The sequence below is a fragment of the Scyliorhinus torazame genome, chromosome 14, assembly GCF_047496885.1.
Source record: "Scyliorhinus torazame isolate Kashiwa2021f chromosome 14, sScyTor2.1, whole genome shotgun sequence".
NCBI classification, from domain to species: Eukaryota; Metazoa; Chordata; class Chondrichthyes; order Carcharhiniformes; family Scyliorhinidae; genus Scyliorhinus; species Scyliorhinus torazame.
Window position 1 is genome coordinate 108647425 of NC_092720.1, and position 113454 is coordinate 108760878.

The window sequence follows — 113454 nt, forward strand, 5'->3', positions numbered from 1 at the left end:
CTTGAGGGGGTGGTGGAGCAGGAGGGGCTGGGGGATGATGCCACAGAGGATGGCGGACCGGCTATGGCGAGAGTCTGACACGCCAGGAGTACCAGTGAGGCTCTCACCATCGGCAGGTTCTCCTAGGGCGAGACTTTGTCCATTAGTTCAACAGCGTTCCCCCCCACCTCGAATCACACCGCCCCTCCCTGACCACCTTGTCCCCTCCCCCTCCAGGAGTCTATGTAATATCACTCCAGGCTGATGGGCCGATGGGCCTCTGTTGGCACTATCAGGAAGTGGGTCCCTTTACAAGTCAGGAGAGTGATGATCACTTTCTGTGAGGAAAGCTCTGGTGATCCCCAGGATCTGGTTACGTCAGACTCCTGTCTTTCTGCTGTCAGCGCACTCACACTCATGTTCATGACAGAGTCTACAATGGGGGCTCTTGATCTCAGATCACTGGGGGTGGGGAGTAACAGGGGGTGGGGTGCAGGCAAGCCTACTGTGAAAATTAAGTGACAGTGGCTTCACATTAATCAGACGTGAAATGTTTTAATGGTGAACATTTTAATGTGACAGATTTCCATTCCCCCTGTCTATGATAGTGGCCTCATCAGTGGCCACTCAGTGCTCCTCACACTTATTGATCCTCTGTGGCCTCGTGCTACATCTACGTGTGTCCCAGAATGCATATCAACGGTTGAAGGCAACCTGCTGCTTTCCATGCCCTGAGGCCTTTGATACTCTTGGCGGACAGCCTCTGGAGCCCAGGGACCCCAGTCAACAGTGTCACAGACTGAGCCATGTCTTAGACACCACCACTCCGGGCATGTTGCGCTCTCCACTGCAGTTGACATCCTAGCAGTGTTGGTCTGGGTGCTATGCATTGCCGGCACCATCCCCTGCAGCTGAAGGCTTTGGGATTCTTCCCGTCGGCCTTGAATCACTCTCACTCATCCATTACAACTAACCGATTGATATGGATATGGAGCCAGTGGAGCTGGCTATTCTTATCACAGCCTGGAGGAGCACAGACTCCAGCAGCAACGAGCAGAGGCACTCTGGGACGACACAGCGTCAGGAGACCACAGGGCAAACTCGGAGGCCGGAGCTGCACCAGCTGAACAAGGGGCATGAAGGCACAAAAGGCAACCCTGAGCATACAGGGTTTGAGTGTCCTTTAAGTGCTATAGGAGACTCTGCCTCGGGGAGACTGTGCAGTACCTGTGCCACATTCTTTACGACTCGGCACCACGTAGAGGCAGAGGGCACCCCCTGCCTGTGGCCGTAAAGATCACAGCAGCCTTCAACTTTTATGCGACAAGTTATTTTGAGGGCACCACAGGTGACCTCCGAATCCCTACAATGCAGAATGAGACTATTTAACCCATTGAATATGCATCGATCCTCCAAAAGAGCACCCTACACAGGTTCAATCCCCTGCCCTATCCCCATAACCCCACCTAACCGTTGGACACTTTGAGGCAATTTAGCATGTCCACTTCACCTAACCAGCACTTCTTTAGACTGTGAAGGAAACCGGAGCACCTGGAAAAACCCCATACAGACACAGGGAGAACATGCAAACTCCACACAGTCACCTGTGGTCGGAATCAAACCTGGGTCATTGCCCTGTGAGCCAGCCATTCTAACCACTGTGCCACCGTGCTGCCCTGTGTGGCACTTCACAGGCATCGCCCATAAATGCATCCATGAGGTAATGGATACATGCTGTGCAAGGGCATTGGACTTCACTTTGACCTGGACCAGGTCTAGTTGGACGTGAAGACTACAGGATTCAGCACCAAAGCTGGTCTGCCACTCGTTTAAGGAGCAAACGACTGCACTCATGGTTACTCTACCCACCCCATGGCATCAGGAAGTCCCATTTATAAACAGGAAGGGGTGCAGCTGGTGTGTGACCACGTGTTCAGTTTCCAGGAATCTTGTGTGGCAGCTGTATCCTCAGAAAATTGCTTTTTCCCATCTGAACACAGCCTTTCTCACAGGCCCTCAATGTCAGGCAGATGGTTAGGCCCAGTCATCGTGAATGGCAGCATGTGAGATTCAGGAAAGTTCCAAAGGGTGACAGAATAGTCGAGTGCAGAAAGGAGACTGGGAGCACTTACCCTTGATGCTTGAATGGGTCATTCAGCTTTTTCCTACGTAACACACACGTGCTCTTGGTCAGCCTGCTGGCACTGCCAAGTGCTGCAACCAACTCCCAGGCGAGACTAGTCATCTTATAGAATTTACAGTGCAGAAGGAGGCCATTCGGCCCATCGAGTCTGCACCGGCTCTTGGAAAGAGCAGCCTACCCAAGCCCACACCTCCACCCTATCCCCATAACCCAGTAACCCCACCCAACACTAAGGGCAATTTTGGACACTAAGGGGAATTTATCATGGCTAATCCACCTAACCTGCACATCTTTGGACTGTGGGAGGAAACCGGAGCACCCGGAGGAAACCCACGCACAGACGGGGAGGATGTGCAGACTCCGCACAGACAGTGACCCAAGCCGGGAATCGAACCTGGGACCCTGGAGCTGTGAAGCAATTGTGCTATCCACAATGCTACCAATGCTATCTTGTTGGAGAACTTCCTGCCAGCCCGAGTGTATATTGTGGCCTGCCTCTCCATCAAGAGATCCAGCAAATAGCTGAGGGACCCCCTCAGTATATCTAGGAGCTGGTTTCCTAACTGCCATCCTCCTGGCTTGAGTGAGATCAAGTGCTGTGCGGCCGCTTAAATGCAAGCCCCTCTTCGCTGAAGTGCTCAGATGACCCTCGGGGTGGGGGAACCAAATGCTTCGCACCTCAGGCATGGTGTTTTTCACCAGGGGGGAAAGAAAATTCCCAGGTACCTAAAAATTGTGGGCTGGTTCGCTCCACCGAGGCCACCAGGTATAGCACCGATTTTCTCACCAAAAATGACACTTAGCCTTTTTAAAAAAAATTCCACCCAATATTTCAAGTTAAAAACAACCTTTTATCAGAACTGCTTTCAGTTTTGCAGCATCCACAATATTTTGATTTTGTGTGAGCAACGTTTCCTCTCCAAAGGTCTCCCTGACTGTAAATAAGATGGAAGTCTGAGTGAGACAAAATAAAAATCTTGGGCAAAATAGCAATTCTACTGCAGTGTGGAAAGAATATGCAGGTGCTTACTGAGGTACTGAATCAGCAGGAGGGAGCCACTGGCCATTAATGAAACACCAGAAGACTTGAAACTGATTCATGCTGTTTCACATTCAAATATGGTGACAAAAACCAGCACAGCTGATTGCGTGCCCAAGTCTCTCATTCACTCCATTTAAAATGTTGAAATTGATCAAAAAAATAAAGTCAAAGATCTTCTATACAAGAGTAACTTCGTTTACAGCAGAGAGCATGAATGCAGAATGGAAAACTCTTCAAGCCGACCTAACTTCCTTGAATTCATTGAGCATGACAATCTAATTGGACTGTGGTAAGGCAAAAAGGTACCTCAAATTCCAAAATGTTTATTGACCAAATTTCACACTAAACACTACTGATTAAACCTGTGCAATTGATGAAAAAACCTGGCAGAAGGCTAGGAAATTACAAGTATTCATGATAGGAGCTATCCAGAGTGAGAGGGAGCACTGAGCAGGGTGTCTCAGGGTTTAGTGCTGACACAATTACTGTTGCAGATTTACATAAATGGTTTGGATCAGAAACAAAGTCGTGAACAAAATTACAGGGCACACCAAACGAGGAGTGGATGTGGGAGCAGAGCATACAGGTATTATTCGGCGAGGGGGTGCGGCTGAAGACGGTGCTGAGGGGTTAGTCAAGGGATGGAGAGGGCAGTCGAAGGGCACAGTCAGAGGACTTTGCAACCTTTGAACTTTTCCTAACTTCTGTTTATATAAATATTTTTATTCAAAATTGAATTTTTACTGTACAGGAAATGGCTGAAATAGGTACAAATTGAAATTTGCACGTTCCTTTTCGGCACCCCTCTCCACCCTCCTCTCCACTTTTCCTGGACCCTTCCCTCCGTCATAAATGCTTTGTTTTGGCGTTTGCTTTACTTCTTATAGCTTTGTGAGGGGCCCCCTGGTTCCTGGGTCGGTCTCTCCATGGGTCTCCCTTTGATGTGGTGAATCCTGAGCGGACTCAGACTCAAGGATTAGACTCCTAAAGAACGGCAGTGTCTGAACATTGGGATTCAGAGTAATTCCTGTGAATGGGAAGTAACTTTCAGGTAATTTCGAAACTGTCAGAAAATCAACAACGGTGCGTTATTTTGTCAGGAAATGTTCAGTAGTTACAGTTTTAAATCTCAATGAAATATTATTTGCATTGATATTAAAGTGTTAAAACTTGCCAACGTGATCAGGTAACTTCCGTTGTTCCACTAACAATAGATTTCAACAAATTCCGCCTTCCACACCGAAAAAAGAAATACTTCAACAAAACCCGCCCATCTTTTTGTCTTTGTTACAGTCCAACGTGCGAGAAATCTCCACCAAAACGTCCCGCGTCGGCTCGATGTGCAGAAGTGAAGGAGCTGAGTGTGGAGATCGAGAAGCGGCTCCTGTCCAGGGGGGAACCCGTTCCCTCAGACACGAGCTGCGAACTCAGCCTAAACAGGTGCCCGGTTAGAGGGAGAAATACTTTCATAACTCTTTCAGGTCATTTCCAAACTTTCAGAAAATCAACAACGGTCCTTTTATTTTGTCAGGAAATGTTCAGTAGTGACAGTCTTAAATCTGAATGAAATATTATTTGCATTAATGTGTTAAAACTTGCCAACGCAATCAGGTAACTTCCGTTGTTACACTAACAATAGATTTCAACAAAACATTAATTCCTCCTTCCATATCTAAAGAGACAAAACACTTTTAATAAAATCCCTGCAGCTTGTCTTGGTTCTACTTCAATGCGGGTTTGAGCGAATTATCGATCCAAAAACGACCTAAGCCTGAAAGTTGGCGTCAGCTCGCTGTACATAAGGGAGTGTGAGGAAAGGCGCGGAAATGGGGGGGTCAGCTCGCTGTACATACGGGACAAACGTGAGAAAAGGCGCGAAAATGTGGGGGGCGCGGGTTGTAAAATTCAGTTTGCTGATCAGAAGTGAAGGAGCTGAGTGTGGAGATCGAGAAGCGGCTCCTGTCCAGGGAGGAACCCGTTCCCTCAGACACGAGCTGCTATCTCAGCCTGACTGTCAGAGACAAACTGATCAAACTTCCCACAAAGTATTGGAAGGAGAGAATTTCAGCTTCAGGTCAGTTTCCACATTGAAGTTTCTCTGGTTTTCACTGGGGCTGGGAAATGGGATGTCGAGAGGTTTAGAAAAACCTTCTGGTCACTTTTCTGGTCTTTGGGGACCAGCATTTCTCTCTCATTCTGATTAAATCGGGGTTCAGACGATGCAGAAGGAGTTCCCAACAAGCTGCATTACTCCCGCATCTTAAACTTATTGTTCAGTTAAACAGGTGCCTGGTGAGAGGGAGAAATACTTTCATAACGTGGAGATCTGGATGTTACTTTGAAATTGAGCTGACAAAATCTATCAGACCAACCAGTAATTAGCTTGAGGAAGTGGACTAGTTTATACACCCTGTCCCCTCTCTCTCCTGAATCTTTGGCTCGGCTGCATTTTCTCTGCTGGGTCTGAAACTATAATGTGAATGGAAGTTTCACACTTGGACACCAATGAAAACCAAGCAAGCTGCGAGTTTTAAACATCTCTCCCTTGTTCACAAAGACGGGTTCGGTGCTGGGCTGTAACTCGCCAATGAAATCTTTACGAAGTATTTTAAACGGAAAGTGTAATTGTTGTGCTATTAATTTATCAAAAATCTGTCATTACCATCGGTTAACCCCACCCGTAAACACTAAACAAGAGGTTTCAGTAAAACAGGAACACCGATTCTATCATCAACACTGACAAAGGCGATTCATTTCAAATACTGTTACCCACGTGTCTATGTTAGTGAGTTTGACTCGGTGCCAGATGCCGCCTTAAACTGATGTCCCGGAAAGCGGAACACTTTGAAAACTAGAAGTACAAAGGCGGTTAAATGTTTATTCGCGCCTTTTTAAGGAGCTGTTCGCTGTAAAGTTGCAGCCCGCTGTACATTTATTTTCAAAATGTGTGGTTGGTTTATTCATTACAAAAATGCAGCAATTCCGCGATGTGGAGCTGCCCAAGTTACCCAGAGACTCGAAAGAGGTGGGGTAACATCAAAAAGGAAATTAGGAAAGCAAATAGGGACTTTATTCAAGTCATTTACAGGACATGGTCAGCATCGGTTGCCCTTGAGAAGGTGGTGGGCAGTTGCCCTGAACCGCTGCAATTCCTGAGGTGTAGGTACAGCCGCAGTGCTGTTAGGGAGGGAATTTCTCGATATTGACCCAGCTTGTATGAAAGAATATTGGGGGAAATAATCGAAGTGAACCTGAAGATGTTTTATTCGTACATCATGAGTAAGAAGATCACTAAGGAAAAAGTAGGGCCCATAAAGACCAAAAAGATAACCTATATGTGGAGGCAGAGAACAAAGAACAAAGAAATGTACAGCACAGGAACAAGCCCTTCGGCCCTCCAAGCCCATGCCGACCATACTGCCCAACTAAACTACAATCTTCTACACTTCCTGGGTCCGTATCCTTCTATTCCCATCCTATTCATATATTTGTCAAGATGCCCCTTAAATGTCCCTATCGTCCCTGCTTCCACTACCTCCTCCGGTAGTGAGTTCCAGGCACCCACTACCCTCTGCGTAAAAAACTTGCCTCGTACATCTACTCTAAACTTTGCCCCTCTCACCTTAAACCTATGCCCCCTAGTAATTGACCCCTCTACCCTGGGGAAAAGCCTCTGACTATCCACTCTGTCTATGCCCCTCATAATTTTGTATACCTCTATCAGGTCGCCCCTCAACCTCCTTCGTTCCAGTGAGAACAAACCGAGTTTATTCAATCGCTCCTCATAGCTTATGCCCTCCATACCAGGCAACATTCTGGTAAATCTCTTCTGCACCCTCTCTAAAGCCTCCACATCCTTCTGGTAGTGTGGCGACCAGAATTGAACACTATACTCCAAGTGTGGCCTAACTAAGGTTCTATACAGCTGCAACATGACTTGCCAATTCTTATACTCAATGCCCCGGCCAATGAAGGCAAGCATGCCGTATGCCTTCTTGACTACCTTCTCCACCTGTGTAGCCCCTTTCAGTGATCTGTGGACGTGTACTCCTAGATCTCTTTGACTTTCAATACTCTTGAGGGTTCTACCATTCACTGTATATTCCCTACCTGCATTAGCCCTTCCAAAATGCATTACCTCACATTTGTCCAGGTTAAACTCCATCTGCCATCTCTCCGCCCAAGTCTCCAGACAATCTAAATCCTGCTGTATCCTCAGACAGTCCTCATCGCTATCCGCAATTCCACCAACCTTTGTGTCGTCTGCAAACTTACTAATCAGACCAGTTACATTTTCCTCCAAATCATTTATATATACTACAAAGAGCAAAGGTCCCAGCACTGATCCCTGTGGAACACCACTGGTCACAGCCCTCCAATTAGAAAAGCATCCCTCCATTGCTACCCTCTGCCTTCGATGGCCTAGCCAGTTCTGTATCCACCTTGCCAGTTCACCCCTGATCCCGTGTGACTTCACCTTTTGTACTAGTCTACCATGAGGGACCTTGTCAAAGGCCTTACTGAAGTCCATATAGACAACATCTACTGCCCTACCTGCATCAATCATCTTAGTGACCTCCTCGAAAAACTCTATCAAGTTAGTGAGACACGACCTCCCCTTCACAAAACCGTGCTGCCTCTCACTAATACGTCCATTTGCTTCCAAATGGGAGTAGATCCTGTCTCTAAGAATTCTCTCCAGTAATTTCCCTACCACTGAAGTAAGGCTCACCGGCCTGTAGTTCCCGGGATTATCCCTGCCACCCTTCTTAAACAGAGGAACAACATTGGCTATTCTCCAGTCCTCCGGGACATCCCCTGAAGACAGCAAGGATCCAAAGATTTCTGTCAAGGCCTCAGCAATTTCCTCTCCAGCCTCCTTCAGTATTCTGGGGTAGATCCCATCCGGCCCTGGGGACTTATCTACCTTAATATTTTTTAAGACACCCAACACCTCGTCTTTTTGGATCACAATGTGACCCAGGCTATCTACACCCCCTTCTCCAGACTCAACATCTACCAATTCCTTCTCTTTGGTGAATACTGATGCAAAGTATTCATTTAGTACCTCGCCCATTTCCTCTGGCTCCACACATAGATTCCCTTGCCTATCCTTCAGTGGGCCAACCCTTTCCCTGGCTACCCTCTTGCTTTTTATGTAAGTGTAAAAAGCCTTGGGATTTTCCTTAACCCTATTTGCCAATGACAAATAGGGTTAAGGATATTGGATATGGTTCTTAATGAGTACTTTGCATTGTCTTCACAAAGAGTTAAGGAGGAAGCGTGTGAAGTATTGGTCGGCTCCATAAATCTCCCCATCTTCAATGTGATAAACGGAATTTAACCCTGAAAATGTGATGTGATGCATTGGAAGTACTAACAAGGCAAGGGTACATATAATGAACAGAAGGACGCTGGGGCGGACAGAGGATCAGAGGGATCTTGAAGTGTATGTGCAAAGTTCCCTGAAGGCAGCAGGACCTGCAGATAAGATGGTTAAAAAGGCAGACGGGATATTTGCCTTTATTAGCTGAGGTATAGAATATAAGAGCAGGGAGATTACGATGGAACTGTATAAAATGGTGGTTAGGCCACAGCTGGAGTGCCGTGTGCGGGTTTTATCACCACAGTATAGGTAGGAAGTGATTGCAGTAGAGGGTGCAGAGGGAGATTTACCGATGTTGCCTGGGCTCGAGCATTTCACCTCGGAGAGAGGCTGATTAGGCTAGAGTTTTCCATAGAGCAGAGAAGACTGAAGAGAGACCAGATTGAGGTGTACATAGAGAGGGTAGAGGAAGAAAGGTTTCCCATTAGGAGAGGGGTCAATAAGCATGGGGATTCATAGCTTTAAATTGAGGGGAGATAGATATAGGACAGATGTCAGAGGTAGGTTCTTTACTCAGAGAGTAGGAAGGGCGTGGAATGCCCTGCCTGTAACAGTAGTGGACTCGCCAACACTAAGGATATTCAAATGCTCATTGGATAGACATATGGACGATAAGGGAATAGTGTAGATGGGCTTTAGAGTGGTTTCACAGGTCGACGAAACATCGAGGGCCGAAGGGCCTGTACTGCGCTGTAATGTTCTATAAGGGGAAGGAGCTAGAGAGGGAATTTGAGGAAAAGCCTTTACATCCCAAGGGTGTTGGGAATCTGGGGTGAAATTCTCATTTATCGGCGCAAAGTCCGCCGATCGGCGCCAAATACGGCGCAAATCTGACCTTCATCACGCCGCCCCAAACGCAAAGTCTCTGGCCCGGAATGGGCTAACAGCGACGTGACTGGATCCGCGCTTGCTGACCAGGACGCGCTGCTCCCCCCCCCCCCCCCACCCGACCGGATGGCCGCCCGCTGCTCAGCCCCGAGGTTCCAGTCACGGGATGTGGAGGTGCTCCTGGACGCAGTGGAGCAGAGGAGGGAGGCCCTGTATCCCGGGCACGGCCGCAGAGTTGCCCCACGCCACAGCCGGCGTCTGTGGAGGGAGGTGGCAGAGGCCGTCACCGCTGTGGCCCTGACACCACGGGCAGGCACCCAGTGCCACAAGAAGGTGAACGACCTCGTCAGAGCAGCCAGGGTGAGCCGCACCCCCCCCCCCCCCCCCCCCCCGCCCGATATCCATTCCCCATATCCCCCCTCCCCCATATCCCCTCTCCCCATATCCCCCCTCCCCATATCCCTCCCCCATATCCCCCCTCCCCAATATCTCCCCTCCCCATATCCCCCTTATCCACAAGTGAATCCAGCCCTAACCTTAACCTCTGCAATACACATGCAACCAATGGCGTGCATTCATATACCTGTCTAACACTGTTGCCTTTTACACCTGCCACCACCACCCACAGGAGAAGCGCTCACACAACACCAGGGAGCATGTGAGGACTGGAGGAGGCCCCGCTGATGAGAGGCCACTGACCGAACACGAGGAAAGGGCCCTGGAACTGGCTGGCGGACCTGAGGTCCGGGAGGTTGCTGATGCAGAGGTCGGGGGCGTGCTAGCAAGTGAGCCACTGACAGCCCGTCCCCATATCCCCCCTCTCTATATCCCCCTCCCCCATATCACCTGATCACTGCCTGCGTGTCTAACCATGCATGCTTCATTGTGTATCACAGGAGCAAACGTCGAGGCACCCATCCCCGCAGATGCAGACCGCCCGCAGGATGCCCCTCGGAGGCCACGGGAGACGGAGAGACCCGGACCCAACGGCATGCGACGCCCGCAAGATGCCCCTCACACACCACTGGAGACGGTGAGACCCGGACCCTCCGGCATGCGACGCCCGCAGGATGTCCCTTGGAGACCACTGGAGACGGAGAGACCTGGAGCAACAGGGAGACGACGCCCCCGTCTCGTGCGGGTGCGACGACGCAGGCATGTGCCAACCAGCGACGAGCGGGGCAGCCACAGGCCCCCGTCACAGCCGAGCCAGGACACCACTCCCCAGGACACCACTACCCAGGACACCCCTACCCGGGAAGACGAAATACCACAGAGTGGATGGGTGGAGAGGAACCCCCACCCCAAAGTGCCATGGACTCCGAGTGGGACGAAGAGCACGACACAACGCCACTGCTGTCACCAACACCCTCCACCATCGCAGAAACACTCACCTCGGTCGGGCACTTTAGTGATGAGGCGTCTGGTACACTTACTGGTGCGCACAACACAGCCGTCACGGTACAGCAGGTGGAGGTAGGAGCAGCAGAGGGGCTGGGCGGTTGGAGTGCAGCCCAGCCCAAGCGAACATCTGCCGCCCAGATGGATCCCGGGTTCCTGGAGTTACCACACCCACCCATAGATCCGATGCAACCACCGAACCGGAGACGAGCGAAGAGGGTGACGGCCAGCTTGCGGTGGCTGCGGTCGCAAGTGGAGGAGTCCACCCGCGTCCAGGAGCTGGGAGTGGTGCCGGTCATGCGTGCCACCCAGGCCGACACCGCACGGGTGGCGTCCGCGGTGGAGGCAATGGGTGCAACGGTGTCAGACATGGGGAACGGTTTGCGAGGCCTGGGGCTTTCCGTGCAGGCAGCGTCTGTGGCCCAGGACATGGCTGCCCTCTCACAGGAGGCCATGAGCCAGCGCCAGATGGCAGAGGCGCTCAATGCCATGGCCCAGTCTCAGCAGTCCATAGCCCAGTCTCTGCAGGCCATGGCCCAGTCTCTGCAGGCCATCGCTGAGGGCATCGGCGCCATTGGCCATGTGCGAGCCGGCGTCGCACAGTCACAGACAGGGTTTGCCAATCCCCTGAGCTCCATGGCTGCAAACCTGCAGACCCTTGTCAATACCAGCACGGGCCTCCAGGACTGGCAGCGCCAGATGTCGGGGGGGCGTCGGATGGCCAGTCAATTCACATCCCCCACCCATGTAGAGGCCTGGGGGCCATCGGGCACCCCGAGGGAGGAGGAGGAGGCGCTGTGGTCCGTCCCGGGTCCCCCTGTAGGGGAGGTCCCGGAACACCGCGACACCTCGGACTCCCCCCCCCCCCCCCCCCTTCCGTCCCAGGTGCATTGGGTGGGCAACGGGCAGGACAGGCTGGCAGCTCGCCATCCCAGTCGCCCGGGCCGCAGCCTGGCCCATCTAGGCCAGGACGCCCCAGGAAACAGCCGCCAAAGGGATCCCGTGTCAGAGGGCAGGAATCACAGGAGTCCACCTCCAGTTCTGCTGTGCCGTCTGGGGAACCACGTAGACGTAGTCAAAGGGCCCGTAAGGCCAAACAATTAGACACTGAGAATGTTGGCACGGGTGCAGGGCACAGATGAGTTTCAGGGGCTAGGGCATGTGCATGAACTCCTTTGGTTATTAAAGTCAATGTTACACCTACAGAAGCTGCCTTTGTGCTCTGTCCAAAGCGTGCGGGGGTGTCATGTATGTTGAGCGCAAGTGTGTGTGTGAGGGGTGGTCTTACCTCAGCCCCAGGTGAGTCTGCCCCCTTCCCCCTGGGCCGCCGTCAACATCCCCCCGGGCAGAGGACGGGACCGTGCGCTGCCGTGTCACAGCCGCATGCAGGGATGGTCCGGGTGGATGGTGGTACTGTGGCCATGGGTCAGACATAGTCCAACGATGTGGAGCCAGGAGCTCATCGCAGGGCGGGTTGTCATCATCCTCCATGGCCTGCAATCGACACGCGTCCACCGGCAACTGTGGGAGCCCGGCCGTTGTGCCGCAGGTGGATTGGCAATGGGGGGATGGTGTGCATGCGGGTGGGGTGGGTGGGGTTGGGGAGGGGGGTGAGGGTGCTGGGTGGGTGGGTGGGGGGTGTGGGTGGTCGGCTGTTGCCATGGTGTGCGGTCTGTGGCCATACTACACAATTCCCACGCCCATCTAGTCAGTGAAGCGGGCGGCTATCAGCCTGTCCCGTGCCCGCTGGCCCAGCCGGTTACGGTGGACAGCCACCCGCCCGTGTCTAGCCCGTCTCCCCTGACCATTGCCCCCATCCCCCTCATCTGGGGAGGACTGCGCCTCTTCCTGCTGATCCTCCACTCCGCCCTCCTCTGCCTGCGGCACATCGCCCCTCTGCTGGGCTATATTGTGCAGGACGCAGCACACCACAATGATGCGGCCGACCCTATCTGACCGATACTGGAGGGCGCCCCCAGAGAGGTCCAGGCACCTGAAACGCATCTTCAGCACGCCAAAGCACCTCTCTATCACTCCCCTTGTCGCTACATGGGCATCATTGTAGCGGTTCTCCGCCTCATTGCGTGGTCTCCGTACAGGCGTCATCAGCCACGATCGCAATGGGTAGCCCCTGTCGCCCAGCAACCAGCCTCACAGCCGGGGATGGTGTCCCTCGTACATGCCGGTGATGTATGACCGTGACATCACGTATGAGTCGTGTACACTGCCCGGGTAACGGGCGCAGACGTGCAGGATCATCATGCGGTGGTCGCAGACCACCTGTATGTTCATCGAATATGTCCCCTTCCTATTGATGAACACGGCCCTGTTATCTGCAGGTGGCCGCACGGCGACGTGCATCCCATCAATCGCGCCCTGGACCATGGGGAACCCGGCCACGGCAGAGAAGCCCACGGCCCGGGCATCTTGGCTGGCCCGGTCCACAGGGAAACGGATGTAGCGGTGCGCCGTGGCATATAGGGCGTCTGTCACTGCCCGGGTGCACCGATGTCTGCGATATGCCGGACAGGTCCCCACTCGGTGCCTGGAATGACCCCTTTGCATAAAAGTTCAGGGCCACCGTAACCTTGACGGACAAGGGGAGAGGGTGTCCCCCGCCAGTGCCACGCGGTGACAGGTGTGCCAGCAGGTGGCAGATGTGTGCCACGGTTTCCCGCCTCATCCGGAGTCTCCTCCTGCATTCCTGGTCCGTGAGGTCCTGGTATGACTGCCGGGGCCGGTACACACGGGGCGCCCTCGGGTGCCTCCGTTGCCGTGGGGCCGTGACGTCCTCCTCCCCCTCCTCATCCTGTCGGTCAGGTGTCCCTCCAGCCTGGGCGGGTGCCGCCTGCCCCTCTGCGACAGCCTGCGCCGCCTCTCTGGCACGCTCCTCCTCCTCCTGCTCATCCAGGGCAACATAGACATTAGCGGCTACCGCCACGGCGGCCCACATCGCTGGCTGATCGGAAAACATGACGGCCTGGTGGCCGGGGGGGAGGGGGGGGGGGGAACGACGACATGTCATCATTGCCCATACCCCCTCCTCCCCCCAGCCAGGTGGCATGGACTGCATGGGTCCAACTGTTGGAGACTGGCACCTGGCCAGGTGGACCAACTCACTTGCCCTCGCACCCCCCCCTCCCCGGCACGGACCCCCCAATCCTCCCCGGCACGGACCCCCCCCATCCTCCTCCCCGGCACGGACCCCCCCCATCCTCCTCCCCGGCACGGACCCCCCCATCCTCCTCCCCGGCACGGACCCCCCCATCCTCCTCCCCGGCACGGACCCACCCATCCTCCTCCCCGGCACGGACCCCATGCTCCTCCCCGGCACTCCCCCGGAGCCCAGCCCACTCTAAGCACGCCCCCCCCCCCCCCCCCGCCGCACACACACACAAAACCCTACACACACCTCTCCCCCACACATTCAGACTGTGGCCACGCCATCGTCTGTCCAGCGGCCAACCCCCCAGGCCGTCACCCACCTCCACGCTGGTCGGCGTAAACCATGAGCACAGGTTGACGCCGATTAAAAGGAGGTTTGATTTACGCCGACGTGACCCGTCATCACGTCGACGGCTTTTCGGCCCATCCGGATGGGAGAATATCGACAGGCCCAAAATCGATTGCCTTGCGCCCACCCGCGCCATTCTCCGAGGTCTGGGGCGCCATTGACGCCCCGCCGACTTTTCTCCCTTCGGAGACTTCGGCGGGGGCGGAATTCACGGCGGCCAACGGCCATTCAATGACGCCCCTGGAACTCACTGCCTGAATGGGTGGTAGAGGTGGGAACTCTCACCAAGTTTAAGAACTATTTAGATGAGTACTTGAAACGCCAGAGCATACAAGGCCTCGGACCAAGTGCTGGAAAATGGGATTTGAATAGATAGTTGCTTGATGGCCGGTGCAGGCTCAATGTGCTGTTATGATTTTATGATTAGGACGGCGAAACCCAGTGTAAAAAATAAGACTGCAGGATTTGTGATAATCTTTTAACAATAAATTGACAGTACCCAATTATTTTTTCCAATTAAGGGGCAATTTCGCGTGTCCAATCCACCTAACCTGCACATCTTTGGGTTGTGGGGTGACACACACACGGACACGGGGAGAATGTGCAAACTCCATGCGGACAGTGACTCGGGGCCAGGATTGAGTCTGGGCCTCAGTGCTGTGAGGCAGCAGTGCTAACCACTGTGCCGTGGATTTGTGGTAATCTTTAGCCAGAAGTGCCAGGTTAATGATCCATTTCTGAGGTCCCAAATATCACAGATTCCAGTTTTCAGCCAATTTGATTCACTCCACATGATATCAAGTAACTGCTGAAGACACTGAATATTGGAACGGCAATAGTACTGAAGACCGGTGCTGCAGAACCTGCCACGCCCCTCGTCAAGTTGTTCCAGTACAGCAGCAACACAGACATCAACCCAACAATGTGGATACTTGTCCATGTTTAAGGGTAAATCCACATTTGAAATGTGGGAGTCTTTTAAGGAAAGGTTGATTAGAGTGCAGGACAGACATGTCCCTGTGAAAATGAGGGATAGAAATGGCAAGATCAGGGAACCATGGATGACGGGTGGAATTGTGAGACTAGCTAAGATGAAAAAGGAAGCATACATAAGATCTAGGCGACTTAAAACTGATGACGCTTTGGAGGAATATCGGGAAAGTAGGACAAATCTCAAACGTTCAACAAAGAGGACTAAAAAGGATCATGAAATATCTTTGGCTAACAGGGTTAAGGAAAATCCCAAAGCCTTTTATTCGTATATAAGGAGCAAGAGGGTAACTAGAGAAAGGATTGGCCCACTCAAAGACAAAAGAGGGAATTTATGCGTGGAGTCAGAGGAAATGGGTGAGATTCTTAATGAGTACTTTGCATCAGTATTCACCAAGGAGAGGGACATGATGGATGTTGAAGATCGGGATGGATGTTTAAATACTCTAGGTCAAGTCGGCATAAGAAAGGGGGAAATTTTGGGTATTCTAAAAGTCATTAAGGTGGACAAGTCCCCAGGTCCGGATGGGATCTATCCCAGGTTACTGAGGGAAGCGAGGGACGAAATAGCTGGGGCCTTAACAGATATCTTTGCAGCATCCTTGAGCACGGGGGAGGACCTGGAGGACTGGAGAATTGCTAATGTTGTCCCTTTGTTTAAGAAGAGTAGCAGGGATAATCCAGGGAATTATAGATCTGAGAGCTTGACGTCAGTGGTAGGCAAACTGTTGGAGAAGATACTGAGGGATAGGATCTATTCACATTTGGAAGAAAATAGACTTATCAGTGATAGGCAGCATGGTTTTGTGCAGGGAAGGTCATGTCTTACAAACCTAATAGAATTCTTTGAGGAAGTGACAAAGTTAATTGATGAGGGAAGGGCTGTAGATGTCATATACATGGACTTCAGTAAGGCGTTTGATAAAGTTTCCCATGGCAGGTTGATGGAAAAAGTGAAGTCGTATGGGGTTCAGGGTGTACTAGCTAGATGGATAAAGAACTGGCTTGGCAACAGGAGACAGAGAGTAGTGGTGGAAGGGAGTGTCTCAAAATGGAGAACGGTGACTAGTGGTGTTTCACAGGGATCCGTGCTCAGACCACTGTTGTTTGTGATATACATAAATGATCTGGACGAAGGTATAGGTGGTCTGATTAGCAAGTTTGCAGATGATACTAAGATTGGTGGAGTTGCAGATAGCGAGGAGGACTGTCAGAATACAGCAAAATATAGATAGATTGGAGAGTTGGGCAGGGAAATGGCAGATGGAGTTCAATCCAGGCAAATGTGAGGTGATGCATTTGGAAGATCTAATTCAAGAGCGGACTATACGGTCAATGGAAGAGTCCTGTGGAAAATTGATGTACAAAGAGATCTGGGAGTTCAGGTCCATTGTACCCTGAAGGTGGCAACGCAGGTCGATAGAGTGGTCAAGAAGGCACACAGCATGCTTGCCTTCATTGAACGGGGTATTGAATACAAGAGTCGGCAGGTCATGTTACAGTTGTATAGGACTTTGGTTAGGCCACATTTGGAATACTGCGTGCAGTTCTGGTCGCCTCATTACCAGAAGGATGTGGGTGCTTTAGAGAGGGTGCAGAGGAGGTTCACCAGGATGTTGCCTGGTATGGAGTGTGCTAGCTATGAAGAAAGGTTGAGTAGATTAGGATTGTTTTCGTTGGCAAGACAGAGGTTGAGGGGGGACCTGATTGAGGTCGACAAAATTATGAGAGGTATGGACAGGGTGGATAGCAACTAGCTTTTTCCAAGAGTGGGGATGTCAATTACAAGGGGTCACGATTTTAAGGTGAGAAGGGGAAAGTTTAAGGGAGATGTGCGTGGAAAGCTTTTTACGCAGAGGGTGGTGGGTGCCTGGAACGCTTTGCCAGCGGAGGTGGTAGAGGCGGGCACGATAGCATCATTTTAAGATGCATCTAGACTGATGTATGAACTGGCGGGGAACAGAGGGAAGTAGATCCTAGGAAAATAGTAGTCGGGTTTAGATAAAGGATCTGGATCGATGCAGGCTGGGAGGGCCGAAGGGCCTGTTCCTGTGCTGTAATTTTCTTTGTTCTTTGTATGTACGTCCTGTACACGCAACGCAGGACAAATCCAACCTGGCCAATTACCGTTCCATCATTCGACTTTCAGTAATCAGCAAAGAGGAGGAAGTGGTCATCAAGAGTGCTATCAAGCGGCACTTACTTAGTAACAACCTGCTTCCTGACTCTTAGTTTGTGTTCCACCAGGATCACTCAGCTCCTGGCATCATTACAGCATTGGTGCAAACATGAAGAAAAGAGCTGAACTCCAGAGGTGAGGTGAGAGTGACTGCCCTTAATAGCAAGGTAGTATTTGAATGGTTGTGGCATCAACGAGCCCTGGAGTAAATAGGAACAAGGGGAAAGTCACTCCATTGGTTGGAGTCATACATGGCACAAAGGAAGATGGTTATGGTTGTTGAAGGTCAATCATGTCAGTTCCTGGACATGCTGCACTGGGTCATGGCGTTCCCACAGTGCTCCTGAGAGATGTGCCCAATGGCTGTGACTGACATTTTAATTGAGAATGGCAGCGTTGTCACCTTTTAAATGAGAAGGAAATTAGGCTGACTGCAGTCTTTCTGCCATAAGCGACAGCAGTGGTCTGGCCATGCGCCTTGCACGTCCACATCATGCACCCTGTATGCACATAGTTTTGGTGACAATTCACAGAGGAGAGCTTCTTCCATTTTCCAGCTGCCACCAAGTGGACTGAGAAGATAAATCATTTTGTTACAAGAAACAGATGGTCAGAGACACAAATAGGCAGTGTATCTACATGCCAGGATCTCACAATCTGAGTCTGGAGAGAGCTGCCGAGGGCAGGGCAGAGCAGTGCCGATGTTAGCTCTGTACAGAGCTCCAGGGCCTCTGGTCAATAACCTATGAAGTGAAATTTACCTCTGAAACAAAGCAGCATAAAGATGATTTCTTGAGGTATGGTTTTGTCAATTGTACCAATGCAAATAACGATGTGTGTTACATGCAGGGAAGTACTGGCAAATGAGAGGAGTGGTTTCACATATTGAAAATAAGTGGTGTGTGAAAAGTTCCTTTGGAGATTGAGAGCCCAGAGTCACTTATTTACTTAGAGCTGACTCCAAACAAAAAGACTCAGCTGCTGTACTTGACCTGTGACAGCACATTAAAAACGCAGCAAAAGCCCATGAGGCTGTTAGCATTCTGGAGCTCTCCCAGGATTATCCAGTGTCATGTAAAGCAAGCATTTTGTTGCTATTGCCCTTCACAATGACTTGCATGTGCGAGGTTTGGATTTTCCATTCACATGAAGATGGCACAAAGGAACTGGCTGAAATCTGCACCTGATATGCACATTGCCCTCTCCTCCTGTGAACCTGACTGGAGTGAGATTGTGAGGACCAAGCAGGCTCCCCTTTTGCATGAAAGGTAAGCAAACATGGCGAGTGTTCCGGGGGGGAGGGGGTGGGGGGGGGGTTGAAAAACACTGATCTACAAGATGCACTGCAGGAACTCAGTAAGGCTCCTTCCAAACCCACAACCTTGCCATCTAGAAGGACAAGTGCAGCAGACACTTTGGAACAACGTGACCTAGAAGTTCTTATCCAAACCACTCACCACCCTGTCTTGGAAATATATCACTGTATCAAAATCCTGGAACTCTGTCCCTAATAGCACTGTGAGTGAACCTACATCACCTGGGCTGCAGTAGCCCAGTTCAAGAAGGCAGCTAACTAATACATTCTCAAGGGCAATTAGGCATGGGGTTAAAATGCCAGCCTAGTCAGCAATGCCCACATACCATGAATGAATAAAACAAAATTATTATTCTTCGACTAGCAGCAAAAAAACAATTGACGTATATTATTTATGTTTGTATTTTTCAGCACACCATTTGTATTTTTGTGTGGAGGAGTATTACCCGCCAGAGCTGATACCATCACTAACACCCCTGAAGGGTCTGTGCCACATCAGCCAGTGACAAGTTTTGGAAGATCAGTATAATGTAACATTTAGATCAAGATTTCCACAAACCATTGAGATTTTAACATGGAAATTGCATAATCCAGATAAACTTCACGTTGTGTAACCACCATATCAACACGGGAGTTGGAATCGAGAGATTGTGTGGTACTGAGTGATGTCCAAGTTAATGGCACTTGGGAATATGAAATACACATTGAATACACTGGGAGAGAACTGACAAAAACATATAATGAAAGTACTTTAAGGATGCAAGTATTTGGTAAGTGTCCACAGTATTATTGTTGGAGCTGAAACTGCTCAAATCACACAGCTCACCAGCACAGTGAAAAATTCAGCCTCCATTAACAAATGAACCGTTCCAACTCTCACCAAGAGTCCTTTGACTCTGTGGACAGATAACTGGGTGCGTCGCAGAAGGTTAAACTATCCTAATCTCCATTCAAACTGAACTGCATCAATAAAAACCCTTTACCTACCTTTCCCTGCAACCTCACTCAGTTTGACTAACGACTAAAAATTAATGTGTGCAATTTCTATTTGTGTTTTCCAGTATTCTGTTTGTTTACAGTGTGTGGAGAAGCGTTGAACGTCAGAACTGATACCATCAACAACGCCATTGCAGGAGAACAGGCCCTGTTCCCCATCCAGCATCAAGGGACTGATCAATATGATGTTACATTTAGATCAAAATCTCCTGTGGCCTTTAAGATTTTTACATGGAAATCTAATAATCCGGAGAAGCTGCACATTGTCCACCCACTGTATAAACACCGAGCTGGAATTGACAGAGGTTTTGTGGTGCTGAATGATGTCCAGGTTGATGACACTGGAGAATATGAAATACACATTGACTACTATGGGACAGAACTGAAAAACCGTGATGAAAGTACATTCAGGATGCAGGTCTTTGGTAAGTGTTGATGTAACTTCTGTTAACTTTGAGGATTGCAAGAAACAACATAACATTTCATTGAGGCCTGAAAGGGCTCATGATATAAATTGGGCTGGATTCTCCGATTTTGAGACAGCAAAACAGGTGCACTGATTCAGCAACTCTAAATGGGTTAGCATTATCGCCACGTGAAACTGCACAACCTCCTCAGGGCGGCCAAGGAGAGGAGGTCGCGCTGTGCTCCTGGCACCGACACCTCACACACTCACAACCCCCCCCCCCCACCCACTCCTGGGGGACGGACGAACCCACCTGCCAGCCGCAACCCTTGGACTTCATGCGTCAGAACTTTTAACAGTGTCGTTGTTTGTGTTTGCCGCCCCTCCCCCCAGGAGAAGGCCATGCACAACTGCGGGGAGCGGGAGAAGACTGGAGGGGGACCACCATACCTGGAGGCTCCTCACCGTGCCCGAGCAGAGGTCACTGGACATGGTTGGCGTCCCATGGAAAGAGAGGTCGCCGACGTAGATGTCGGTGGCGGCGAGCTGAGTTGCGGATCCCCATGACATGTGTGGGCACGCCCACCTCGAAACACACCACTCATCCACCTCCTCAACCCCCCCCCCCCCCACAGCCCATTCAGCACCTCCCCCCGCCGCCCCGGCCAAAGCCCACAGTCTAAACATACAGGACCTGCCGGAGATGGAACCGGTCCATTTAGTGACCCCACACTCCAGCCAGTGCCCCCCCCCCACACCCCAGACGGCTGAGCACTGATGAGGAGAGCAGCCTGAACACTAGCCCTCTGCCCGAGACCCAGGGGACCCCCGGTGTTTGGGTCGGAGGAGGACACGGACTTTCCGTCACAGCTGTCTCCAACACCCTCCACCATATCAGCGACCATCACCTTGGTTGGGAACATTAGTGAAGATGCTACTGGGACACTATCTGGTGCACACCACACATTGCATCCGGTACAGCAGGTAGAGATAAGAGCAGCCGGACGGTCGGAGGACAGGCCTGCCCCACGAACCAGCTGTCATCCAGACGGGTACCGAGCTCCTGGAACAACCAGTCCCAGCCACAGTTCAGGTGAAAGTGAAAATCGCTTATTGTCACAAGTAGGCTTCAAATGAAGTTACTGTGAAAAGCCCCTAGTCGCCACATTCCGGCGCCTGTTCGGGGAGGCTGGTACGGGAATGGAACCGTGCTGCTGGCCTGCCCTGGTCTGCTTTAAAAGCCAGCTTCTTTAGCTGTGCGAAACCAGCCCCTCGTGTTGTCAGGTATAGTCAAAGACCCAGGGACTCTAAGTAGGGATGACGGCCGGCTTACAGCACCTGCAGGTGCAGGAGTCTATCCACATGCAGGAGCAGGGGGTGGGGCCGGTCATCATGCCACCCAGCCCAATACCGCACGGGTGGAGGCAATGGGGGCGACGGTTTCGGATATGGGTCAGAGTGCACAAGGCTGGGGCATTCTGTGCAGGCTGGGCTCTCGCAGGAGCCATGGCTGAGTATACCTGGCATGGCCCAGGCACTGTCCAGCATGGGCGGGTGGCCCAGTCCCAGAGGAACGTGGCCCACATCCAGAGGGACATGGCCCAGTCACTGGCTGATGTGGCACAGACCCTCAGATAGAGATGGTCCACTCCTTGTGCTCCATGGCCCGACAAACCCTGGCCGAGACCAGAGCAGGCCTCCATGACTGGCAGCGCCAGGTGGCAGGGGGCCTCAGGGGATGACCCCGCTCGCACCCTTGCCCCACGGAGTAGCTCGGGGGCCCTCGGGCACCCCGACGGAGGAGGAGGTGCTGGGGCCCGTGCCGGTGACTCCCGCAGGGGAGGTGCCAGAACAGCGCAGCAACTCGGACTCCACCCCCCGCCCGCCCCACTGCGACCCCTCCCCAGGTGGGCATGAGTCAGACATTATCATATGATGTGTAGCACCCGAGCTCATCGCAGAGTGGGCTGTCATCATCCTCCATTCCATGGACCAGACCCGCTGTCACTGACCCAGTGCCCCCAATTGATCGGGCCACACGTATGCGTCATGGAGGGGGTGTTCATGAGGGTGATTGGGTAGTGAGGAGGTTGGGTCTGGGATGGTAGTATCTGTGCCCTTGGCCAGGAACCCCTAGTCGGTGGAACGTGTCGCTGGCCCTGACAATGGCGTCAAGCAGCCTCCTGGGCCCCATGTCCTGCTCATTGTCTCCCTCCCCCATAGCCTCCTTGTCGGACGAGGTCTGCCCTTCCTCCTCATCCTCCTCCAGCATATTGCCCCTCTGCTGGGCCCCACCAGAGTGGTCCAGGCACCTGAAGTGCATCTTCAGGACTCCGAAGCACCACTTGACCACGCCCCTGGTCGCTGTATGGGCATCATTGTATCTGGTCTCTGTGTCGGTCAGTGACCTATGGATAGGTGTCATCGCCACGACCGCAGCGGGTAACCTTGTCGCCCAGCAGCCAGCCCTGCAGCCAGAGGGGTGTCCCTCAAACATGTCGGGTATCACCAATGTGTGCCAAGATGAATGCATTGTGCATGCTGCCTGGATATTGGGCGCAGACGTGCATGATGCACATCCGTTGGTCACAGACCAGCTGGATGTTCATGGAGTAGAATGTCCTTTCTGTTTGTGTATAACGGCCAGTTATCCGGAGGTGGCCGCAGGGCGACATGCATGTCATCGCTCACCCCCTGGACCCGGGGCATCCCGGCAATGGCAGCGAACAATGGGCTCGGTCCACATGGTACTGTACGTACTGGTCCACGTGTGCATATAGGGCCTCCTTGACAGCACCTGTGCACCGATGTCTGCGAGATCCCGGACAGATCCCCACTTGGCGACTGGAATGACCCCGTCACATCGATGTTTAGGGCGACCGTCGCCTTGACGGTCACCGGGAGCGGGTGTCATCCCATATCCCTGCAGTGCCAGGTGTGCCATCATCTGGCATATGTGTCTCCCAGTCCCTTTGTTCATTCGCAGTCTCCGTCTGCATACGCGGTCCAGCAGGTCCTCGAATGACAGGCGGTTACGGTACACGCGGGGCCTCATCGGGTGCCGCCTTGCCACCTCATCCTCCTTCTCAGCCTGTTGGGCGGCCGGCCCTCCAGCCTGTGCGGCTTCCACCTGCCCCTTGGCAGCCCGCTCCACTGCTGCCGCCTCTGCCTCCTCTCTGAGCGGCCTCCTGTGCCCATCCAGGTTCAATGGGCTACACGGTGGCCCCAGTTGTCACTGTGGGCCCCTCCTATGCATGCCCAGCCCTGCCGATGCCCCGGCTCTGACTCCATGTCCCTGCTGCCAGGGGTACCTATGGCTGGCACTGCCCTCACTGGGGGCTGCCGTAGGTGTGGCGCTGGGTTCCCCAGTTGGTGGCGACCGGTTGGGTGAGGTGCGTCCATATGGCCAGTGTCACTGTATAGAACCAGGGGCCGGGTTAGGTGGGCAGCAAGATGGAATGGCATTCTGTGCCAGGGCACCGCCCAAGTCCTGCGGGGGGGGGCACCCCGGCTGCTCGGCCAGTTTCTCCCCCCGCCCCGCCCCTGGCAGAGCCGCCGTGTCCGGGCCAGCAGCCCACAGTCATTTCATGCCATCTCTCACTCGGCTACCAGGTTCATGATTTCTATAACCACAAGTGAACCACGCTGTTGGGAACTTGGCCCATCGGAGGGGTGAATCGCGGAGGCCCCGGAGCATCGGGGTGTCAGGCCCACTAATGATATGCCTACTGTACCTTCAGCCCTCATGGCAAGCGCCGCATTTACCCCATTTTCAGGATGCCGGAGCATCCTGATTTGGCGTCAAACCGGCGCCTACCACGATTTTGGTGTCGGAAGCTATCTCCACCCAATCGCGTTTCCCGATTTTGCCATTGGCAACCGGACAATCCTGCCCATTCTTTTTGATCAATTTAAATAGTTTCTGTTTTAACTAAAGAACTGTGGTTGGATTCTCCATTTTGGGGACTATGTCCCCACGCCGTCATAAAACCTGTGGGCCGGGATTCTCTGAGCCTCCGGGCCGAAATGGCGCTCGGTGCGGGGGCAGAGAATGGGGCCTCGGACCCGACGCCGGGACGCGATTATCCGGCGACCGGAGAATCGGCGCCAGTCGCGCATAGGCGGTCGACGCAGCGCCAGTCATGGGCTATTGAAAGAGGCCCCCACGGTGATTCTCTGTGGTCGATCGGTCAGGTTCCCGCTGCAGTGATTCACATTTGGTTCCTCACGGCGGGAGCTCGGCGACACGGCTGCGGTGGCCGTCCTGGTTGGGGGTGGTGTTTACGCCGGTGTCAACGCTTAGCCGCCTTTTTTGGAGAATCCCGACCATGGCCTATCATGACAGAAAAACTGGCGTCAAAGGGCCACATATTCAAAGCCCTGCAGTGGGCTAGCAGTGACCCGTCGGGAAGCTCACGGCTTTTGCTGCCATGGAGCTCGCAGCTCCAGCTGCCGATACAGCCCCCCCGCACCTCCGGGTCAGAGGATGCGCATGTCGGCAGCCTCCAGCGGCCACGCCGTGCTCCATGGCGGACTCAGCCTGCGGACCTGGATCGCCAAAATATTTCCCCCGACCGGCCGCTTGCCTGACCTGGACCGCCTGCGCACATAGCCCCCAGTCCTGAAAGGGGTCCCCTCTGCCCTCCGATCGGCCCTCCCCGACTGTGATGGAGACTGACTGAGTCCGCAGCCTCCGCGCAGGTTTCCCAAAACAGCAGGACCACGTTAGAAATACCTCGTCGGAAATTCGGCCGGTCAGAGGCGGAGAATAGCGGGGCGGACCTCAGGCAATGGCCTGAGGCGGTGGATACTCGGCGCAACGTACTCCATGAGTACGCCGTTTTGGGGGGACGGAGAATCGCGGAACCGGCGCTGGTCCCGATTTCGTGCAGGAAAACGGATTCTCCGCCCCGTCGCCGAACACATTTCGGTGTTGGGTTGCGGAGAATCCAGCTCCAGGTTTCTTCAGGCAAATTCGGCAAGATTTTAGTTCACTCCTGTAAAATAAGCCAACATGAGCACAGCGACTAAACAATCCTGAATAGGGTCGATAGCTTGTGAAAAGAAATAGTCTTTTTTTTCACAAAAAAACACAGTCACCCAAGGCCGGAATGGAACCCAGGTCCCTGTCGCTGTGAGGCAGCAGTGATAACCACTGTGCCACCATGTCCAAACCAGGGCTTGTATTATATTGCAACTTCAGGCTTAAAAGTTGATGCGACCATCAATTCACACGAGACAGAGAGTTGAAGTGAACAGTGGCTTTAATCAACTAGAACAGTGCCTGCCTGCGACTGCTCTGCACTGAGAGCCGCCTACAGGGCAGCTGCTCTATATACCTCCCCTCAAGGGGGTGGAGCCAGTGGCGGAGCCCACAAGGGCACCAACATGATACAAGCAGTGTAATACAATACAATGGTCCATAGGTGGAACCCACAAGGGCAACAACATAGTACAATGCAATACAGTGGTGAATGGTTGCCATAATACGTTCATCACTTTCACCCCCTGTAGAAAAATTGAAGTCCAGCGGGGGTGATGGGCTCACAGGTTGAGTCTGTCCGGTGCCCTGATCGTGCGCTGCGATCGCCTGAGCTCTGGTTTCGCAGCGGGCACGGGTGTCAAACTCGTCGGTGCGGGCATGGGTGTTGAACTCGCCGGTGCGGGCACGGGTGTGGACTCCGGGAGCGTGTCTTCTGGAGCTTCATCCCTGTAAGTCGGCGATGCGGGGAGGGGGTATAGGAGGGGGTGTGGAGGCTATGTAGGGGCGGGGGCACTGTTCGGTGCAGGTTGGGGGTTTACGTGATGGTCGTAGGGGATCAGGTGATGCGGGTGACAAGTCCCAGAGGAAGACCGCATCTTGTCGGCTGTTGGGGTGCGCCACAAATGCATACTGGCGTGAAGGAGCTGGACCCTCTCGACCAGGGGGTCAGACTTATGGCTCCTCGCGTGTTTTCGGAGGAGGACGGGCCCCGGTGTCGTCAGCCAGGCTGGAAGCGGGACCCCGGAGGTGGATTTCCTAGGGAAAACAAATAGGCAGTCATGAGGGGTCTCGTTCGTGACTGTGCAAAGGAGTGACATAATGGAGTGGAGCTCATCGGGGAGGACCTCCTGCCAGTGGGAAGCTGGGAGATTCCTAGACCGCAGGCCCAGGAGGACGGCTTTCCATACCGTCGCATTCTCCCTCTCCACCTGTCCGTTTCCCCAGGGGTTGTAACTGGTAGTCCTGCTCGAAATGATGCCCTTACCGAGCAGGTACTGATGCAGTTCGTCGCTCATAACCGAGGAGCCCCAGTCACTGTGGATGTAAGTGGGGAAACCGAACAAGGTGAAGATACTATGTAGGGCCTTCATGACGGTGGCCGCGGTCATGCTGGGGGAAGGGATTGCAAAGGGGAAGCGGGAGTACTCGTCAACGACGTTGAGGAAATACGTGCTGCAGTTGGTAGAGGGGAGGGGCCCTTTGAAGTCGATTCTGAGGCGCTCGAAGGGCCGGGATGCCTTCACCAGGTGGGCCTTATCCGGTCGATAGAAGTGCGGCTTACACTCCGCACAGATTTGGCAGTCCCTGGTCATGGCCCTGACCTCGGTGGAGTAGGGCAGGTTGCGGGCTTTGATGTAGTGGAGAAGCCGGGTGAGCCCCGGGTGGTAGAGTTCATTGTGGATGGCCCGGAGTCGGTCAACTTGCGTGCTGGCGCATGTGCCGCGGGACAGGGCATCTGGGGGCTCATTAAGCTTCCCAGGACGATACACTATATCGTAATTATAGGTGGAGAGTTAGATCCCCCACCTCAAGATTTTATCGTTCTTAATCTTGCCCCGCTGTGTATTGTCAAACGTGAAGGCTACAGACCGTTGGTCGGTGACGAGGGTAAATCTCCTCCAGCGAGGTAGTGCCTCCAGTGTCGTACAGCTTCCTCGATGGCTTGAGCTTCTTTTTTGACTGAGGAGGCGTTGAGGGTACGGGAGGAAAAGGTTACGAGCCTGCCTGGTTAAGGGTCGCGGTGAGGGCGACCTCCGATGCGTCGCTCTCCACTTGGAAGGGGACGGACTCGTCCACCGCGCGCATCGCGGCTTTGGCAATATCTGCCTTGGTGCGGCTGAAGGCCTGGCGGGCCTCAGCCGCCAGCGGGAAGATGGTAGCTTTGATCAGTGGGCGGGCTTTGTCCGCATAGTTGGCGACCCACTGGGCATAATAGGAAAAGAACACGAGGCATCTTTTCAGGGCCTTGGAGCAGTGGGGAAGGGGGAGTTGCAGGAGGGGGCGCATACGGTCGGGGTCGGGCCCTAGGACTCCGTTTTCCACGACATAGCCGAGGATGGCTAGTCTGGTAAAGCGGAAAACTAATTTCTCCTTGTTAGAAGTGAGGTTGAGGGCTTGGGCGGTTTGGAGAAACTTCTGAAGATTGGCATTGTGGTCCTGCTGGTCGTGGCCGCAGATGGTGACGTTGTCCAAGTACGTAAATGTGGCCCGCAGCCGGTACTGGTCCACCATTTGGTCCATCGTTCTTTGGAAGACCGCGACCCCGTTGGTGACGCCGAAGGGGACCCAGAGGAAGTGGAAGAGGCGGCCGTCTGCCTCAAAGGCCGTGTAGTGGCGGTCCTCCGGGCGGATTGGGAGCTGGTGGTATGCGGACTTCAGATCTACCGTGGAGAACACCCGGTAGTGTGCAATCTGATTCACCATGTCCGCTATCCGGGGGAGGGGGTACGCATCGAGGTGCGTGTACCGGTTTATGCTTTGGCTGTAATCTACAACTATCCGGTTCTTTTCCCCGGTCCTGACGACCACCACCTGGGCTCTCTAGGGGCTGTTACTGGCCTCGATGATCCCCACCCACAAGAGCCGCTGGACCTCGGACTTGATAAAAGTCCTGTCCTGGATACTGTACTGCCTGCTCCTGGTGGCAACGGGTTTACAGTCGGCGGTGAGATTCGCGAATAGCGGGGGAGGGTTGACCTTCAGGGTCGCGAGGCTACAAATGGTGAGGGGGGGGTAGGGGCCCGCCGAACTTTAGGGTCAGGCTCCTGAGGTTGCACTGGAAGTCCAATCCCCAACAGAAGAGGAGCGCAGAGATCGGGGAGTACATATAGTTAAAGTTTGCGTATTTGACGCCCTGTATCGCGAGGTTCGTGACAGTGTACCCCAGGACCTGCACTGAGTGCAATCCGGAAGCGAGGGAGATTGTTTGAAATGCGGGGGAGATTTGGAGAGAACCATGTATGGGTGTACAAAGCTCTCCGTGCTGCCAGAGTCAAACAGGCAGGGTGTTTCGTGCCCATTGACCTGGACGGTCATCATGGAGTTCCTGAGGTGATTTGGGCGTGACTAGTCGAGGGTGTCCGCGCCGAATTGCGGGTAGCCAGCGTGGTCAGAGGTGGTGGGGTGGTCCCAAGATGGCTGCCCCCGCCAGTCGCACGTGTCGGACGCATTGAAGATGGCGGCCCCCATCGGTCGCACATGTCGGGAGTCGATCAAGATGACGGCCCCCATGAGTCGCACATGGCGGGCCGCGTGGGAGACGGTGGCCAAGGTGGCGGCCCCCGTGAGTCGCATGTGTTGTGTAGAGTCGAAGACGGCTGCCCCCACGGACAACATGAGGCGGGTGACGCGTCCGAAGGGGTCGGAGCCGGCAGGCACACAGCCACGCTGTGGGGTCGGCGGGCCTGTGAGTCCGAGAGTCGGGCCTGTGATTTGGTGAACTTGGACCTGGCCAGGCAAACTTTGGCTCATATCTCATGAGGCAAAGATCTACCCATTCCTGAGTCCTCCACCCTGTCCTTCCAGCCTGGCCTCTCATGGAACAACCCAAGAACCTCACAATCGCTGTCCCTCTATATTCTCCTCCACCCAATCAGTTTCCAGCTCCCACTCTGCAAGGACACTCCTTCAGCTGCGATTTGGACATGGGAACCACAGCCAGCCTTCAAATCCCTTTAAAACAAAGGTCGCCCCAACTTGAAGGATAGATAAGGCCTGCAAGCGACCCCATCACTGGCCTTGGGTTGAACTTAACAGCGTTTCCCGCGTCCTCTCTGGTGCACCCTGAGCACTTAACACCCTGGAGGGTGATGGCTGACTGAGAGCCCACCTCCGAAATCCCGCTTGAAGATGAGGCTGCCATATTCACATTTATATAAATCTGTTAAGAATGGCACGCTGGTCCCTGCTGAATATTCAGTGTGGAAGTCCCAGATTGCTAATGACATGCTAATGTATTAAAGGCTCCTGCGGCGTGTTTCGCAGTACTCCGCCGGCATGGGGGGCTAAAAATCAGAAATCAGGGGCAAAGTTCTCCCCCAACGGCGCGATGTCCGCCGACTGGCGCCAAACACGGCGCCAATCAGACGGGCATCGCGCCGGCCCAAAGGTGCGGAATGCTCCGCATCTTTGGCGGCCTAGCCCCAACATTGAGGGGCTAGGCCGACGCCGGAGGGATTTCCGCCCCGCCAGCTGGCGGAAATGGCGTATGTTGCCCCGCAAGCTGGCGCGGAAATGCGTCGCATGCGCGGGAGCGTCAGCGGCTGCTGTCAGTTTCCCACGCATGCGCAGTGGGGAGAGTCTCTTCTGCCTCCGCCATGGTGGAGGCCGTGGCGGAGGCGGAAGGGAAAGAGTGCCCCCACGGCACAGGCCCGCTCGCGGATCGGTGGGCCCCGATCGCGGGCCAGGCCACCGAGGGGGCACCCCCCTGGGTCAGATCGCCCCGCGCCCCCCCCGCCCCCCCCCCCCCAGGACCCCGGAGCCCGCCCACGCCGCCTGGTCCCGCCGGTAAATACCAGGTTTGATTTACGCCGGCGGGACAGGCAATTTCTGGGCGGGACTTCGGCCCATCCAGGCCGGAGAATCCAGCGGGGGGTCCTGCCAACCGGCGCGGCCCGATTCACGGCGGTCAACGGCCATTCTCCGACCCGGCGGGGGGTCAGAGAATGACGCCCCTGGTTTTCCGATTCTCTCCAGATTTTGTATCCATGTTGCCGCTCTCACTGATGGCCGTAGGCTCAAAATCGCCCTTGTATGTTTTTAATTCAAAATGTTTATCAATTAAAGGAGTGGCAACAACAACTATCGCTGACCAGAAGAAAACTTGAAGAGGTTATCATGTCGGGATGTGTCTTTCCTGCCAGCATTGGTCCAGTACTAGATTTCTAAGTACACTGATCTTGAGGTCGCACTCTGGAATTCTGACGATATTCTGAAATAACGCGATAGAGTTGTTTTAAACAAATGATGTCCCTTATGAACATATCTGCGAAATGCTTTCTGATGAGTATAGTTAAATGTTCACTAATCCTGCAGTCTTTAGTCTTTTGAACAATGAAAAATGTCACGAGAAGACAAAACAACTAAATCAATTCATAAAGCAGAGTGAAATAATTCTGCAAATATCACAGAGTGGAATACTTACTATTACTTCATACAATTAGTGGTATAGGAGTACTGACATGGAATATTATCACAATGACTATCATTCCAGAATAAATGTCTGTAAGGGACCATTCGGGTTTTCCAAGCATTATGGTTTCTACAGTTCAAATTAAATCAACTTTAATACTAATTGAAAGTTAATTTTCAATATTCCCTTGGTTGCGAAACCACAATTTCATGCAGACCATTATTGGCAAATGCTTACACAGTTCTTGCATTTGGACAAACGTTAGAAACCAAAACATAGCTCTAGAAGACTTAAAGATCTTTTTTATACCCCAAATTCCCATGATGACACAGCATCAACTAATTTTGATCAAAGTTGCATCGGCACAGTTAAGACAATGGAAGGTGAATGAGAAAATTGTGGAAATGTAGCTTTTTTCACATTGAGTGTGGTTAGATGCTGTATGTTGATCTGGGATATTGACTGTCTTCACACTATTGGGTAATGATTATTTACACAAAATAACAGATGCAGATTTGGGTCAGACATCAATCTAGGTTGCGATTTACCATGTAACCCGCCGTATGTTTCGCGGTGGCAGGAGGTGATCTGCAATTGGCCAGAGGTGGGATCTTCCGGTCCGCTGTTGTCAGTGGAGTTTCCCGTTGAATGGCAGAAATTACACAGCACACTCTCCTTGCCGTGGAATCCGCGGTTGTACCATCGGTGGGACCCGAAAATCCCGCCATCATGAACAGCCAGAAAGTTTTGGCCTATTGCCAGAATTCATAGACACAGTGGTCAGTTGTAACAGGTTACAACATTTCACAGTACTGAGGAATAGATGTTCCCTTCAAGGAGAGTTTTGTATAATGATGTTACTTTTGCAGTGGGAACATCAGCTTCTTTAACATACAGTCAATGGGCTAAAAACATAAATCCAATTGTTCTTTGACTGACCAAAGCTATGAGCAGAATCTTCTGCTCCCACCTGCAGTGGGCGGGGGAACGAGATTCGGAAGGAAGCCAAAAATCTCCTTCCGGGTTATCGGAAATTAGTTGGAATCTTGTTCCCCTGACTTTCTTGACAGCTTAAAAGTGAATCAAGTGTTCCGTGGATCTACGTCGGGAACCCGGATCTACGTCGGGAACCCTATTTTAATCCAAGGCTGACTGCAGTGGAAGGGTGAGATTGACGCAGGATCAAGGGGCAGAGGGGCAGATTGAATTGCTGTTCAGATGCCATTCAAACGTGCCGCCCGGATGTTGGAGCCTATGAGGTAATGGTCTGCACAGGTCTGCTCAGTCCTGTCACGACGTTTGACTTGCACCCTGTGGATGTACAATTAATTAGCCGAACAGCGCGAGGTCCTGCGGGTTCAGTTGCGCAGCTGTCCAGCAGAAGTTGGTCCAACTTCTGTTCCCACCATCGGACTTAGTCTTTAAAACAGCAAGTGGCTTTCCAATAAAAATAAACCAAAGCAAACTTTCACAATTTGCAATTAAAAACCAAGGTTACTATTCAAGATGGGTGAATGATGTTGTTCAAGCCTAGTGTAATTATCCATTGTATCATTATCCTGCATTACAATCCTGTCAGACCCACTTTGTTCCTTCCCTTCTTCAACGACTGGAGCTCTGATGATTCTTGGACCAGCCTTCCACAAAGGAAGGCAGTGGTTGATTATGGAGGCCAGGTCATGCACATGAAGGGACACTTTAAAATCAAGAACAATTAGTTTTTCTTGGAGTTTTGGAAAATTGATAGCTTTGCTGGGATTTTGACTAAATCAGACTAAAGTGGTCCCAGGTTCAATATCAAACCTGTGCAGTTAGGATGGCAGTAATCGGGTAACTAGCAATATGTGGTTTCAACTGCCAATGGTTTGTGAAGTAAGCTTTAACCCGAAGTTGACTGGATACAATGTCCCAGCAAACTTTGCAATCTGTAGTTCTTCTTTTCTATATTTCCACATTCCCCCCAGGTCCATCACCTGTTCAGTAAATGCCTTCCTGTTTTCCAACTTTTCCCGATAGCCATGTAGGTAGGTGAAGGGGAGCAAATAGTTGTGACTAAAGGATTTCCAGAAAACATTTGAAAAGGTGCCACACATTAAATAAAAGTGATTTATATACTTTTCGTTTTCATTTTATAGCAATGTGCATGAGGAAATAAGCCATTGGAGCACGAACATTAATGTTTTTGTTAAGACTCAAATAGGCCTTCAACAACATTGTAGAAGTTTGGTTTGTTACTTTTTAATCATTGAAGGGATCATGTAGGGTTTTGATGGTAAGGTTGAAGATCCTGTTATGTAATTTTAAAGTAAATATTTATGGGATGTGAGGGCTGCTGGCAAGACCCCTGGACTGAGTGGCTCATCTAAGAGTCAACCACATTGCTATGGGTCCGGAGTTATAATTCGGCCAGACTACGTGAGGATGGCCAAAGTCCTTCTCTCAAGAACATGAACCAGATGGGGTTTTATCTCAAACCATGATGGTCACCATCACTGAAACGAGTTTTCAACTCCAGATTATTTAACTTTAAATTCCATCAGTGCCATGATGGGATTAGGGACAGGAGTAGGCCATTCAACCCACCAAGCCTGCACTGCCATTCAGTTAGATCATAGCAGATCATCTACCTCAACACCACTATTTTCTTCAGAACCCTTGATGTCAGGAGTCTCCAGAAATGTATCGATTTCTGTTTTGAACATGCTCAATGACTGAGGTTCGACAGCCCTCTGGGGAGGAGAAGTCCAAAGATTTACCACCCTTGAGTGAAGAAATTATTCCTCATCTCAGTCATCAATGAACTACCCCTATCCTGAGATTATGTCCCCTGATTGTAGACTCACCAGTCTGGGGAAACATCCCATTCACATCCACACTATCACATAGTCAGAATTTTCTAAGCTTCAATGAGGTCACCCCCATTCCGTACAACAGCAACAACAAGATGCTGTCAGAAGCAATAAAATCTAGAAAAGGTAAATCTCGATGGGGGAGGAGGGGCTGAGGAGTCATAAAATTATATTATTCTGAATGGCCATTTAGTCCAACCAGTCACAACATAAAAATGATGGATATATCTTCTCCAAACATCTCCCAAGTAATATCAGTAATTTCACTATAAATGAAATGGAAGTCAGAGAAAGTTTTTAAAATAAACTTCTTGGGAAAGGTGGTAATTATCCCTGAGTGCTAAGGAAGACCCAGCAGGGGATTACTGAGGAACTGGACCATTATGAGGGAGTTGCTGGAGATTTAATAAAGCCAGAAGATATAAAACAAATTAATCTGGTCTTCATATTCAATAACAAAAACCAAGCAGGGTTAACTATGTAGTCAATGGTCTCTTTCATTCCATATAAAATTTCAAAATCGATCAGTGATAATTTCAGGGATCATCTATGAACAGCAGACAGCATAGGTTCAGAATGGAAAGATCCTGTCTGTTGAACATCACAAATTCCTTGAGCACAACAATCCAATTGGTAAACCCAATGACGTGATCTTTCTTTATCCCCAAAAGATTTTTTTGATGAAGTCCCACACCGAAAGCTGTTGGTTAAATTCAAAAGGAAATACCAGGAGAATCAGTGACATTGATAAGAAACTGACTGAAGGATGGGAAAAAATGAGTGCACATTGGAGGGGCAATGGCAGAGTGACAGGGCAGGGTAAAACAGAGTCCTGTATGGGATAGCTGTGGGTTCAGTGCTGGGACCACTACCATTGCTGAATTACATGGCAAACTGACAACATTTGCAGAAGGGGTTGCACAGTGGTCAGCACTGCTGTCTCACAGCACCCGTGACCCGGGTTCAATTCCAACCTTGGGTGTCCGTGTGGAGTTTGGGTCCTTGTCAGGTGCGCTCTGCACCACTTTAAGCTGCATGAGGCTTAGCCTTGCGCAGGAGGAGGTGGAATTGGCCCAGTTCAGTACTTCGCTCCAGAGTCCCCACCCTACTTTCCATCCCTAATTCTTCCTCCCATTTCTCTCTTGTTCCATCCAATGGTGTGTGCGTCCTTTCTGAAAGACGTCCGTATTGTAGCTCCTCCAACATTTTGTCTCTCAGGGCCCGAGGGTACCTCATCGTCTCTTTGCAGAGAAAAGTTTTGACTTGTAAATGTCAGAGTTCCTGTCCATTCGGTAGTTCCAGTCTCTCTGTCATCTCTTGTGAATTTGCAAGTCTGTCCCCCGTGTGAAAGTCCTTAACCGCTAGCATTGCCCCATCCTGTTTCCACCTCTTAAAGGTGGCATCTAGCATGGCTAGTGGAAAATGTGTTTGGCGCAGATGGGAGCCATGGTGGACACCTCCATAAATAAATCAAAGAACATTCTCCGCATCTCAGTTTGTGCCAGTTTTCCACTCCACCCCCCCCCCCCCCCCGCACTGCATGAAAAATTCCTCAAACATGGTCATGAACAGTCCCCCACCATGTCTCAAAGCCCTCCGACGATTCCATCAATTTGAACTTAATCTTCTCCAGCTGGAGAAAGTCGTACAGGTCCCCCAGCCAGGCTGCCAGCGTTGTGACCACCATTCCAGCAGAATCGTTTGCTGGGCAACTAGAGAGGCGAAGGCCTTCCACCCTCCATCAGCTCCGGCATTTCCAACACCCCAAAAAACGCCACCAAAGGACCCGACCTGGCCTCTACCCCCACAATCTTTGATAACGTCCCAAACACCCCCTCCCAGATCTCTTAAACGTCTCAGACCCCAGAACATATGTGTGTTATTTGCTGGCCCTCACCCACACTTGTCTGCCACCCCCTGGAAGAACCCATTCATTCTTGCCGCACCCTATGCACCATCTTAAACTGAACAAACTCAACCTCGCACACAAGGAGGTCGAATTCACCCTGCACATCACCTTACTCCACATCCTATCTCCCCCAACACCCACCCCCCCAGCTCCTCCTCCCATTTATCCTTATCCTCACCACCTATATATATCCGTAATCTTACCCTCCCCTTCCACATCCAGCAGCAGCAACTGCTCTAGCAGGTTGTACTCTGGCAGCTGGTGAACCCCCCTCCATTTCTTCCTCGCAAAGTCCCTCTGTGATGAACGGTTACTGCCTTATCATCATGTAAGGTGATGTCCCCTTTAAGACCAGGCTTGGAACCCTGGGGACTCCGCCTCTGGCTCCGCCCATCTGGGAGCCATACATAAAGGCCTGCCTCATGGTCTGTATAGCAGTCAGCTCTCGTCCAAATCTGTAGCATAGTTATTAGCCTAATAAAGCCTTCTTTACAGTTTAATCTCTAAGCATCATTATTGAGGGTACCTCACCCTCACTGGCATAAACTGAATTTGCTTCCCTTCGGAAGCTCTACCCTTCCTTTGAAGCTCTACCCTTCTTCAGAACTTCTACCCTTGTTCCAGGTTCTGAGTGTTGCTACTACCACTGGGCTGGTTTGAGTGTTTTGCCAGCGGGGAGGGGAGCTCTGTGGCGAGGGCTCAGGGTCATTCCCGCGCAGGAGGACTCCTCCATCCTCACCCATTACATGTTTGGATCCCTTACCCATCCCCTCTGGGCTGTGGCTGCAAAATGGTAATATTGCAAGTTCGAATTTCTCCTAACTTCGAAGAAGTTAGATTCCTATTGCAGGGCTGAGGGAAAAGCTTGTATTGTTATTTTGAAGTTAGAGATTTACAATCTGTTCCTGAGTGTTGTTTAGAAATAGGTCACCTTAAGAAGAAATACCAATCTCTCGGGTGCTTTCTTAAATTGGGAGTCAAGCCCAATGTGGTGAATCCTGACTGCAGCAGGGGTTGGACTCCTCCAGAGCGGCAGTGTCTGAACATTGATTCAGAATAATTCTTGTCAATGGGAAGTGACTCTTTCAGGTCATTTCCAAACTTTCAGAAAATCAACAACTGTCCTTTTATTTTGTCAGGAAATGTTCAGTAGTGACAGTCTTAAATCTGAATGAAATATTATTTGCATTGATATTAATGTTAAAACTTGCCAACGCAATCAGGTAACTTCCGTTGTTACACTAACAATAGATTTCAACAAAACATTAATTCCTCCTTCCATATGTAAAAAGACAAAACACTTTTAACAAAATCCCTGCAGCTTGTCTTGGTTCTACTTCAATGCGGGTTTGAGCGAATTATCGATCCAAAAACGACCTAAGCCTGAAAGTTGGCGTCAGCTCGCTGTACATAAGGGAGTGTCAGAAAAGACGCGAAAATGGGGCGGGGGGGGGGGGGGGGGGCAGCTCGCTGTACATACGGGACTGTGAGAAAAGGTGCGAAAATGGGGGTGGGGTTGTAAAATTCAGTTTGCTGATCAGAAGTGAAGGAGCTGAGTGTGGAGATCGAGAAGCGGCTCCTGTCCAGGGAGGAACCCGTTCCCTCAAACATGAGCTGCTAACTCAGCCTGACTGTCAGAGACAAACTGATCAAACTTCCCACAAAGTATTGGAAGGAGAGAATTTCAGGTCAGTTTCCACATTGAAGTTTCTCTGGTTTTCACTGGGGCTGGGAAATGGGATGTCGAGAGGTTTAGAAAAACCTTCTGGTAACTTTTCTGGTCTTTGGGGACCAGCATTTCTCTCTCATTCTGATTAAATCGGGGTTCAGACGATGCAGAAGGAGTTCCCAACAAGCTGCATTACTCCCGCATCTTAAACTTATTGTTCAGTTAAACAGGTGCCTGGTGAGAGGGAGAAATACTTTCATAACGTGGAGATCTGGATGTTACTTTGAAATTGAGCTGACAAAATCTATCAGACCAACCAGTAATTAGCTTGAGGAAGTGGACTAGTTTATACACCCTGTCCCCTCTCTCTCCTGAATCTTTGGCTCGGCTGCATTTTCTCTGCTGGGTCTGAAACTATAATGTGAATGGAAGTTTCACACTTGGACACCAATGAAAACCAAGCAAGCTGCGAGTTTTAAACATCTCTCCCTTGTTCACAAAGACGGGTTCGGTGCTGGGCTGTAACTCGCCAATGAAATCTTTACAAAGTATTTTAAACGGAAAGTGTAATTGTTGTGCTATTAATTTATCAAAAATCTGTCATTACCATCGGTCAACCCCACCCGTAAACACTAAACAAGAGGTTTCAGTAAAACAGGAACACCGATTCTATCATCAACACTGACAAAGGCGATTCATTTCAAATACTTTTACCCACGTGTCTATGTTAGTGAGTTTGACTCGGTGCCAGATGCCTCCTTAAACTGATGTCCCGGAAAGCGGAACACTTTGAAAACTAGAAGTACAAAGGCAGTTAAATGTTTATTCGCGCCTTTTTAAGGAGCTGTTCGCTGTAAAGTTGCAGCCCGCTGTACATTTATTTTCAAAATGTGTGGTTGGTTTGTTCATTACAAAAATGCAGCAATTCCGCGATGTGGAGCTGCCCAAGTTACCCAGAGACTCGAAAGAGTAACATCGAAAAGGAAATTAGGAAAGCAAATAGGGACTTTATTGAAGTCATTTACAGGACATGGTCAGCATCGGTTGCCCTGAACCGCTGCAATTCCTGAGATAGGTACAGCCGCAGTGCTGTTAGGGAGGGAATTTCTCGATATTGACCCAGCTTGTATGAAAGAATATTGGGGGAAATAATCGAGGTGAACCTGAAGATGTTTTATTAGTACATCGTGAGTAAGAGGATCACTAAGGAAAAAGTAGGGCCCAAAAAGATAACCTATATGTGGAGGCATAAGATGGTGGTATGATTCTGAATGAGTACTTTGCATTGCCTTCACAAAGAGTTAAGGAGGAAGTGTGTGAAGTATTGGTCAGCTCCATAAATATCCCCATCTTCAATGTGACAAACGGAATTTAACCCTGAAAATGTGATGTGATGCTTTGGGAGTACTAACAATGCGAGGGTACATATAATGAACAGAAGGATGCTGGGGCGTACAGAGGACCAGAGGGATCTTGAAGTGTATGAAGGCAGCAGGACCAGCAGATAAGGTGGATAAAAAGGCAGACTGAAACAAGCCCAACACACATTCCGCGACCTGGGGATCCAAATAGCCCATAACTGGAAAGGGATCCCAAATGGAACCTCACCAGTCTGACAGAGGAAGTAAAAAAGGACCTGCATAGATGGAACATGCTCCCTCGCGGGGAGAGTCCAGACGATCAAAATGAACGTGCTGCCCAGGTACATCTTCCTATTCAGATCCATCCCGATCTACATCCCCAAGGCCTTTTTCAAAGCATTGGACAAACTAATCATGGCGTTCGTATTGGTGGGGGTGGGGGGGAAGAATGCTAGGATCCCAAAGAAGGTCTTACAAAATCAAGGGGAGGGCTAGCCCTCCCAATCCTACAATTCTACCACTGGGCGGCGACAGCCGAACGAATAAGGGGATGGATCAAGGAGCCAGATGTCGAGTGGGTACGTGCGGAAGAGGCCTCCTGCAAGGGGACCTCCCTCCGGGCCCTCGCCACGGCGGCACTCCCATCCCCACCCAAATAACACACCAGTAGCCCGGTGGTGGTAGCCACCCCTCCAGCCCTGGAACCAACTACGGCAGCACTTTGGACTGACCAAAGTGTCGGACAAAGCTCCCATCTGCAACAACCATAGGTTCACACCAGCACTGATTGACGCCACCTTCAAAAGGTGGAGACAGGACGGGGGGGACACTGACAGTCCGGGACTTATACACCGACGGCAGGGTCGCAACACTGGACGAACTGACAGAGAAATTCCAGCTAGCCTGAGGGAACGAGCTAAGGTATCTGCAACTCAAAAACTTCCTTTGAAAGGAGACAAGGACTTACCCACAACCGCCACGACACATTACTGGAGGAGTTTCTGGACACAAGCATACTAGAGAAAGGAAACTAGCGACATGTATGACCGACTGGTAGAAGGAGCCGACACCGTACTGGACGCACCAAGATGAAATGGGAGGAGGACCTGGGGATCGAAATAGGATGGAGACTCTGGAGCAAAGCACTGCATAGGGTCAACTCCACCTCCACGTGCGCAAGGCTCAGCCTGATGCAACTAAAAGTGGTACATAGAGCCAACTTAACAAGAACCCGTATTAGTAGGTTCTTCCTGGAACATAGAACGATACAGCGCAGTACAGGCCCTTCGGCCCACGATGTTGCACCGAAACAAAAGCCATCTAACCTACACTATGCCATTATCATCCATATGCTTATCCAATAAACTTTTAAATGCCCTCAATGTTGGCGAGTTCACTACTGTTGCAGGTAGGGCATTCCACGGTCTCACCACTCTTTGCGTAAAGAACCTACCTCTGACCTCTGTCCTATATCTATTACCCCTCAGTTTAAAGCTATGTCCCCTTGTGCCAGCCATTTCCATCCGCGGGAGAAGGCTCTCACTCCACCCTATCTAAATCCCTGATCATTTTGTACGCCTCTATTAAGTCTCCTCTTAACCTTCTTCTCTCCAACGAAAACAACCTCAAGTCCATCAGCCTTTCCTCATAAGATTTTCCCTCCATACCAGGCAACATCCTGGTAAATCTCTGCACCCGCTCCAAAGCCTCCACGTCCTTCCTATAATGCGGTGACCAGAACTGTACGCACTACTCCAAATGCAGTCGTACCAGAGTTTTGTATAGCTGCAACATGACCTCCTGACTCTGGAACTCAATCCCTCTACCAATAAAGGCCAACACTCCATAGGCCTTCTTCACAACCCTATCAACCTGGGTGGCAACTTTCAGGGATCTATGTACATGGACGCCTAGATCCCTCTGCTCATCCACACTTCCAAGAACTTTACCATTAGCCAAATATTCTGCATTCCTGTTATTCCTTCCAAAGTGAATCACCTCACACTTCTCTACATTAAACTCCATTTGCCACCTCTCAGCCCAGCTCTGCAGCTTATCTATGTCCCTCTGTAACCTGCTACATCCTTCCACACTGTCGACAACACCACCGACTTTAGTGTCGTCTGCAAATTTACTCACCCACCCTTCTGCGCCTTCCTCTAGGTCATTGATAAAAATGACAAACAGCAACGGCCCCAGAACAGATCCTTGTGGTACGCCACTTGTAACTGAACTCCATTCTGAACATTTCCCATCAACCACCACCCTCTGTCTTCTTTCAGCTAGCCAATTTCTGATCCACATCTCTAAATCACCCTCCATCCCCAGCCTCCGTATTTTCTGCAATAGCCGACCGTGGCGAACCTCATCAAACGCTTTACTGAAATCCATATACACCACATCAACTGCTCTACCCTCGTCTACCTGTTCAGTCACCTTCTCAAAGAACTCGATAAGGTTTGTGAGGCATGACCTACCCTTCACAAAGCCATGCTGACTATCCCTGATCATGTTATTCCTATCTAGATGATTATAAATCTTGTCTCTTATAATCCCCTCCAAGACTTTACCCACTACAGACGTGAGGCTCTCCGTCTATAGTTGCTGGGGTTGTCTCTGCTCCCCCTTTTGAACAAAGGGACCACATTTGCTATCCTCCAGTCCTCTGGCACTATTCCTGTAGCCAATGATGACATAAAAATCAAAGCCAAAGGTCCAGCAATCTCTTCCCTGGCCTCCCAGAGAATCCTAGGATAAATCCCATCAGGCCCCGGGGACTTATCTATTTTCAGCCTGTCCAGAATTGCCAACACCTCTTCCCTACGTACCTCCATGCCATCTATTCTAATAGCCTGGGTCTCAGCATTCTCCTCCACAACATTATCTTTTTCCTGAGTGAATACTGACGAAAAATATTCATTTAGTATCTCGCCTATCTCTTCAGACTCCACACACAACTTCCCATCCGTCCTTGACTGGTCCTACTCTTACCCTAGTCATTCGCTTATTCCTGACATACCTATAGAAAGCTTTTGGGTTTTCCTTGATCCTACCTGCCAAATGCTTCTCATGTCCCCTCCTTGCTCGTCTTAGCTCTCTCTTTAGATCCTTCCTTGCTACCTTGTAACTATCCATCGCCCCAACTGAAACTTCACACCTCATCTTCACATAGGCCTCCTTCTTCCTCTTAACAAGAGATTCCACTTCTTTGGTAAACCACGGTTCCCTCGCTCTACGCCTTCCTCCCTGCCTGACCGGTACATACTTATCAAGAACACGCAGTAGCTGATCCTTGAACAAGCTCCACTTATCCAGTGTGCCCAACACTTGCAGCCTACTTCTCCAACCTATCCCCCCCCCCAAGTCACGTCTAATGGCATCATAATTGCCCTTCCCCCAGCTATAACTCTTGCCCTGCGGTGTATACTTACCCCTTTCCATCATTAACGTAAACGTCACCGAATTGTGGTCACTGTCCCCAAAGTGCTCTCCTACCTCCAAATCCAACACCTGGCCTGGTTCATTATCCAAAACCAAATCCAACGTGGCCTCGCCTCTTGTTGGCCTGTCAACATATTGTGTCAGGAAACCCTCCTGCACACACTGTACAAAAAACGACCCATCTAATGTACTCGAACTATATCTTTTCCAGTCAATATTTGGAAAGTTAAAGTCTCCCATAATAACTACCCTGTTACTTTCGCTCTTATCCAGGATCATCCTCGCCATCCTTTCCTCTACATCCCTAGAACTATTTGGAGGCCTATCGAAAACTCCCAACAGGGTGACCTCTCCTTTCCTGTTTCTAACCTCAGCGCAAACTACCTCGGAAGATGAGTCCCCATCTAGCATCCTCTCCGCCACCGTAATACTGCTCTTGACTAGCAGCGCCACACCTCCCCCTCTTTTGCCTCCTTCTCTGAGCTTACTTAAACCCCGGAACCTGCAACATCCATTCCTGTCCCTGCTCTATCCATGTCTCCGAAATGGCCACAACATCACAGTCCCAGGTACCAACCCATGCTGCCAGTTCCCCTACCTTATTTTGTACACTCCTGGCATTGAAGTAGACACACTTTAAACCACCTACCTGAACACTGGCCCCCTCCTGCGACGTCAAATCTGTGCTCCTGACCTCTGTACTCTCATTCTCCCGTACCCTAAAACTACAATCCAGGTTCCCATGCCCCTGCTGCATTAGTTTAAACCCCCCCAAAGAGCACTAACAAATCTCCCCTCCAGGATATTTGTGCCCCTCAGGTTCAGATGTAGACCATCCTGTCTGTAGAGGTCCCACCTTCCCCATAAAGAGCCCCAGTTATCCAGAAATCTGAATCCCTCCCGCCTGCACCATCCCTGTAGCCACGTGTTTAATTGCTCTCTCTCCCTATTCCTCATCTCACTATCACGCGGCACGGGCAACAACCCAGAGATAACAACTCTGTTTGTTCTAGTTCTGAGCTTCCATCCTAGCTCCCTGAAAGCCTGCCTGACATCCTTATCCCCTTTCCTACCTATGTCGTTAGTGCCAATGTGGACCACGACTTGGGGCTGCTCCCCCTCCCCCTTAAGGACCCGGAAAACGCGATCCGAGACATCACGTACCCTTGCACCTGGGAGGCAACATACCAAACGTGAGTCTCTCACGCTCCCACAAAATCTCCTATCTGTGCCCCTGACTATCGAGTCCCCAATTACTAATGCTCTGCTCCTCTCCCCCCCCTTCCCTTCTGAGCAACAGGGACAGACTCCGTGCCAGAGGCCTGTACCCCATGGCTTACCCCTGGTAAGCCGTCCCCCCCACAAGTATCCAAAGCGGTATACTTGTTTCTCAGGGGAACGACCGCAGGGGATCCCTGCACTGACTGCTTCTTCCCAGTCCCTCTTACAGTTACCCATCTATCTCAAATCTTTGGTGTAACTAATTCCCTAAAGCTGCTATCTATGACCCCCTCTGCCTCCCGAATGATCCGAAGTTCTTCCAACTCCAGCTCCAGTTCCCTAACTCGGTCTTGGAGGAGCTGGAGATGGCAGCACTTCCTGCAGGTAAAATCAGCAGGGACACTAACGGCATCCCTCACCTCAAACATCCTGCAGGAGGAACATTGCACTCCCTTCGCTGCCATGCCTCTAACTTTCTACCAAGATCTGGCTAACAACTAAATTTTTTTTAAAAAATAATAATAATATAATATGGTACTTACCTCACACCAATGGATTTTATTATTAGGTTAGAGGAGGAGGGCTGGTGGGAGACACTACACGTGTAGTGTCTCGGGTTTCTTCTCCACCAGAATTTATTGGTGAGGGACTTCCCAGAAGTCCGCGGGCCGAACTTCCTGTTCCCGCCTTGAAAAAATAAAATTTAAAAAAAACAACAGCAAAGAGGGACAGAAACGGGACCAGGTAAGTGTTTACTTAAATACTCACCCAGCAGCAGCCCCCCCACTCCGCTCCCGCTGAAACTCCAAGAGATGCTCCTGTAAGGGAAGTTAATTTAAACTGCAGTACTCACCCACCAGCTGCCTCTGCGCTCCGCTCCCGCTGAAACTCCAAGAGATGCCCCTGCAAGGTAAGTTAGTTTAAACTTCAGTACTCCCCCACCAGCAGCCTCTGCACTCCGCTCCCGCTGAAACTCCAGCTGGAGGTAGAGGATAGATGTGAACGGTGCCAAGGAGACTGATTAGGCTGGAGTTTTCCATAGAGCAGAGAAGACTGAAGAGAGACCAGATTGAGGTGTACATAGAGAGGGTAGAGGAAGAACGGTTTCCCCTTAGTAGAGGGGTCAATAAGCATGGGGATTTAAGATAAGGGGCAGGAGCTAGAGAGGGAATTTGAGGAAAAGCCTTTTCACCCAGATGGTGTTGGGAATCTGGAACTCACTGCCTGAAAGGGTGGTAGAGGTGGGAACTCTCTCAAAATTTAAGAACTATTTAGATGAGTACTTGAAACACCAGAGCATACAAGGCCACGGACCAAGTGCTGGGAAATGGGATTTGAATAGATCGTTGCTTGATGGCCACTGCAGGCACAATGTGCTGTTATGATTTTATGACTATGACGGGGAAAGCCCAGTGTAAAAAATAAGACTGCAGGATTTGTGATAATCTTTTAACAATAAATTGACAGTACCCAATTATTTTTTCCAATTAAGGGGCAATTTAGCGTTTCCAATCCACCTAACCTGCACATCTTTGGGTTGTGGGGGTGACACACACACGGACACGGGGAGAATGTGCAAACTCCACACGGACAGTGACTCGGGGCCAGGATTGAATCTGGGCCTCAGCGCTGTGAGGCAGCAGTGCTAACCACTGTGCCATGGATTTGTGATAATCTTCAGCCAGAAGTGCCAGGTTAATGATCCAGGATATTCTGAGGTCCCGAATATCACAGATTCCAGTCTTCAGCCAATTTGATTCACTCCACATGATATCAAGTAACGGCTGAAGACACTGAATATTGCAAAGCAGTAGTACTGAAGACCGGTGCTGCAGAACCTGCCACGCCCCTCGTCAAGTTGTTCCAGTACAGCAGCAACACCGACATCAACCCAACAATGTGGATACTTGTCCATGTTTAAGGGTAAATCCACATTTGAAATGTGGGAGTCTTTTAAGGAAAGGTTGATTAGAGTGCTGGACAGACATGTCCCTGTGAAAATGAGGGATAGAAATGGCAAGATCAGGGAACCATGGATGACGGGTGGAATTGCGAGACTAGCTAAGATGAAAAAAGAAGCATACATAAGATCTAGGTGACTTAAAACTGATGAAGCTTTGGAGGAATATCGGGAAAGTAGGACAAATCTCAAACGTGCAACAAAGAGGGATAAAAAGGATCATGAAATAGCTTTGGCTAACAGGGTTAAGGAAAATCCCAAAGCCTTTTATTTGTATATAAGGAGCAAGAGGGTAACTAGAGAAAGGATTGGCCCACAAGACGAAAGAGGGAATTTATGCGTGGAGTCAGAGGAAATGGGTGAGATTCTTAATGAGTACTTTGCATCAGTATTCACCAAGGAGAGGGACATGACGAATGTTGAGGCTCGGGATGGATGTTTAAATACTCTCGGTCAAGTCGGTACAAGGAAGGGGGAAGTTTTGGGTATTCTAAAAGGCATTAAGGTGGACAGGTCCAGATCGGATCTATCCCAGGTGACTGAGGGAAGCGAGGGACGAAATAGGTGGGGCTTTAACAGATATCTTTGCAGCATCCTTGAGCACGGGTGAGTACCTGGAGGACTGGAGAATTGCTAATGTTGTCCCTTTGTTGAAGAAGAGTAGCAGGGATAATCCAGGGAATTATAGACCTGTGAGCTTGACGTCAGTGGTAGGCAAACTATTGGAGAAGATACTGAGGGATAGGATCTATTCACATTTGGAAGAAAATAGACTTATCAGTGATAGGCAGCATGGTTTTGTGCAGGGAAGGTCATGTCTTACAAACCTAATAGAATTCTTTCAGGAAGTGACAAAGTTAATTGATGAAGGAAGGGCTGTAGATGTCATATACATGGACTTCAGTAAGGCGTTTGATAAAGTTTCCCATAGCAGGTTGATTGGAAAAAGTGAAGTCATATGGGGTTCAGGGCGTACTAGCTAGATGGATAAAGAACTGGCTGGGCAACAGGAGACAGAGAGTAGTGGCGGAAGGGAGTGTCTCAAAATGGAGAACGGTGACTAGTGGTGTTTCACAGGGATTCGTGCTCAGACCACTGTTGTTTGTGATATACATAAATGATCTGGACGAAGGTATAGGTGGTCTGATTAGCAAGTTTGCAGATGATACTAAAATTGGTGGAGTTGCAGATAGCGAGGAGGACTGTCAGAATACAGCAAAATATAGATAGATTGGAGAGTTGGGCAGAGAAATGGCAGATGGAGTTCAATCCAGTCAAATGTGAGGTGATGCATTTTGGAAGATCTAATTCAAGAGCGGACTATACGGTCAATGGAAGAGTCTTGTGGAAAATTGATGTACAGAGAGATCTGGGAGTTCAGGTCCATTGTACCCTGAAGGTGGCAACGCAGGTCGATAGAGTGGTCAAGAAGGCACACAGCATGCTTGCCTTCATCAGACGGGGTATTGAGTACAAGAGTCGGCAGGTCATGTTACAGTTGAATAGGACTTTGGTTAAGCCACATTTGGAATACTGCGTGCAGTTCTGGTCCCCACATTACCAGAAGGATGTGGATGCTTTAGAGAGGGTGCAGAGGAGGTTCACCAGGATGTTACCTGGTATGGAGTGTGCTAGCTATGAAGAAAGGTTGAGTAGATTAGGATTGTTTTCATTGGAAAGACGGAGGTTGAGGGAGGACCTGATTTAGGTCTACAAAATTATGAGAGGTATGGACAGGGTGGATAGCAACTAGCTTTTTCCAAGAGTGGGGATGTCAATTACAAAGGGTCACGATTTTAAGGTGAGAGGGGGAAAGTTTAAGGGAGATGTGCGTGGAAAGTTTTTTATGCAGAGTGTGGTGGGTGCCTGGTACGCTTTTCCAGCGGAGGTGGTAGAGGCGGGCACGATAGCATTTTAAGATGCATCTAAACAGATGTATGAACTGGCGGGAAACAGAGGGAAGTAGATCCTTGGAAAGTAGAAGACCGGTTTAGATAAAGGATCTGGATCGGCGCAGGCTGGGAGAGCAGAAGGGCCTGTTCCTGTGCTGTAATTTTCTTTGTTCTTTGTATGTATGTCCTGTACACGCAACGCAGGACAAATCCAACCTGGCCAATTACCGTTCCATCATTCGACTTTCAGTAATCAGCAAAGAGGAGGAAGTGGTCATCAAGAGTGCTATCAAGCGGCACTTACTTAGTAACAACCTGCTTCCTGACTCTTAGTTTGTGTTCCACCAGGATCACTCAGCTCCTGACATTACAGCATTGGTGCAAACATGAAGAAAAGAGCTGAACTCTTCAGCAAGAGTTAAAGTTGAACTTAATAGCAAGGTAGTATTTGAATGGGTGTGGCATCAACGAGCCCTGGAGTAAATAGGAACAAGGGGAAAGTCACTCCATTGGTTGGAGTCATACATGGCACAAAGGAAGATGGTTGTGGTTGTTGAAGGTCAATCATGTCAGTTCCTGGACATGCTGCACTGGGTCATGGCGTTCCCACGGTGCTCCTGAGAGAAGTGCCCAATGGCTGTGACTGACATTTTAATTGAGAATGGCAGCATTGTCACCTTTTAAATGAGAAGGAAATTAGGCTGACTGCAGTCTTTCTGCCATAAGCGACAGCAGTGATCTGGCCATGCGCCTTGCACGTACACATCATGCACCCTGTATGCACATAGTTTTGGCGACAATTCACAGAGGAGAGCTTCCATTTTCCAGCTGCACCAAGTGGACTGAGAAGATAAATCATTTTGTTACAAGAAACAGATGGTCAGAGACACAAATAGGCAGTGTATCTACATGCCAGGATCTCACAATCTGAGTCTGGAGAGAGCTGCCGAGGAGAGCCGAGGGCAGGGCAGAGCAGTGCGATGTTAGCTCTGTACAGAGCTCCAGGGCCTCTGGTCAATAACCTATGAAGTGAAATTTACCTCTGAAACAAAGCAGCATAAAGATGATTTCTTGAGGTATGGTTTTGTCAATTGTACCAATGCAAATAACGATGTGTGTTACATGCAGGGAAGTACTGGCAAATGAGAGGAGTGGTTTCACATATTGAAAATAAGTGGTGTGTGAAAACTTCCTTTGGAGATTGAGAGCCCAGAGTCACTTATTAACTTAGAGCTGACTCCAAACAAAAAGACTCAGCTGCTGTACCTGACCTGTGACAGCACATTAAAAACGCAGCAAAAGCCCATGAGGCTGTTAGCATTCTGGAGCTCTCCCAGGATTATCCAGTGTCAAGTAAAGCAAGCATTTTGTTGCTATTGCCCTTCACAATGACTTGCATGTGCGAGGTTTGGATTTTCCATTCACATGAAGATGGCACAAAGGAACTGGCTGAAATTTGCACCTGATATGCACATTGCCCTCTCCTCCTGTGAACCTGACTGGAGTGAGATTGTGAGGACCAAGCAGGCTCCCCTTTTGCATGAAAGGTAAGCAAACATGGCGAGTGTTCCGGGGGGGGGAGGGGGTGGGGGGGGTTGAAAAACACTGATCTACAAGATGCACTGCAGGAACTCAGTAAGGCTCCTTCCAAACCCACAACCTTGCCATCTAGAAGGACAAGTGCAGCAGACACTTTGGAACAACGTGACCTAGAAGTTCTTATCCAAACCACTCACCACCCTGTCTTGGAAATATATCACTGTATCAAAATCCTGGAACTCTGTCCCTAATAGCACTGTGAGTGAACCTACATCACCTGGGCTGCAGTAGCCCAGTTCAAGAAGGCAGCTAACTAATACATTCTCAAGGGCAATTAGGCATGGGGTTAAAATGCCAGCCTAGTCAGCAATGCCCACATACCATGAATGAATAAAACAAAATTATTATTCTTCGACTAGCAGCAAAAAAACAATTGACGTATATGATTTATGCTTGTATTTTTCAGCACACCATTTGTATTTTTGTGTGGAGGAGTATTACCCGCCAGAGCTGATACCATCACTAACACCCCTGAAGGAGGACAAGTCCTGTTCCTTGCACAGTAACAAGTTTTGGAAGATCAGTATAATGTAACATTTAGATCAAGATTTCCACAAACCATTGAGATTTTAACATGGAAATTGCATAATCCAGATAAACTTCACGTTGTGTAACCACCATATCAACACGGGAGTTGGAATCGAGAGATTGTGTGGTACTGAGTGATGTCCAAGTTAATGGCACTTGGGAATATGAAATACACATTGAATACACTGGGACAGAACTGACAAAAACACAATGAAAGTACTTTAAGGATGCAAGTATTTGGTAAGTGTCCACAGTATTATTGTTGGAGCTGAAACTGCTCAAATCACACAGCTCACCAGCACAGTGAAAAATTCAGCCTCCATTAACAAATGAACCGTTCCAACTCTCACCAAGAGTCCTTTGACTCTGTGGACAGATAACTGGGTGCGTCGCAGAAGGTTAAACTATCCTAATCTCCATTCAAACTGAACTGCATCAATAAAAACCCTTTACCTACCTTTCCCTGCAACCTCACTCAGTTTGACTAACGACTAAAAATTAATGTGTGCAATTTCTATTTGTGTTTTCCAGTATTCTGTTTGTTTACAGTGTGTGGAGAAGCGTTGAACGTCAGAACTGATACCATCAACAACGCCATTGCAGGAGAACAGGCCCTGTTCCCCATCCAGCATCAAGGCACTGATCAATATGATGTTACATTCAGATTGAAATTTCCTGTGGCCTTTAAGATTTTTACATGGAAATCTAATAATCCGGAGAAGCTGCACATTGTCCACCCACTGTATAAACACCGAGCTGGAATTGACAGAGATTTTGTGGTGCTGAATGATGTCCAGGTTGATGACACTGGAGAATATGAAATACACATTGACTACTATGGGTCAGAACTGAAAAACCGTGATGAAAGTACATTCTGGATGCAGGTCTTTGGTAAGTGTTGATGTAATTTCTGTTAACTTTGAGGATTGCAAGAAACAACATAACATTTCATTGAGGCCTGAAAGGGCTCATGATATAAATTGGGCTGGATTCTCCGATTTTGAGACAGCAAAACCGGTGCACCGATTCAGAAACTCTAAATGGGTTAGCATTATCGCCACGTGGAACATAACCGGTTCGAAGCGAAACGGTGCCGAGTCCTGATTGGTGGACATGAGGCTAATAGACGTCGCAGTTGCACTTAAATGATCCACACACCCTGTCAACAGGATGGCTGGAAGGGACGCTGAACTGGAGACCTGTCGCTGTGGAGGAGAGGCGGATGATCCTGTACCCCGGCCCAGGAGGAAGGCCACCAAGCCCCGCCATTCGCCGTGCCTTGATGCAGGTGGCAGATGTGGTCAGCGCCATGGACAACGTCATCCGGACTCGCATCCAGTGCAGGAAGAAACTGCACAACCTCCTCAGGGCGGCCAGGGTGAGGAGGTAGCACTGTGCTCCTGGCACCGACACCTCACACACTCATAACCCGGCCCCCCCCACCCACTCCTGGGGGACGGCCGAACCCTCACCCTGCCCCACATGCCAGCCGCAACCCCTGGGCTGCATGCGTCGGAACTTCTAACAGTGTCGTTTTTTGTGTTTGCCACCCCTCCCCCCAGGAGAAGGCCACGCACAACTGCCGGGAGCGGGAGAAGACCGGAGGGGGACCACCATACTTGCGGCTCCTCACCGTGCCCAAACAGAGGTCACTGGACGTGGTCGGCGTCCCATGTAAAGAGAGGTCGCCGACGCAGATGTCAGTGGTCGCGAGCTCAGTTGCGGATCCCCATGACATGTGTGGGCACGCCCAACTCGATCACACCCCTCATCCACCTCCTCAACCCCCCCACAGCCCATTCAGCAGCCCCCCCCACACCCCCCCCCCCCTCCCACCCAAACACGCAGTCTAACCATACAGGACCTACCAGAGACGGGACAGGTCCATTTAGTGACCCCACACTCCAGTCTGTTCCCCCTCCCCCCCCCCCCCAGATGGCTGAGCACTGATGGGGAGAGCAGCCTGAACACTAGCCCTCTGCCCGAGACCCAGGGGACCCCCGGGGTTCGGGTCAGAGGAGGACACGGACTTTCCGTCACAGCTGTCTCCAACACCCTCCACCATCTCAGCGACTATCACCTTGGTTGGGAACATTAGTGAAAATGCTACTGGGACACTATCTGGTGCACACCACACATCGCATCCGATACAGCAGGTGGAGGTAGGAGCAGCTGAGAGGCCGGACGGTCGGAAGGCAGGCCAGCCCCAGGAACCAGCTGCCCTCCAGATGGGTCCTGGAACATCCAGTCCCAGCCACAGTGCAGGTGCAGTCAGAGATCCAGGGACTATAAGTAGGGATGACAGCCGGCTTACAGCACCTGCCTCCGGATAGGCGTCAGCAGCCACGACCACAGCGGGTAACCCATATCGCCCAGCAGCCAACCCCGCAGCCGGGGGTGTGCCCCTCAAACATGTCGGGGATCACCAAGTGTGCCAAGATGAATGCGTCATGCATGCTGCCTGGATATTGGATGAAGACGTGCATGATGCACATCTGTTGGTCACAGACCAGCTGGATGTTCATGGAGTGGAATGTCCTTTCTGTTTGTGTATAACAGCCTGTTATCCACGGGTGGCTGTAGGGCGGCATGCATGTCATCGCTCACCCCCTGGACCCAGGGCTTCCCGGCGACGGCAGCGAACCCTGCTGCCCGGGCATCCTGGTGGGCTTGGTCCACATGGTACTGGATATACTGATCTACCTTGACTGCATGGATGCACCTGTGCACCGATGTCAGTGAGATATCGTTCCCCATCCAGCATCAAGGGACTGATCAATATGATGTTACATTTAGATCAAAATCTCCTGTGGCCTTTAATATTTTTACATGGAACTCTAATAATCCGGAGAAGCTGCACATTGTCCACCCACTGTATAAACACCGAGTTGGAATTGACGGGGGTTTTGTGATGCTGAATGATGTCCAGGTTGATGACACTGGAGAATATGAAATACACATTGACTACTATGGGACAGAACTGAAAAACAGTGATGAAAGTACATTCAGGATGCAGGTCTTTGGTAAGTGTTGATGTAACTTCTGTTAACTTTAAGGATTGCAAGAAACAACATAACATTTCATTGAGGCCTGAAAGGGCTCATGATATAAATTGGGCTGGATTCTCCGATTTTGAGACAGCAAAACAGGTGCACCGATTCAGCAACTCTAAATGGGTTAGCATTATCGCCACGTGAAACTGCACAACCTCCTCAGGGCGGCCAAGGAGAGGAGGTCGCGCTGTGCTCCTGGCACCGACACCTCACGCACTCACAACCCCCCCCCCACCCACTCCTGGGGGACGGACGAACCCACCTGCCAGCCGCAACCCTTGGACTTCATGCGTCAGAACTTTTAACAGTGTCGTTGTTTGTGTTTGCCGCCCCTCCCCCCAGGAGAAGGCCATGCACAACTGCGGGGAGCGGGAGAAGACTGGAGGGGGACCACCATACCTGGAGGCTCCTCACCGTGCCCGAGCAGAGGTCACTGGACATGGTTGGCGTCCCATGGAAAGAGAGGTCGCCGACGTAGATGTCGGTGGCGGCGAGCTGAGTTGCGGATCCCCATGACATGTGTGGGCACGCCCACCTCGAAACACACCACTCATCCACCTCCTCAACCCCCCCCCCCCCCCCCCACAGCCCATTCAGCACCTCCCCCCGCCGCCCCGGCCAAAGCCCACAGTCTAAACATACAGGACCTGCCGGAGATGGGACCGGTCCATTTAGTGACCCCACACTCCAGCCAGTGCCCCCCCCACACCCCAGACGGCTGAGCACTGATGAGGAGAGCAGCCTGAACACTAGCCCTCTGCCCGAGACCCAGGGGACCCCCGGTGTTTGGGTCGGAGGAGGACACGGACTTTCCGTCACAGCTGTCTCCAACACCCTCCACCATATCAGCGACTATCACCTTGGTTGGGAACATTAGTGAAGATGCTACTGGGACACTATCTGGTGCACACCACACATTGCATCCGGTACAGCAGGTAGAGATAAGAGCAGCCGGACGGTCGGAGGACAGGCCTGCCCCACGAACCAGCTGTCATCCAGACGGGTACCGAGCTCCTGGAACAACCAGTCCCAGCCACAGTTCAGGTGAAAGTGAAAATCGCTTATTGTCACAAGTAGGCTTCAAATGAAGTTACTGTGAAAAGCCCCTAGTCGCCACATTCCGGCGCCTGTTCGGGGAGGCTGGTACGGGAATTGAACCGTGCTGCTGGCCTGCCCTGGTCTGCTTTAAAAGCCAGCGATTTAGCTGTGCTAAACCAGCCCCTCGTGTTGTCAGGTATAGTCAGAGACCCAGGGACTCTAAGTAGGGATGACGGCCGGCTTACAGCACCTGCAGGTGCAGGAGTCTATCCACATGCAGGAGCAGGGGGTGGGGCCGGTCATCATGCCACCCAGCCCAATACCGCACGGGTGGAGGCAATGGGGGCGACGGTTTCGGATATGGGTCAGAGTGCGCAAGGCTGGGGCATTCTGTGCAGGCTGGGCTCTCGCAGGAGCCATGGCTGAGTATACCTGGCATGGCCCAGGCACTGTCCAGCATGGGCGGGTGGCCCTGTCCCAGAGGGAGGTGCCCCAGTCCCAGAGGAACGTGGCCCACATCCAGAGGGACATGGCCCAGTCACTGGCTGATGTGGCACAGACCCTCAGATAGAGATGGTCCACTCCTTGTGCTCCATGGCCCGACAAACCCTGGCCGAGACCAGAGCAGGCCTCCATGACTGGCAGCGCCAGGTGGCAGGGGGCCTCAGGGGATGACCCCGCTCGCACCCTTGCCCCACGGAGTAGCTCGGGGGCCCTCGGGCACCCCGACGGAGGAGGAGGTGCTGGGGCCCGTGCCGGTGACTCCCGCAGGGGAGGTGCCAGAACAGCACAGCAACTCGGACTCCACCCCCCCCCCCACCCCACTGCGACCCCTCCCCAGGTGGGCATGAGTCAGACATTATCATATGATGTGTAGCACCCGAGCTCATCGCAGAGTGGGCTGTCATCATCCTCCATTCCATGGACCAGACCCGCTGTCACTGACCCAGTGCCCCCAATTGATCGGGCCACACGTATGCGTCATGGAGGGGGTGTTCATGAGGGTGATTGGGTAGTGAGGAGGTTGGGTCTGGGATGGTAGTATCTGTGCCCTTGGCCAGGAACCCCTAGTCGGTGGAACGTGTCGCTGGCCCTGACAATGGCGTCAAGCAGCCTCCTGGGCCCCATGTCCTGCTCATTGTCTCCCTCCCCCATAGCCTCCTCGTCGGACGAGGTCTGCCCTTCCTCCTCATCCTCCTCCAGCATATTGCCCCTCTGCTGGGCTATATTGTGCAGCAGGCCACCACGATGCAGACGACCCTCCTGGCCGGGTCCTGGAGGGCCCCACCAGAGTGGTCCAGGCACCTGAAGTGCATCTTCAGGACTCCGAAGCACCACTTGACCACGCCCCTGGTCGCTGTATGGGCATCATTGTATCTGGTCTCTGCGTCGGTCAGTGACCTATGGATAGGTGTCATCGCCACGACCGCAGCGGGTAACCTTGTCGCCCAGCAGCCAGCCCTGCAGCCAGAAGGGTGTCCCTCAAACATGTCGGGTATCACCAATGTGTGCCAAGATGAATGCATTGTGCATGCTGCCTGGATATTGGGCGCAGACGTGCATGATGCACATCCGTTGGTCACAGACCAGCTGGATGTTCATGGAGTAGAATGTCCTTTCTGTTTGTGTATAACGGCCAGTTATCCGGAGGTGGCCGCAGGGCGACATGCATGTCATCGCTCACCCCCTGGACCCGGGGCATCCCGGCAATGGCAGCGAACAATGGGCTCGGTCCACATGGTACTGTACGTACTGGTCCACGTGTGCATATAGGGCCTCCTTGACAGCACCTGTGCACCGATGTCTGCGAGATCCCGGACAGATCCCCACTTGGCGACTGGAATGACCCCGTCACATCGATGTTTAGGGCGACCGTCGCCTTGACGGTCACCGGGAGCGGGTGTCATCCCATATCCCTGCAGTGCCAGGTGTGCCATCATCTGGCATATGTGTCTCCCAGTCCCTTTGTTCATTCGCAGTCTCCGTCTGCATACGCGGTCCAGAAGGTCCTCGAATGACAGGCGGTTACGGTACACGCGGGGCCTCATCGGGTGCCGCCTTGCCACCTCATCCTCCTTCTCAGCCTGTTGGGCGGCCGGCCCTCCAGCCTGTGCGGCTTCCACCTGCCCCTTGGCAGCCCGCTCCACTGCTGCCGCCTCTGCCTCCTCTCTGAGCGGCCTCCTGTGCCCATCCAGGTTCAATGGGCTACACGGTGGCCCCAGTTGTCACTGTGGGCCCCTCCTATGCATGCCCAGCCCTGCCGATGCCCCGGCTCTGACTCCATGTCCCTGCTGCCAGGGGTACCTATGGCTGGCACTGCCCTCACTGGGGGCTGCCGTAGGTGTGGCGCTGGGTTCCCCAGTTGGTGGCGACCGGTTGGGTGAGGTGGGGGGGGTGCGTCCATATGGCCAGTGTCACTGTATAGAACCTGGGGCCGGGTTAGGTGGGCAGCAAGATGGAATGGCATTCAGTGCCAGGACACCGCCCAAGTCCTGCGGGGGGGGGGCACCCCGGCTGCTCGGCCAGTTTCTCCCCCCGCCCCGCCCCTGGCAGAGCCACCGTGGCCGGTGTCCGGGCCAGCAGCCCACAGTCATTTCATGCCATCTCTCACTCGGCTACCAGGTTCATGATTTCTATAACCACAAGTGAACCACGCTGTTGGGAACTTGGCCCATCGGAGGGGTGAATCGCGGAGGCCCCGGAGCATCGGGTGTCAGGCCCACTAATGATATGCCTACTGTACCTTTAGCCCTCATGGCAAGCGCCGCATTTACCCCATTTTCAGGATGCCGGAGCATCCTGATTTGGCGTCAAACCGGCGCCTACCACGATTTTGGTGTCGGAAGCTATCTCCACCCAATCGCGTTTCCCGATTTTGCCATTGGCAAACGGACAATCCTGCCTATTCTTTTTGATCAATTTAAATAGTTTCTGTTTTAACTAAAGAACTGGGGTTGGATTCTCCATTTTGGGGACTATGTCCCCACGCCGTCATAAAACCTGTGGGCCGGGATTCTCTGAGCCTCCGGGCCGAAATGGTGCTCGGTGCGGGGGCAGAGAATGGGGCCTCGGACCCGACGCCGGGACGCGATTATCCGGCGACCGGAGAATCGGCGCCAGTCGCGCATAGGCGGTCGACGCAGCGCCAGTCATGGGCTATTGAAAGAGGCCCCCACGGTGATTCTCTGTGGTCGATCGGTCAGGTTCCCGCTGCAGTGATTCACATTTGGTTCCTCACGGCGGGAGCTCGGCGACACGGCTGCGGTGGCCGTCCTGGTTGGGGGTGGTGTTTACGCCGGTGTCAACACTTAGCCGCCTTTTTTGGAGAATCCCGACCATGGCCTATCATGACAGAAAAACTGGCGTCAAAGGGCCACATATTCAAAGCCCTGCAGTGGGCTAGCAGTGACCCGTCGGGAAGCTCACGGCTTTTGCTGCCATGGAGCTCGCAGCTCCAGCTGCCGATACAGCCCCCCCGCACCTCCGGGTCAGAGGATGCGCATGTCGGCAGCCTCCAGCGGCCACGCCGTGCTCCATGGCGGACTCAGCCTGCGGACCTGGACCGCCAAAATATTTCCCCCGACCGGCCGCTTGCCTGACCTGGACCGCCTGCGCACATAGCCCCCAGTCCTGAAAGGGGTCCCCTCTGCCCTCCGATCGGCCCTCCCCGACTGTGATGGAGACTGACTGAGTCCGCAGCCTCCGCGCAGGTTTCCCAAACAGCAGGACCACATTAGAAATCCCTCGTCGGAAATTCGGCCGGTCAGAGGCGGAGAATAGCGGGGCGGACCTCAGGCAATGGCCTGAGGCGGTGGATACTCGGCGCAGCGTACTCCATGAGTACGCCGTTTTGGGGGGACGGAGAATCGCGGAACCGGCGCTGGTCCCAATTTCGTGCAGGAAAACGGATTCTCCGCCCCGTCGCCGAACGCATTTCGGTGTTGGGTTGCGGAGAATCCAGCTCCAGGTTTCTTCAGGCAAATTCGGCAAGATTTTAGTTCACTCCTGTAAAATAAGCCAACATGAGCACAGCGACTAAACAATCCTGAATAGGGTCGATAGCTTGTGAAAAGAAATAGTCTTTTTTTTCACCAACCACTTGCTCTAATTTATAGTTAGTTAAAGGTTTTGATGTTCATAATGAGCTGCTCTTGGGCCAATCCACTCGTACAGTCACTGAGTTTGCCAAGTGAGCCAGCTGAAACTATGGGCAGGCATGCCCTCCGCCTTTCCTGCCCGAGACAGCACTTTGAAAAAGAATTGTAACATTCTGCCCTTAATCTCCGACGTCCTCCTGCATTTCTTCTTCTGTGCACTGCAGCGTAGTCGCTGCAGGGACTGGAGAGCTGCCAGCCAGTCACATTGGCCACCATCTCTTGAAGGTGGAACTTCCTCCAAAGTGAGAGGGAGAAAACTTGACTGCAGCGACACAATGTTACGGCTCCTGTTCAAGAGGCTGTGTCACTGAGGATGGCATTATAGCTTTAGTGGCTAAGGCTAAAGACAGTTCCTCAATGGAAACACTTCTTTAGCATTTCAATTACACTACCCCCCTCATCAAATATCATCTCGATAACTGTGGCAACACTTCCTGTCACTGTTTCCAGATAAACTGGGTTCTGCATAACAGTTTGTACACAAGACAAAATCTTGACATCCAGAAACTTTACAAATTAATTGTTGAACTTCTTATTATCTTCATTTCTCACCAGCTGATTTCTTGACATTTCAAATACAGAATACCATCAGAACATGGCTAGCTAAAGCAAATTGGAAAATTAATTTAGATTGATTATTTAAATTCTTGGCAGCAGAAGAATTCCTGCTGCATATGAAAATTCTAACGGTATAAGTCCCACTGTCTCTTACATAATGCACAAACTGGATGCACTTCTGAAGCACAAACACAATAATACAGAATAGAATCCCTGCAGTGCAGAAGGGGGCCACTCGGCCCATTGAGTCTGTACCAAAGCTCTGAAAGAGGGCCCATTCCCCACCCTATAATCCCACATCCTTGGACACAAAGGGGCAATTTAGCCTGGCCAATCTACCTAACCTGCTCTTCGTTGGACTATGGGAGGAATCCGGAGCACTTGGAGGAAACCCACACAGACACTGGGAGAAAGTGCAAACTCCACACAGTCACCCAAGGCCGGAATGGAACCCAGGTCCCTGTCGCTGTGAGGCAGCAGTGATAACCACTGTGCCACCATGTCCAAACCAGGGCTTGTATTATATTGCAACTTCAGGCTTAAAAGTTGATGCGACCATCAATTCACACGAGACAGAGAGTTGAAGTGAACAGTGGCTTTAATCAACTAGAACAGTGCCTGCCTGCGACTGCTCTGCACTGAGAGCCGCCTACAGGGCAGCTGCTCTATATACCTCCCCTCAAGGGGGTGGAGCCAGTGGCGGAGCCCACAAGGGCACCAACATGATACAAGCAGTGTAATACAATACAATGGTCCATAGGTGGAACCCACAAGGGCAACAACATAGTACAATGCAATACAGTGGTGAATGGTTGCCATAATACGTTCATCACTTTCACCCCCTGTAGAAAAATTGAAGTCCAGCGGGGGTGATGGGCTCACAGGTTGAGTCTGTCCGGTGCCCTGATCGTGCGCTGCGATCGCCTGAGCTCTGGTTTCGCAGCGGGCACGGGTGTCAAACTCGTCGGTGCGGGCATGGGTGTTGAACTCGCCGGTGCGGGCACGGGTGTGGACTCCGGGAGCGTGTCTTCTGGAGCTTCATCCCTGTAAGTCGGCGATGCGGGGAGGGGGTATAGGAGGGGGTGTGGAGGCTATGTAGGGGCGGGGGCACTGTTCGGTGCAGGTTGGGGGTTTACGTGATGGTCGTAGGGGATCAGGTGATGCGGGTGACAAGTCCCAGAGGAAGACCGCATCTTGTCGGCTGTCGGGGTGCGCCACAAATGCATACTGGCGTGAAGGAGCTGGACCCTCTCGACCAGCGGGTCAGACTTATGGCTCCTCACGTGTTTTCGGAGGAGGACGGGCCCCGGTGTCGTCAGCCAGGCTGGAAGCGGGACCCCGGAGGTGGATTTCCTAGGGAAAACAAATAGGCAGTCATGAGGGGTCTCGTTCGTGACTGTGCAAAGGAGTGACATAATGGAGTGGAGCTCATCGGGGAGGACCTCCTGCCAGTGGGAAGCTGGGAGATTCCTAGACCGCAGGCCCAGGAGGACGGCTTTCCATACCGTCGCATTCTCCCTCTCCACCTGTCCGTTTCCCCAGGGGTTGTAACTGGTAGTCCTGCTCGAAATGATGCCCTTACCGAGCAGGTACTGATGCAGTTCGTCGCTCATAACCGAGGAGCCCCAGTCACTGTGGACGTAAGTGGGGAAACCGAACAAGGTGAAGATACTATGTAGGGCCTTCATGACGGTGGCCGCGGTCATGCTGGGGGAAGGGATTGCAAAGGGGAAGCGGGAGTACTCGTCAACGACGTTGAGGAAATACGTGCTGCAGTTGGTAGAGGGGAGGGGCCCTTTGAAGTCGATTCTGAGGCGCTCGAAGGGCCGGGATGCCTTCACCAGGTGGGCCTTATCCGGTCGATAGAAGTGCGGCTTACACTCCGCACAGATTTGGCAGTCCCTGGTCATGGCCCTGACCTCGGTGGAGTAGGGCAGGTTGCGGGCTTTGATGTAGTGGAGAAGCCGGGTGAGCCCCGGGTGGTAGAGTTCATTGTGGATGGCCCGGAGTCGGTCAACTTGCGCGCTGGCGCATGTGCCGCGGGACAGGGCATCTGGGGGCTCATTAAGCTTCCCAGGACGATACACTATATCGTAATTATAGGTGGAGAGTTAGATCCCCCACCTCAAGATTTTATCGTTCTTAATCTTGCCCCGCTGTGTATTGTCAAACGTGAAGGCTACAGACCGTTGGTCGGTGACGAGGGTAAATCTCCTCCAGCGAGGTAGTGCCTCCAGTGTCGTACAGCTTCCTCGATGGCTTGAGCTTCTTTTTTGACTGAGGAGGCGTTGAGGGTACGGGAGGAAAAGGTTACGAGCCTGCTTGGTTAAGGGTCACGGTGAGGGCGACCTCCGATGCGTCGCTCTCCACTTGGAAGGGGACGGACTCGTCCACCGCGCGCATCGCGGCTTTGGCAATATCTGCCTTGGTGCGGCTGAAGGCCTGGCGGGCCTCAGCCGCCAGCGGGAAGATGGTAGCTTTGATCAGTGGGCGGGCTTTGTCCGCATAGTTGGCGACCCACTGGGCATAATAGGAAAAGAACACGAGGCATCTTTTCAGGGCCTTGGAGCAGTGGGGAAGGGGGAGTTGCAGGAGGGGGCGCATACGGTCGGGGTCGGGCCCTAGGACTCCGTCTTTCACGACATAGCCGAGGATGGCTAGTCTGGTAAAGCGGAAAACTCATTTCTCCTTGTTAGAAGTGAGGTTGAGGGCTTGGGCGGTTTGGAGAAACATCTGAAGATTGGCATCGTGGTCCTGCTGGTCGTGGCCGCAGATGGTGACGTTGTCCAAGTACGTAAATGTGGCCCGCAGCCGGTACTGGTCCACCATTTGGTCCATGGTTCTTTGGAAGACCGCGACCCCGTTAGTGAGGCCGAAGGGGACCCGGAGGAAGTGGAAGAGGCGGCCGTCTGCCTCAAAGGCCGTGTAGTGGCGGTCCTCCGGGCGGATTGGGAGCTGGTGGTATGCGGACTTCAGATCTACCGTGGAGAACACCCGGTAGTGTGCAATCTGATTCACCATGTCCGCTATCCCGTGGAGGGGGTACGCATCGAGGTGCGTATACCGGTTTATGCTTTGGCTGTAATCTACAACTATCCGGTTCTTTTCCCCGGTCCTGATGACCACCACCTGGGCTCTCTAGGGGCTGTTACTGGCCTCGATGATACCCTCCCACAAGAGCCGCTGGACCTCGGACTTGATAAAAGTCCTGTCCTGGATACTGTACCGCCTGCTCCTGGTGGCAACGGGTTTACAGTTGGCGGTGAGATTCGCGAATAGCGGGGGAGGGTTGACCTTCAGGGTCGCGAGGCTACAAATGGTGAGGGGGGGTAGGGGCCCGCCGAACTTTAGGGTCAGGCTCCTGAGGTTGCACTGGAAGTCCAGTCCCAACAGAAGAGGAGCGCAGAGATCGGGGAGTACATATAGTTAAAGTTTGCGTATTTGACGCCCTGTATCGCGAGGTTCGTGACAGTGTACCCCAGGACCTGCACTGAGTGCGATCCGGAAGCGAGGGAGATTGTTTGAAATGCGGGGGAGATTTGGAGAGAACCATGTATGGGTGTACAAAGCTCTCCGTGCTGCCGGAGTCAAACAGGCAGGGTGTTTCGTGCCCATTGACCTGGACGGTCATCATGGAGTTCCTGAGGTGCTTTGGGCGTGACTAGTCAAGGGTGTCCGCGCCGAATTGCGGGTAGCCAGCGTGGTCAGAGGTGGTGGGGTGGTCCCAAGATGGCTGCCCCCGCCAGTCGCACGTGTCGGACGCATTGAAGATGGCGGCCCCCATCGGTCGCACATGTCGGGAGTCGATCAAGATGACGGCCCCCATGAGTCGCACATGGCGGGCCGCGTGGGAGACGGTGGCCAAGGTGGCGGCCCCCGTGAGTCGCATGTGTTGTGTAGAGTCGAAGACGGCTGCCCCCACGGACAACATGAGGCGGGTGACGCGTCCGAAGGGGTCGGAGCCGGCAGGCACACAGCCACGCTGTGGGGTCGGCGGGCCTGTGAGTCCGAGAGTCGGGCCTGTGATTTGGTGAACTTGGACCTGGCCAGGCAAACTTTGGCAAAGTGTCCTTTCTTGCCGCAGTTGCTACAGATCGCATTCCGAGCTGGGCAACGCTGCCGTGGGGTGCTGGTTCTGGCCGCAAGAGTAGCAGGGCAGCCCCCCGGGTTGGGCGAGCAGCCGCATGGCACAGGCCTGGGGTACTCTCTGGTCGGGTGTCCACGAGGGGGTTGCGTGGTCGGAGGGGAAAGCGTTTAGGCTCTGAAACGCTACTTCTAGGGAGGTGGCTAGTTTTACCACCTCTTCTAGGTCGAGGGCGCCCTTCTCGAGCAGGCGCTGTCTGACCGAGTTGGACCGGACACCAGCCACATAGGCATCCCGGATGGCGAGTTCCATGTGTTGTGAGGCCGTGACGGCCATGCATTTGCAGCTCCGCGTGAGGATTTCAGGTCGCGTAGGTACTCCTCCAGCAATTACCCGGGGCGTTGGCGGCGAGTGGTGAGGAGATGTCGCGCAAACACTTCGTTCACCGGCCTCACGTATTGCCGCTTCAGGATCGCGTCTGCGTATGTGGTCGCTTCCTCGATTTGCATGGAGATTCGATGGCTCACCCGGGCGTGGAGGAGGCTCAGCTTCTGTTCGTCGGTGACGGAGGGCGAGGAGGAGGCGGCGAGATAGGCCTCGAAACATCGGAGCCAGTGCAAAAAAATCCCTTTGGCTTCCGCGGCCTGTGGGTCGAGTTCCAGTCGGTCAGGTCTGAGGGCTGCTTCCATGGCGATGTTGTAGTTGATTAAATTGATGCGCCCATCAATTCCCACGAGACAGAGAGTTGAAGTGAACAGTGGCTTTAATCAACTAGAACAGTGCCTGCCTGCGACTGCTCTGCACTGAGAGCCGCCTACAGGGCAGCGGCTCTATATACCTCCCCTCAAGGGGGTGGAGCCAGGGGCAGAGCCCACAAGGGCACCAACATGATACAAGTGGTGTATTACAATACAATGGTCCATAGGTGGAGCCCACAAGGGCAACAGCATAGTACAATGCAATACAGTGATGAATGGTTGACATGATACGTTCCCCACAAATGTTAGTCTGCTTAAAATACAAAACAGAATGTAAATACTGCATCTGTGTTCTGGTTTATTACATCACTCAGATGTACCTCTGTCTAAAATGAAATTACTCTAAAGTGCAATGAATATGTTGTGTAGATTAATTCTTATCTGTTTATTTCAGAACCTGTTTCCCAACCTGAGACAGCGATTCTTGGTAACTGCACAAGTTCAACAAATATCACTTTGAAATGCTCTGTCTTCAGTGGAACAAATGCCATGATTCACTGGGAAATGTTATCCTTGTCTGGAGTTCTCAATGAGGCATATGATGGGACGCTGCTTGTGATAGACTGTGTTACTGAAGAGGAGCAACATGTGTACAGATGTATCGCAGAAAACCCAGTCAGTAATACAACCAGCAACCCTGTGACTGTCAGCATTTATAAGGAGGCCAATCCCAATGGTGAGAAATTGGGGAAAATATTTCTACTATAACAGGAACACTTTATGTGTAGTTTTCCTGCACAGGAATTCAGCTGAGAATAGGCAGTGATGCTGTTCTGACGCAAGTAATCCTCTATATCCATGACGAATCCAAAAACCTGCCAACGTCTAGATGGGGGGTACAACAACAATAACCTGCATTTCTAAAGCACTTTAAACATAATAACACACTCCAATGCATCTAGATTACGGCGGGATTCTCCGTCCAGTGATGTGGGATCGTGGTCGAGCAGAAAATCGGACGTCGTGATTGTACGGATGCCCAGGAGGGCGCAAAGGGTAGATCCCACAGGAAGACGTGGGACAGGAGCTGCAAGGTGTGATGCTGGCTGGGATCGGTGGTGACACAGGAGGCCCCCCCAATGACAGACATCGGCAGGGGCACGGCGTGGAGGGAAGATTGTCTGGTGGGGGCAGCCAGCGGTACGGCTCGGATCGGGACAGGGGAGGAGGAATGTGCGGGAGCAGGGGCAGCAGTGCAGGCCAGGGTCACCCTGCAACCTGGTTGGGCATGGGAATATGCACCATGCTATCATATCTGCTCTTTACCTCCTGCAGAAAATGGATTTCGATGTACAGCCGGATGTGGTTAGCATCTGCCTGGCTGCCGCAGCCCTGATGGATGCAATGAGGCTGCATGAGCAGGAACTGCTCAGGAAGGACCCTGAAGAGCAGGAGCCTGTCCCAGAGGAGCAGGAACCAGCCGGTGACGATGGAGAGTCAGTTGCCCAGCAGGCCGAGGAGGAGGTGGGAAGGAGGCGCCGCATCAGACCTCATGTATACCGGCAGCGCCTGCCGTACGAGGACCTGCCGGACCAGACGTGTTGCTGTCACTGCGACTGAGCAGAGGGACTTGCAATACAAGAGCCAGATCATGGCACATGTGGAACCACGAGGATGTGGGGGAAGACACCTGTTCCTGGTTGCCGTCAAGGTGATGATCGAACTGAATATTTATGTCATGGGGTCCTTCCAGGTGTCAAATGGAGACCTGTCTGGAATCTCCCAGACCTCTGCGCACAGGTGCATTAACGGTTGCCCTGAATGTCTGCGCCTACAATACATTGCCTTCGGCGTGAATCGGTGCCACCAGGTTTCCCAGGATTTGCCGCAATCGCGGCATGCCCCAGATCCAGGAGGTGATCAATGGGACGCATGTCCCCCTACGGACACCAGCACATGAAGGGGTGCCCTTCATCAATCTGGAGGGTTCAGTTTCCTCAATGGGCAGCTGGTATGAGACCACTGGCTGCAAGTCAGTGCCCGCTATCCAGGCATTATGCGTGCCTTTGTCCTGGCACATTTGATGGTGCCCAACACCTTTGAGGCGCTCCCCCGGCTGTGGGACTGGCTCCTGGGTGACGGGTTTTCCGCTGAGGCTGTGGTTATCTGGAGGCCTAGGAATGATGTGGAGAACAGCTATATTTATGCCCATGCAGCGACCAGGGGCGTCATTGAGCAGGTCAGCGATGCGCTGAAGGCACGGGTCAGGTGCCTGGACCGCTCTGGAGTACCCAACACTTTCAAGGAGCTCCCCCAGGTGAGAGGCTGATTCCTGGGTGACAGGGGTTGTCACAGAATAGAATTTACAGTGCAGAATGTGGCCATTCAGCCCAACATGTCTGCACCAGCCCTTGGAAAGAGCACCCTAGCTAGGCCCACAGCTTCACCCTATCCCCGTAACCCAGCAACCTCACCTAACCTTTTTTTCTGACACTAAGGACAATTTAGCATGGCCAAGCCACCTAATCACATCTTTGGACCGTGGGAAGAAACCGGAACACCCGGAGGAAACACATGCTGCCACGGGGAGAACGTGCAGACTCCGCACGGACAGTGACCCAAGCCGGGAATCGAACCCGGGTCCCTGGTGCTGTGAACCAACTGTTATCCGTTGCAGTCGTGGCTATCTGGAGGCCTAGGTACGATGCAGAGAACAGCTATAATGCCTGTCCCAGAGGAGCAGGAGCCAGCCGGTGACGATGGAGAGTGCAGGGGCAGCGACCAGGAGCATCATCGAGCAGTGCATCGACGTGCTGAAGGCACATTTCAGGTGCCTGGACCCCTCAGGAGGGGTCCTCAAGTACAGTCCTAGAAGTGTCTCCTGCATCGTGGTGGCCTGCAGCATCCTCCACAACATTGCACTGCAGAGAGGTGACATGGTGGAGGAATGGCATGCCTCATCTGAAGAGGAGGGCCGGGATGGATAGGCCATGGGCCCCGGCCAGGCACAGGAGGTAGTATGCTGTGTGTGCCAAGGCCACCGTTCACGGCACTGCTTGATCGCCTCCAGATGCGTCAACTACAGCACCCGGCCACCAGCAGCTCAATCGCACCCCCTACATACCATCCACCTGCATCTCCACTTCCCCTTGCGAGCATCCCACCAACTGCACCACAAGGTGATGGCCATGGGTCGGCAGCATCAGCGGATCTGGTCCATGGGGTGGAGGATGACGAGCTGCTCCGCGATGGGGTCTGGTGCTCCACAACGTCTGATTCCCTCTACGTAAGTACCCAACCGAGGTGAATGTCTCTTTGATGGTGGAGGGTGCTGGTGACAGCAGTGACGAGAAGTCAGTGTCGTCTCCAGACATGTGCAATGGGGTGTCGCGAGGTTGCAGCGGGTGGGCATGGCACCCTAGACAGTTCCTCTTCATCACCCGGTGAATGGTGGGGTTCTGGCTGGGGGTGGGGGACACCGGCCGGTTCCTCTTCATCTGGTGGTGATCCTGCAAGGCACAATACAAGGCAAGTGGTTAGAATGTAGGAAACATGCGGCGGGAGCGGTGGTGACCCATGTGCCATGGGGACGGCGCAGCGCATTGGGGGCTCATTTTGTTGTCCCATTCCGACATCTGCGACTGCCCAAACTCCCACCCCGCCAACCAGGTCCAACATCCTCTGCTCCGTGACAGTGAGGAGCCCTTCGGTCTTCTCCTCCCAGCGGTTGTGGGCTGTTTTCTCTTAGGGAGGACAGATAATGCACAGCGTGAGATACTTGGAAGTGGGCACCGCAAGGGGGTCCATGGCTGATGGCCTGTCTGTGCAGGGCGCGCAGCCATGGTGGGCATTATGGGTTTTGGCATGTGGTGCAGGGTGGGGTGCGGCTGCCTACTGTGTGGGGGGGGGGGGGGGGGGGTGTACTGCAAAGGGCACGAAGGTGATGATTCTGTGCCGCCCTGAGGAGGTCGTACAGCTTTTCCCAGCACTGCTGCCCAATCCTTGCGGTGGGTCCCTCAACACTCACAGCCTCTGCCACCTGTGCCCAGGCCCGGTTGACATCGGCGGGTGGTGGCCTCCTTCCCACCCTGGGGAACAGGGTGTCCTGCCTTTCCTGCACGGCATCCAGCAATATCTTCAGCTCTGCATCTGCAAATCTGAGGGCTGCTCTCCGGGTGCCATCTTCTTGGCTGGAATGAGAATGTGTGGGGAGAGGAGTACTATACACAGCTCCAGCTCGACAGGCTCTCCAGTGTCAATCCCGACCGCAGCAAATCTAACACCGACGTCAGTTGGCATCTCCAGTTCCACATGGCACGAGTACTGACCCATTGGCATGTCCTGAAATGCTCCATAACCGGCACTGCCATCGGGACCATGGAATTGCCATTCACTCCTGGCGCGTTACTTAGTTTCTGAAACGGAGAATCCCGGCCTGCATCTCTGACTTTCAGAAATATGTCTAATACACAGAGATATTGAAGCAGTGATAATAAAAGCTTATGTCAAGGAGAAGAACTTTTAATTATGAAAGCGGACAAGAGAACATGGGGTTGTTTTCCTAAGACGTAAAGGAAAGACGATTTGACAGTAAAGTTCAAAATCATGACGTGTTTTGATAAATCTGGAAGAACTATTTCCACTCATCAATTAGGGCATAAATTTATCATTGGTAGATTTAATGGATAGAGTAGGAAATTTTTTGTATTCTGTAAGTTGTTTTGGATATGGAATGCCTCACTACAATCTCTTGTAGAAACTGAATCCAGAATAGATTTTAAATGAGCAGTGAATGAATGTTGGAAAAATAAACATTTATATTATGGGAAAAGGAATAAGTAAGTAGTTCTGTCTGGGAGCTGGAGCGGTCATCTCCTGTTTCATAAATACTATCCATCTGTTTCAGGTAAAATAAACCATTTGATGGTGCTCGTCCCTTTGGTGATGGTAGGTGTGGCAGTTCTGATGACAATCATTGTGTACCTCCTCTGGCCTACTTCCTCCAGATCAAGCAGTAAGTGCCACTTTTCAAATTGGTATAAATCAGAAAAGTTCAAAGTTGCTATCCGATGATCTTCATTGTATTGCACATTTTATAGATGCACTGTGGGCGTAATCTTACCAGAACTTGGCAAAGTGTTGGTTCCGGAGGGAAAATAAATGAGAATCATAGAATTTCTACAGTGCAGAAGGAGGCCATTTGGCCCATCGAATCTGCACTGGCCCTTGCTCTGATGGGGTACCCTACTTAGGCCCAATCCCCCGCCCCTATCCCCATAACCCCACCTAACCTATGGGCAATTTAGCATGGCCAGTTCACCTAACTTGCACATCTTTGGACTGTGGGAGGAAACCCACGCAAACACGGGGAGAACGTGCAAGCTCCACACAGACAGTCACCCGATGGCAGAATTGAATCTGCATCCACTGCCACCTGCCCCCCTCCAACACTAGCAGTGGGTAATCTCACCGAATATTGAGCCACTTTAACAAAAAAAATTCCACGTGAATCGCGCCTCCCGCTGATTCTCGTGCCCTGTGACAACTTAACCTCTGCAATCAGTCGGGAGCACCATACAAATACCTCCCTAGAACCTAGCGTAGAATAGAATCATAGAGCGCGATCTACCGGAACCAGGGCATGATGTGGCCGGTAGATCCTGGGAGAGGCCTTCCTCGCAATGGGCTGGACCCAGTATCTCCCAGTTTAAGAACCCACTTAGCCATGCTTCCTCTGGATCTAACAGCCACCCGGCATCTATCGGCCTCGCTGAGGAGATCCCAGCTCAGCGCCGTTCAGTACTGGACCCCACAAACAGGAACCAGACAGAACAATACGTTTGGGGGGGGGGGTGATTTGAGGCCCCAGGTGGTCAGACTCCACGCAGGGTGGCACCCTGGCACTGCCAAGCTGTCCAGGTGGCACTGCGAGGCTGTCACTTTGCCCGCATCGGGATCGGGCCCGGGAGTGCCTAGACTGTGGGGGGCTCGATGACCGCCTTATAGATGAGTTGGGGGGAGGTCCGGGGGTTGGCAGTGGTTAACAATAATTCCTCACAGCACCCAGGACTCGGGTTCATTTCCGGCCTTGGGTCCTGTACCTTCGGTCCCCTAGGACAGATGCAGACTTCTCCAGTACTGAGGCTCCAACAGCTGCAGATAGGATGTCCGGCATCGGAAGGCCCTTTGCCGGGAATGTGTTCTACGTGGCTTACAGAACAAATGTAGGCCCAGTCTCCCTCTCCTCTGCATGGCACTGGTCCTGGCAAAGTGTAGCAGTATGTCTCTGCTGCTGCTTGATTACTATTAGTAGAAAAGCCAACTCAACTACCTCCATGATTCTCCAGGATCATGCACTGACAAGAAGAGAACACCAAAGAGAGCGCTGAGGATTCCTGACAGAGTCCTGACCCCCATGCCTCTGGGACACCCACCCATTCGTTTCCCTCTTAGTGAGTGTCTCTCCACTAAGCCTCATACCCTACCCTTTAACACTGTAGACACTTCCCCAGTTGATCTATGAATTCCACCAGGATGAGGTGCACGGACCCACGAGAGGCCCAGTGGCACCTTACCCCCGACCGTTTCCCCCCCTCCCCAACGCTGGCAGTTGCATGGATGCATGTGTGACTAGCATCTGCATCCTCACTGGGGACCTCAAAGACAACCCACGCCATGACCTTCAACGGGGTGAGTGATGATGGGCATCACCACCACTCCTTGCATTGGGGTACACATCAATGTTATCTGTGTGATGTTAATGCTTTTATGAGCATTGGAGTTCAATGCTTGGGGCTAACACCCCCAAAGGTGAAGAACTTGGTTCCAACTATATTGATGAAAAACAAGTAAACTGAATTAAACAAACTAAAGGACAAAGTAAAAGGTGCAGCCCCTTAAAGGGACTGCCATAAACCAAAGAAGAGCAAATGAAACTTAAAACAACAAATCGAAATGTGATTAAATGGGTTGAAGAACTTGACTCCAATCAGTGGCGCTGATGTTTAGCTCCGCAGATTTCATTGGCACAATTGACTAGTCATTGACTAGCTTGAGGTAGCAAGTCAGGCAAATGATTGCCTCTTGTGGCAGATGAGGCACAGCTGGTTTGAGTGAAGTTTGCAATTAGCATGACAAACAGCCCGAGAGAGCATCCTCATTGTCCCAGGTCATAAGGACTGCAGGGTTGATGAGCCTTTTATCAGTCAGAGCAAACAGTAAATCTAAATCCTGATAGTCAAGCTTCCCTAACAAGTGAATTTGAAACTCCACGCAGCTTAACCTCACAGTGCTGCTTGAATATGGGGTTCCACTCACTCTTCATATCTCATGAGGCAAAGATCTACCAATTCCTGAGTCCTCCACCCTGCCCTTCCAGCCTGGCCTCTCATGGAACAACCCAAGAACCTCACAATCGCTGTCCCTCTATATTCTCCTCCACCCAATCAGTTTCCAGCTCCCACTCTGCAAGGACACTCCTTCAGCTGCGATTTGGACATGGGAACCACAGCCAGCCTTCAAATCCCTTTAAAACAAAGGTCGCCCCAACTTAAAGGATAGATAAGGCCTGCAAGCGACCCCATCCCTGGCCTTGGGTTGAACTTAACAGCGTTTCCCGCGTCCTCTCTGGTGCACCCTGAGCACTTAACACCCTGGAGGGTGATGGCTGACTGAGAGCCCACCTCCGAAATCCCGCTTGAAGATGAGGCTGCCATATTCACATTTATATAAATCTGTTAAGAATGGCACGCTGTTCCCTGCTGAATATTCAGTGTGGAAGTCCCAGATTGCTAATGACATGCTAATGTATTAAAGGCTCCTGCGGCGTGTTTCGCAGTACTCCGCCGGCATGGGGGGCTAAAAATCAGAAATCAGGGGCAAAGTTCTCCCCCAACGGCGCGATGTCCGCCGACTGGAGCCAAACACGGCGCCAATCAGACGGGCATCGCGCCGGCCCAAAGGTGCGGAATGCTCCGCATCTTTGGCGGCCTAGCCCCAACATTGAGGGGCTAGGCCGACGCCGGAGGGATTTCCGCCCCGCCAGCTGGCGGAAATGGCGTATGTTGCCCCGCAAGCTGGCGCGGAAATGCGTCGCATGCGCGGGAGCGTCAGCGGCTGCTGTCAGTTTCCCACGCATGCGCAGTGGGGAGAGTCTCTTCCGCCTCCGCCATGGTGGAGGCCGTGGCGGAGGCGGAAGGGAAAGAGTGCCCCCACGGCACAGGCCCGCCCGCAGATCGGTGGGCCCCGATCGCGGGCCAGGCCACCGTGGGGGCACCCCCCTGGGTCAGATCGCCCCGCGCCCCCCCCCCCCAGGACCCCGGAGCCCGCCCACGCCGCCTGGTCCCGCCGGTAAATACCAGGTTTGATTTACGCCGGCGGGACAGGCAATTTCTGGGCGGGACTTCGGCCCATCCAGGCCGGAGAATCCAGCGGGGGGTCCTGCCAACCGGCGCGGCCCGATTCCCGCCCCCGCCCAATCTCCGGTACCGGAGACTTTGGCGGGGGCGGGATTCACGGCGGTCAACGGCCATTCTCCGACCCGGCGGGGGGTCAGAGAATGACGCCCCTGGTTTTCCGATTCTCTCCAGATTTTGTATCCATGTTGCCGCTCTCACTGATGGCCGTAGGCTCAAAATCGCCCTTGTATGTTTTTAATTCAAAATGTTTATCAATTAAAGGAGTGGCAACGACAATTATCGCTGACCAGAAGAAAACTTGAAGAGGTTATCATGTCGGGATGTGTCTTTCCTGCCAGCATTGGTCCAGTACTGGATTTCTATTTACACTGATCTTGAGGTCGCACTCTGGAATTCTGACGATATTCTGAAATAACGCGATAGAGTTGTTTTAAACAAATGATGTCCCTTATGAACATATCTGCGAAATGCTTTCTGACGAGTATAGTTAAATGTTCACTAATCATGCAGTCTTTAGTCTTTTGAACAATGAAAAATGTCACGAGAAGACAAAACAACTAAATCAATTCATAAAGCAGAGTGAAATAATTCTGCAAATATCACAGAGTGGAATACTTACTATTACTTCATACAATTAGTGGTATAGGAGTACTGACATGGAATATTATCACAATGACTATCATTCCAGAATAAATGTCTGTAAGGGACCATTCGGGTTTTCCAAGCATTACGGTTTCTACAGTTCAAATTAAATCAACTTTAATACTAATTGAAAGTTAATTTTCAATATTCCCTTGGTTGTGAAACCACAATTTCATGCAGACCATTATTGGCAAATGCTTACATAGTTCTTGCATTTGGACAAACGTTAGAAACCAAAACATAGCTCTAGAAGACTTAAAGATCTTTTTTATACCCCAAATTCCCATGATGACACAGCATCAACTAATTTTGATCAAAGTTGCATCGGCACAGTTAAGACAATGGAAGGTGAATGAGAAAATTGTGGAAATGTAGCTTTTTTCACATTGAGTGTGGTTAGATGCTGTATGTTGATCTGGGATATTGACTGTCTTCACACTATTGGGTAATGATTATTTACACAAAATAACAGATGCAGATTTGGGTCAGACATCAATCTAGGTTGCGATTTACCATGTAACCCGCCGTATGTTTCGCGGTGGCAGGAGGTGATCTGCAATTGGCCATAGGTGGGATCTTCCGGTCCGCTGTTGTCAGTGGAGTTTCCCGTTGAATGGCAGAAATTACACAGCACCACTCTCGTTGCCGTGGAATCCGCGGTTGTACCGTCGGTGGGACCCGAAAATCCCGCCATCATGAACAGCCAGAAAGTTTTGGCCTATTGCCAGAATTCATAGACACAGTGGTCAGTTGTAACAGGTTACAACATTTCACAGTACTGAGGAATAGATGTTCCCTTCAAGGAGAGTTTTGTATAATGATGTTACTTTTGCAGTGGGAACATCAGCTTCTTTAACATACAGTCAATGGGCTAAAAACATAAATCCAATTGTTCTTTGACTGACCAAAGCTATGAGCAGAATCTTCTGCTCCCACCTGCAGTGGGCGGGGGAACGAGATTCGGAAGGAAGCCAAAAATCTCCTTCCGGGTTATCGGAAATTAGTTGGAATCTTGTTCCCCTGACTTTCTTGACAGCTTAAAAGTGAATCAAGTGTTCCGTGGATCAACGTCGGGAACCCGGATCTACGTCGGGAACCCTATTTTAATCCAAGGCTGACTGCAGTGGAAGGGTGAGATTGACGCAGGATCAAGGGGCAGATTGAATTGCTGTTCAGATGCCATTCAAACGTGCCGCCCGGATGTTGGAGCCTATGAGGTAATGGTCTGCACAGGTCTGCTCAGTCCTGTCACGACGTTTGACTTGCACCCTGTGGATGCACAATTAATTAGCCGAACAGCGCGAGGTCCTGCGGGTTCAGTTGCGCAGCTGTCCAGCAGAAGTTGGTCCAACTTCTGTTCCCACCATCGGACTTAGTCTTTAAAACAGCAAGTGGCTTTCCAATAAAAATAAACCAAAGCAAACTTTCACAATTTGCAATTAAAAACCAAGGTTACTATTCAAGATGGGTGAATGATGTTGTTCAAGCCTAGTGTAATTATCCATTGTATCATTATCCTGCATTACAATCCTGTCAGACCCACTTTGTTCCTTCCCTTCTTCAACGACTGGAGCTCTGATGATTCTTGGACCAGCCTTCCACAAAGGAAGGCAGTGGTTGATTATGGAGGCCAGGTCATGCACATGAAGGGACACTTTAAAATCAAGAACAATTAGTTTTTCTTGGAGTTTTGGAAAATTGATAGCTTTGCTGGGATTCTGACTAAATCAGACTAAAGTGGTCCCAGGTTCAATATCAAACCTGTGCAGTTAGGATGGCAGTAATCGGGTAACTAGCAATATGTGGTTTCAACTGCCAATGGTTTGTGAAGTAAGCTTTAACCCGAAGTTGACTGGATACAATGTCCCAGCAAACTTTGCAATCTGTAGTTCTTCTTTTCTATATTTCCACATTCCCCCCAGGTCCATCACCTGTTCAGTAAATGCCTTCCTGTTTTCCAACTTTTCCCGATAGCCATGTAGGTAGGTGAAGGGGAGCAAATAGTTGTGACTAAAGGATTTCCAGAAAACATTTGAAAAGGTGCCACACATTAAATAAAAGTGATTTATATACTTTTCGTTTTCATTTTATAGCAATGTGCATGAGGAAATAAGCCATTGGAGCACGAACATTAATGTTTTTGTTAAGACTCAAATAGGCCTTCAACAACATTGTAGAAGTTTGGTTTGTTACTTTTTAATCATTGAAGGGATCATGTAGGGTTTTGATGGTAAGGTTGAAGATCCTGTTATGTAATTTTAAAGTAAATATTTATGGGATGTGAGGGCTGCTGGCAAGACCCCTGGACTGAGTGGCTCATCTAAGAGTCAACCACATTGCTATGGGTCCGGAGTTATAATTCGGCCAGACTACGTGAGGATGGCCAAAGTCCTTCTCTCAAGAACATGAACCAGATGGGGTTTTATCTCAAACCATGATGGTCACCATCACTGAAACGAGTTTTCAACTCCAGATTATTTAACTTTAAATTCCACCAGTGCCATGATGGGATTAGGGACAGGAGTAGGCCATTCAACCCACCAAGCCTGCACTGCCATTCAGTTAGATCATAGCAGATCATCTACCTCAACACCACTATTTTCTTCAGAACCCTTGATGTCAGGAGTCTCCAGAAATGTATCGATTTCTGTTTTGAACATGCTCAATGACTGAGGTTCGACAGCACTCTGGGGAGGAGAAGTCCAAAGATTTACCACCCTTGAGTGAAGAAATTATTCCTCATCTCAGTCATCAATGAACTACCCCTATCCTGAGATTATGTCCCCTGATTGTAGATTGGGAAGATCTACCCTTCCTTTGAAGCTCTACCCTTCTTCAGAACTTCTACCCTTGTTCCAGGTTCTGAGTGTTGCTACTACCACTGGGCTGGTTTGAGTGTTTTGCCAGCGGGGAGGGGAGCTCTGTGGCGAGGGCTCAGGGTCATTCCCGCGCAGGAGGACTCCTCCATCCTCACCCATTACATGTTTGGATCCCTTACCCATCCCCTCTGGGCTGTGGCTGCAAAATGGTAATATTGCAAGTTCGAATTTCTCCTAACTTCTAAGAAGTTAGATTCCTATTGCAGGGCTGAGGGAAAAGCTTGTATTGTTATTTTGAAGTTAGAGATTTACAATCTGTTCCTGAGTGTTGTTTAGAAATAGGTCACCTTAAGAAGAAATACCAATCTCTCGGGTGCTTTCTTAAATTGGGAGCCAAGCCCAATGTGGTGAATCCTGACTGCAGCAGGGGTTGGACTCCTCCAGAGCGGCAGTGTCTGAACATTGATTCAGAATAATTCTTGTCAATGGGAAGTGACTCTTTCAGGTCATTTCCAAACTTTCAAAAAATCAACAACTGTCCTTTTATTTTGTCCGGAAATGTTCAGTAGTGACAGTCTTAAATCTGAATGAAATATTATTTGCATTGATATTAATGTTAAAACTTGCCAACGCAATCAGGTAACTTCCGTTGTTACACTAACAATAGATTTCAACAAAACATTAATTCCTCCTTCCATATGTAAAAAGACAAAACACTTTTAATAAAATCCCTGCAGCTTGTCTTGGTTCTACTTCAATGCGGGTTTGAGCGAATTATCGATCCAAAAACGACCTAAGCCTGAAAGTTGGCGTCAGCTCGCTGTACATACGGGAGTGTCAGAAAAGGCGCGAAAATGGGGGTGGAGGGCGGGTTGTAAAATTCAGTTTGCTGATCAGAAGTGAAGGAGCTGAGTGTGGAGATCGAGAAGCGGCTCCTGTCCAGGGGGGAACCCGTTCCCTCAAACATGAGCTGCTAACTCAGCCTGACTGTCAGAGACAAACTGATCAAACTTCCCACAAAGTATTGGAAGGAGAGAATTTCAGGTCAGTTTCCACATTGAAGTTTCTCTGGTTTTCACTGGGGCTGGGAAATGGGATGTCGAGAGGTTTAGAAAAACCTGGTAACTTTTCTGGTCTTTGGGGACCAGCATTTCTCTCTCATTCTGATTAAATCGGGGTTCAGACGATGCAGAAGGAGTTCCCAACAAGCTGCATTACTCCCGCATCTTAAACTTATTGTTCAGTTAAACAGGTGCCTGGTGAGAGGGAGAAATACTTTCATAACGTGGAGATCTGGATGTTACTTTGAAATTGAGCTGACAAAATCTATCAGACCAACCAGTAATTAGCTTGAGGAAGTGGACTAGTTTATACGCCCTGTCCTCTCTCTCCTGAATCTTTGGCTCGGCTGCATTTTCTCTGCTGGGTCTGAAACTATAATGTGAATGGAAGTTTCACACTTGGACACCAATGAAAACCAAGCAAGCTGCGAGTTTTAAACATCTCTCCCTTGTTCACAAAGACGGGTTCGGTGCTGGGCTGTAACTCGCCAATGAAATCTTTACAAAGTATTTTAAACGGAAAGTGTAATTGTTGTGCTATTAATTTATCAAAAATCTGTCATTACCATCGGTCAACCCCACCCGTAAACACTAAACAAGAGGTTTCAGTAAAACAGGAACACCGATTCTATCATCAACACTGACAAAGGCGATTCATTTCAAATACTTTTACCCACGTGTCTATGTTAGTGAGTTTGACTCGGTGCCAGATGCCTCCTTAAACTGATGTCCCGGAAAGCGGAACACTTTGAAAACTAGAAGTACAAAGGCGGTTAAATGTTTATTCGCGCCTTTTTAAGGAGCTGTTCGCTGTAAAGTTGCAGCCCGCTGTACATTTATTTTCAAAATGTGTGGTTGGTTTGTTCATTACAAAAATGCAGCAATTCCGCGATGTGGAGCTGCCCAAGTTACCCAGAGACTCGAAAGAGTAACATCGAAAAGGAAATTAGGAAAGCAAATAGGGACTTTATTGAAGTCATTTACAGGACATGGTCAGCATCGGTTGCCCTGAACCGCTGCAATTCCTGAGATAGGTACAGCCGCAGTGCTGTTAGGGAGGGAATTTCTCGATATTGACCCAGCTTGTATGAAAGAATATTGGGGGAAATAATCGAGGTGAACCTGAAGATGTTTTATTAGTACATCGTGAGTAAGAGGATCACTAAGGAAAAAGTAGGGCCCAAAAAGATAACCTATATGTGGAGGCATAAGATGGTGGTATGATTCTGAATGAGTACTTTGCATTGCCTTCACAAAGAGTTAAGGAGGAAGTGTGTGAAGTATTGGTCAGCTCCATAAATATCCCCATCTTCAATGTGACAAACTGAATTTAACCCTGAAAATGTGATGTGATGCTTTGGGAGTACTAACAATGCGAGGGTACATATAATGAACAGAAGGATGCTGGGGCGTACAGAGGACCAGAGGGATCTTGAAGTGTATGAAGGCAGCAGGACCAGCAGATAAGGTGGATAAAAAGGCAGACGGAAACAAGCCCGACACACATTCCGCGACCTGGGGATCCAAATAGCCCATAACTGGAAAGGGATCCACAAATGGAACCTCACCAGTCTGACAGAGGAAGTAAAAAAGGACCTGCATAGATGGAACATGCTCCCACTCTCCCTCGCGGGGAGAGTCCAGACGATCAAAATGAACGTGCTGCCCAGGTACATCTTCCTATTCAGATCCATCCCGATCTACATCCCCAAGGCCTTTTTCAAAGCATTGGACAAACTAATCATGGCGTTCGTATTGGTGGGGGTGGGGGGGAAGAATGCTAGGATCCCAAAGAAGGTCTTACAAAATCAAGGGGAGGGCTAGCCCTCCCAATCCTACAATTCTACCACTGGGCGGCGACAGCCGAACGAATAAGGGGATGGATCAAGGAGCCAGATGTCGAGTGGGTACGTGCGGAAGAGGCCTCCTGCAAGGGGACCTCCCTCCGGGCCCTCGCCACGGCGGCACTCCCATCCCCACCCAAATAACACACCAGTAGCCCGGTGGTGGTAGCCACCCCTCCAGCCCTGGAACCAACTACGGCAGCACTTTGGACTGACCAAAGTGTCGGACAAAGCTCCCATCTGCAACAACCATAGGTTCACACCAGCACTGATTGACGCCACCTTCAAAAGGTGGAGACAGGACGGGGGGGACACTGACAGTCCGGGACTTATACACCGACGGCAGGGTCGCAACACTGGACGAACTGACAGAGAAATTCCAGCTAGCCTGAGGGAACGAGCTAAGGTATCTGCAACTCAAAAACTTCCTTTGAAAGGAGACAAGGACTTACCCACAACCGCCACGACACATTACTGGAGGAGTTTCTGGACACAAGCATACTAGAGAAAGGAAACTAGCGACATGTATGACCGACTGGTAGAAGGAGCCGACACCGTACTGGACGCACCAAGATGAAATGGGAGGAGGACCTGGGGATCGAAATAGGGTGGAGACTCTGGAGCAAAGCACTGCATAGGGTCAACTCCACCTCCACGTGCGCAAGGCTCAGCCTGATGCAACTAAAAGTGGTACATAGAGCCAACTTAACAAGAACCCGTATTAGTAGGTTCTTCCTGGAACATAGAACGATACAGCGCAGTACAGGCCCTTCGGCCCACGATGTTGCACCGAAACAAAAGCCATCTAACCTACACTATGCCATTATCATCCATATGCTTATCCAATAAACTTTTAAATGCCCTCAATGTTGGCGAGTTCACTACTGTTGCAGGTAGGGCATTCCACGGTCTCACCACTCTTTGCGTAAAGAACCTACCTCTGACCTCTGTCCTATATCTATTACCCCTCAGTTTAAAGCTATGTCCCCTTGTGCCAGCCATTTCCATCCGCGGGAGAAGGCTCTCACTCCACCCTATCTAAATCCCTGATCATTTTGTACGCCTCTATTAAGTCTCCTCTTAACCTTCTTCTCTCCAACGAAAACAACCTCAAGTCCATCAGCCTTTCCTCATAAGATTTTTCCCTCCGTACCAGGCAACATCCTGGTAAATCTCTGCACCCGCTCCAAAGCCTCCACGTCCTTCCTGTAATGCGGTGACCAGAACTGTACGCAATACTCCAAATGCAGTCGTACCAGAGTTTTGTACAGCTGCAACATGACCTCCTGACTCTGGAACTCAATCCCTCTACCAATAAAGGCCAACACTCCATAGGCCTTCTTCACAACCCTATCAACCTGGGTGGCAACTTTCAGGGATCTATGTACATGGACGCCTAGATCCCTCTGCTCATCCACACTTCCAAGAACTTTACCATTAGCCAAATATTCCGCATTCCTGTTATTCCTTCCAAAGTGAATCACCTCACACTTCTCTACATTAAACTCCATTTGCCACCTCTCAGCCCAGCTCTGCAGCTTATCTATGTCCCTCTGTAACCTGCTACATCCTTCCACACTGTCGACAACACCACCGACTTTCGTGTCGTCTGCAAATTTACTCACCCACCCTTCTGCGCCTTCCTCTAGGTCATTGATAAAAATGACAAACAGCAACGGCCCCAGAACAGATCCTTGTGGTACGCCACTTGTAACTGAACTCCATTCTGAACATTTCCCGTCAACCACCACCCTCTGTCTTCTTTCAGCTAGCCAATTTCTGATCCACATCTCTAAATCACCCTCCATCCCCAGCCTCCGTATTTTCTGCAATAGCCGACCGTGGCGAACCTCATCAAACGCTTTACTGAAATCCATATACACCACATCAACTGCTCTACCCTCGTCTACCTGTTCAGTCACCTTCTCAAAGAACTCGATAAGGTTTGTGAGGCATGACCTACCCTTCACAAAGCCATGCTGACTATCCCTGATCATGTTATTCCTATCTAGATGATTATAAATCTTGTCTCTTATAATCCCCTCCAAGACTTTACCCACTACAGACGTGAGGCTCTCCGTCTATAGTTGCCGGGGTTGTCTCTGCTCCCCCTTTTGAACAAAGGGACCACATTTGCTATCCTCCAGTCCTCTGGCACTATTCCTGTAGCCAATGATGACATAAAAATCAAAGCCAAAGGTCCAGCAATCTCTTCCCTGGCCTCCCAGAGAATCCTAGGATAAATCCCATCAGGCCCCGGGGACTTATCTATTTTCAGCCTGTCCAGAATTGCCAACACCTCTTCCCTACGTACCTCCATGCCATCTATTCTAATAGCCTGTGTCTCAGCATTCTCCTCCACAACATTATCTTTTTCCTGAGTGAATACTGACGAAAAATATTCATTTAGTATCTCGCCTATCTCTTCAGACTCCACACACAACTTCCCATCCGTCCTTGACTGGTCCTACTCTTACCCTAGTCATTCGCTTATTCCTGACATACCTATAGAAAGCTTTTGGGTTTTCCTTGATCCTACCTGCCAAATGCTTCTCATGTCCCCTCCTTGCTCGTCTTAGCTCTCTCTTTAGATCCTTCCTTGCTACCTTGTAACTATCCATCGCCCCAACTGAAACTTCACACCTCATCTTCACATAGGCCTCCTTCTTCCTCTTAACAAGAGATTCCACTTCTTTGGTAAACCACGGTTCCCTCGCTCTACGCCTTCCTCCCTGCCTGACCGGTACATACTTATCAAGAACACGCAGTAGCTGATCCTTGAACAAGCTCCACTTATCCAGTGTGCCCAACACTTGCAGCCTACTTCTCCAACCTATCCCCCCCCCCCCAAGTCACGTCTAATGGCATCATAATTGCCCTTCCCCTAGCTATAACTCTTGCCCTGCGGTGTATACTTACCCCTTTCCATCATTAACGTAAACGTCACCGAATTGTGGTCACTGTCCCCAAAGTGCTCTCCTACCTCCAAATCCAACACCTGGCCTGGTTCATTATCCAAAACCAAATCCAACGTGGCCTCGCCTCTTGTTGGCCTGTCAACATATTGTGTCAGGAAACCCTCCTGCACACACTGTACAAAAAACGACCCATCTAATGTACTCGAACTATATCTTTTCCAGTCAATATTTGGAAAGTTAAAGTCTCCCATAATAACTACCCTGTTACTTTCGCTCTTATCCAGGATCATCCTCGCCATCCTTTCCTCTACATCCCTAGAACTATTTGGAGGCCTATAGAAAACTCCCAACAGGGTGACCTCTCCTTTCCTGTTTCTAACCTCAGCCCAAACTACCTCGGAAGATGAGTCCCCATCTAGCATCCTCTCCGCCACCGTAATACTGCTCTTGACTAGCAGCGCCACACCTCCCCCTCTTTTGCCTCCTTCTCTGAGCTTACTAAAACACCTAAACCCCGGAACCTGCAACATCCATTCCTGTCCCTGCTCTATCCATGTCTCCGAAATGGCCACAACATCGAAGTCCCAGGTACCAACCCATGCTGCCAGTTCCCCTACCTTATTTTGTACACTCCTGGCATTGAAGTAGACACACTTTAAACCACCTACCTGAACACTGGCCCCCTCCTGCGACGTCAAATCTGTGCTCCTGACCTCTATACTCTCATTCTCCCGTACCCTAAAACTACAATCCAGGTTCCCATGCCCCTGCTGCATTAGTATAAACCCCCCCAAAGAGCACTAACAAATCTCCCCTCCAGGATATTTGTGCCCCTCAGGTTCAGATGTAGACCATCCTGTCTGTAGAGGTCCCACCTTCCCCATAAAGAGCCCCAGTTATCCAGAAATCTGAATCCCTCCCGCCTGCACCATCCCTGTAGCCACGTGTTTAATTGCTCTCTCTCCCTATTCCTCATCTCACTATCACGCGGCACGGGCAACAACCCAGAGATAACAACTCTGTTTGTTCTAGTTCTGAGCTTCCATCCTAGCTCCCTGAAAGCCTGCCTGACATCCTTATCCCCGTTCCTACCTATGTCGTTAGTGCCAATGTGGACCACGACTTGGGGCTGCTCCCCCTCCCCCTTAAGGACCCGGAAAACACGATCCGAGACATCACGTACCCTTGCACCTGGGAGGCAACATACCAAACGTGAGTCTCTCACGCTCCCACAAAATCTCCTATCTGTGCCCCTGACTATCGAGTCCCCAATTACTAATGCTCTGCTCCTCTCCCCCCCCCCCCCCCTTCCCTTCTGAGCAACAGGGACAGACTCCGTGCCAGAGGCCTGTACCCCATGGCTTACCCCTGGTAAGCCGTCCCCCCCACAAGTATCCAAAGCGGTATACTTGTTTCTCAGGGGAACGACCGCAGGGGATCCCTGCACTGACTGCTTCTTCCCAGTCCCTCTTACAGTTACCCATCTATCTCAAATCTTTGGTCTAACTAATTCCCTAAAGCTGCTATCTATGACCCCCTCTGCCTCCCGAATGATCCGAAGTTCTTCCAACTCCAGCTCCAGTTCCCTAACTCGGTCTTGGAGGAGCTGGAGATGGCAGCACTTCCTGCAGGTAAAATCAGCAGGGACACTAACGGCATCCCTCACCTCAAACATCCTGCAGGAGGAACATTGCACTCCCTTCGCTGCCATGCCTCTAACTTTCTACCAAGATCTGGCTAACAACTAAATTTTTTTTTTTAAATAATAATAATATAATATGGTACTTACCTCACACCAATGGATTTTATTATTAGGTTAGAGGAGGAGGGCTGGTGGGAGACACTACACGTGTAGTGTCTCGGGTTTCCTCTCCACCAGAATTTATTGGTGAGGGACTTCCCAGAAGTCCGCGGGCCGAACTTCCTGTTCCCGCCTTGAAAAAATAAAATTTAAAAAAAACAACAGCAAAGAGGGACAGTAACGGGACCAGGTAAGTGTTTACTTAAATACTCACCCAGCAGCAGCCCCCCCCACTCCGCTCCCGCTGAAACTCCAAGAGATGCTCCAGTAAGGGAAGTTAATTTAAACTGCAGTACTCACCCACCAGCTGCCTCTGCGCTCTGCTCCCGCTGAAACTCCAAGAGATGCCCCTGCAAGGTAAGTTAGTTTAAACTTCAGTACTCCCCCACCAGCAGCCTCTGCACTCCGCTCCCGCTGAAACTCCAGCTGGAGGTAGAGGATAGATGTGAACGGTGCCAAGGAGGCTGATTAGGCTGGAGTTTTCCATAGAGCAGAGAAGACTGAAGAGAGACCAGATTGAGGTGTACATAGAGAGGGTAGAGGAAGAACGGTTTCCCCTTAGTAGAGGGGTCAATAAGCATGGGGATTTAAGATAAGGGGCAGGAGCTAGAGAGGGAATTTGAGGAAAAGCCTTTTCACCCAGATGGTGTTGGGAATCTGGAACTCACTGCCTGAAAGGGTGGTAGAGGTGGGAATTCTCTCAAAATTTAAGAACTATTTAGATGAGTACTTGAATCGCCAGAGCATACAAGGCCACGGACCAAGTGCTGGAAAATGGGATTTGAATAGATCGTTGCTTGATGGCCACTGCAGGCACAATGTGCTGTTATGATTTCATGACTATGACGGGGAAAGCCCAGTGTAAAAAATAAGACTGCAGGATTTGTGATAATCTTTTAACAATAAATTGACAGTACCCAATTATTTTTTCCAATTAAGGGGCAATTTAGCGTTTCCAATCCACCTAACCTGCACATCTTTGGGTTGTGGGGGTGACACACACACGGACACGGGGAGAATGTGCAAACTCCACGCGGACAGTGACTCGGGGCCAGGATTGAATCTGGGCCTCAGCGCTGTGAGGCAGCAGTGCTAACCACTGTGCCATGGATTTGTGATAATCTTTAGCCAGAAGTGCCAGGTTCATGATCCAGGATATTCTGAGGTCCCGAATATCACAGATTCCAGTCTTCAGCCAATTTGATTCACTCCACATGATATCAAGTAACGGCTGAAGACACTGAATATTGCAAAGCAGTAGTACTGAAGACCGGTGCTGCAGAACCTGCCACGCCCCTCGTCAAGTTGTTCCAGTACAGCAGCAACACCGACATCAACCCAACAATGTGGATACTTGTCCATGTTTAAGGGTAAATCCACATTTGAAATGTGGGAGTCTTTTAAGGAAAGGTTGATTAGAGTGCTGGACAGACATGTCCCTGTGAAAATGAGGGATAGAAATGGCAAGATCAGGGAACCATGGATGACGGGTGGAATTGCGAGACTAGCTAAGATGAAAAAAGAAGCATACATAAGATCTAGGCGACTTAAAACTGATGAAGCTTTGGAGGAATATCGGGAAAGTAGGACAAATCTCAAACGTGCAACAAAGAGGGCTAAAAAGGATCATGAAATAGCTTTGGCTAACAGGGTTAAGGAAAATCCCAAAGCCTTTTATTTGTATATAAGGAGCAAGAGGGTAACTAGAGAAAGGATTGGCCCACAAGACAAAAGGGGGAATTTATGCGTGGAGTCAGAGGAAATGGGTGAGATTCTTAATGAGTACTTTGCATCAGTATTCACCAAGGAGAGGGACATGACGAATGTTGAGGCTCGGGATGGATGTTTAAATACTCTCGGTCAAGTCGGTACAAGGAAGGGGGAAGTTTTGGGTATTCTAAAAGGCATTAAGGTGGACAGGTCCGGATCGGATCTATCCCAGGTGACTGAGGGAAGCGAGGGACGAAATAGGTGGGGCTTTAACAGATATCTTTGCAGCATCCTTGAGCACGGGTGAGGACCTGGAGGACTGGAGAATTGCTAATGTTGTCCCTTTGTTGAAGAAGAGTAGCAGGGATAATCCAGGGAATTATAGACCTGTGAGCTTGACGTCAGTGGTAGGCAAACTATTGGAGAAGATACTGAGGGATAGGATCTATTCACATTTGGAAGAAAATAGACCAATCAGTGATAGGCAGCATGGTTTTGTGCAGGGAAGGTCATGTCTTACAAACCTAATAGAATTCTTTGAGGAAGTGACAAAGTTAATTGATGAGGGAAGGGCTGTAGATGTCATATACATGGACTTCAGTAAGGCGTTTGATAAAGTTTCCCATAGCAGGTTGATGGAAAAAGTGAAGTCGTATGGGGTTCAGGGCGTACTAGCTAGATGGATAAAGAACTGGCTGGGCAACAGGAGACAGAGTAGTGGCGGAAGGGAGTGTCTCAAAATGGAGAACGGTGACTAGTGGTGTTTCACAGGGATCCGTGCTCAGACCACTGTTGTTTGTGATATACATAAATGATCTGGACGAAGGTATAAGTGGTCTGATTAGCAAGTTTGCAGATGATACTAAAATTGGTGGAGTTGCAGATAGCGAGGAGGACTGTCAGAATACAGCAAAATATAGATAGATTGGAGAGTTGGGCAGAGAAATGGCAGATGGAGTTCAATCCAGGCAAATGTGAGGTGATGCATTTTGGAAGATCTAATTCAAGAGCGGACTATACGGTCAATGGAAGAGTCTTGTGGAAAATTGATGTACAGAGAGATCTGGGAGTTCAGGTCCATTGTACCCTGAAGGTGGCAACACAGGTCGATAGAGTGGTCAAGAAGGCACACAGCATGCTTGCCTTCATTGAACGGGGTATTGAATACAAGAGTCAGCAGGTCATGTTACAGTTGAATAGGACTTTGGTTAAGCCACATTTGGAATACTGCGTGCAGTTCTGGTCGCCACATTACTAGAAGGATGTGGATGCTTTAGAGAGGGTGCAGAGGAGGTTCACCAGGATGTTGCCTGGTATGGAGTGTGCTAGCTATGAAGAAAGGTTGAGTAGATTAGGATTGTTTTCATTGGAAAGACGGAGGTTGAGGGGGGACCTGATTTAGGTCTACAAAATTATGAGAGGTATGGACAGGGTGGATAGCAACAAGCTTTTTCCAAGAGTGGGGATGTCAATTACAAGGGGTCACGATTTTAAGGTGAGAGGGGGAAAGTTTAAGGGAGATGTGCGTGGAAAGTTTTTTATGCAGAGTGTGGTGGGTGCCTGGAATGCTTTGCCAGAGGAGGTGGTAGAGGCGGGCACGATAGCATCATTTTAAGATGCATCTAAACAGATATATGAACTGGCGGGAAACAGAGGGAAGTAGATCCTTGGAAAGTAGAAGACTGGTTTAGATAAAGGATCTGGATCGGCGCAGGCTGGGAGAGCCGAAGGGCCTGTTCCTGTGCTGTAATTTTCTTTGTTCTTTGTATGTATGTCCTGTACACACCACGCAGGACAAATCCAACCTGGCCAATTACCGTTCCATCATTCGACTTTCAGTAATCAGCAAAGAGGAGGAAGTGGTCATCAAGAGTGCTATCAAGCGGCACTTACTTAGTAACAACCTGCTTCCTGACTCTTAGTTTGTGTTCCACCAGGATCACTCAGCTCCTGACATTACAGCATTGGTGCAAACATGAAGAAAAGAGCTGAACTCTTCAGCAAGAGTTAAAGTTGAACTTAATAGCAAGGTAGTATTTGAATGGGTGTGGCATCAACGAGCCCTGGAGTAAATAGGAACAAGGGGAAAGTCACTCCATTGGTTGGAGTCATACATGGCACAAAGGAAGATGGTTGTGGTTGTTGAAGGTCAATCATGTCAGTTCCTGGACATGCTGCACTGGGTCATGGCGTTCCCACGGTGCTCCTGAGAGAAGTGCCCAATGGCTGTGACTGACATTTTAATTGAGAATGGCAGTGTTGTCACCTTTTAAATGAGAAGGAAATTAGGCTGACTGCAGTCTTTCTGCCATAAGCGACAGCAGTGGTCTGGCCATGCGCCTTGCACGTACACATCATGCACCCTGTATGCACATAGTTTTGGCGACAATTCACAGAGGAGAACTTCTTCCATTTTCCAGCTGCCACCAAGTGGACTGAGAAGATAAATCATTTTGTTACAAGAAACAGATGGTCAGAGACACAAATAGGCAGTGTATCTACATGCCAGGATCTCACAATCTGAGTCTGGAGAGAGCTGCCGAGGAGAGCCGAGGGCAGGGCAGAGCAGTGCCGATGTTAGCTCTGTACAGAGCTCCAGGGCCTCTGGTTAATAGCCTATGAAGTGAAATTTAACTCTGAAACAAAGCAGCATAAAGATGATTTCTTGAGGTATGGTTTTGTCAATTGTGCCAATGCAAATAACGATGTGTGTTACATGCAGGGAAGTACTGGCAAATGAGAGGAGTGGTTTCAGATATTGAAAATAAGTGGTGTGTGAAAACTTCCTTTGGAGATTGAGAGCCCAGAGTATTAACTTAGAGCTGACTCCAAACAAAAAGACTCAGCTGCTGTACCTGACCTGTGACAGCACATTAAAAACACAGCAAAAGCCCATGAGGCTGTCAGCATTCTGGAGCTCTCCCAGGATTATCCAATGTTGAGTAAAGCAAGCACTTTGTTGCTATTGCCCTTCACAATGACTTGCATGTGCGAGGTTTGGATTTTCCATTCACATGAAGATGGCACAAAGGAACTGGCTGAAATCTGCACCTGATATATACATTGCCCTCTCCTGTGAGCCTGACTGGAGTGAGATTGTGAGGACCAAGCAGGCTCCCCTTTTGCATGAAAGGTAAGCAAACATGGCGAGTGTTCCGGGGGTGGGGGGAGTTTGAAAAACACTGATCTACAAGGTGCATTGCAGGACCTCAGTGAGGCTCCTTCTAAACCCACAACCTTGCCATCTAGAAGGACAAGTGCAGCAGACACTTGGGAACAACGCGACCTAGAAGTTCTTATCCAAGCCACTCACCACCCTGTCTTGGAAATATATCACTGTTGCTGAATCAAAATCCTGGAACTCTGTCTCTAATAGTACTGAGTGAACCTACATCACCTGGGCTGCAGTAGCCCAGTTCAAGAAGGCAGCTAACTAATACATTCTCAAGGGCAATTAGGAATGGGGTTAAAATGCCAGCCTAGTCAGCAATGCCCGCATACCATGAATGAATAAAACAAAATTATTATTCTTCGACTAGCAGCAAAAAAACAATTGACGTATATGATCGATGCTTGTATTTTTCAGCACACCATTTGTTTTTTTGTGTGTGGAGGAGTATTACCCGCCAGAGCTGATACCATCACTAACACCCCTGAAGGAGGACAAGTCCTGTTCCTTACACAGTAACAAGTTTTGGAAGATCAGTATAATGTAACATTTAGATCAAGATTTCCACAAACCATTGAGATTTTAACATGGAAATCGCATAATCCAGATAAATTTCACGTTGTGTAACCACCATATCAACACGGGAGTTGGAATCGAGAGATTGTGTGGTGCTGAGTGATGTCCAAGTTAATGGCACTTGGGAATATGAAATACACATTGAATACACTGGGACAGAACTGACAAAAACACAATGAAAGTACTTTAAGGATGCAAGTATTTGGTAAGTGTCCACAGTATTATTGTTGGAGCTGAAACTGCTCAAATCACACAGCTCACCAGCACAGTGAAAAATTCAGCCTCCATTAACAAATGAACCGTTCCAACTCTCACCAAGAGTCCTTTAACTCTGTGGACAGATAACTGGGTGCGTCGCAGAAGTTTAATCTATCCTAATCTCCATTCAAACTGAACTGCATCAATAAAAACCCTTTACCTACCTTTCCCTGCAACCTCACTCAGTTTGACTAACGACTAAAAATTAATGTGTGCAATTTCTATTTGTGTTTTCCAGTATTCTGTTTGTTTATAGTGTGTGGAGAAGCGTTGAATGTCAGAACTGATACCATCAACAACGCCATTGCAGGAGAACAGGCCCTATTCCCCATCCAGCATCAAGGCACCGATCAATATGATGTTACATTTAGATCGAAATCTCCTGTGGCCTTTAAGATTTTTACATGGAAATCTAATAATCCGGAGGAGCTGCATATTGTCCACCCACTGTATAAACACCGAGTTGGAATTGACGGAGGTTTTGTGATGCTGAATGATGTACAGGTTGATGATAATGGAGAATATGAAATAAACATTGACTACTATGGGACAGAACTGAAAAACCGTGATGAAAGTACATTCAGGATGCAGGTCTTTGGTAAGTGTTGATGTAACTTCTGTTAACTTTGAGGATTGCAAGAAACAGCGTAGCAACATTTCATTGAGGCCTGAAAGGGCTCATGATATAAATTGGGCTGGATTCTCTGATTTTGAGACAGCAAAACAGCTGCACCGATTCAGAAACTCTAAATGGGTTAGCATTATCGCCACGTGGAACACAACCGGTTCCAAGCGAAACGGTGCCGAGTCCTGATTGGCGGACATGAGGCTCATAGACGTCGCAGTTGCATTTAAATGATCCACCCACCACATACACCGCCCCTGTCAACAGGCTGGCTGGAAGGAGAGCAGGGCCGCGGTTTAGGGACGCTGAACTGGAGACCTGCCGCTGTGGAGGAGAGGCGGATGATCCTGTACACCAGCCCAGGAGGAAGGCCACCAAGCCCCGCCATTCGCCGTGCTTTGATGTAGGTGGCAGATGTGGTCAGCGCCATGGACAACGGCATCCGGACTCTCATCCAGTGCAGGAAGAAACTGCACAACCTCCTCAGGGCGGCCAGGGTGAGGAGGTAGCGCTGTGCTCCTGGCACCGACACCTCACACTCACCGATGTCTGCGAGATCCCGGACAGGTCCCCACTTGGCGACTGGAACAACCCCGTCGCATAGACGTTGAGGGCGACCGTCACCTTGACGGTCACCGGGAGCAGGAGTCCTCCCCCGTACTTCCGGGTTGCCAGGTGTGCCATCATCTGGCATATGTGTCTCACAGTCCCTCTGTTCATCCGCAGTCTGCGTCTGCATGCCCGGTCCGGAAGGTCCTCGAACGACATGCGGTTGCAGTACAAGCAGGGCCTCATCCGATGCCCCCTTGTCACCTCCTCCTCCTCCTCGGCCTGTTGGGCAGCAGGCTCTCCAGCCTGTGTGGTTGCCACCTGCCGCTCTGCAGCCCGCTCCACTGCTGCGGCCTCCGCTCACGCTGCCGAAAGGCATCTTGCAGAGCTGTGGCCGTCGCCACGGCGGCCAGCATCGCCGGTTGGTGTCCAAATGCCATTATCTGCAGGGTGCGAAAGGCCGACATGTTAGCATGGCACATACTCCCGTGCCCATCCAGGTTCCACGGGCTACATGGTGGCCCCGGTTGGCACTGCGGGCCCTCCCACGCATGCCTCCCCCGGTGCTGGCACCTGTCCTTGCTGCCTGGGGTACCGTTGGCTGGCACTGCCCTCACTGGAGGCTGCTGTGGGTGTGGCGCTGGGTGGTCCCCTGGTTGGTGGCGACTGGTTGGGTGGAATGTCTGGGGGGGGGGGGGGGGGGGGGGGGGCGTCCATATGGCCGTTGTCAATGTGGAACCCGGGGCCAGGGTGGGGGGGGGGGGGGGGCGTCCATATGGCCGTTGTCACTGTGGAACCCGGGGCCGGGGTGGGTGGTCAGCAAGATGGCCAATGTAATGGCGGTCGGTGCCTGGGCACCGCTCCAGTGCTGGCTGGGGGGCACCCCGGCTGCTCGGCCTGTTCCCCCTCTCCCCCTCCCTGCCCCTGGTGTCCGGGCCAGCAGCCCGCAGTCACTCCACGGAATTTCTTACCTCCTCTCTCTCGCTCAGCTGCCAGGTTCACGATTTATATAACCACAAGTGAACCACGCTGTTGGGAATTTGGCCCACCGGAGGCGGTGAATCGCGGAGGCCCCGGAGCATCGGGTGTCAGGCCCGCTAATGATATGCCTCCTGTACTTTCAGCCCCCGTGGCAAGCGACGCATATACGCCATTTTCAGGATGCCGGAACACCCCGATCTGGCGACAAACTGATGTCTACCCCAATTTTGGTGTCGGAAGCTATTCTCCGCCCAATCGCGTTTCCCAATTTTGGCACCAGCAAACAGAGAATCCAGCCCATTATTTTTTTGACCAATTTAAATAGTTTCTGTTTTAAGTAAAGAACTGCGGCTGGATTCTCCATTTTTGGGACTATGTCCCCACGCCATTGTAAAAACTTGTGGCCTTTCACGACAGAAAAACTGGCGTGAAAGGGCCACATATTCATAGCCCTGCAGGGGGCTAGCAGGGACCCGTCGGGATGCTCGCGGCTTTTGCTGCAGATAAGGGCCCCGCACGTCCAGGTCAGAGGCCCTGTATGCACACGCCAGCGGCCACGCTGTGCTGCATGGCCGACTCATCGCAGAGCTGGACCTCCCAAGTAGTGCTCCCGATCCCCTGCAAGACAGTGAATCTGTGGCCTTTTGACGCCACAGTCCCGAAAGCAGAGAATCCAGCCCTGTTCTCAGTGGGTTCAGAGGGGCGTTAATGATTAAACAAATTAATTTTAAGCATATTGCAAATGATATGTTGATATAAGTCTATATACTGCATTATTGATACTATGTGATGATATTGATCCTGGGGCTGGATTCTCAGCGCCCCGACGCCAAAATCGCAGCCGGCGCCGGGGAGGAGAATCCATTTCCGCACATGGAATAGGGACCGGCGCCGGTTCCCCAATTCTCCAGGAGTACGCTGCGCCGCATAGTTCCTACCTGCGGCCATTGCTGGAGGTCTGCCCCACCATTCTCCGCCCCCTACCGGCCAAATTCCCGACGGCGTGGATCTAACTTGGTCCTGCCATTCGGGATACTCACGCGGTCCGGCCTCTAGCGGACACGCCATGCTCCATGGCTTACTCAGCCCGCGGACCTGGACCGCCGAAATAGTGCCCACACTTAGGCCCCCAGTCCCGAATGAGGCCCGCCCTGCCCTCCGGTCGGCCCTCCGCCAACTGTGGCGGCTGCCACGCGAGGTTCCCGAACGGCAGGACCACATTAGAAACACCGGCGGGAATTTGGCAGGTCAGGGATGGTGAATAGGTGGGCGGGTCTCAGGCCCTACCCCTCTGAAAGCGGGTCCCACCTGGGCCCCTCACCCCATTCCCACAACCCCATCACCCGACGTAACCTGCACATCCCTGGATGCTATGGTGAAGTTTAGCATAGTCAGTCTACCTAATCTACACTTTGGACTGTGGGAGGAAACTGGAGCATATGGAGGAAACCCACGCAGACACCGGGAGAAAGGGCAAACTCCACACAGTTACCCAAGGCTGAAATTGAACTCGGGACCCTGGCGCTGTGAGGCAGCAGTGATAACCACTGTGCCGTACATATCAGGGCTTGTATTACATTGGAACTTCAGGCTTTAATGTTAGTCTGTTTAAAATACAAAACTGAATCAAAATATTTCATCTGTGTTCTGGTTTATTAATACTCAGAAATACCTCATGGGCGCGATTCTCCGGAAAGATTTCTAAGTGCTGTAGTGCGTGGGAACTGCCACGAGCTGCCCGGCGAGGCTGGCAACGCAATACAACATCGATTGGTCCACTTAACGAGGCCTTACGGGCTTCTCACCACAAATGAAGGCTCTCTAGCCTTCACTGGGACCGCGCTTGCCAGCCCGCCACTAACAAGGTCGAGCAGCACTTAAACAGCACTCGCTCAGCCAACCCCAGTCAGCTTGCGGCCATAGCACCCAGACGACCAGCCCCACGGTTTGGAGACGTGGACCTAGGGAGGGCACTAGATGTGGCTGAGGCCAGGAGGGATGTCCTGTCCCCATAGGGTCCCGGAAGGAGAGCCACAGGGCAGCCAGAGCCGCCTGGGATAAGGGTGGCCGTGGCCGCCAGCTCAGGAAGCGTGACCAGGAGGACTGGCTTCCAGTACTGCAAGGTCAACAACTTACATCGGGCTGCATGCATGGGTTGACCCCCCCCCCCGAGACCTTCTCATCCCCACGTGACCAACCCACCTTTTCAGCCCCCCCTTCATCCCAGCCATCACTTCACCCCACCCCCAACTAATCTTCCTTCACAGCCCTGCCCCACCAATGTGAACCGAACATGTGGCTACCAATGCCCTCTCTATCTCCGCAGGAGATGCTGTCCCCCAATCGTCGGGAGAGGGCCCAGACTGGCGGAGTGGATGCCGGATATAAGAATACTCAAGACCCTTGAGGAACGAGCCCTGGAGATTACGAGAGTGGCCGAAGGCAAAGCGGTCACCAATGCGGAGGTCGGTGTACGCCGCAGATATGAGGATCCACCGGGCTCCACCCGAGGACCTGTCAAACATGAGTTATTGACATAAAGACTGACCCATCCTTCCCACTGACTATGTGTTCATTCTCCTAGAGGTCCTCCAGCCAACGGCGCTAGTCCTCCATTGCCTCCCATGAGACCACCTCAGAGGAGAGCTCCGAGGATGCCACCATCAATACATCACAGCTGCCATCCCCACCATCTACTAGCACAGAGACAAGCACCTCAGTACGCAACTGTAGTAGACAGGCTTCTGGGGCAGAATCTAGTGAGCACCACACAGTCGCTGATGCACATCAGGAGGAGGCAATAACACACAGGTGAGACAGTTGTCGGAGGTCTGCTGGATCCCAGCTAGATGCTGAGCCTATGGAACGAGGAGCTGATGGAGACGTTAGAGAGAAGCTGGGACATTCAGAGGGTAGTGACGCTCCAGCAGGTCCATAGCTGATTGCAGAAGTCCCAGAGGCTCCGGTCATCGGCAATGCGTGGCACCAAGGCCAACACAGCTATGGTGGCGACCGCAGTGGAGAGCCTGGTGCACAACATCAGCAGCATTAGTGGAGATGTCCAAGGCGCGGCATTCGGTGACGGCCATGGCTGACTGCCTCGGCAGAATGTCCGACTCGTTGGGGGACATGGCCCAGTACCAGGTTGACCTTGGTGAGGCGCTGAGCGTGAAGTCTCAACGGAATGGCCGAGTTGCTGTGGAACTTGTCCCAGTTGCAGGTGGGCATGGCTCAATCACTGAGGAGCATCGCCGAGGGCGTTGACACCATGATGCAGGCACCAGGGCTGGCAGAGCCAGATGACACAGGGACAGCCGGGCTCGAACCAGCTGCCCCTCGATCCCGAGGTGAACCCCATGATTAACCTCTGGGTAACGAGTGGGAGGAGGGGGCACAGGGTGGAAACCCAAACCCATCCTATGGACTGGAGACGGTGGCCACACCAACTCCTCTGGGTTCCACCCCTCTGATGAGGCCACTCCTCTCTGTCATCACCCGGAACAGGGCAGCATGGCTGGGCATGTGCCGCCGTCAAGTGAGGTGGGGCCCTCCAGCCCCAGAGGATGCCTGCCAGGTGCATCGAAGGGCACAGGACGAGGTAAGCAACTGGCTGCCTCCACCTCTGATGCATCCTGGGGGTACACCTAAACGTGGCGGTAGAGCAAAGAAGGCCAAGCACGGAGAGGATCACTGAGAGGGCAATTGTGTGTGTGTGTGGGGGGGGGGGGGGGGGGGGGTGCAGGGGTAGATGAACACTGGGAGGCAGCAGCCACAGACATGTGCCCGGTGTCCCACAGTGTCCATGCATGAAGGTATGAAAGGGATGTTAGGCAATGAGCCCCTCATGGCCCGCCCACCCACGGAGATCCACTTGAGGGACGAAATTCTCCACCAACGGCGCGATGTCCGCCGACTGGCGCCAATCAGACGGGCATCGCGCCGCCCCAAAGGTGCGGAATGCTCCGCATCTTTGGCGGCCTAGCCCCAACATTGAGGGGCTAGGCCGACGCCGGAGGGATTTCCGCCCCACCAGCTGGTGGAAATGGCGTTTGTTGCCCCGCCAGCTGGCGCGGAAATGCGGCGCATGCGCGGGAGCGTCAGCGGCCGCCGACAGTTTCCCGCGCATGCGCAGTGGGGAGAGTCACTTCCGCCTCCGCCATGGTGGAGACCGTGGCGGAGGCGGAAGGGAAAGAGTGCCCCCACGGCACCGACCCGCCCGCGGATCGGTGGGCCCCGATCGCGGGCCAGGCCACCGTGGGGGCACCCCCCGGGGTCAGATCGCCCCCCCCAGGACCCCGGAGCCCGCCCACGCCGCCTGGTCACACCGGTAAATACCAGGTTTGATTTACGCCGGCGGGACAGGCAATTTCTGGGCGGGACTTTGGCCCATCCAGGCCGGAGAATTGAGCGGGGGGTCCCGCCAACCGGCGCGGCCCGATTCCCGCCCCCGCCGAAGTCTCCGGTACCGGAGACTTCGGCGGGGGGCGGGATGCACGGCGGCCAACGGCCATTCTCCGACCCGGCGGGGGGTTGGAGAATGACGCCCGAGATGTGTGAAGTGCTCACTTGACCACAATTGCAAATCTCCTATTTACAACAGCCTGCACCACACAGCCAGAGACCTCCACAGTCTGTGTGAGCTATGGGTGATTGTTGGACAAACAGGCAGGGACTAGGGTTGCTCCCGGAACAGGAACACATGGTCCAGTGGTTGGCATGGAGGACCTGCGGATGGTCGAGGCCTCTCTCTTCCCCCCCCCCCCCCCCCCCCCCCCCCGCCAAATCAGCACGTGACCCTAACCCAGCCTCCCATGGTGTCCACCTCCCAGGGCTGCAACCCCTGGTTGCCCCCACCCCCGAGCAAAGGGGCAGCATGCCCAGTGCACCCAAGCTAACTGCCTGTGAGCGAAGATGGCTGCTCACATATTCGGGTCCCCTCAGCGGCCAATCCGGTAAGTTCACGTTTTTGAAAAGGAGTACTAATTGGCTCCAGCATGACCACTTACTGGGGAGGCCGCTGGATCGCGGGAGGCAATTGGATGTGGGGTGGCTCCCGTTACTTGCATGGAAATAGGGCTTAAGTGGTGACAATTGGTTTCTCACCATGATACAGCAGGATCCCGGTTGGACGTTTTGGCGCCCGCCGAGGTTCTCGTTTTTGGCCTCCCGCTGTTCAGCGGCCTCGTTGCGCTCTCGCTCGAGCGAAATGAGACCAGAGAACCGTGCCCATGTCTAAAATGAATTACTCTAAAGTTTAATGACTGTTGTGCAGGTTAATTATTATCTCTGTATTTCAGAACCAGTATCCCAGCCTGAAACAGCGATTCTTGGTAACTGTAAGAGTTCATCAAATATCACTTTGAACTGCTTTGTCTCCAATGGAACAAATGTCATGATGCACTGGGAAAAGTTGTCCTTGTTTGGAGTTCTCAATGAGACATATGATGGGACGCTGCTTGTTATAGACTGTGTTACCGAAGAGGAACAATATGTGTACAGATGCATCGCTGAAAACCCAGTCAGTAACGCAACCAGCGACCCCCTTACTGTCAGCCTTTATAACGGGGCCAATCCCAAGGGTGAGAAATTGGAAACATTATCTAAACTATCACAGAAACACTTTTTGTAGTTTTCCTACACAGGAAATCAGCTGAGAATTTGCAGTGATGCTGTTCTGATGCAAATATTCCTCTATATCCATGACTAATACAAAAACCTGCCAACATCTGTAGATGGGGGGGACAATAACCTGAATTTATGAAGCACCTTAAACATAACAACAGACTCCAATGCACCTGGATTGTGTGTCTGACTTTAATAAATATGTCTAGTACATAGAGATACTGCAGTAGTGATAATAAAGGGTAAGAACTTTTAATTATGGAAGGGGACAAGAGAATCTGGAGCAGTTTTCTTGAGAACAGGAAAGACGATTTGGATTGGACTTGTTTATTGTCACGTGTACCGAGGTACAGTGAAAAGTATTTTTCTACGAGCAGTTCGACAGATCATTAAGTACATGGGAAGAAAAGAAAATACATAATAGGGCAACGCAACGTATACAATGTGACTACATAAGCACCGGCATCGGATGAAGCATACAGGGTGTAGTGTTAATGTGGTCAGTCCATAAGAGGGACATTTAGGAGCCTGGAACAGTGGGGAAGAAGCTGTTTTTGAGTCTGTTCGTGCGTGTTCTCAGACTTCTGTATCTCCTGCCCGATGGAAAAAGTTGGAAGAGTGAGTAAGCAGGGTGGGAGGGATCTTTAATTATGCTGCCCGCTTTCCCCAGGCAGCGGGAGGTGTAGATGGAGTCAATGGATGGGAGGCAGGTTCTTGTGATGGACTGGGCGGTGTTGACGACTCTCTGAAGTTTCTTGCGGTCCTGGGCCGAGCAGTTGCCATACCTGGCTATGATGCAGCCAGACAGGATGCTTTCCATGGTGCATCTGTAAAAGTTGGTAAGGGTTCATGTGGACATGCCAAATTTCCTTAGTTTCCTGAGGGAAGTATAGGTGCTATTGTGCTTTCTTGGTGGTAGCGTCAACTTGGGTGGACCAGGACAGAGTTTTGGAGATGTGCACCCCCAGGATTTTGACAGTAAAGTTCAAAATCATGATGTGTTTTGATAAATCTGGAAGAACTATTTCCACTTATCAATTAGGGCATAATTTATCATGGATAGAAGAGGAGATTTTTTATATTCTATAAGTTTATTGGATATGGAATGCCTCACTGTAATTTCTTGTCGAAGCGGAATCCAGAATGGATTTTAAATGAGGGTGGATGAATGTTGGAAAAATAAACATTTATATTGTGGGAAAAGGAATAAGTAGGTAGTTCTCTCTGGGAGCTGGGGTGGGTATAACTAGCTGGATGGTCATCTGATTTGTAAATACTGTCCATCTGTTTTAGGTAAAATACACCGTTTGATGTTTCTGGTCCCTTTGGTGATGGCAGTTCTGGCAGTTCCGGTGCCAATCATTCTGTACCTCCTCTGGTCTACTTTCTTCAAGGGAAGCAGTAAGTGACAGATTTCAAATTTATATATACCACAGAAAAGTGCAAAGACGCTATCCAGTGATTGTCTACTTAATTGTGTTGCACAATTTGTAGAAACACTGTGGGCGGAATCTTTCCAGAATCTGGCAACGGGTCGGTTCCAGTGAAAAAGCCAACGCAAATCCCACAGCCACTGGCGGTGGGACATCTCACCGAATATTGAGCCTCTTTAACAACATTTCTTTTCTCCACGTGAATCATGCCGCACTCCTGACGACCTCCCACTGATTCCCTCGCCCTGGAGCAAATTCATCTTTGAAATCAGTGGGAAGCTCCATATATACGCCTCCCCAGTACCTAGAATACAATTATAGGGCACGATCTATCGGCCGCATCCCTCTTGAATGGGGGCGCAACGCGGTCAGTAGATCCAGGGAGAGGCCTCCACCAGGATTCTCGACAGCCTTTACACCCCTCGCGAAATCTAACCAGATCACGTGAGATGTTGTGATCCGGGTCCCACCCATAATGGGGGGGAACCCTGTCTCACACGACTAAGTGAGTTTAAGAACCCTCTTAGCCATGCTCGCACCCGGCATCTATCAGCCTTGCTGAGGAGACCCCAGCTGGGTGCCTTTCAGTGCTGGTCCCCACAAACAGGGACCAAGCAGAATGGTATCTTGGGGGGGGGGGGGGGGGGTTGCATCGAAGAGGCAAAAGATTATTTCCAGCGTGGAAGAGCTCCACTCGTTGGAGCTCCTGTCATGTGAGAGTGCCTTTAAGAATTGGATGTTTAAGAAATGTACGTTTAAGAAATGAAGCTGATCATATTACTGAAGTGATGTCACGGGGGGGGGGGGCTGAGCTCACTTCTGCTTTTGGGAGTTTTAGTTTCAGTTTGAAGAAAGCTTGGGTCTGGCTGTGAGCTGCATTGCTGGTGATCTCTGCCATGAAGGACTATCTCTTAATCATTTGGTGAAATCGGAATTGTAAAAAGGTCTCAGCATTGAATATAAATCTAATGTGCTTCTGTTTGAAGGATTTGTTAAGCCTTTTGGATGTGTAAAGAAACTTTGCAGGATTGGGTAGTGTATTATTTTCGGGGTTATCTTTGAAGTAAGGGGTGTTAAGAGATCCAATGTTTATTTGAAAGGTTAATTTGAGTTCATGGAATAAACATTGTTTTGTTTTAAAAACCACATGTCCATAATTGTAATACTACACCTGGGGAACAAGCCGTGTGCTTCAAAAGCAACAATCCATTGAAGGGGGTGGTTGGTTGAACTCCATGATACATTTTGGGGTTCTGAAAACACCTCTCCCATAACACTCCTCAGTGCAGGAAATGATGCTGAGTGCAGCCGGGGTGTGTGAGGGGGGGTGGCATTCCCGACTGGTGCACTAAGACGGAATGCCGTCAGATAACCTGGTCGTTCCTGGCGCTACAAGTGCCATTGAAGAACCGCCCAGGACAGACTTTGTTTTTGTTTGGTTGTAGCCATAGAATTTTTCCAGATCCAGTCAGTGCGATGGCTGCCAGGACGCCTGCATCTAGATCTTCCAAGGGAGCTCGCAACAAGCTCCAGGATGGCGTGCAGCATAGGCGGGACCTCCTACACCCACGTTCCTGCAGACGCTCTTCCACCCCTCGCCTGCTGTAGCAGCCCTAGTCAGTGCCAGCCCACTACAGACGAGGACAGGGCAGCAGTGCTTCAGAAGTTTAATGACCTTCTTCGGGCGTCCAGGGTATGTCTGCCTCCTTCAGTCTCCCGCTGCACCCCCTCAAACCTCCAAGGTGCTTTCTCACCCAGCCAACTCCTTTTAAGCGGCCCTCTCCTCCCATCCTCCCACCCCCAACCAATTAACTAATCTGCTCTTCACATTCCCGTTCCCACTCAAGTCTTACGCATCCTACACCAAATTGCCATCTGAACTGGCAGGACCCCTGCCAACACTCCTCACCTGTCTCTCCGCAGGATAAAATCAAGCATAATAGGGATTAGTGGACGCAACCACCTGGAGTAATGCCCAAGCTCCGATGCTTCACGCCCTTTGAGGAAAGAGCACTTGAGCTGGCTGGAGAGGAAAAAGACTTGTGTCTGTGCAGAGGGCATATGGCAGCATAGTGGTTAGCACAGTTGCTTCACAGCTCCAAGGTCCCAGGTTCGATTCCCCGCTGGGTCACTGTGTGGAGTCTGCACGTTCTCCCCGTGTGTGCGTGGGTTACCTCCGGGTGCTCCGGTTTCCTCCCACAGTCCAAAGATGTGCAGGTTAGGTGGATTGGCCATGATAAATTGCCCTTAGTGTCTTAAAAGGTTAGGTGGGATTACTGGGTTATAGGAATGGGGTGGAGGCATGGGTGCTGTTTCCAAGGGCCGGGGCAGACTCGATGGGTCGAATGGCCTCCTTCTGCACTGTAAATTCTATGATAGTGAGGGCAACAAGCAAAAGGCATGCGGCCATAGTCCAAGCCTCACAAGTAACCGTTCCCCCATCAGTTCTCCCCAAGATGCACTAATGCCATCTCCCTTCCCTTGCAGAACTTCCCTTGACCAGCCCTGACCATCCTGTTGCCCTTTGGACACCCCAGACATGAGCAGCTCTGAGGGAGACAATTCAGAGACGAGCAAGGAAGAGGCATCACATCTGTCACCCGCAACGCACACCAGTACACATACTCACACCCTGGTGGGATTGAGAAGTAGGCAGGCTTCTGGGTCACTCACTGGTGAGCACCGCACAGCTGATGATCCACAGGGATATCCCAGGGATCCGGCATTCAAAGCCATGCTGGAGCCCAGGACTTTGTGAGCCCCCAAGCTTCTGTGCTTCAAAGGTAGAGTCGCAAGTATCAGGAAGGGATGTCAGCATCCCTCCTCGGACTGCAAGGCCAACTGGAGGAGTCACATCACCTTCTGTCTGAGGAGATGGTGGCATCACGCAAACAGAATGAGGCAAAAACTGTAAGAGTGGCAGCCGCAGTGGAGACCTTGGCGCAGGACGTGCACTCCATGTTGGGGGTGTCAGCTCCATTGTTCAGCTTATGACATCCATGGCTGAGACATGAGCTCTCCATGGTGCTGGGCTTCAATCGCATGGTGCAGGCACTGGTGGGAATCCACGAGTACCAATGCCAGAGGTTGGTAGGGCATTTGGATCTCACTCCAGCTGCACATGTATCCCACGGAGGAACACAGGGACCTGGGACACCTGAAGGGAAGAGAAGCATCAGGAATGCAACCTGGGGCCCTCTGCCCAGGGGTGCCCAATCCATCTGACATCCCCTCCCTGTGAGAGATGCACCTCCAGCCCTGCACATTGAGGAACGCAGCACTGCAATACCCGGGCTGCCTGAAAGTAGGCTCGGACCGTCCACATCCAGCACCCACCCCAAGGCACACCCACCAAGGTCATCTCGGGCAACAGGGCTTGAAAGGCAGCAGACGAGCTCAACCTCAGCTGAGCCAGTGTGGCGGCAATAGGTAGGATTCTATTCTAGAGGGAGAGAATTGAAAAGCAGGGAGGTTATGTTCAATTTGTTTAGTACCGTGGTCAGACTACAATGGATGTACTGTCAACATTAGTGCTCTTCATTTCGATAAAGGAAATGGTGTCACTGGAATAATTGTCAAACATATTCAAAATGATCAGATCAGAATTGAAATAATTGATCGCTTACACTCGGGTGAGGAAGTGTAAGAAACTGTAGGCACCTCGTAAGCACAGGTGAAACTAGGCACTCATTGAGCCAGGTCACCATTGTAATATAACTCTTGCATTGAACATAACTTTGTTCACCAGCGACCCAAGATGTAACTGTCATGACCCTCCCTGGGAAATGAGCGCACAAGCATTATGTGCAATCTGTAGGTACAAACAATCTGGGCAGAAGGAGTGGAATCCCTTGCGGTGCATGAATGGTGCTGCTTGACTCCATGCATGTGCAGACTATTGCACCCTGCACCTGGGGCATGCCTACTAAGCGGGTGAAGCCCATGGTCCTGGTTCGTCTAGTCCTTGTCCAAGTTTAGAAACTTGTGGGCCCTCACATAAAGGGCATCTGTGATCTCCCTTATACATTTGTGTGAGGCTGACTGGGAAATGTCACACCGGTCACTGGTGATACCCTGAAACGAGCCGTCTGCGTAGACATTCAGAGCTGCGGTAACTTTAGGGGCCACGGGAATTGGTTCTGTACTGCCATTCCATGTGGTGCCAGCTCTTGCAGGAACTAGCAATGGTGGTCCACCATCCACTGGGACAGACGCAGACTTCTCCAGCACTGAAGCCGTGACAGCTGCAGATAGGATGTCCGACATCGGAAGGCCCTTGGCCGGTAGTGTCTTCTACGTGGTTCCCGAAACAGCTGTGGGCCCAGTCTCTGTCTCCTCTGCAGGGCGCTGGTCCTGGCAAAGTGTAGCAGTATGTCTCCGTCTCTGCTGCTGCTCGATCACTATGAGAATAGCCAACTCAACTACCTCCATGATTCTCCAGGATCATGCACTGAAAAGAGAACACCAAAGTGAGCGCTGAGGATTCCTGACAGAGTCCTGACCCCCATGCCTCTGGGACACCCACCCATTGGCTTCCCTCTTAGTGAGTGTCTCTCCACTAAGCCTCATACCCTACCCTGTAACACTAGCCACTTCCCCAGTTGATCTCTGAATTCCACCAGGATCAGGTGCACGGACCCACGAGAGTCTCAGTGTGACCTTACCCCCGACCGTTTCCCCCCTCCGCTGGCAGTTGCATGGATGCATGTGACTGGCATCTGCATCCTCACTGCGGACCTCAAAAGACCTTGTCATGACCTTGAACGGGGTGAGTGATGATGGGCATCACCACCACTCCTTGCATTGGGGTACACATCAATGTGATCTGTGTGATGTCAATGCTTCTATGAGCATTGGAGTTCAATGCTTGAGACTAACATTCCCAAAGGTGAAGAACTTTGTTCTAACTATTTTGATGAAAAACAAGTGAACTGAATTAAACAGGGGGGGCCTCATTCGGGACTGGGTTTTTTTTTGTGTGGACGGTCGGGGGCGTGGCCACTCGGGGGCACTATTTCCGTGGTCCAGGTCCGCGGTCTCAGTTCGCCATGGATCACGGCACGGCCGCTGGAGGAAGTGCGGGGGCCGTATCAGCAGCTGGAACTGCAAGCTTCAAGACGGCTCCTTGCTAGCCCCCTGCAGGACCGTGAATCTGTGACCTTTTGATGCCAGTTTTTCTGGCGTAAAAGACCAGAGTTTTCATGACGGCATGGGGAAATAGTCCCTGAAACAGAGAATCCAATCGAGCCCCCTATTTTAATCCCATGAATGCTTACTAAAAGGCAAACACGATGGAGTATTCTTCCCCTCCAAATTAAGTACCTGGCCAGCGAAAATTTAGAACACTCACTTTTCATGACTGTACATAAGGGGAATGCACCGAGCGAGGTAGACCTTCCTGGACTTGAGTACAGTAGATGCTCCTTTTACCTTTCACACCATCACAGAGAGCACAAGCTGCACCTAGGTTGACCACGGTGGAGGGGTGAGATCAAGGCAGGATCACGGGTGCAATCAAGGAGCAGAGGGGCAGATTGAATGGCTGTTCAGATGCCAATCAAACGTGCCGCTCGGATATTGGAGCCTATGAGGTAATGGCTGAGCAGGTCTGCTCATTCTGTCCCGAGATTCGACTTGCACCTTGTGGATGCACAATTAATTAGCCGAACAGCGGGAGATCCTGTGGCTTCAGTTGCCCAGCTGTACAGCAGATGTTGCTCCAACTTCTGTTCCCACCACTGGACTTAGTCCCCAGAACAGAAACTGTCTTTCCAATAAAAGTAACCAAAGCAAACTTTCACAATTTGCAAATTGTGAAAGTTTGCAATAAAAACCAAGGTTACTATTCAACTTGGGTGAATGATGTTCAGGCCTAGTGCTATTATCCATTGTATCATTATCGTGCATTACAATCCTGTCAGACCCACTTTGTTCCTTCCCTTCTTCAACCCCTGGAGCTCTGATGATTCTTGGACCAGCCTTCCACAAAGGAAGGCAGTGGTTGACTTTGGAGGCCAGGTCATGCACATGAAGGGACACTTTAAAAGCAAGACAATTAGTTTTTCTTGGAGCTTTGGAAAATTAATAGCTTTGTTGGGATACTGACTAAATCAGACTAAAGTGGTCCCAGGTTCAGTATCAAACCTGTGCAGTTAAGCTGGCAGTAATCGGGTAATAGGAATAAATATGTGGTTTCAACTGCCAATGGTTTGTGAAGTAAGCTTTAACCTTAAGTCCAGATACAATGTCCCAGCAAACTTTGCAATCTGTACTTGTTCTTTTCTATATTTCCACGTTCCCCCCTAGGTCCATCACCTTTTTAATAAATACCTTCCTGTTTTCCAACTTTTCCCGATAGCCATGTAGGTAGATGAAGGGGAGCAAATAATAGTGGTGACTAAAGGATTTCCAGAAGACATTTGAGATGGTGCCACATATTAAATAAAAGTGATTTATATACTTTTCTTTTTCATTTTACAGCAATGTGCATGAGGAAATAAGCCATTGGAATTTATAAAGAATGATGGTGTGCATGAAGATTAGCAACATTAATGCATTTGTTTTTGTCAACGTTCAAATAGGCCTTGAACAACATTGTATATGTTTGGTTCATTACTTTTTAACCACTGAAGGGATCATGTAGGGTTTTCATGGTAATGTTGAAGGCAAGAGTGAACCACATTGCTGTGGGTCCGGAGTTATAATTCGGCCAGACTAGGTGAGGATGGCCGACGTCCTTCTCTAAAGAACATGAACCAGATGAGGTTTTATTTCAAACAATGATGGTCACCATCACTGAAACCAGCTTACAACTCCAGATTTGATTATTTAACTTTAAATTCCACCAGTGCCATGATGGGATTAGGGACAGGAGTAGGCCATTCAGTTAGATCATAGCAGATCATCTACCTCAACACCACTATTGTCTCCAGAACCCTTGATGTCAGGAGCGTCCAGAAATCTATTGAATACGGTTTTGAACATGCTCAATGATTGAGTTTCCACAGCCCTCTGGCAAGGAGGAGACCAAATTCTTCCTCCATTCATAAATGACCTACCCCTATCCTAGATTGTGTCCCCTGATTGTAGACTCACCAGTCTGGGGAAACATCCCATTCGCATCCACACTGTCACATGGTAAAAATTTTGTACGTTTCAACGACGTCACCCCCATTCTTCAAAACTCTTGGGAATATAGATCTAGTCTTCCCAACCTCTCCTCATAAAATAATCCTGCCATCCCAGGGATTAATCTGGTGACCCTCTGTTGCACTCCCTCTAGCAAGTACATCTCTCCTTAGATAAGGTGACTAAAACTGTGCACGACATGACCAAGATCTCACCAAGGCACTCTGCAACTGCAGCAGACATTTTTATTCTTGTACTCAAGTCGCCTTGTGATGAAGGCCATCATACCATTTGCCTTTCTGACTGCTTTGCTGCACCTCCATACTAACTTTTAGCAACTCACAAACAAGGACACCCAGGTCCCTTTGGACACCTACACTTCCTAATCTCTCACTATTTAAGAAGTCTTCTGCCTTTCTGCTTTTTCTGCCAAAGTGAATATCTTCACATTTCTTCACATATTCAATCTGTCATTATAATAATATTTTTGATTAGTATCGCAAGTAAGCATGCATCAACACTGCAAGGATGTTACTGTGAAGTTCCCCTAGTTGCCACACTCCGGCACCTGTTCGGGTACACGGAGGGAGAATTTAGAATGTCCCTAACAGCACATCTTTTGGGACTTCTTGGAGGAAATAGGAGCACCCGGAGGAAACCCACGCAGACACGGGGAGAACGTGCAGACTCCGCACAATCAGTGACCCAAGCTGGGAATCAAATCCAGGTCATACAATCATAGAATTTACAGTGCAGAAAGAAGCCGTTCGGCCCATTGAGCCTGCACCGGCCCTTACAAAGATCACCCTACTGAAGCCCACGTATCTACCCTATCCCAATAACCCCCACTTAACATTTTCTGGACACTAATGGGCAATTTAGCATGACCAATCCACCTAACCCGCACATCTTTGGACTGGGAGGAAACCGGCGCATCCGACATGGGAGAACGTGCAGACTCAGTAGACAGTGACCCAGCCGGGAATCGAACCAGGGACCCTGGCGCTGTGAAGCCACAGTGCTAACCATTGTGCTACTGTGCCGCCCACATGTTCTAGCCCATTCACTTCACCTGTCCAGATCGTCTCAAAGCCTCCTTTCTCCCTCCACACAACTTGCATTCCCACCCGGTTTGGTGCCATCAGCAAATTTGGAAATAATACAATTGGTCCTCACATCCAAATCATTTATATAAATTGCGAACAGCTGTGGACCTAGAACTGATCTTTGTAATACCCCAGTAGAGGCCATCCTGCGAGTGATTTACTCTCTGCCTTTGTCTCATTGTATCTGTGCCAACCATCAAGCACCTAACCATTCTAATCCCATTGTCCAGCACTTGGTCCAAAGCATTGTCTGTTATAGCATTTCACGTGCTCATCTAAATGCTTCTTCAATGTTGTGAGTATTCCTGTCTCTACCACCATTTCAGGCAGTGAGTTCCAGATTCTTACCACCGTCTGGGTCAAAAAGGTTTCCCATAATTCCCCAAGAAATCCCCACCACTGACGTCAAATTAACAAGTCTGTGGTTCTCAATTCTCCCTTATGCTAAGTAGTGGGGTTATATTTGCTATTTTCCGGTTCTCAGGAACCTTTTCAAAATCAATAGAATTTTGAAAGGTAACCACCAATGTATCCACTATCTCTCTAGACACCTCCGTCAGCTCATCTGATTTTGATTTGATTTGAACCAATGTCCCCAGGGTACTAGCCTGGACCCATGGATTATTAGTTCAGGGATATCACCACTGTCACAGAAGTCTACAGCACAGAAAAGGCATTTTAGCCCACCATGTCTGCGCCCATCAAAAACAAGCACCAAAGTATTTTAACTCCATTTTTCAGCACTTGGCCTGTAGCTTTGTATGCCCTGGCGTCGCAAGTGCACATCTAAATACATCTTAAATGTTATGAGGGTCTCTGCCTCGACCACCCTTTCCAGCAGCGTGTTCCAGACTCCCATCACTCTTTGGGTGAAAACGTTTTTCCTCACGTTCCCTCTGAACCGCGTGCCCTGGAGCTTAAATCTATGACCCTGGTCATTGATCCCTGTACCATGGGGAAAGGTTTTGTCCTGTCTATTCTATCTATAATCCCTCATAGTTTATATGTCTCAATCATGCACCTCCCCCCCCCCTCTTATAATGTGGATTCCGGAACTGCACATAATACTCTAGCTGTGGCCTAACCAACATTTTATACAGTTCAAACGTGAACCAGGCAAGTAAAGCATAGGCCTTCTTTTTTTAAAAATATTTTTATTCTCCTTTTTCACATTTTCTCCCAAATTTACACCCACCAACAATAATCAGTAATGAATGCAATGTCAATCCACATATCAATAACAACAATCCCATCCTCCCACCAAACCCCCAAACAGCAACCCGTATGTTAACAATCAAATAACAAAAAGGATTCAGGAATGACCCACAGTCACTATTAACACATACAGTCAGTTCCCCTCCCCCAATGTTCGATGTAATCCAATTCTTGAAAGTGCAGAATGAATAACGCCCATGAATTGTAGCACCCCTCCATCATTCCCCTCAGTTCAAATTTGACCTTTTCAAGCGTCAAGAATTCTAGCAGGTCTCCCCCACCACACCAGGGCACAGGGTGGAGAGGTTGATCTCCATCCCAACAAGATCCGCGAGGCGAAGGCTACAACGTCTGCCTCTGCACCTGTTTCCAACCCCGGCCCGTCCAACACCCTGAATATGGCCTCCCGAGGGCCCGGGTCCAATTTCACGTGCACTACTTTGGAGATTACCCTAAAAACCTCCTTCCAATAATCCTCCAGTTTCGGACGGGACCAAAACATATGAACGTGGTTTGGCACCCCCCTGCCCCTCGCAACGTTCACACACATCTTCTACCCCCTCAAAGAGCTGGCTCATCCTCGCCCTTGTGAGGTGTGCTCTATACACCACCTTCAGCTGTATCAGCCCCAACCTCGCACACGAGGTGGAGGCGTTCACCCTCCGGAGCACCTCACACCAGAACCCCTCCTCCATACCCTCTCCCAACTCTTCCTCCCACTTTGCTTGATCCCATCTAGCAGTGCCTTCTCCTCTTCCAAAATAGCCCCGTAAACCGCTAACACTACCCCCTTCTCTCGTCCCTCTGTCGTCAGCACCTCCACTAGCAGTGTGGGGGCCTGCTCTACCAGGAAGCTCTGTATCTCCTTTCTGGCAAATTCTTGAACCTGCATGTATCTAAATATTTCCCCCTGCTCCAGCTCATAATTTTCTCCCAGCTCCTTCAATCCTGCAAACCGACCGCCAAGAAACAAATATTTTAGTGTCCTAATTCCTTTCTTCTCCGAAGATTTCCATCCCACTGCCCTGGCTCAAATCTATGGTCCTCCGAATCGGCATTTCCCTTGACCCTGCCCCTAACCCGAAGTGCTGGCGAAACTGCCTCCAAATTCTCAACGAAGCTATTACTACTTGACTCCCTGAGTATTTCCCCAGGGCCGTCGGGAGCCGCACTGTTGCTAGTGCCTTCAATCCCAACCCCCTACACAAACTCTCCTCCGTTCTGACCCACTGGGAGTCAACCCCTGACCCAGCTCTGTATCTTCTCCACATTTGCCACCCAGTAATAATACAGCAGGTTCGGAAGACCCAAACCCCCTGCCTGCCTTCCTCTCTGTAGTAGCACCTTTGTAATTCTGGCCACCTTCCCTCCCCATATGAACGAGGTAATCATCCCCTCAATCTCTCTAAAAGATGCCTTTCACAGGAAAATCGGCAGGCATTGAAAAATAAACAGAAATTGCGGGAACATGTGCATTTTAACCGTCTGTACCAGACCCGCCAGTGACAAAGGGAGACCATACCACCTTGCCAGATCAGCTTTCACCCTCCCCACCAAACTAGAAATGTTGTACCTATGGAGACCCCCTCCCCCCACCAATCCCGAGCAACCTGCACCCCCAGGTATCTATAGTGAGTCCCTTCCCTACGGAATAGCAGCTCCCCTACTCCTGCCCCCACCCCCGGCCGAGACATCACAAAATATTCACTCTTGTCTAGGTTTAATTTGTACCCCGAGAAAGACCCAAACACCCGAAGCAGCTCCAGTATTCCCCCTATTGACAAACTCGGTTCTGACATGTATAACAACAAGTCTTCGGCTTACAAGGACACCCAATGCTCGATCCCCTCCCGCACTATCCCTTTCCATTCCCTTGAACCTCTTAACGCGATGGCCAACGGCCCAATCGTGAGTGCAAACAACAGGGGGGATATAAGACATCCCTGCCTAATCCCACGGTGGAGAGAAAAGTATTCCAAGCTGATGTTATTTGTGCGGACACTCGCCCTCGGCTCCTTTAACAGTAGCTTTACCCAGTCCACAAATCTTGGTCCAATCCCAAGCCGCTCCAGAACTGCCATCAAGTACCCCCATTCTACCCCGTCAAACTCTTTCTCAGCGTCCAATGCAACAACCACCTCTGTTTCCTTCCCCTCCGCCAGTGTCACATTCAATACCCTCCTAATGTTCGAAAAGTGCTGCCTCCCTCTCACAAACCCCGTCTGATCTTCACCTATCACCTTCGGGAGGCACTCCTCCAGCCTACCTGCCAGTACCTTTGCCAATATCTTTGCATCCACGTTTAAAAGTGATATGGGCGTATATGACTCAGGGATACACTCTGCCGGATCCTTATCTCTTTTAAGCAACAGGGAAATTGATGCATGCCCCAAAGTTTGTGGCAACACACCCTTCCCTATTGCCTCCTCAAACATCCCCAACCTCAGCGGTACCAGCTTATCTTTGAATTTTTAATAATATTCCACTGGAAACCCATCCGGCCCTGCCACCTTCGCCGAATGCAAGCATAGGCCTTCTTAACCACTGTATCAGTGTCCATGCACACCAAGGTCCCATTGATCCTCGGTACTTCCCAGGGACCTGCTATTTATCATTTATTCCCTTGGTTGTCTTCTCCAATACTACGAGGCAGCTGTATTTCTTTTACTTTTTCCAACATTGATTGCTGTAAATGAATTTTTCAGATTAGCAGGTGGTCATGAATTTCCAGTTCCAGGACCAGCATAAAATCACTGCCATTTTTAAAAATACTTGGATACCTTTTATAAATGTTGTGAAAACTGTGTGTTGTGTGCAAGATGTTTTTCAGAGATGAATGACAGATGTTGAATTTTATATCCAAGATCAATTGTTTGGCAACTTACATCTGTGTCTATTTTGAATGGAACACTGTATCGTTTGCCAGTTTTTGATATGGCCATGGCTTGAGACAATTCACACCTCTTTAACCTGGGGTTACCCCATCTCTGGATCTGTAAAGATTTAATCACCTGCTAATGCTCGCATTCCAAGCATTGTTTGGATTTTTTGAATTTGTCTATATATGTGTTTCTGGAACAGACCTCTTCATTCACCTGAGGAAGGAGCAGCGCTCCGAAAGCTAGTGACATCGAAACAAACCTGTTGGACTTTAACCTGGTGTTGTAAGACTTCGTACTGTGCTCACCCCAGTCCAACGCCGGCATCTCCACATCACAGTTTTTGATTAAGTTATGGACTTGAAAATAAATGTTTGAATTTTTCATTGATTATTTGTACAAATATCCATTATTTTCCTTTGTCGCTATGCCTGATAGATTTGATGTTAATATGAGATTTACACATGGAGATTGAAAAGGGTTGTGACTTTTACCTTAATCTTCCTATTTCCATAATAAAATTTGTAACACAAAGCACTAGTTAACATTTAATTGTAGTGTACTAGGTACTGAATAATAAAAGAAGATGGTTCTGGTTGTTCGATGCCAATCGCCTCAGCTCCAGGACATCAATTCAGAAGTTCCTCCAGGCAGTATCTAGGCACAGCCTTTTTCAGCTGGGGCATTAAAGGCCTTCCTTCCATCATAAGGTCAGAAGTGGAGAAATCAGGGAGAAGGACAATGATAAAATTAAATGAATTAACATAAGACAGAGAGGAGGTGCTTGTGGTCTGGCAGGCTTAAAATAGATAAATCTCCAGGACCGGATGAAATGAATCCAAGCTGTTGAGTGAGGCAAGGGAGGAAATAGCGGGGTTGCTGACAATTTTCAATTCCTCTATGGCCACAGGATAAGTGCTGGAGGATAGCCAATGTGGTACCGTTATTCAGGAAGGGAGAACCAGGAAACTACAGGCCGGTATAATCTCAGTGGTGGAGAAACTTTTGGAAATAATTCTGAAAGACGGAATTAATCTGCATTTGTAGAAGCAGGGATTAATCAAGAATAGTCAGCCAGGTTTTGTTAAGGGGAGGTCATGCTTGACCAATTTGATTGAATTTTTTGAAGAGGTGACCAGGTGTGTAGATGAGGGTAATGTATTTGATGTAGTCTACTTGGACTTTAGCCAGGCTTTTGAAATGGTCCCACATGGGGGACTGAAAACGATGATAAGGACCAATGGAATCCAAAGAGTTTTGGAAAATTGGATCCCGAATTGGCTGAGTGGCAGGAAGCAGAGGGTGATGGTCGAGGGGTGTTTTCTGACTGGAAGCCTGTGTCCAGTGGCGTCCCGCAGGGATCAGTGTTGAGTCCCTTGCGGTTTGTGGTTTATATAAATGATTTAGACTTGAATGTAGGAGGGTTGATCAGTAAGTTTGCAGATGATACGAAGATTGGTGGTTGGTAAATAGCGAGGAGGATAGCCAAAGATTACAGGCGGATGTAGACGGGCTGGTCAGGTGAGCTGATCAGTGTAAGATGATACATTTGGGCAGGACAAACAAGGCAAGGGAATACAGGATAAACGGTAGGTCCCTGGGAAGCACCGAGGATCAGAGGCACCTTGGTGTGCATGTACTTCAATCCCTTAAGGTAGCAGAGCAGGTGGATAAAGTGGTCAAGGTGGCATATGGTATGCCTTATTTAGCTGAGTACGAAGTCTTACAACACCAGGTTAAAGTCCAACTGCGCATGAGAGCCAGATCAGCTGTGCGCATGTGCATAGTTTTGCGCAGGCGCACCGATGATTGGGTTGCAATGTGGCCGCATATTTTTACATGTTCGTGGTCATTTTGAAGGCTGCTTGTAGCCGCCATTATTAAAAGCCGGCTGCTGTGTGTAGATTTGTGCGATCGGGAGCCGTGAAGGACTGCTCCGCGACCCCACCCCCCCCCCCCCGACACCCGCCAGCGTCCCACCCGCGGGTCGCGCCCCCGTGTTTGACAATCACTGTTCTAGATAGGGGATATGTAGGCTTACAAAGCAAAAGGATCTGACAGCATAGCAAGGTGGCTATTTAGGTAATGTTACCCAGAGTTTGACAGGAAGGGACAGAGTGTACAAACAGCAAATAGGGCATAAGGGGAAAAAATGATATAAAGTGAAAATTAATGGCTCTTTACTTAAATGCTTGTAGTATTTGGCACAACAAAATAAATTAACGGCACAAACTGAGGTTAATGGTGTGGTACTGAAAACAGGCTGACAAGACAGGCCAAGAACAGAAAGGTCCACATGAGGCTCTGGCAAGAGCACACAAATCAGCACTTGTATATTAGGGATAGGTTTGTTCGCCCAAGATTCTGATACTAGCCCCACCCAGTGACTTGGTTAGGGTTATGTGATTTGGTTCGCACACGCTCACTGGATCAAGAGGAGGAACTGCGGTAATATGGAACGGTCTGGATTTTAAGCCGTTCAGTTTGAGAGTGAGAGACGTGGGTCAGAAATAACTGCTGAACTTAAATAAGGGGAATTACAAAGGAATGAGGGCAAAGAATGCTGGTCTAATCAGCACAAAGTCTTACAACACCAGGTTAAAGTCCAACAGGTTTGTTTCGATGTCACTAGCTTCCGGAGCGCTGCTCCTTCCACAGGTGAATGAAGAGGTCTGTTCCAGAAACATACATATAGACAAATTCAAAGATGCCTTGGAATGCGAGGTTAAAGAGGTGTGAATTGTGTCAAGCCAGGACAGTTGGTAGGATTTCACAGGCCAGATGGTGAGGGATGAATGTAATGCGACATGAATCCCAGGTCCCGGTTGAGGCTGCACTCGTATGCGGAACTTGGCTATAAGTTTCTGCTCGGCGATTCTGCGTTGTCACGCGTCCTGAAGGCCGCCTTGGAGAACGCTTACCCGGAGATCAGAGGCTGAATGCCCTTGACTGCTGAAGTGTTCCCCGACTGGAAGGGAACATTCCTGCCTGGTGATTGTCGCGCGATGTCCGTTCATCCGTTATTTAGCTGAGGCATAGCGTTGGAGCAAGAAGGTTCTGCTGGAACTGTATAAAATGTATTGTGTGTAGTTCTGGAATCCACATTATAGGAGGGCTGTGATAGCAGTGGAAAGGGTGCAGAGGAGATTTATCAGAATGTTGCCTGAGCTGGAGAGTTTTAGCTATGAAGAGAGATTGGATAGACTTGGATTGTTTTCCCTGGAGCTGAGGGTGGGGGAGACCTGATTGAAATGTATAAATTTATGAGGGGCATTAATAGAGTAGACGGGAAGAAATATTTTCCCTTGGTGAAAGGATCAATGACCAGGGGGCATAGATTTAAGGTAAGCAGCAGGAGATTTAGAGGGGATTTAGGGAAAAATAATTTCAGCCAGAGGATGGTGAGTGTCTGGAACTCACTGCCTGAAAGGATGGTGTAGGCCATTATTCTTCAAACATTTTTTCCAGGGACCCATTTTTACCAACCGGCCAACCTTTGGAACCCACCTGGCCGACCTTTGAGACCCAACCTTCACGACCCACGTTGGCCGACCTGCGCGACCCACCATTTTCTCTTGTTTGCTGCTGACAAAAATGGAGGAAATGGTTTTGGGTCCTTTTGGCCCTCGTACACGCTCCTCCAATGGAACCTGTTGGATGAAGGTGAAGCCTTCCGGTGTCGGAAAGTATGGATTCTCCATCTGTCCAAAGTTCTGCATTTTTTTCCTGTAAACTTTTATCAAATAAAAATAAAATAAATGAAAAAAATAAAAATTAAATGAATAAAACGCTGAACTGGTAAAACAAAAAGCTGCAACCGTTTTTATTAAAAAAGCGGCTGCACTGCGCATGAGAGCCAGATCAGCTGTGCGCATGTGCATAGTTTTGCGCAGGCGCACCGATGATTGGGTTGCAATGTGGCCGCATATTTTTACATGTTCGTGGTCATTTTGAAGGCTGCTTGTAGCCGCCATTATTAAAAGCCGGCTGCTGCGTGTAGATTTGTGCGATCGGGAGCCGTGAAGGACTGCTCCGCGACCCCACCCCCCCCCCCCCCCCCCCCGACACCCGCCAGCGTCCCACCCGCGGGTCGCGCCCCCGTGTTTGACAA

The 113454-nt window shown here is 50.7% G+C and overlaps 1 protein-coding gene across 3 annotated transcripts; it reads left to right on the forward strand.

The window, feature by feature from the left end:
* Positions 1 to 36846: 36846 nt before the first annotated feature.
* On the forward strand, positions 36847 to 113153 carry LOC140389951 (hepatic and glial cell adhesion molecule-like). Of its 3 annotated transcripts, XM_072474636.1 has the most exons (7): positions 36847 to 37019; positions 48881 to 49242; positions 49534 to 49893; positions 95258 to 95539; positions 96876 to 96983; positions 98461 to 98708; positions 103496 to 109877. In XM_072474636.1, the coding sequence occupies exons 2-7, from the start codon at positions 49230 to 49232 to the stop codon at positions 103505 to 103507; spliced, it is 1023 nt and encodes a 340-aa protein (XP_072330737.1). In that variant the 5' UTR covers positions 36847 to 37019; positions 48881 to 49229; the 3' UTR covers positions 103508 to 109877. The 3 variants fall into 3 exon arrangements, with proteins under 3 accessions (XP_072330737.1, XP_072330734.1, XP_072330736.1); XM_072474633.1 differs by lacking the exons at positions 36847 to 37019; positions 48881 to 49242; positions 49534 to 49893; positions 98461 to 98708; positions 103496 to 109877 and adding exons at positions 75342 to 75512; positions 87389 to 87752; positions 88044 to 88403; positions 112812 to 113153; XM_072474635.1 differs by lacking the exons at positions 36847 to 37019; positions 48881 to 49242; positions 49534 to 49893; positions 98461 to 98708; positions 103496 to 109877 and adding exons at positions 75342 to 75512; positions 87389 to 87752; positions 88062 to 88403; positions 112812 to 113153.
* The last annotated feature ends 301 nt before the right edge of the window (positions 113154 to 113454 follow it).

Bases quoted from the DNA above. Each gene is read 5' to 3' on its own strand.
- LOC140389951 (XM_072474633.1), top strand. The intron at 88,404-95,257 runs GTAAGTGTTGAT...TCTGTATTTCAG, and splicing joins ATTCAGGATGCAGGTCTTTG to AACCAGTATCCCAGCCTGAA. The intron at 96,984-112,811 runs GTAAGTGACAGA...CATTTTTTCCAG, and splicing joins TACTTTCTTCAAGGGAAGCA to GGACCCATTTTTACCAACCG.